Below are 139,563 nucleotides of genomic sequence, written 5' to 3'. Positions count from 1 at the left end.
TTCCTTCCCAAAATGGCCAGAGTAGTTTATTGTCAGTATTTATGACCCAAAATCCGGTCTGATTTATCCTATTACTTCACTCATTAGTAGAAATAAATAAAGCTTTTTTAAGTAGTAGGAATATCTTTTTCATATACAATTTTTTGGCTTCTTATCTCCAGACTTATCTGCCACACGAGAGATTTTTTGTTCCATTCACCATTTCCACACCAGCACAAGAAAATAAATAAAAATCCACAATTCAAGATTCCGACATCATGGAGTTTTTTTGTTTTAAATGGAAATATTTAAATATGTTTATCAATTAAATAGAAACTGACCTGAAAAAGAGAGCTTGGTTTTAAGACTAGTTTCTGCAAAGCTGAGGATTTTTTCAAAATCTTTTTAAAAGAATCAACTCTGATCCAATTTCTTAATAGAAACAAATTTGGATTTGGAAAGCTAAACAACCTGATGAGAGACTGCAATTCTTTTGCTTACTAATAGCACAGTCTAACTAGAGTCATTATGGGAATGAAACTAATTTAAAAAGTGTGTTTCCATCAAAACATTTGTAATTGCACAGCAGAGATCAGTTTAAAAGTAGATGTTTCCTGATCATTAAAACAAGTGAAGTAAAATTATATGTTTTGCAGAACTGCTTGTACCAGCCTGGGCTGTATTATGAGGCAGGGGGCCAAGAATTAAGTGCTTCCAATCACTAAAAAAAATACCAGTAATTCCTGTATAACCTCACACCTTGGAGAGCAAAACCCTTTCAGTGCATTGTGTTGTTTTTTCATCAGTTGGAGAGGATGTAACAAATAACTCTGGATTAGATAAATCACTTGGAAATCTATTTCAATCAATCATTTCCCCCTTTCCAGCCATGCCCCAAAGATGTTTTGCCAAGGACTGGTTTGCATTCAGAGGAGTTGAGCTCGTCTGCCTTTTGCATCCCCTGCCATGGAGCAGCACCTTGGTCTGGCTGAGATTCCTGTCCCTGCAAACTTCCTCTCCACTCCTTCCCTGCTCCAAATTCATGGAGCAACTTTGGATTTTAGAGTCTGATTAATGTCGGGGCAAAAGCAGAGAGGTGGGAGCTTGTTTCGATAAAATGAAATCCAAGTTAGGCAGCAAATAAATAGGAAGTACCCAATTTATCTTAATATTTTAAGGCATGTGCTTAAATGCTATCAATTGCAAAGCCCTCTCAGCCAGCTCTTGATGGTCTTGATTAAAAAAAAAAGAAAACAAACCAGCTTGAGTTTTCAAAGGAGCAAAGGAATCAGGGCATTCATCCCCTTCGGAAATCAAATGAAACTTTGGATGCACAGAATAAAAAGAGTTCCTATGAAGAACAGCCAAAAGTCAGCCTGAAGGAGATGTTTGAAGCAGATGGCAAGAAGCAGGGCTTCTATTTGCAAAATAAATTTAAACTTGAATGAGAGTGAGTGAGTGTCAGACACTGATCCTTTTCCACATCAACATAACTCAAGACTTAATTTTTTTCTCTCCTGCAGACAATATGTTCTGATGAGAGTTTTTTCTTTCACCTATAGATGTATTTCTGGAAAAGCTGGCAGGAAACTGCCAAAGAGCTTCTTCACCGTGTTCCATTTAAAGGAAGACGCTTTTCTAGAGAAAGAAAAAATTGCAATCCAGGACAGAAAAATTAAGCTGACATGTTTACTTGGAATAAGGAATGATTTTTCAGTAACTGAAGTTACAACTTTTTAAAACTACTTCTTCTAATTCATTGTCCAAGAGTGCTTACAGCAGTTATTAAAAAAATAAATCATAAAATTAGAACAACAGGGCTGGAAGGGATCTCAAGCAATCTTCCAGCTATTTCCCTCCCCGCTCCAAACTGATGTTTGTCTAATCTTTTCCTCAGCTGAGGCTCACAATTTATTACAAATATCCTCTTCTGGCTAAAAATGGTTTTCTGATGCCTAGCTTTGTTGTCAAGAAATTTATTTTTATGGGTGAATGGGCACAGAGGATAAACTCTCTTCCTTCTGTTTGAAGGCTTGTAACACCATCCTGGTCCTGTCTGCAAGAGAAGCAACCCAAGTTCAATCTCTTTTCACAAACTCTATTTCCCTTCCTTTTTAGATATTCTTCACCTGGCCCATCTCTTTCCCAAATTATGGTGCTTAAATCTGGAAATAATCTTCCTCCTAATGCGCTACCAAAACTCAGAAGAGTAAAAGATTATGTCTGATATCTTCTGCAAAGTTTAGTTCATTCATAATGCTTATTTTTTTTTCTGTTGGAAATGGCATAACTTTAGCTCATGTTTGGCAGGTGCAGGTACAACCACTACATCCTTTTTCCAAAATGCAGACACAGACAGGTTTTCCTGCTGGGATCCCCTAAGAAGAATAAGATTTGTACTTCAGAAAGCCTCATCTCCAAAAAAAATGAGCTGAAAATCTGCATGGATGGTGACTATCTTAAATAATAGACATAAAACTGTGCATCTACACTTAGAAGATGTTTTCCCAGCATTCTGTAGAGGTGCAATTGAGTTGTGTTTTTTTAAATTAAGATTTTGCTCCTTATTACTTGGTAGTTGCTCACTTTGAGTAAAACATAAATGCTAAATCATCCCTCACTGCTCATCAATGTAAGTCTGCATTTGGGTCTCAAAATTAAAGTAGGAAAAGACAATAATACATGAAGCATATTATTTTCTATATTAAACATTACAAACAATATCTTTGCTATTACAAAACAGCGATTTAGGCAACTGAACTAATTTTGGAGCATCTCTATGCAAATGTGTTGCTGAAATCACACCTTAAATACAAGTCACCCTTCAGTCTGGAGACTCAAGGAACAATTTCATCAGCAAATGGATTTGTTGGGAGCATCACCAAGTAATTGCAGGGCCCTGTGATGCTGTTCTGGGACACTTTTATCTCATCACACAATTTGTTGTCACACCTGCACAGTCTGGGGTGGATGTCTCAAAAGCAGGAGTTTTGTCCTTTCTACAGCTGCATTCAACACTGTCAATTCCATCTTGCTCCCTCAAGATGTAAGATTAGGAGGACAGATGGCAAAGAGTGCAGAGTAAACAGAATAAATCGGTTTGTTTGTCAGCTGGGTGAGGAGTTTTATACTCCAGTGGCAATTTTGAAACCCAGGACAAGGGGTGTTCCATGTACTGCTGAAATGCCCATGCTCTGCATCTCCAATGCCTAAAGTTAACAAGGAAAGGTTGACTTCAGAGGTCACATAGACATTGACAGCAAGTGTTTTAAACAGAGTTACTCCTTCAGTTCTCCAGAACAGGAATTTCCAATGGTGCAGATTCCTGAAGTTTAGAGAATGCCACAGCCCTGCTCTGACACCTGTCCTCCCACGCTGCCAGTCAGGTACAGCACACCGGGGACATTCCCATGTCCCATTGCCAAATCCACCTCTGCCAACGTGTCTACAAGCAAAGAAATTTCAAAATAAAGCCCAGCATGTGACAGATTGGCTCACTTGCTTAGGAAATGTCATTTTTGCCATTTGATGTACAGTTGAGGAATGATCCCACTTGCAAAGGGAAGGCAATTGCTCAACCCAGCACACTCTGGCAATTTTCACATAATTAGCAGAATACATTTAGTCTTAACCTTCTTCTGATGAATTCAGTCACACCTGTTTATGTGAAATCAATTAAGAGACCTTAATCTTCTTAGACCGTTTCCAGCATCCATGCACAGGTTCAGGCCTGTTCCTTGTATTGCGAAGTTTAAGTTATATTAAAAAAGAAACAATTATCCTATAAACACAAAGACCTCAATTATACCTTAATAATTAAACCCAGTTACACTTTTAGTCTGCAGCCTCTTGGTGGCCAGCCACATATCAGTGCAGTCCATTTTGCCTGTGAGAGGGGAAGGGGGAGCAGAGTAACCCCAAAGCCAGGTCAGCAGGAACAGGTCTGGGTGCCAGAACACACATTGCTGTGCCTGGATCTGCTCAGGACTTGTGCAGTGACGTAAGGGAAGAGTCTGCTCACGGGGTCATCTGAGGAAAGGAAGCCCAGGCTACCTCCCCAGAGCATCCAAAATCCCCCTTCTTACTGAAGAATTTTTGGGGAAGGATTTAATTTCACCTCACTTCAGGCATGTCCCTAAAATAGACATTGACAGCAAGGCAGATGATTCATCCTTCAGAAATGCCTGCGTTTCCTCACTAAAGAGCCTCCACAAGAAACTCAGGTCAGACTTCCAGAGCTGGAGGAGACAAATCCCACCATTAGTGAGGATGTACAAACAGCACTCATGTTTACTGGGAGAACAAGGTGCATGAATCCCTGCTCACCTCTGCAGTCAGGAGTTACCTGACTAGCTGAAGCTAAAAAAAGAATAGTGTTCCCAGTCTCCACTGGGCATAGTTTGTGGTTTATAGCATGAGGCAGTGTTTTATGCCAAAAGAGAATTTAAATCTCACATCTGTGTTTGTTTCTTGGATCTGCTAGGCTGGCAAGTGAGTCATCCTGAGAAACCTTAAATTGCTCCTCATCATACATCTAACATCATAAAAAGCATTGAATTAGTGTCCAGAAATAGTTCAAATTGCAGCAGGAGCAAGGAGAAGTATTAGCACCCTCACGATTATCTCGTGGGACACACATGAAAGGAGCTGAGAGTACCTTGAAGGTTTTAGAGCAAAACCTCTGCTCAGCCTGCAGAGCTGCACAAAACTGCTTTGAGGTGAAACAAAACCAATGATAACCAACAGCTTCAACCAGGGAAACCCTGACATTTAGTGTGTGGCATGTGTGACAGCTGACCCACTCCATGAGACCTCCTAACGAGCTGAGGTCCTGCTCACTGCAAATTGAGAGTTTCTCTTGCAGTTGCACACATGCTACCTTCCCATTACACTGTTTTTAGAAAGTGGATGAAAGAAAGGAGGAAGAAGAAGAAAACAATGTAAAGCTCCCTTTTCCCCCTCAGCCCTTCCTAGGGAAAATATCAAGTAGCAGCTAAAATCTGTTTGAGATCAACTTTTGTTTTATAAACTTTGGGTTTCATTCTAATTGTTAGGGAGACACATAATAACTGGCTTTAGCATAATTTTCTTTGGACTATCTCCCCAAAGCCACAATTAATGTAAATACCAGTGTCTTGTTAGCAATTTCCTTTCATTGGTAAATGCTGAAATGCAATGATCCAACCACAAATCACAAAGCAAATAGGCTTGCAGTGCTGCTCAGGCTACGTGGTGATTATGCAGTTTGTACACGGAAGAGTTGATAAGGGAGAGGTTTTGTGAGCAGAATTCTTGGACTGCTTGGAAGGGTTCATTACATGACAGAGGAGTAACTCTCACATCCTTCTGAGCAATGCAGGTTGCAGCTTCCAGGGGCACTTGGACATAAAAAGGGGTAAAAAAGCAGAGTCAGGACTCAAGGTCAAGAGTGCCTGACGTAGATGTGGGATCAGAGACCAGGCTGTGGACAGTGCACAAACCTGGAGGGATTTACTCCTGCATTTCTCACAGTTCCTGAGGGGCCTCTGGTGATGGACAGCACACACCCACAGCAGGAGACGAAAACCAACCTCTCTGTCTCTCATCTCTGTGCCAGGGAACCTTGGTGAAGAGGAACCTCCACCTCCAGGCATGCACAAGTCTCAGTCTTTCTAGTTTTGCTGTCACTGCACGTTTTTTTACCATTCACCTGCTGCTATACAAAAACACAGATATTTTAATGACCTGTTTTCATTTTATAACTGGATATTTTGTTTAACAGCCAAAAATACACATCTCCAGTCAAAAAACTGTCAGTCAATAACTGAATTCCAGTCAATAACTGAAGCAGGTTTCAGTCAAAATCCCTCTTTACCAAATCGCTTCTTCTCTGCCAGTCACAGACAGACAGAGATGCTACTAAAATATGCAACAGTAGGAGATGCTTTCCAGAGAAAAAATTAAAATCCTTTCTGGAAATACAGTTGGTACAAACAGAGCAGAACAAAATCTGACTCCACTAGCAGACTGCCCTGTTTGGTGCTGCAGGACATTCCCTGCAGCACACAGCAGGGACAGGTTTCCAACACAGCCCTGCCTTCATAAAGCCACAGCCAATGGCCACCAAATAGAAATCCTTGGGTTTAACTTGGCATTTTGTGAAGGGAACAGTTCAATTCAAGTTCTTCCATGCTGTTCTATCAATTAACTTCTCAAGAGCACAGAGCCATTACTTAGCAGCAGGCCAGAAATGTCATTCTCCCAGCAGGGCCTCAGGAGTCTTTTTCCTGGCAGGAAAAGCCATCAGCTGCAAGGAAGAAGATGGAGGGATAATGAAATTAATCCCTTTGCCTTCCTAAGCAACTTAAGTATCATCCTTCCATATCTGACATCTTGCAGTTTAGACTCTCTTCGGGATGAGATGCAAAGTAGACACGGTACCCGGGTTTCAGGGATAAGAAAGGTGCATGCCAAGGGGAGAAACAATTTGCTTGTGGCTGTGCAAGGCATTTGGACATGAGGAAATAGGTGCGCAGCTGTATTGTAGGCTCCAGTTTTCTGGACTCTCTAGCACTGATCTCTGCACTTGCTGTGCTGGTGGAAGGAAAATTTGATTCCCAAAATGAAGGGCTGGGTTATTGTCCCACAATCACAGCCAGCTCAGGTATCTGTGCTGCTTTACAATGGAGACTTGCATCCCCTCTCAGGTCAGAGGCAACACCTAATCCCTGCACCACATTTTCCTGTAGGAACTCCACAGTGCTGGGGCTTTGCTCATCTCTGTGATGGATGGTCTGGAGAGGCCTAAACTACTTTGCGAGGATCGCAAAACATGTTTGAATTTGTTTTTCCCAGTCACAAAGGGTTGGCACATCCCTTCCCATCCCGCAGCACCTTGGCACAAGGAAAACATGGAAGAAAAAACCCCAAAAACCCCCACTAAAACTCCACACCAACTTGGAAATCCACAGTGTCTCAAGAACTGATCATATGCACATGGATGCAAACACACAGATAATGATTTATCATCTTGCGTATACTTACATTCCCTTTCCCCTCCTGTTTTCCCTCTAGGCTGTTTCTATATTCTAACTCCAGCTCCAATTTCTACTCTGGGTTTTCATTATGCTCCTGGTGTAAAAGCCACACATCCCTTCCCATCTATTCTTGCCATTTATTTGGAAGTGCCTGAGACCTCGCTGGGGTACATTTCTCAGCATGAAACTCCTCCAGCTCCCTGTTGATCCAAATCACTCTGAATTTTATTACCCTTCTTTGTATTGCCTGACTCCCTGACCCTGTACTTTATGGTTAGTCCAATCTTTGTGTTTCCATCAGAAGACACTTCTCAGCTAACATTAGATTTGAGCCTATTAGAGCTGCTGATACAACAGGAACCCCCTAAGAAATCCTGAAGGGTGGAACTGGAAATACAGCATGGGAGCAATAAGCTTGTTCTCCAGCAAACATGATCAAAATGATGGATCTTGCCAAAAGTGCCCATTGCCCAATTTTTGCTCTCTCCGAGCTATAGGGTTTCCTTCACACCCTTTAATTACTCACACCTTCCTTAAGGAACAGGGCTCAAACAAACAAACAGGAAAAAAAAAAGTTACAACAACGTAGCATGATCTTGACATACAAGATGTCAGAACCATTATAAACCCCTTTATTGCAGAATGATGTCTTTTGTGCTTAGAGGCATGCTTGCTATTCATAGATCTACTGCTCAGCTGTTCCAGTTTTTAGTTCTGCATAAATGCCCACTCATTATGTCCAGAGGGTTTTGCCTGTAGCTTTGTGTTTGTAGCCTTGAGGCAAATGTCTTGATGGCTTAGGGAATGACCAAATAACATCGGATTTTCCACAGCAACGAAGCCATTATGGGACAGCATTTCTATGTAACAGCACCCTTCAGTGTGCAATCATTATAACTAAGGATTTAACTGGGCTCTGGGGACATAACAAAATCACTTTGAAGCCAAAAAATCCACAGTGAAATCTTAAGCATTAGATTTCTGAAATGCTTGAGTCAGGCAGCTTTGTCAGTTACAGTAAAAGCAAGTGAAGGGGAAGGAGTTTTATGCACATCTTAAGAATGAATCCAAGTGTTTGGACCTGCGCATGCAGAGCTGGGAGCACAGATTTCCTCGCACACAGAGTTCCCTGCAGTTGTATCTGGAGCCATCATAAGCACAGACACAGCCCTAGTTAATATTTTTAGCCATAGAATTTTAGCTATGGCTGAAAATTCTAAGTGTGTTTCTCCCAATTTTGAGAAAATCTGGTTGGACGGTAGGAGATTACACAGAGCCTTTGTAATCCTCACAGCCCAGGGAATCCAGAAGCTGAAACCTGGCCCAGTTCAGCTGTGGTGCTCCCCACACTCTGACCAGGGGATTTATCTGGACAGCTCCTGCTGAATTAGAGGCCTGTGGACACCAGGTTAACAAGAGAGAAGGAAAAGCTTGTGATAAAATCAAGGATTTAGCTTAAGCACTGGGTGAACACAGAGCTGCACAAGTGTGGTGGGCTGACCTCAGCCTTCAGCCACCCGCACCGCCACTCTTCCTCAATGGGAGAGAAAAACTTAACTCATGGCTCAACATAAAATCCACTGAGATCCCTGACCAGTTGCTACCATGAGCAAAACGGATTGATTTGGGGAAAACTAATTTAATACATTTGGATGGTGAGAATTGAAGACAGAAGTGCGACACTGCCTTGCACGCTCCCTCACACTTCTCTGCTCCAGCCCAAGTCCTGAAATGGCTGCAGGAGATCCCTCCATGCTTTGAGCACCTCCACAGGGATGGTAGGGCTGTTCCTCACCCTTTTCCCAGCACTCCTGGGCAGCATTTTGTCCTCTCACACCTTTTGGTGTGGTAAGGCCCCCAGCATTGCTGACAGACCTGGCTGTGGGCACGGACACCCCACACGGCCAGGAAATACAGGAGAGGAAACCTGGACCTCTCCAGTGAGGGAATCTCTCAAACTAGAAGGGAAGTGATGGTCAAAACCCACCAAAACTCATTCTCTGCTCCTAGAGACTGGGCTGGAAGAGGAGCTCATGCGGGAAAAGAGGTTTTTTTGGTGGGGAATGTGTGGAAATAATCCCCTGAGGAATAATCTGTGTCAGGGCCAGCCTTAATGAGCTCCCTGTCCTGGCACATGGGAACCTCCACCGGTGCTTCCAGGAGAGATTCCACACATGGCCACTTTCTCCCAGCAGAGGCAGGGAGTGAAATCCATCCCAGGCCTGCTCCAGGCATCCCTGGGAGAGCCAGGCACTTCTGGGTGGTTCCTTCTGCCTCTCAGTCTTTTCCCCAGCACACATCCCCAAGGATGAGCTGTGCTGTGATGAATCCACAGAGATGCTGAGGGTTGCATAAGGGCTGCATTGATGAGGCAGGAAGTTGAAGCATGGAACAGAAATGCATGACTGCGTGGGAAAACCAGAGGTGCACCCACACAAGCGACCTTCTTGGATAATAAGATAAAATGGATAAAAATTAGTGGATGATAAGGTGATGTGGTCCAGCACTGGGATGTGATAGAAAAGGAGCTCCCAGTCACATCCTCCCCCAGTTTGTGACCCTTGCACACAACGGCTGTGGTGTTTTGCCAGGACTCAGAACAGCAAAGGACAGAGCAGGGATGAATCTGACTGCGCATCCTGCCCGGATCCAGCCTGACTTTTGCATCTCCAGGAAGGCTGGATTAATAGCAGCAGCCAGGAACATCACTGTCACAACAACTTAGCACTGCCAGGAGGAGTAACAGGGAGAATAACCTCTACATTACAAAATGGTTCAAGCCAGCAGCATTGCTAGGCAGGGCTTTAGTGACTCACCAGAAATGCTCATAATGCTCCTTGTCTGGAAGAGGCTGTGGAAGGCTCCCCTGGGCCAGTCCTGGCCAGCTCAGCCCCAAAGAGCAGTTGTGCATTCTACCCTCAGCCTCTTCCCTCCCCAAGGATGCAATTTCCCACCTGCCTGGTGGCTCTGGGTTTTAACTCTGGTGGAAGAAAGAGCCTGGGCCTCAGGGTTTTTTAGGTACACATTTTTGAGAAGGTGTTCTTTGACACCTTTCCCTTGTATTGTAAAGCTCAGCTAATACATCCCAGAGGGAACACTCTCACAGTGATTAAAAACCCCAAAAAGACTAGAGAGGAAAAGTTTAGTTCTTTCATTATTTGCCTAGTTCAGGCTTTGTAACTTTTCATGTTTCTCCCTCAGACACAAGAACCTTCCCTTCAAACTGCTCATTTGGGTAAGCTGAGAACAACTTTTGTTGCCTACAAAGTATGTGGGACACAGTCCCAAAGCTGCCTGCATATGATGGTATTTCAAACCTCAGAAATAAGTACAGGGCACAAGCACCAGCTAAAGAGACTTCCAGCAGCCAGACATCAAGTCACCAGCTCCAGGAATCAGCTCTCACACCCAGCAGCAGCAACACAGACAGGTTTGCTTGACTCGTTATTGTAATGAAGCTCATTAAAGTCCCAAGGGAGGCTGCTCCACAACATCCCAGCTTCAGTGCACCCTGTAATAACCATTTCCACCTTTCACAGAACCTCACAGAGTGGCTCAGGTCAGAAGGGATCACTGCAGGTCACTCAGCCCAGCCTCACTGCTCACACGGGGTCCCCTTGAGCATCTTCCTCAGGATTGTGTCCAGGTGGATTTTGAATATCCCCAGGGAATGAGGCTCCACAGCCTCTCAGGGCAGCCTGCTCCAGTGCTCAGCTCACCCTCACAGTAAAGTTCTGCCCTATTTTTTGGTGGAATTCCCTGTGCACCAGTTTCTGCCCGCTGCTTCCCATCCTGTCACTACCAAGAGGAGCCTGGCTGTGAAATTCACTCAAAGGTGATGGAGAGTGGCCTGGAAAGGGACAGAGAGAGGGAAGGGGCACCTTTCCAGCTGGCAGGTGTGATGACATCCCTAAACACACACAGAGCCAGGCCAGATTTAGAGTTCAGGGAAGGGCACATAGGAACCACAGGAAGAGTCAGCTTTTCTTGTGTCATCCTCATAAATGCAGTACAACCTCACAGTGGATCTGTGCAGGAACACATTTGAAAGGTAGGGATATAAACCCAGAGGAAGAATTGGAGGAGAGAAACAGAAATATATCCAGAGATACAAAATACTGCAGTTAAATGAAGGCTATTAGCACAGACAGGGAGCTGCTCCTCCATGCAGTCTTCTATTTCAATGTGTTTATTTTCTTTTATCCTATTTTTAAGTTTACAGCCTGGTAGAAGGCAGGAGATTTCCCCCTCTCCAATTAAATTCATAAGAGATTTAAAAGGGGAGAGATGAGGAAGAATAAATTAAGCAAAAATTTAAAAATGTAAAATTTTTCATTAGACAAGTCCAATTCCTTGTACAACCACTTTTTAAGGCCATGCTGACAAGTGCAGATTTCACACCCCCTTGACAAGGAGCTATTTGCCTTTTTAGTCATGCAAAGTGTTTAGATATTTCACTGTGACTTATTGCAGTAAAAATTAGGGGCCCTAAGCATGCACCTGATCTGACCATAAATAGTTCAGAAGTAGCTCAATGTGGCCAGAAATGAATTTCACCTCCCAAATTCAGAGCAGGCAGCTGCCTTTCCCTGCACCCACAGGTGAATAAGGACATGGACATCACTGCCAAGGCCTGGGGAAAAGCTGCACACCACAACTCTGGGAGTCCTGCAGGGAATGGTGGAGCTGGGGATTAGGAAACCAAACCCTGCTAAAACAAAGCCTCTCAGGAAACCCAGTGCTGTCTCTCATTCAAGTCTCTTCATCCCTTACAAGCACAGGGCTGTGCTGGAAGCAGTTTGGTTGGTTCAGCTATTAAAATCATAACCAGTTCCTGAAGCAACAGCTGAAGGGAGCTTCCAGCCAGCTCTGCTGCCCAGCCTGGACATCCCATTCCCAGAGAGGGAGCTGGGATGCCCCACTGCAGCTCCTCACAGCCCAGTTTCACTGGCAGGGGAGCAGATGACTCAGTTGCCAATCCCACCTTTACATCCAGCCAGCAGGGACATGTTTTGCCTTCTGCCCTCCTTGAAATGGCGAATTTTTATATATTTTTTTAATGAGCAGCTGTGGTTAATGAGCTCCATGGTCATAGCTACACCCTGGGATATTTATCAGACTTTCACAAACACCAGCCAGCCTTCCCTAATGCATCACAACAGAGACAGCATCCAAGCTTTACAGTTCCCTGGGACTTTTTTGCCTCAACTCCACATAATTTTTCCCCAGAAGAACTTCTGCAGGGAAGCAATGAGCCCAGCACAGGAGGCACATACATCTGGGCAATGAGGCATCACCACTGATCCAGCCTTGCACAGAACCCACTGCTCCCAGCACTGGCCAAGTCACAGCTTAAGGTGCATTTTTGGAGATCCCAGGCCATGCATTGACCTCTGCATCAACACCTGAGTCACCCCCTGTAATTAAAAATCCCTTGGCTTGGTGACTCTACAAGCTTTGGCTCTCCCTGCCACAGCCCTGCTGTGGAAGGAAGGATTTCTCCTACGTGTGGCCTCCAAAAGGTCTGGAGAAACAGCTCCTTCCAAAGGGATGAGCTGCCCATCAGCAGCACAATATTTTTGTTTATGCTCCTACCTCTGGTTATTGTTTTCCCCAAGTACACTATGACAGATTTCCAAATCAGACAGTCAGCCTTGAAATCCTTTCTGACCAATTACTGACACTGCCATTCTGGGAAGTACAAGTTTCTGACATCCTTTTTCAAAAGGATATCCTTTTTAAAAGCTCCTTCACCTTTTTTTTTTTTTTTTTAATAAAAAAGAAGGAATAAAAAAAGTTTCCTCCGTTTTCATCTTGTACAACACATTATGCAAATGCGTGGGGTTTATGTAAGATGATGGCCTGGGGCTCCATCACCCCTGGCCCCGGCTGTGAGCTGTGATCTGCTTCCATCTCCGGCAGGCCGGGACCTGCTGCGGGACCGGGAGCTGCTGGGGCCGGCCGGGGACTCGGGGAGCGCCGGGGACCGGGGATGGGGACAGCGGGGACCGGGGGACAGCGGGGACCGGGGATGGGGACAGCGGGGACCGGGGGACAGCGGGGACCGGGGATGGGGACAACAGGGACCGGGGGACAGCGGGGACCGGGGATGGGGACAGCGGGGACCGGGGGACAGCGGGGACCGGGGGACAGCGGGGACAGCGGGGATGGGGACAGCGGGGACAGCGGGGACCGGGGATGAGGACAGCAGGGACCGGGGGACAGCGGGGACCGGGGATGGGGACAACGGGGACCGCTGGGACCGCGCTCTCGGAGCCTCCACAGCATCCCCGCACACCCCGCATCCCGCACACCCCGCGCTGCCAAAGTGGAAGCCTCGAGCTTTTCAAGAAAAGGAGAACATTTCCCTCGTTCTGACCCACAAACAGCGCTGTGTGACACCAAACAGCTCATCACGTTGTTTTTTTTACCATGACCTATCTGAATGAATACAAAAGAAACCCCGTAATCCATTCAACACTTTTCTAGTTCTCACCCAAAGACTCATTCTCATTTTTGCGTCTCTGATGCCACTCCCTACCCTATCTTGCCGGAAAATACGAAAAAAAAAAGAATTCATTTTAGCCACACTCATGTTTTTTTAACAGCACAATCCCGTAAGTGGTGAAGAAAATCACCAGAAACTAATTTTTACTTCAAACGTCAACAAAAATCACTCTGAATCCCCCGGTCCAGCAGTTTTTCTGGAGTGAATCCCTGGAAACGCTCTCTGCAAGAAAGATAACAGGAGCCTCACAGCAGCTTTACCAGCATCTTATCAACTTCTATCTTCAGACAAAGCCACTAAGTACAGGCGTTTGTTTGCCATAGAACACAAAGATTCCCCGTTATTGGGACGGTGCTCGAGGCTCCGGAGGGGACACCCTGTCACTCACCCAGAAACATGCATAGTTTTACTCCTTTAACGTCCTCATACACATGCAGATGTGTCCCGGCTCCTCTCTGTTATCAGAGCTTACCTTTGCTGAGGGATGGTGCTGATAAATCCTCAGGAAGAAGCTTCCATCTGCTGCTCTGCTGAACCCAAAATCGGCCCCAAACTCAGCAGATCCCCCTCAAGTGACCTCCCAGGGCGACTCCCAGATGCCCATCCCTGTGCTTCTAGGAACTTGTGTGCGAGGGCTGGAAAACAGCATCCTCTGCAGAAAGGCCAAACTTTGGCTGCAAGTGATGCCTCTGTCCACGTTACACCTTTGTCTGAGTCACATCTGCTCACAGACCAGTTAAAAGCTATACATTTTTAACTTAGTAAGACCTTCAACTGTGAATGGGTTTTTTCCTCTGAAGAAGGCAGGGCCAGAACCCACTTGCACCTGATGTTTTCAGTTTCTTGTTAAGGTTGTAAACAACCTGAGCTTCATCCCAGGAGTTTCTGGTTTAGGAAAGAGCACTTTTTTATTTTGTTTAACTGCCAAGGGTTACTTGGCTTTGGGTCTCCAATATCAGAATCTCTGCTGACAAGTTTGGTGGTCACTGGTGTTTTAGGAGCACAAGGATCCATGTCCAAGCACTGGGCAGTGGCTTCTGGCACTTTAGGACCTGCCCTAGAGGTCACTGACACTTTGACATTTGGCTTCCCCTGCACCTCTGAAAACACACATTTCCCTGGCATCTCCTGCCCTGAGCATCCTCCAGCTTCTCTCGTGTTTTCTCTGCATTTCACCACACCTAAACCCTAAATACAGAGCACTATTTTTGGGTAATTAGAGATTCTTAATTAATTAGGGTTATGGATTTAAAGACTCAAAGCTTGACAAATGAGCTCAGCTCAAATTTTGCTGCAAGAGCTGGAGAAAATTACTGGTCCCAGGTAGGTGCCCTACCCCTCTGCTGGAGGTTAATTACTGTTTCTCCAGCACAGCCCAGAATGTGTGTGCCTCCATCCCAGCTGCTCCAGCTCACAGTCCAGCTGCTGGATTTGTGCTCTCAGTTCTCCAGCAGACCCCACATCTGCAGTTATTCTTGGAGTTTGGGGTTGTTTTTTCCGTTCTGGATGGAGCTGATGTGATGCAAAGAGAGAAGAGCAGGATGAAGACCTGGCAGAAATGGTTTCTGCTTCCAGACAGGAATTATCCTGCCAGAGAGCTGAAATCAAATATTTTCCCTTCTCTCTCTTTAGCAAGGGAGCTGGCAGAATTTTCAACCACTTTCTGTCACTGAAGAACTATTTCAATTAATCACAAATAATTGTTTTATTGCAGCAGTCAGCTGAAGAACATAATCTTTCAACCCTTGGTTGAAACTGCCACTTCCACTTTGATTTTATACTGATTGAGCTGGAAATATAAACTCTATGCTCACCAAAAAGATCTCTCCTGTTATTTGATTCATTGTCAATCTCTGGATTTCTTCTGCACTCACAAATAAGTATTTGAGTTTTGTGGCACAGGGCAAGTGTCTGTATTACTACAAGCTCTTAATTTTAAATTCTAGGTAAGAAATATTCCATATGAATATTTAGGGAATGTGTCCTGGCATAGCAGTGAGAAAGGCCTTCACAAGAACCAGTTAAAAAGGGCTGTTTAGCTAAAAGAGAGGAAAAAGGGAATATTTGTGGGCAGCCCTTACACAACAATGGTACATGGAAACCAGCTGGAACATCCCTGTGAGACAGACAGGAACATCCAATGAATGCAAAGTGGCATCTGAAACTGGGAATAAACTTATTTCTATAACCCTGTGAAAGTGAAAATAGAAGAGGAAGAAGGCAGCAAACAACACAGAACAGAATGTAAGGATGATCTCCTGAGCAATGGGGAGCTCCTGAGGGATTTGGGCAGAGGGTCACCCATGGAGTTCCATGGATTGTGGGGCACAGGAATGGCACCAGAGGAATGTCCTGACAGTCACAGCTGGTTTGGGAACAGCCAGACTTCACAAAGACACGGTGTCTGGCTTTGGGAACGCATCCCCAGTGCATCTCCTGTGGCCCAGCTCCTCGGGTCACCATCCCTGCGGGGTTTGACAAAGCTCCAGATCCCCCACACAAAACCTGCATTATCAATAAACACAGAATTCAGAGAGTTCTTTGAGTGTCAGGGAAGCATCTTTGTCCCTGACCTCGTGTTCTCTTGGTGGAGTAACAGTCTGGGGACAAAGTGTGAGCAGCACCCCTTTTTCTCTTAATAAAACCAAACAAAATTCCCAAGGGAAGCCCAAACCCCTGTCAGGAGGGAGGCTCCACACCACAGTTAGGCCAAAATATCTGCAAGGATCTACATAAACACTGCAGGCAGGACAAAACAGAGGAAAAAGGGCTGCAACAAAGCACAGCCAGCTACCACAGCAAGGCAGACACATTTCAAGATGCATTTCTGGGTTTACTCATATTGCAAAATTCTGAAGGAACAGGCAGCAGGGCTGCAGCCAAGAGTCAGGCAGAAACAATAAACAACAGTGAAATAAGTGGAGGGCAAATTAAAACAGAGTCAAAAATAAAGTGAACTGAAATCAGTTACTAAATTTAAGACAAAAGTTCTATTTTTATTTAATATTTGACTAGCTTTGCGTCATTATTTCTCTGAAGCTGCAAACACCAGGAAAAATAAAATTCTTTTTAAACTGAAAGCAGCAATGCCATGAAGTCACAGTTTCATAGGTGGACTCTTGAGTAGCCCTGGGGTTTGCAATTAATGCTGTGTGGTAATTAGGTCTCTCTCAGTGATGGGGAAGGAATCAGCTCCCTGCCTGCCATGGATCCACCTGGGAAGAGCCCAACTGCTGCTGCCAACCAGGCAAGAGATGGTTGAAATATTTTCTTTTTCCATAAGTGGATTTTTTACTGAGTAACATGAACTCAACTTTTTTATGGTTATTTTTGTAGGAGGGCAGCGTTTTAATAATTTTTACTTTTAAAACCCCAATAGTTTAAAGCCTTTTTCCTTCCCATTGTGACCAAATTTCTTCTTTTGATGGGAGATGTGCAAGGGAAAAGATTGGACAGGGTGATTTGAACCACCCATTTCCCTTACATTAGAACTTCTTTATCTTTTAGCCAGGAATAATCAGTGTGAAAACAGTAAAAAAGATGAAATTTTGAGGATCAGGAAGAAGCACATGGCTTCTTGAGTGCTCAGATCACTCAGCTTTTCAGATTCCCCAAGAATTAACACATTCCTTACGATTAATAACTTTGGGTGAGACGAGTTGAACTTTTCAGGGATGGAGCAGCAGACATTGCTGTTATTTCACGATGCTGGCACAGCTTAGAAGGTGGTTGAGCTTCAAAAGAAGATCCCAGCTCAAATACACAGTAAAGAAAAGCTCTAAGGTAATGGAAACTCCACATTTCTAATGTTCCACACATATGAATAGAACCCGAGTCAGTACATTAGACAATTGACTGGCTTTGCTTGAATGCACGCAGGAATAAATGGAAACATCCTTATTTCCTATCCCAAGGGGCAATTATTTCACTGCCTGGTTTTGTGCATTAATAATAAAAAAAAAGGAAAAAAAAACAACACAAGATTCCATTGTCTGGTAGCTCAAATATCTTCCTATATATGCTGGATAAGCAGCCCAGCAGCAGGAAGAGGAAAAAAAGGAACAGAACTGTAGCATTGCATTCTCTAAACAAGCTCTCACCGTACCCAGCAGATTTCTGTGTGTAAATATATAAAATCCATAAAGATACCCTTCAGAAGGGCAGCTTGTTTGTGTTTTTTAGAAGTTCTGTTAGTCATCATGTATCCTGCCTGTGCCTGTGCCTACAGATGGTCCAAAATGCTCATTTCTGAAATGCTACAATGAGTCTAACAAATGCAAAGGCTGGAATTTCACACCTCTTTAGGAGAGAAGGGGACTGGATTGCAACTCAAAACCAGCTTTTTCTCCCAGTTCACCACTGACAGGCACTCATTTCTTTGTGCTTCCCTTTCCTTTCTTCTCCCTGCACACCTCCAGCGGGTTTCCTTTATCCTTTAAAGGGAAAATGAGAACATAAAAATGATTTATAAGCAAGGTGCTCAGAAATTTTGCCTCTTTTACGCATCTCTGGAAGAAACTGTGATGATGTGAACAGAATTGTCACTTGACAGCCCAGTGCCACCTTCCTCAAGGACTGATCAGGTCTTGCAGGGCCAAGGATGCCCTAAAGCCCAGATTTGGGTTCCTTTTTCAGAAAGCACTGGGGAAAGAATAAATAAATTTTAAAAAAATGCCCAATTTCTCTTCAGGAAGGTTTGTTTGGTTATTTTCCATCTGAGACACCCAAAATTCCATCTCCTGCGCCTCACACCTGTGGCACAAAATGCTCGGAGGACTTTCTGCGAAATTTAAAAACTTCCTCAAATCAGTAAAATGAATGGGAGACCTCTCAAATTCCACAGCCAGGTTTTTGTGAATATTTGGAGACAGATCATTGCAACACAGGCAGATTCAGGAGGCAGAGCTGGTGGGATTGGTTTGTATTTTATTGGTTTTTATTGAGAGGCAGCCTCGCAGAGTTTGTGCTTGAGCTGCCTATTTAAGCAGGCAGAAGGCAGGATCATGACATCTTAGGAAGGGGAAAAAAAGAAAAAGATTCTTGGAGATACATAACGTGTTTAATTGAAACCATTAGTTTTACTGGCAAACAGCTTCATCTTTCTGTTCTGTTAATCCGAACAAAGTGCTGCAATTATGACTCAATACATAATGTCCTCTAGTGCTACTCGCCCCACACTCCCCGAGCAGAGAAAGAAAACAGAGCTGCTCTCACTTAACAAAACATTCCATGCTTCTAGCCAGAATACTTTTATTATATGGTTATCATATACATCAGAATTATAGTGGGAACATTTACAAATATGTGAATTATTCCATATAACCTCCATTATTCACATACACACTAACTCACACACTCGTTTTTTGTTTTTTTTTTTTTTGCATGTCTACTCAGTTACCAGGTGAATGATGCACAAAATTATTGCTTTGTGAACAAACACCTCAGATTAAATCTATTCTTCAGTGGCAAGAATTGAGATTTAAAAAAAAAAAAAAAAAGTCTTAAATACCCTGTATAACATACCTGTGCATAAACCTAAAGATATGTTTAGCTTACCCATTACCTTTGAAATACTTACCAAAATTAAAATTTGAAACCCATTTATAAAAAAAAGTATTAAAAAGTTCACCATTATTTACAAATCCGATTAAATTACACATAAATAAATATTTACATTCAACACACTGCTTCCCTTAATACACATAAAGCCTCCCTGGAAGTATTTTTTTGGCCTTTATAGGCAAAACAAAAAAAAAGTTAAAAAAAAAAAGTTATGTGCCTATTCTTTCAAGTTTCCCCCCCAAATTTAAAAACAAGACAATATAAATATGTGAATAAAGCTGCAATATCCTTAGACACAGAAAGTGAATTTTCTAAAAGTATTTTCATTTTGAGCTAGTCCTTGTTAAAAAAATACCAAGATAATATAAACTGCAGCCAACATTGCTGCAGCTTTTAAAAGCCTGAATATTTCTGTAAAAAATAAGCATGTCAAATGCCATCTTAAATCTAGTAGGATTTTAGTACTCTTCTATGTTAATCTGAAAATAAAGGAAAAAAAAACAAATAAAAAAACAAAAGAGAAACTAAACAAAAAAAAAAACTAAACAAAAAAAAATCCCGCAGAATAATCTTACTATTTTCAGGTGTTTATAAAAAAATTTTAATGTACATAAATCTCTACACCATTGTTTAATACTGCTTTATTGTTACTGTTGCGTTTTGAGAGAATGAACCCCTGAAATTGTATCAGAGAGCAAAACAGGCTTCTGTCTAAAATCTGTCTCTGGAAAAACTACACGTGAAGCTGCTCAGCCACGAGATGTGGGAAAAAAGGAATCTAAATAAATTTCTCTGTATAATTCAATCAACTCCCCCCCCCCCTTTATAGCACCACTTTTACAGCAAAGGATTCAATACACTTGTCCCAGGTACTTATCTTCAGGGAATTGTTTCCACACAACAGGGATACTGCAGCTTTTAGCAAGACTTGTCTCACGGATCCAGCAGGAGTGAAGATCATGAATTATTTTTTTTTTTAACTCCCCTTTTTCCCCCTCTTTTCTTTTAAAAAAAAAAAAGAAAAAGAAAAAAAAAATTTAAAAAAAAAGAAAAATAAACCTCCCAAATCTCTATATTCCCCCTGGCAAGAAGATCTGAGTCTGTGTGTAGGAGGAAGGATAAAGTCTGGTTTTCCTTTCACTTCCTGTGCTTGTCCATTTTGTCAATGGTTTTGTTGGTCTCTGCGGGGCTCTGGTCTCCAGCGTTCATGTAGGATTTGTCTGCTATTTTTAACGCTTCATTTAGGTAGTTCTGGACGGATGTCATGGCAGCACAGATGGCAGCGCTCCCAAAGCCATGTGTGATCAGGCTAAAATGAGTCAAACAGCCCTGGATGCCAGGGTCCAAGATGGGGCTGGGTCTTGTGTTTCCAAGAGGAGTTCTGTCCTGAGTGAGGAGGTCTGTGAATTCCTTACAGATCTGCCTGCAACACACAAAGGGCTCACACTTTACACCACGCAGATAAAACTGAAATAACCCAGAAATCTGCGTCAAATATTTGGCATTTGTGCGGGAACTATGAGAAAATGTGTCTAAAATTAAAAAAAAACAATAAATCAGCCTCGTGTTTAAACTATAGGCAAGGGAGATTGGATTTCTAGACTTCCTGACGAATCTTCTGTTGCATCCCCATCACAAAAACACTCTGCAAAATAATCTGCTGCCTGCCTGGCTCTGCATCGTTTGCTCCAGATTTGGGGTGGGAATTCAGTGCTGGTTTCTCTGAGAACTTTCCCAGCTGCAGAGAGGCTGGGGCAGCTGAAGAGGGGATTTAATTTAGTTGTGTATATTCCATGTATATGTAGGGAGGCCGAGGCCCTGATCCTGCAAACACTAACACATATGCCTGGCAAAACATGAGTGCTTAATAATGCTCCAACATATGTTGTTTGCTGCTTGGAAATCTGTCCCCTTGAAGGGATTTCACAGGAGCTGAGCAATCTTAACAGAATCATCGCTTTATCAGAATTCCTCAATCACAAACGTCTTCCAGAGGATTTTTATTACTGCCAGTAACAATGCCAATAATGAAAATACTCAGGGCAGGAGGAGTGCTCAGGAAAATTTAGCATAATGTTTAAAAAACAGGCAAGGGAGACTAGATTTCTGAATTTTTAAGAGATGTATTCTTGTAAAAGAAGATCTCTTTTAAAGGAAGGCTGGATGGATTCAGCACCAGGAGTGTGTTTTGGATGCCTGAGGTGAGCACAAAGTCAGGGCAACTTTCTCAGCAGTTTAGCAGGTTTTTCTCAGCCCCTCTGCAGAGGGAGGGTGCTGTCAAAAGCCCCAAACCAGAAAACATCTCAGAGCAGAACAAATCATGAGGTGAAGCTCACCCTGAGCCTGGCAGGGGAACTCAGCAGGGGAAAGGGGAAAGTTGAGCTCTCCAAACACCAGTTTTAGATAAGCTTAACTGAACCCAGGTATTTCCTCCCAGGGACCTGCTCAGGACGGGGTTTATTCACAGGTACAAGGTGTCTGCAGAGCTGCCAGAACAAAGCTTCTTCCTTCCCCTTCCCCGAGGTTTCTACCAGGGATTTGTTCAAGCACAGGGACTTTCCACACCTACCAAAGGCTGCTTCCAGTGAACTATAAAAATCTCCAGCCATAATAGGGAAAAAGGGACTCTCCAGCAGCTCCAGCTCGCTGAGTGCCAGGGGAAAGCTGGGAGGACACAGGGGCTGAGCTGCCCTTGTCCAGAGCCCTGGCACTGCTCACATTCCCAGCCACTCCTGGGGACACCTTTTCCTTAGGGCTCTCCTGGTGTAGGACTTTTCCTCAAGTTTTCCCTGCAGTTGAACAGAACTGGTCCAAACTGCTTTAGTTACCTACAGGATTGTTACCCTTCTTATTGGTTCAGAATGAAATAAAACTGCTGCCACAGCTGAATTCAAACCAAAACCAAATAAAAAGAATTGCCTCATCTTCCTAATTAAAATTACACACAAAAATCTACCAAGCTATCCCCCAGTCACAGACAGTCACAGTCAGACAAAAACACATTCAAAAAGGAGAGAAGAAATAAAATCCAAGCTGAAAACTCACTTTGCAGCAAGGAGCATGTTCTTCCTGTTTGCCATTTCGTTGCGGCCCATGTGTGGTCTGGTTAAATATTCAGCCACTGCTTTGGAAGGAAACTCTGTCTCACACACGTAGCCAAAGTCACGAGCAAGATGCACAGCTTCACCTGGGTGGGTGAAAGGGAGGGCTTGTTAAATTGTACAACATCATTTATTGTCAGGAATTCAGGGATATTACGGAAAAAATGCTGTATTCCTGTTTTGGGAAGGGACACCATTCACTACCATTTTTTAATTGATGGATCAGTGTTTATAAGTTTTTATCAAGAAAAAAAAAGAGATCTATGGCGTTGACTGCTACAAAAAAAGAATTCTCTTGCTTTTATACTAGAAAGAAAAATTCCTGTCTCTATCCAGAATAACTGCACAGCAAAGAACATGATCCAGCCATGATCAAGTTGTCGACTGATATTTAAAATATCTGCCAACTAAATCACACATTATAATAAAAGTTTTCAGTCTGGTATGCTTTTGAAAGATTCTTGCACAGGAATTTTCAGACAGAAAACCGAATTGCAAGGTGTATAACCAGGTCACTTTTTTTTTTTCTTCATTAAAAGAATTTGATCAAACTTAAAATAAGAGATTGGTGTGACCAGTGCAATGTGCCTGTGTGCACATCAGATCTCCAAAACTTCCCAAGGAAAGCTTTTAAATGCAAGTTGCTGCATTATAAACAGCAGGAAGGTATTGTTAGGTCATTTTTCACTCTTTTCATTTCAGTTGCTGCTTCTATTCCTATTAAACTGTGCCACTGCCAGGAGCTGCTTGAAACAGGAACACCAAATATAAACCACACACGTCCATATATACACACCCTGCAGGTCAGCTGCACTGACAGAGGGTCCACAGAGCATGGCACAGATTAAAGGGGCTCCAGTTTCCTTGCAGGAAGTCAAAAGCTATAAATCTCACTTTATAAGCTTGTTTATTAGCAAAGCTCCTGAGGACACCGCTGAGGTAGGGCAGGACTGCAGTCAGCTGTCCCAGAGTCCCAAAGTTTCCCAACAAGGAACCAAAGGCACTGATGTGAGGAGTTTCACCCCTTTTTGCCATCCCTTGTGAAACCCAAAAGGAGTCAGACTGGACAAAGGGGCCCTTGGCACCTCCTGGCACGGAGCAATTCTGCATCCCTGCCAGAACCCCGGGGAGAAACAGGAGCAGTGGCTTTGTGGCTCACAGAGGAGCCCCTCAAATGCAGCACAGCCCTTCCTTAGGTGCTGCGAGGTCCCCACTGTGCTCACTTTAAAACAAACAAAAAAACCCCATTTTACTTTCAGGGGCTTTCTAACCTTTCCATGCTTTGCCTAGAGGATAAAAGCTGTGCACAAGGGGAGAAAGTTTATTTTTAAGACACACTCGGGACTGACCTTCCACCAAAGATGTCAATAGTGTCACATTTGCTGCTTTCCTTCTGCCAGCAGGAAGATTCAAGCCAATTTTATCCAGTTTTTCCCTTAATGATCTGCCACCATTTTTAGATTTGGCTCTGCAATTAAAGAGGAAAAAAATGGCCTTATTTATCTTCAGGGAACACTTCTTTTTAAGATGAGAAATTCCAGTTACTGACATTCAATAGGGTTCTACTGGGGTGGGGAGAAGATAAAAAACAGGCTCTTTTCAAGTGACCTACTTTTTAAATGCTCTACTTCAAACCAGCCAGGATGAAACACAGCAGGTCAAAATCAAAATATTTCAAACTGCATCACTGAAACCAACAGCTGTAGAACGATCAGGAGCCAAATGAAGTGTATGCAAAAAAGGGATGTAGCAAATGTCCTTGTAATGATTAATCAGGAGCGTGAGATTTAATAAAAAAATAATTCCACAGGGGCTTGGGAATCAGAGAAAGCTCCACGTGCTGGTTTTGAGACAAAAACCCCAGCTCTAAACAGAGAATGAGAATTGCTGTCAGAGCTGTTAATAGCACTTCTCCAGAGGCAGCAGAAGTGCAAAGAAGTTTTATTTCCAAAGCCTATTAGGATTCAGCGTCGTTGGGCTTCTGAAAAATCAGGAACGGGCTGAAAGGCTCTGTGCTTGTGCCGATGTGGCTGCTGACACACAGCAAAGCCAGGGAAACACAAACACCAGGGAAATACAGAGGGGAGGGAGGGAATCATCCATCCTACCTTCGCAGGACTCCTCCTAGCAGGGAGGCATTGAGACACTCCGGGGGCGAGAGCCGCCTCTGCACCTCTGCCACTGTCACTTTGTACTTGGACGTGGAGCTGAGCAGGGAGAGCCTCCCCGGCACGGAGCAAAACACTTCGTTGGGGTTGATCACCACCCCAATTAATCCATCCTTTTGGCAGGGCAGGCTCAGAGCGCTGTTTTTCGTTAGGGAGATGGGACCTGCGGGCGGAGGAGGGAAAGCAGGTATTTTACACACGGGAAAAATAAATAGAAAACTCACTTGCTACTTCCTTTCTATAAAAACAACTCGGGAGAGAGGCTTTTGTTTGGTGTTAAGTGCTCGTGCCCCGTCCCCAGCATCCATCTGCAGCACAGGCACCCAAAGGGCCCCAAAACTACTCCCCAGAACAAAATCCAGCTGGATTTTGCCACTGGGTTGCAAAGAGCTGCAGAACGCTACCAAGAACGCTTTTCAAGGCACACAAAGCTCACACCTCTGGGGCAGAGGTAGCAAAGCCGTGCTCACAAAAACTCGGTGCTACAACAGACTCCAAATTAGCATCCTCCAGCTACTGCCAAAACTCTTCCCAAGCCAGGGCGAGGAGAGACCTCCCAGCTCCTGCTGGGCTTCATCGTCCACCTCGCACACGCAGGTTTAAAAAACCGCCTTTGGAATTTAATCCCAACAAATTCCTAGCAGACAGCAGCACAGCAGAGAGGGAGGCAGGGGAGAAGCGAAAGTAAGGAGCTGCTCCTCGTTAAGAGCTTCAGCCTTTAGGTGAGGAGGGACAACAAAGGAAGGAGCAAAGCACAGATGCAGCTCTTCCATCCCCTCGCCAATCCGCCCAGTTCACCCAGCGCTGCTGGTGAAAGGGTTAAAGAGCCGAGGTCGGCCCCACTCCCGGAGGGGGAAGATTTGTCAGTGGTGCATCTGACAGCGAAATTATTCTCCCATGAGCTAAAGGCAGCAATCAGCGCTCTGACACACACTTCTGCTTTTCCTCAGTTAGGTATTTGTTTGAAGTCTTCAGAGGAAACTTCTGATTTTCATTTTTTTTAAAGCACAAATTTGTTTAAAAACAAAAGCAGGGAAAAAACCCTAAATTACTGTAAATTGAGTCAATACGTCTTCCTCCTTCCTCAAAACCTCAGCTACAAACCAATTTCGATTAAGATAAAGCCAAACAGTCTTCTGCCAGCGAACTCAGCCTTTTCTCAAGTCTTGTAAAGAAGTTGAAAAAAAAGGGAAAAAAAAGTCTTCGAGTGCTAACAGCAACAAAAAAACCCAAACAAACAAAAGAAAATCCCCGTGTCACTTTACACACACGTATTTCAGGAAAGATTAAAATCGGTTCAAGGTCCTGGTTTCGATTAAAGCCGTAGCACAAGAGCACACGAGGGGGGACAGTCGTGTTCCCAGGGCACTTTGTCCCCGCCGCCACCTTCCCTCGGACATCATTAGAAAATTCCAGCGGCAGAAAGTGGAATAAAAACTCCTCCACCCTCCCGATCCCAAAGGATCGGTCTTTATAAAAATAATAGGGCGTCACTTCACCGGTGCGTCACGAAACTTTTAACTATTGACAAGGGAAAGTAAAACTGCGGTGCCACCTTACTGACCTTTTCTAATGACTGTCTGGTCATGCATTAGTAAGTGTTGATCTTCCACATTCTGGAAAGAGAAAGGGGGAGAAAGTTTCGCACCTGGAGGAGCTGAGAGAGGAAAAAGCCGGGGAAATCCACCCCCTCCCCACGCACCCGCATCCCGAAGGGCGAAGGGGAGAAGAGGAGCGTTTTTCCGCACGGACGGGGATGGGATGTGCAGAAGGGGACGGGGTCTCTGAGGAGGGGTCCGGGCGTTCCTTACCTGCACCTCCTCCATCTGGTGGGCCATGTCGTGCAGGCCCAGGTTATCGGCCAGCGCCGAGGCGTCCAGCCCGTGCCCGTGGGGCAGCAGCAGCTCGGAGCGCCGGAAAGTCTCCCGGCGGCTGGCGGCAGAGCCGCTCTCCAGCGCCGAGAGGTGCGGCACCAGCCCGGGGCGGCCGTGCGGGGCCAGCCCCGCCGGCTCCTGGCTCTGCCGGTTCGGCCAAGCGCTCTGCTGCTGGCTGGGCGGCGGCGGCGGCGGCTGGTGCAGGGGGTTGATGGAGAAGGGGTCCCCGAGGTGCGAGTAGGGGTCGCTGGACTGGGAGTAAGGCAGCGGCTGGTACGGGGGGGGGAAGTAGGGGGGCTGGAAGTCGGAGGCTCCCGAGTGCGAGAGCGGCGGGGCCGGGCTGTACAGGTGCTGGCTGACGGCGGAGAGGTGCGGCAGCCGCGGGTTCCCGTTGCTGCTCCCATCGTGCCGGTCCTGGAAAGCACACAGGGGTGGGGAACAACGGGGGGGACGTCAGAGGGGTCGGGGGACGCGGCGGCCGCGGGTGGTGGCACTTGGTGGCCCCCGGGAATGGGAGAGGAGAGCGAGAGCCGCCCCGCTCCTGCCCGGGGAGTTGGGTGTTTTTAAGGCACTTTGCGGAAGAAATCAGCCCCGCTCCCGGGAAGAGGTTACAAACCAGCTCTCGCTGCTTTCCACATCGCAACTACCCCAGACCAACCCCTGCTCCCGCTTGGGTAAATCAGCAGAAGAATCATTAAAATCAGAAAAATTCAAATCAGAGACGCAGCCGCGTTTCCGCCGCGCTGCCTCGGCTGGGAAGGAGACGGCGGGGCCGGGGGGGCTGCGGAGCGATGGGGGACCCCCGGCACTCTCATCCTCCCCACCCCGGGGGGCTCCCGGGCCGGGGCTCCCGGCTCTGCCCGACGGGGAGGGCCCGGCCGCTGCCTCCAGCCGTGCCAGCGCCGCTTCTGCCCCGATTTCCAATGGCAGCGCTCAAAGCTGAAATGTCTACATCGAGCTGATCCAGGGATTTAGCAGCTTCTGGCTTCACGGTCATTAAAATAACAGGGCTAGTTAATAAGAGGTGAATGGGGTCCCAATGGAGCGTGAAGCGGGGACTGCAGCTAATCTGTAGGAGCCGAGCAGGCGGGACCAGCGCAGCCGGGGGGACACGGGGGGACACAGGCGACTTCGGAGAGATCAAAACCCGGCAGGCAGCACCTCGCTGCGGAGCACTTCCCGGGGAGGAAAAACGTGGGAAGGAAGGGTTCGCCCTGCCCGGCTGGTACCTGCCGGCCCCTCCGCATCCCGCCCGGTGCGCTGCGCTCCGACAGCCCCGCGGCTCCGGGGACCCCCGGTCCCGCACGGCGCTGCTCCATGCGGGATGCAAGCTCGGTTCTCCCAGCCGGGGCCCATGTAATTCGAGAGTTCAAAAAGACTCGGTAAAGAAAAAAAATAAAAATAAAAATATATATATATAAAAATAGAAAAATATGAAAATAAAAATTCGCACCTCCAAAGTGAAAAAGAAAAGGAAAAAATAAAATACAAAGCGGGGTCTTCGGGCAGGGACAGCTGCGCTCCCGGCGGGGCTGGGCTGGGCTGGGCTGGCAGCGAGCGCGGCCCGGGGGCAGCGGAGCCCCGCGCTGCCCCACGCGGGACCCCCGAGCCCCAGCGGCGACCCCTCCCCGCAGTCTCTCACCTCGCAGTCCTCTTCGTACTTGACATTATCTGCTAGTTTCCACAACATGGCGTCCAGCGTCCGGACCAGGTGCTCGGTGCCGCGATCGGAACAGCTCGGCCCCCGCCACGGGCGCTAAATCCACGTCGGCGCTGGGGAAGAGCGGCGGCCCCCCGGACGGAGCTCAGTTGGCAGGCATGAAGGCAGCTGACGGACTAACCCTCCGCGCCGATGGTCACTCGGGTTTTTTTTCCCTGCCCAGACGCCCTTAATGGCAATAGGATTATCCTAACTCCTCCCCAGGGATGGCTCGGGCGCCGCGGCCGCCAGCCACTCAGGAGGGAGCGCGCAGCCCCAAGCCACTCCTTCCGCGGCCGCGGAGGGCGGGCGGGCAGCGCGGAGCCTCCGCCGCCCCCTCGGGCTGCGGGGGTCTCTGCTGCCCCGCGGCTTGGGGTCACGCCTGGGCATCCCCCCGCTGCAGCCCGGCTCGCCCCGGGGCTGCGGGAGCCGTGCCGGGGGCTCCCCGCTCCCCCAGGGCTCGGCTGAACCCCGCGCTGCGCCCCCCTCGCACCCACCGAGGTTTTGGGGGCGAAATAAACTCGGGAAAAGTCCTCGTAGGGAAAGCGAGAAAGTCCGAGCGCAGTCGGGGTTTCATTTGCATAATTGTCAAGAGTTTGAATTACTGATTACAACTTGTAAGCTAGCAATGTTTAAGGTATAATTTACTTAATGATCCGACAAGATTATTGCAGTGGTGTCGAACCCCCGGTAGGTAAAGCAGCCCTGATTCAGCGTCCCCGATCGGGGCTCTGTGAATTGTGCGATTGGTTCCTCGCATCGGTTTCTTTTTATTTTCATTTTTTCTTTTTCTTTTTTTTTTTTTTTTTTTTTTTTTTTTACGAAAATCCCGCCTGTCGAATCTTTTTGGCGCAAACTCGGGGCTGGGGAAGCAGGTGGGAGGTGAGACAGGCATTTTCGGACGCCGTGAGCACACTTTCATCTAAGCTTAGAAAATACTTCCCTGCCAAATTGCCACCTTTCTCGCAGGCATTTGATCTATGCAGTTATGTGTGTCAGACAAAATGAACATCGTTTTCAAAAGCAACGACTTCTCCCAGTGTTTTAAGGTGCATCCGGATCGCTGCTCATTTACATGAGAGGAGCAAGTGTTTGTTTATTGTGGCAGAGACAAAAGCTGACCCTGGACAGTGCTGGCTGCCGAGATCTCGGCTATCAGTGCCCGGGGACGATCCGCCTGAGAGCTGCTATTAAAGGCCCGAGATAGACCCACGTCTCCAGATTAAACCAGTCCACACTTCACTCACTGTTTTCCCCCCCTAAAGATCGGGAAAGAAAATTAACAAGAACATTAATTAAAATAAAAAATTCCAAACATTATAAACCCCTCCATCAAACTAAATTAATGATCTAAAAATAAACCCGAGGAGGACGGGGGTGCTGGAAGTAACTGTTGGAGGTGTTATCTGCCTTATCTACCAGGCAGGTGCTGATTTGCAGCACTTGCATTAAGCCCATCATCATCAGCGACTCCACATTATCATTTTTGGTGGAGTCTCTATTTATTCCTCTTTTTTTTTTTTTTTTTTTTTTTTTTTTAACGACGGTGTTTTTCTTCCAGGGATGTTTCTTTGAAATGCAGTTGGCGACGATTATTAGCGAGTGTGCTTGCGCTGCTCCTGGCGTCATTAAGACTAGGAATCTAAATAATAAAATACAGGGGGAGCTTAAAGTTCATTTGTATTAAAGGGACAAGATGGATTTAGAAAGAAACGAGGAAGGGAACCGTCGAGCCTCCCGGGTTTGGGATCAACTCTTCTTCCTTCCAAAGGAGAATTGTAACAACGTTGGTTATTTTTATTACAACCTCAGAAGCCAGATTTTGTTTCTTCTCAGAAATGTCACACTGAGAAACGAACACGATTTTATCATTCCTTGGGATTGTCAGTGTGTGAGCACCTTCGTTTTGGTGGCCAAAATCACGAAGATGAATTCGCGTTTTTATTATTTATTGTGTATCTAGGAATAATATTTATAAATAGAAGCGTGGAAGAGGATGAGGGGTGTATAAGGAATTACCTAAACAAGGCGACCGAAATAAGCACTTGGCTTCCTAAACAGCAAGCCAGGAGAGCAGAGACGAGGCTGAACGCGACAAAGTTGGGGACAAACTTTCTCATACATCCACTTGCTCCTCGCTCTGCGCTCGCAGCCGCTGCCGGGGACCGGCGCAGGGTCCGGGATCCGCGGGGAGCGCAAGGCGGGGGAAGAGGAGCGGAGGGAAGGCAGGGAGAGAAGAGAAGGGAAGGGAAGGCAGGGAGAGAAGGGAAGGGAAGGCAGGGAGAGAAGGGAAGGGAAGGCAGGGAGAGAAGGGAAGGGAAGGCAGGGAGAGAAGGGAAGGGAAGGCAGGGCAGGGGCGGGCACTGCCCGTCCCCTCCAGCGGCTGCCCTGCCCGAGAGGTGATGGATGCGGGCCCTGCTCCGGCTGCTGCTGCTGCTGCTGCTGCCGAGGGATGCTTCGCTGTGGCCGGGCACACGGGCAGCTCCGCTGCTCCGCTCCTCTCTGAGGGTTCAGGGAGGGGAGAACGCTTTCTGAACCGCTCCCTTTCCGCAGCCTCCGAGCTCCGCTGTCAGCGGGAGAAGCGGCGGCCGGGGGTCCCCGGGGGCTCAGGCAGGAGAGTCGCTCCCTCCGGGACACCCCGGGGCACGGGGAATGTGAAGGGACACCCAAGCACCCCGGACACCCCTTCGAGACGCGGGGCAGAGCTGTGCAGGGTCCGATCAGCAGCCGGGCACGGAGCTGCCTCCTGACAGGTGGCGGCTTTTATTTACTTATTAAAAAGAATATTAATAAATATTTCAAAATCGGTGCTCTTACTTCGGGGATCTCCCCCGATTCCACGCAGAAGAGGTGCCTTGCTTTGTGGGGACTGTTCCCTTTTTGACGAGGCTGCAGTTTCCCGTGGGGAGCCCGGAGCACCCCCAGGCGTGAACACACTTCGGGAGGGGAGCCAGAGCCCACTGCTGCGCCTCTGTCGCAGGCAGTAGTTTTCCTATTTGGCAGCAATTAAAAGAGAGCGTGGGGATGCTAATTAGTTACATCCTTCTTCCTCTAAAAATTATTTAAACACACACATATCTGTATTGTTAATGAGGCTGCAGCAACCTGTCCGGATTGTCGCCTCGGCTCCCGCAGAGCTCGGCAGAAGCAGCTGCTGCCCCGCGGCCCCGGGAGATCCGCGGAACTCGCGCGGCCGCGTTTGGGGAGGGGCGGAGAGTGGGGTGTGCCCCCCATCCCGTCCCGCAGGAGGGGCAGGACCCCCGCACTCAGCCCAGAGCCGGGGGCAGAGCTGCGGGGCCGGGGTGGGTCCCGGGGGGGCTCCGGGAGCAGCGCGGCGCTCCGTTCGTGCCGGGCGATGCTCCGCAGCACAGCCACGGGGGGCGCGGAGGGGCGCGGAGCATCCCCTCCCCCTGTCCTCCCCCTGTCCTCCCCCTGTCCTCTCCCTGTCCTCCCCCTCCCCAAACGCGGCCGCCCCCGCTCCGGGAGGGACAGAGCCGCATCCCTGCCCGGCCGCTCCCGCTGCCGGCCGGGTCCCCGCGGCCGCCGCACAGCCGGCCCGTTTAAAGTTTGTTTTCCCCCGCTGTTCCGCCGTTTCTCCTCCCGTTACGGCGCCCCGGGGGATGCGGGGGGCGGTGCGGATCTGTGCCTGTTTCCCCGCGGCTGCCGGCACCTGGAGCATCCCTGAAATCTCTGACTGACAGAGCCTTTCCTCGCCCTCCGTTGTGCCCCCCCGGCAGGGCAGCGGCCGCTCGGGAGCCGCTGGCTCAGCCGCAGAGCCCCGGGCTGCCGCCGGCTCCCCCGAGGCTCCCGCAGCCCGGGGCTGGCAGCGCCGGGGGGCTCCGGGCACCTGTCCCGCTGTTAACCTGTGCCCCAGGCCAGGCTGGACGGGGCTCGGAGCAGCCTGGGCTAGCGGGAGCTGTCCCTGCCCAGGGCAGGGGGGTGGAACTGGATAATCTTTAAGGTCCCTCCCAGCCCAAACCATTCGGTGACTCTGTGATTCTGCGCTGGTATTGGAGGTGCAGTCAGAGCCCATCAGGGCTCAGTGTGCTGGTCCCCCAAAAGTGAAGGTGATGGGGAGTGGAGCGGGGCTGAACTGACAGGACAATCCCTGCCTCAGCTTCCAGCCCTCACCTCTGCAGGCAGCCAGAAGAAAGTGCCTACACTTTCTTCATTTCCCCCCAGCCTATTCATTTGCTTAATAAACACGATCCCAGCTACGTTTTCCTCCTGCTCCTTCGCTCTGGATCTGGAGGAGCAGAGTCCCCTGGCCGTGGCGTGCCGTGAGCCTGCAGCACGGAGGATGTTTAGCAGTTCCTGGGCAGAAGTGACAGGTTTTGGCACCAGGCACTTTTGGGCCCAGGGTTAGATGCTCCATGGCATGTGGCAGAGGTTCAGCAGTGATGTGCAGCTGCCTGGGGCTCCTGCAGAGGAGTTTCTCTGGCTTTTGTACACGAGGAGTTCTGTCAGGCTGGATGGTTTGTGGCAGGAGATGGATACCTGGGAGAGAGAGAGAGTTCACACGAACCTGCCTGCAGCCACAGCATGGGACAGGGCACGGGAACATCCACATTCCCAGCCTGTCCCTGTCCTTGAGGCAGGGGATGACCACAATTGTGACAGCAGCTTGCTCTGTTCATTCATAAAACAAGGATAATTATTCCAGCAGTGGCCAGAGCTGGATTCTGATCTGGTGGAAGCAGGAGAGGAGTGGGAGCTGTGGTCCCTGATCCCCATCTCTGCCCAATGACCCCGAGGTGCCTCCTCAGGGCTCTGGCATTTTGCCTGCAGTGGAATGATCATTCTGTTCTGGAGAGATGCTCTGATTTTTTAAATTCCCTCCTTTTTCTGTCCATCAGGAGCTGTTAGCCAGTGTTGCTCCAAAGGCTGACGCTGCTGGACTGTGTGTAATCAAATCCAGCTCCCTCTTGCAGGGAACAGGCTCAAAATAAAAGATCAAAACCCCAAGGAGTCAAAACACCACAATGCTAGAAATGAAATCAGGATTCATATATTTACACAGGCTATTTCCTGTAAGTAAAAAGATAAACAGGCTCTTGGCTTGATAGATATAATTCATATTATAAAAAATAAAGGTTGGTGATGATGTTTCATGGAAAGAACAGTTGGGGCACAATGCTGATGTTTGGGGAAGGTTCCTCTGTGGACAGAGATGGGCACAAGGTACAAAGGGTCTTTTCCATCCCTCACTTTGAGGGGTCCCTGCACCGTCAGGATAACAATCAAGTGTGTAAAATGTCTTTTTTAAAACACTCACTTCTCCACGTACATCTACAGACACAGATAGGAGAGGAAAATTGTCTAAACACCTTCCAAGATGATTTTGGGCACAATATAAAGCAGAGATGCAGACAATACCTGTGCAGGAGGGAAGGAATTTACAAAGCAGCAGTCAGTTGCCTTATTTCTATTTACCTTTCACTCTTCAGGGGTGATGAAACCAGTAAACTGACCTTGATGTCAGGACGATGGGTTATGTCAGTTGAAGCTGAGGATTTTCCCTGTAGGCAATTTAAGTAAGTAAAGAAAACATATTCATTTACTCTCCTACTTCCATGGTCCAGTTTCTTGAAAACTCCTAATCCCTCTACACAGCCACTTTTTCCTGGAGTTCTCCATCAAACTCAGCTGGACAAAACCATGAACGGGGGAAAAGCTCTCTCAAAAATTGTATTTTGGTTACTCTAGCAGACACATGCAGGGGCTGAGAGGTTTTGAAACATATTTATTTTTTCCATGTAAAATTATTTGTGAAAATTCCTGTAGTTAGTGCTGCAGAGGCACAGAGGAGATACACCGGGGTGAAAGAATTCACACTACTTTGAAGCCTCTTTTATCCACGTTCAGGTAAATTCATGAGGTGGGGTTGCAGAGGAACACAGGTTTGGGATGTCCAGGGGATTTTTTCTTCTATTAAAAACCCACATTCTTCTCTGTTCACCAACGAAATGGAGGCAATAGGACTCAGGGTGCTTCAGTTCAAAAGTGAATTCGGGCAGCATTTCAGGCATCTGCATTTCTGGGCTTCCTGGGATTCGGCAGCCACAGTCCAGACACCACCAGGCAACACAGTCCAAGCAGCTTTAAATCTCTTCTTCCTCCTACAAAAATCCAGCTGGCAAGTCAGTATAAATTCACTCTACCAATGCAAATGTATTGAAACTGAAACCGACATTAACTTGCAGCAGTTTTATGCTATGTAAAATGTCTTCTGCCCTCACCACTGCAGCCTGACCTGGTCCATCATCCAGACTCCAAAAGCAATTCACAAAGGCTCCAAAGCTGACCCTTTGGCTGGCCCAGCAGCAAGGCTGATCAGATTTGGATTTTTGGGTGACCTGGATGTCCAGAGAGCCGGGATTAACAATTCTGGGACAGCCTTGGGGGGATGTGAGGAGCTGCTCCTCCCTCTGGGACACGGGGGAGCTTTGCTTCGGGGACCCGTGGGGTCAGAGTCTGTCGAGGAATGAGAGGGAATTTGGAGGACAGGGAAGGCGCTGGTGTGAGATGGATGGTGCCTCCCAGAGCCAGCCCCGATGCCGAGCGCAGAGGAACGAGGTCACCACTTCCTTGTGCCGGGCCGCATTAGAATTGAAAACAATCACAACAGCGAAACAAAACCAGCTCAGCTCAACAGATGCAAATCCAGCGGCAGACACGGGCTCAAAGCAGGTCAGGCTGCGCCCATGCAAATGATGGGTTAGCCCAGAGCACGGCGAGGTGGCCGGGCGGGGTGTGAGCCGAGGCTGCCGAGTGACCTGAGCCCAGCCCGGGCTCTCGGGCACTGCTGGCCCCGGGGGCAGCCTGGCACCGGTCCCGGGAGGCTCCGAGCCCCTCGGTGGGATGCGCTGCTCCCCGCCGCGGCGAGCCGGGGTAGCCCGAGGGGAGCTTTGCCAGCAGAGCCGGAGCGATAAAGCGCTGCTCTTGTGTAAACACAGAATACACCGGCTAAAGTGCTCTTCTGTCAGCGTAGCTTATCCCGGCAGCCTTCTGCCAAAGGAATCCTCGCTCCTTTCAGCCGGGCTGTAAATGCGCTCACAGCCCCGGCACCGCGAACAGCACCGAGCTGTGCACCAGCCCCCGGTGCCCGAATCAGCCCCGGGGACAGGGGACAGGGGCTGTTCCCAGTGCCCGAATCAGCCCCGGGGACAGGGGACAGGGGCTGTTCCCAGTGCCCGAATCAGCCCCGGGGACAGGGGACAGGGGCTGTTCCCTGTTCCCAAATCACTGCGGTGTTCCCTGCTGGGGACAGGGGACCGGGGCTGTTCCCAGTGCCCGAATCAGCCCCGGGGACAGGGGACAGGGGACAGGGGCTGTTCCCTATGCCCGAATCACTGCGGTGTTCCCTGCTGGGGACAGGGGACCGGGGCTGTTCCCTGTTCCCAAATCCCCGCCGTGTTCCCTGCCGAGGACAGGGATCACCTGCTCTGTCCCAGACATCAGTAACCCACCAGGCTGGCCAGGGAAATGGGGCCATGTGTGAGGAATGCCCAGGAATGCCCAGGCTCCTTGTCCATGCCCAGGGCACCAGCTGTGCCCGCGGCTCATTGCAGCCAAACCTCTCCGAGCCCACAGTGCCTTCTGGAGCCCAAAGCTGGCCCTGGTTAATAACGGAGGGCTCTGGATGGTCACAGGGAGGCTTCCCAGTGCATGGAGGGAGGGAAGGAGGAGTTCACACCTCTGCTGCCACAGCTTTTGCCCGGTGGTGCTTTCCTGGGACTGACTGGCAGAGCCCCACGCTGCTGTCTGTGCCAAACTGCGCTAGCTGCCCAGGGGAAGGGTTTGAGCACTCTCCTCTTTGAATCCTGAGCCCTCCCTCCCTAAAAACCTCAGGAGATCGTGCCGTGCCCATGGTCTGTGGTGAGGATCCTGTTTGCACACAAGCAGGGGAGGAGAATTTACATCTCCAGCAGCCCCAGACTGAGAATCAGCCACGCTGTGCTTCGGCAGCTCTGCAGTGCCCACGCACGTAGGCAGCACCCTGTCTTCTCCCCGAAAGTTTGGTGCTGAGCTATTTCCTTGTTTAGAGTGGGGAAGCAGGAAACAGGGACATGTAAAGCATGCTCCACAGCTGCTCCAAGCTGCCCAGATGTGACCTGGGAGCTCCAGGAACCCTTGCCTTGCCTGGGACACCAATTCCCTCCGGAGCAGGCACGGAGCAGCGGCTGGAGGCCTCCCAAACCCGCTGACACATCCAGCCAGCTCAGGGAGAGCTCAGCTCCCTGCAGACGTGCCCAAAGCACCTTGCAGGGAGGCTGCCATGGCACAGAGGCGATGCTGACTCCGAGCACGGCCTCATCTGGTCCCTGGGATATGGAAAATCCCTGGGTGGAGGCTGTGGCTGTGTGTGAGCTGAGCAAGAGGGTTCTGGCCAGGCTCCCCAGGCACACACCTGGCTGGCGGGACAGCACCTTGAGGCTCCAGTCTCAGGACAGTCTACCTGCACCATGCAATTGCTGCTCCTTGTAATTTTCCCTGTGCTGGTGCCATTGCAAATGCCATCCTTATCTCCCTAAGTACAGATCCTCTCCCGAGTCAATGTCACACCGCAATTTGTTACATAAGCTCATTAAGTTTTTTAATGTATCTATGTTAATAGGCACATAAATATGGAAATCTTAATTTCAGACCTGTCTCTGAACAGCATTAGCTGGGAAACTGGTCTGAGAAAAAGCAAACACGGCCCAGGAATAGTAGTCAGGGATTTATCCAGGGTTTGGGTGATGAATGGAGCAGGAGTTGTGCTTCTCACTGACCATCATCTGTGACCCTCTAAGAGCTCATTCCCAACAGAGACCCTGCAGTTGCTTTGCTCTGCTCTCCCACCCTCAGCAATGCTGCAGTGACAGGCTGTTTTTATCTCTATTATTTTTCTCTCTTGCCACAGGTGGACGATTAGCGGACGATAAGAGGACTCTGGTTCTCCAAAGTAAACACAGAGCTTGGCTGCAGCCCAAGGATCCCCAGTGAAAAACTGCAACCAGCAAAGTGCATTTAGAATGCTTCAGCACAATTCCATCCATATTCATTTTCTGCATCATTTATAGCAGTAAATACTATTTCAGGTGTATTCCTGCTCGGCTTGACACCTTTAATTTGGTGATTTAACATAGGAGAACATTTCCACACCTCGTGATCCTTCCCTGCAAGGATCCTGACAGGAAAGGAGCTCTCAGGCCAGGCTCTTCTGCTCTGGTCCCTCCAGGACAGCTTCCCCAGGAGCAGCTGGGGCACTGGGACAGCTCTGCCCCGCCAAACACTCAGGGCCTGCAGAAGAAGCTCACTTTAATGACAGTGACATGAATTTGGCTGCTCCAGGGTAACTCCCTGTGTCAGACTGTGCTGCCAGGAGATGCCAAATCCTGTCTGGAGGCATCCAGGGGCCAGATGAGCAATTCCGTGCCCACATTGAAGCAAACTGGTTTGAAGTTACGATGGTTTTTAAGGGCTCAGCTGGTGCTGGGGTGTGTGCCAGAGCACTGTGCCCGTGTCACACCGTGTCCCCATCTCAACAGGGATAAATAAACGTGTCCCTGCATTCCTGGGCTGCTGGATGGGGCAGCAGAGCCCGCATTCACTGGCACTGCCTGTGGCCCCAGGCTGCCCTTTTGTGGAGCTCCAGCAGCTCAGCAGTGCCAAAAAGAGACGGGGACGATTTTTTCTCTTCCTTCTTTTTGTGAGCTCTCTTCTCTCGGCAGCAGCGCCTTGCATCACTCCATGCACGGCTTCTCCTTGTGAATTTTCTGCCGGGTCAGTGAAGTGAAGTGGCCTCCAGAGGACTCCCATGGGGACCAGATGCCCAGCAGGGAGCTGAGCTTTCAAACCTTCCACCTTGGCAGCTTCTGCTTTGCTTTTCCAGGTCAGCCACCCAGGACATTAAAATACACTTCCCTCTCCCATCACTTTCCCGGTAGAGAGGCCATTCCTGGGGCGGTATTTGGGAAAAACCTTCCTCCTGGCATACCTGGGGCTGGAGGCAGCTCTCCTGGGCCTGGGCATGTCCTCATCTCCGCATTCCCTGCCCGGCTTTCCCAGGAAAATGCTGCCAAGCGCTCGGCAGCCCCCGCCCCTGCAGCGGGCACCCGCAGTCATTGTCACCGATTGTGAAACAGCGCGAGGTGCTAATTAGGCAATAATGACCATGGGAAGGGCCTTTGCCGGATGTCACCTGGAGACTCCTGACCTGCAAGGTCGCTAGCAGTCACCCAGGAATTACTGAAGCACGGAGGAGGAGAGAAGCAAACCAAAAAGAGCAAAATCCTCACTTTTGGGAGCGCTCCTGCATTGCCCGGCAGGAGGGAGGGAGGGAGGGAGGACACCCTGGCTCAGGCTGCTCTGCTCTCTGCCCCTCTCTTCCAGTTACTCCCATTTCCCAATTAATCTCTGTGGTCATGAAGAAACAGGACATTAAATATTCAAGGATTAGCTCTTTTTTTTTTCTTTTTTTTTTTTTTTTTATATCTAGCTAAAAGGTGAAGCTGCAATTAGCAATAAGCTGGGCTGCCCCTGGGCTTGTGCGCACTGATCCCTCCCCACTTCTAAAGGGAAGGTTTACACCTACTCCTCTGCCCTCAAATTGGGACATTTCTCCCATTTCACTGCTCTCCCTGGCAGGTGACTGCGTTTCAGGGCAGTAGCTTCACAGGTTAATTAAATCTCTGTGAATTGCTGCCTTTCCTCAGGGCTGACCCTACAAAACCCGTGGTTGTGTTTCTGCAGAGGAGCATCTCTGGTTAGAGACACACAGAGCTGCTGGACCTCTTCAGCCTGGCCCCGGGGCCACAGCTCACGTCTGAGGGACAAGCAGCAGCAAAAATTCACATCCCCGTGCCCTAATTCCGCACACAGAGCCTGGCACACACACACTGCTCTAAACACGGGCAAAGGAGAGCCAGAAGGGAGCAAAGAACCTGTCAAACAGACATGGGATGGGATCCCCCCATCCTTTCCTGGCGGGGACGATAGTGGTGCTTGGATTTTTACCAAAAAAATCTGATTTTTACCTGAATCCCCAGCTCAGATAACAGCAAAGGCCATTGAGGGGAGCCTCCCTCAGCTCTCTAAATTGTGGAATCACAGAATGGTTTGGGCTGGAAGGGACCTTAAAGCTCATCTCATTCCACCCCTGCCATGAGCAGGGACACCTTCCACCAAACCAGGCTGCTCCAATCCCATCCAAACTGGCCTTGGACACTTCCAGGAATATATAAATATATATATTATCCATCCATCCATCCATCCATCCATCCATCCATCCATCCATCCATCCATCCATCCATCCATCTTTTCAATTCCTTATGGTTGTACCTTAGTAAAAAACAGTAAAAATGAGAGAAATCAGGAAAGAAGATGAGGTGTAGAATTGTCAAAGGCAGATTTTGCTCACCTGAGGGGGAGTCCAGAAATATTCACCAGCTCCTGAAGACCTCCAGGGTCACAGCTCTGAGATGTCTCCAGACAAGCAGGAGTGAATGATCACACACAAGAAAGCAGATTTCATGGTCAGGATTAGCTCTTGGCTAAAGAAAAAGTGATAAAATTATAGAGGAAATGTCACTTGCAGAGCTTGGAAGGTTGACTTTTTTTTTGGATAATGAGAATGAGCCAAAAGCTCAGTTTGCAGCCTGTTTTTGTTGCCCTGTCCTTGGCATTTCAGCAAGGATTGCTGCACCTTGCTGGGAGCTACAGGTAGGGCTGTGCAGCCCAGGAATTCCATCCTCAGCAGCTCTGGGGAGAAGATGACAGCAGCCAAAAAGAATATGGGGAAATTCACCCATCCAAGCAAACAGAGCCTTTTTTTAATGTAGTGTTTCCTATTCCTTGGGCCCAAGGGATGCTCTGAACATCCCTATTTAATTCTCACTGTATCCAAATGATGTCAGCTCATCTCACCTGGACACAGGCACGAGTCAGGGTGTTCCCCTCCTGTCCAGCTTCTCCCATTCCCAGAAAAAGCAGGAAAATCCTGTTATCCTGTCTGGTGAACCCAGATTATTTCCTGTGGATGTTCAAGCCCACCATGATATGTTGGCCCCAGAACATGAGAGGATTTTCTGGAGCACTTCTTGGGCATCAAACCCCGCTCAATTTTCCCCCCAGGTGATATCCTTCCCTTGGTGGGGGTGTTACACCAGCAGCACCAGTGGCTCAGTGAAAGGACCTGTTATTCTCCAGTGCAAGGAGGTTTTCCCTTTCTTCATGAGGAGCAGAAAGCCCTCGAAATTTATTAGGAATCATACAGGGCAGGATTTATACGCAGCCTAGATTGATGAGCCATGTTATGCTACCTTTTAAAAAATCCCAAAGCGGTCCACACCCAGCACAAATCAGGGGAATAAAGGCTTTTAACAGACAGTCTGTGAACTCTTTAAAAAATATTCCATCCTGCCTGCACAAAAGGTTGGTGAGGAATTTACAAACGTCCTAATCCCTCCCTAATCCTTTAAAACGCAGAGCTGTGATCACAGATGCTGTTTGGTGATTATGTGTCTTCAAGGGCTTGTTTGGATACTTATTTAAGAGATACCAACTCACTTTTGTCATAGAAAGCCAAAGTGGCTTGGTAAATGTTGTTGTTGCACATTTTTCTGCGAAGAAAGCCACTCCCAGCTGCAGCTTTTGGGGACAGCCAGAGCTCCTCTCCAGGGATGAGCTCACCCAGCTCAAGTTCATGGAGGGTGCAAGTGGAGAATGCTCCTCTCCTTCCTCTCACCCTCAGCTTCTTCTTCTTCACAAGAGGGGAGAGCAATGGCTCATCTCATTTTAAAAACCATTTCAAGACCTACCCAGAAGAGCTCCAGAGAAGGAAGGCACAGTGTGTTATTACCCTGGTGGTGCCTTCAGCAAGCTCTTAATGGAGACTTTGGCTGTTTTAAGTTGTGTGTGATATTTCTGTGTGCACAGATAACCAGGGCAGAGCTGACTTTTAACTGCTCATATGTGTTTAATTAGAATTGCATTTTTAATCCCTTTAATTTGTATCTCTTTCTTAATAACCTCAGCTTGGCAAGGGTTGAAAAGGAGTAAGTGGCATTTGAATATTGGGTAAAACTTGGTAACAGCTGAGCAGAATGTTTAGCAAAAAGGTTTCAGAATGTTCTTTAAAGACTGTGGGTAACAGTTGTAGCTAAGCCGAGGTTTGCATCCTTTGGGAATAATTTCAGAGCAGCTTAATAAAAATACTCTGGAGCTCAATATATCATCTAAGGTACGGGATGTTTAGCAAGTGTTATTTGCCTGTAATCTCCAGGCAGGTAAGATCACAGCAACATCGATTTTTGCAGCACAGTTCTGAAATCTCAATGCAATCACGCTATAAATTCATGTTTAACTTTTGCACCAAAGGAGAAAAAGTCATTGCAATCCCTGCTGATGAAAGGAAACGTGCTCAGAGGTTAAAAATCCTGTGGGAATGCTCCAAGCTGAACGAGTGAAAACTGTTTCAATAATCTCTGAGTCTTGAACCCGGCTCTGATGGAGAGGAATGAACCCATTTCACAAGCACTCTCTTCTCTGCTTCAGATAAATCTGAAATTTCATCCCAGAAAAAAAACCAACAAACCCTCTCATTAAATACAGGATAACCTGGAAAGAACAGATAAAATCAGCAAATCCAGTTGCAAATGGTACCATGAATTTTACCCAACACTGTGGCTGGATCTCCTGAGGCATCTGATTTCTGCTTTAGAAGAAACAAGGCAAAGGGATCACGTAAAAAGATCAGATAAAACCACAGTGATTTTCAGAGAGACACTTGGGGGTCTTGTGTGGCATAATCTCCTCCTTGGCAGTTTTGCTGCACCCAAATCCAACATTTTGGTGTAAAAAATGACCATTCTGGGCAGTGTCTGCACCCTTCAGATGCACACACAGGGGTTTGCTGGGTTTGGTGTTTCTGACTAGCTGCTGATAGGGACCAGTTCTCAGCATTTGGTGATCCCAGCCTCTTCCCAGTGCATGAGAGGGATCAGCACACAGTGAATCAAAGTTTATTTTTCTTTGCTATCATGCACAGGTTGTTTGGAAAAGGCCCACGAAGCCCTGAGCTGCTGGAAAGTGGAGCTTTCAAAAAAGGCCAAGTGTGAAAGCAAAAGCTTAATTTGTGCTCTGGCAAAAGGCAGCATCCTTATCCTCAGGACACCTCTCAGCCAGGCAGCACTGCAAGCTCACAAAAAACCTCATTTTCCATTTCTGAAGATGTAAGGAAATTGCCAGGCCAATCTCCAGCCCAAGCTGCTGCACCAAAACTGATCACCTCTCCTTCAGGAGCTCCAACCCAGCAGGAATTCTCATTCCAGATGCAGAAGGCTCCCTGTTCCTTCACAGCCAGCATTCCTTCCCCTGCAGGAGCCCATGTGTGCTGCTTTTCCACTCCAATTCTGTATAAAGACAAGTCCCTGCACGAAGCTTGTTGCAGCTGTTGCATATCTGCATGAAGTGATCTCCAGCAGCCGTGTGAGCAGCAATTCTGCTTTGATTTGCTCTGACTACTCCAGTTTTGCCCTGGATTGTTGTGGCCAAGCAGCTCTGGGATGTTTTGAAATCAATAATGGTTGCTCTGGTCAAGCCTCTTGCTCAACGCTGCTCTGTCCGTGTCTGAGGGGATGTCTCATGCTGGGGGTTATGTGATGCTTCCCAGAAGGCACCAGAGTTCTCAGACAAAATTATATAGTTTTCATCATTCCTTTTGTTCACCCCATCGCTGGGCTGTTTTCATATGGATCAATTTCTGACTGGAAAACAGGGATAATCCTGGGATCGTGACACGCCACCAGCCCAGCAGAGCACGCAAAATTCACCCCAGCAGCGAGGGCTGGGTGGGAGCAGAGTGTTTTCTTCCACCCTGCTGGGAAAAGCTCACTAATGTGACACTGGGAATTCGGCTGTCGAGGAGAAGCTCTGGTCAAAGAGGTGGATTTTCACATTTTCACCCCAGACTGCTCCTGGGCCCATGGATATCCTCCCTCGGGAGGTGACAGGTGGAGCGATGCCATCAGATGTCCTCGTGTTGGGGCACAAAGTAAAGTCTGACAGACACAAAACGACCCCTTGGCACGGGCAGGGGGCTCAGAGGGGTGTCCTGCCTCTCTGAGTGTGCCTGGGGAGGGTTTGTTGGATCCTGCTGGAGCAGAACAGCAAAGGATTCCATTATTCCAGCAGTTTGAGGGGGAGCAGTCATCTCCAGCACAGCTGCAGGTGTGTTCCCAAGGGAAGGAGCCAGAGCAGAGGAAAACTGAGAGCTGCAAGGATGCTCAGTCAGGATCTGCTGTGTCCTTTCTGCTCTTCACCTTTCCCACTGCAGCTCCAAAATCCCACCCGTGTGGGGATAAAAATTCTGGGAATCCCCACCTGCCTTGAATTCCTTTCCTGTCAATAATTTTTAGACTGATGCTGAAGCCAACATCATCAACTACACCTCAGTGAGGGTGTGGTGGCACCTGGGAGGGAGGGAACAGGATTAACTCAGCCAGCAGTGCCAAACCACTGTCCTTTTCTGAGTGTTTTGGGTTTTTCTGTAAACCAGGATGGTGCCACCTCTTGCCCAGACCTCGGCCACCGAGGGAAGATTGAAGCAAAGTTCAACAGCCTGTACCAAGCCCAGTGGGCAACACGAGGAACGAGGCAAGAGCAGAGCAAGTACCACCCTGATTTGTGGTCTGAAACTCCCCTCCAGTGCCAGCTGTGCCAACCCAGCCAGATCATTGTGCCATCTTCTCCCAAAATCCTGCCCTGCCTTTGATATGCTAATCCTGCGTAAGGCAAATTCTCCCATTAGAATAAAGTCCATTCTGGTCTCCCTGCAATCTGCATGATCCAGTTCAAAGTTAAATTAAAAATCCCGACCTGTGTGAATGTTGCAATCGCATTATGAAATCTGTAAATCTATTTTTAATGTCTTAATGCTGCTCTAGTTGAACAAGGCAAGGCAACTGCTGCGTGGCATTTGCTTTACACTTTTTTGGATTCTCATGAACTCGTTAAATATTCACTCTGCAGCCCTTGCATTTCCAGTACTGCAGGACCCTAAAATAGAAGACAAGTTTTTCTTTCCCTCTTTTGTTTCTGAAATTCCAACTTGACTCCGGGATCTCTCCAAATCAAATGTGGAGCACTAAACATTGCAAGGAGAAAAGGTTTCAGATTAATACAGATGCCAGAAAATAGGATTTAAATCCCAAACACTATTTGCATTGTTTTCAGGGGGTGACAGAGCAAAATACTTGATTTAATTTCAAATTTAAGATACATGCAATGCTAATTCTCTGACTAGCTTGTTTTTTATTAAGAAAATATTTGAACATCGCTGGAACAACTCTCCCAAATCAACATCTTACAGAACATTTCTTGAGGGGATACTTTGTGCTTTTCATTCTGATTTGGGATGGAAACAAGCTCTGAAAGACTGGGATTTTCTGCGTAACAAACTCTTTATTTTCTGACCAACTTGCTTTGAAAAATCAGTGTATGAAGCAGTCAAATAAATCCTGCTGTTGTCACTTGGGAGTCATCCCATGAAAAGTCGGGCGCTGCCTCTCCCTCTTTGCAGCCATCTCTTTATCACCATCAAATATTAATATTCCCCCAGCCACAATTACCGTGAATTCCCCCGTATTAAGTGCATACAAAAATCCTGTGTATAAAACAGCCGAGAAAGCAGGAAAGGCGGGCAGAGACGATGGATTGATCCCGAAATTCCCGATTTTCCAGGGCGAGCAGCCCAGCGGAGCCCCGTGCAGAGGAGACAGAGCGGCTCCAGCCCGGGTCATCATCGCCACTTGTGGCACGGGTGACAAAGAGTCCGGGACAGCCCTGGAGGGGCAGCAAGGGCAGCTTTAGCTCGGGACAAAGAGTCGGGGACAGCCCTGGAGGGGCAGCAAGGGCAGCTTTAGCTCGGGACAAAGAGTCCGGGACAGCCCTGGAGGGGCAGCAAGGGCAGCTTTAGCTCGGGACAAAGAGTCGGGGACAGCCCTGGAGGGGCAGCAAGGGCAGTTTCGGTCCCCTCGGGACAGCCGGGGCTGTTCTGGGCTGTCAAAGGGCGGCGATTCCCAGCTCGGGGCGCTTCGGGTGCCAAAGGCTCCTCCGGGGGGTTCCGAGCTGGGCTTTGGTTCTGAGGAGGGACAAAGGGCTCGCTCTGTCCCCTCCCTGCTTCCCCTGTGTCCCCTCCCGTCCCTCTGTCTGTCCCTCTGTCCATTTGTCCCCTTGTCCTTCTGCCCCCCCGCCCGTCTGTCTCCCTGTCCCCGTGTCAGTCTGTCTCCCTGTCCCTCTGTCCCCGTGTCCGTCTGTCCGTCTGTCCCCGTGTCCGTCTGTCCCCCTGTCCCTCAGTCCCCGTGTTCCCCGTGTCCCCCGTCCGTCTGTCCCCCTGTCCCTCTGTCCCCGTGTTCCTCTGTCCCCGTGTCCGTCTGTCCCCGTGTCCCCCTGTCCCCGTGTCCCTCTGTCCCCCTGTCCCCGTGTCCCTCTGTCCGTCTGTCCCTCTGTCCCCGTGTCCGTCTGTCCCTCTGTCCCCGTGTCCCTCTGTCCCCGTGTCCGTCTGTCCCCCTGTCCGTCTGTCCCCGTGTCCCTCTGTCCCCGTGTCCGTCTGTCCCCGTGTCCCCGTGTCCCTCTGTCCCCCTGTCCCTCTGTCCCTCTGTCCCCATGTCCGTCTGTCCCTCTGTCCCCGTGTCCCCGTGTCCGTCTGTCCCTCTGTCCCCGTGTCCGTCTGTCCCTCTGTCCCTCTGTCCCCGTGTCCCTCTGTCCCCCTGTCCCTCTGTCCCCGTGTCCCTCTGTCCCCGTGTCCGTCTGTCCCTCTGTCCCCATGTCCGTCTGTCCCTCTGTCCCCGTGTCCCCGTGTCCGTCTGTCCCTCTGTCCCCGTGTCCCCGTGTCCGTCTGTCCCTCTGTCCCCGTGTCCGTCTGTCCCTCTGTCCCTCTGTCCCCGTGTCCCTCTGTCCCCCTGTCCCTCTGTCCCCGTGTCCCTCTGTCCCCGTGTCCGTCTGTCCCTCTGTCCCCATGTCCGTCTGTCCCTCTGTCCCCGTGTCCCCGTGTCCGTCTGTCCCTCTGTCCCCCTGTCCCTCTGTCCCCGTGTCCCCCTGTCCCTCTGTCCCCGTGTCCCTCTGTCCCCGTGTCCGTCTGTCCCCGTGTCCCCGTGTCCCTCTGTCCCCCTGTCCCTCTGTCCCTCTGTCCCCATGTCCGTCTGTCCCTCTGTCCCCGTGTCCCCGTGTCCGTCTGTCCCTCTGTCCCCGTGTCCGTCTGTCCCTGTGTCCCCTGTCCCTCTGTCCCCGTGTCCGTCTGTCCCTGTGTCCCCTGTCCCTCTGTCCCCGTGTCCCCCTGTCCCCGTGTCCGTCTGTCCCCCTGTCCCTCTGTCCCCGTGTCCCTCTGTCCCCGTGTCCGTCTGTCCCTGTGTCCCCTGTCCCTCTGTCCCCGTGTCCGTCTGTCCCTGTGTCCCCTGTCCCTCTGTCCCCGTGTCCCCCTGTCCCCGTGTCCGTCTGTCCCCGTGTCCCTCTGTCCCCGTGTCCCTCTGTCCCTCTGTCCCCCTGTCCCTCTGTCCCCGTGTCCCCCTGTCCCCGTGTCCGTCTGTCCCTCTGTCCCCGTGTCCCTCTGTCCGTCTGTCCCCAGCTCGTGGCGCTGTCCCCGCTGCGGTGCCCGAGCCGCTGTCGCCCTCCCGTGGCCGCCGTCCGGCAGCGCAGCCGGGCCTGGGGCCCTCGGCTCCAAATTCCTCCGAACAAAATAAACCCCAAAAACTCTTCAAGAGGCTCAATCCAGCCCCGAGTCCCGGCCAGCCCCTCCCTCCGGGACCGATGCATTTCCCCGCATTTTCGGGATGCTCCAGCGCCCGCTCCCCGCTGCGGATCCCGCATTCCCCGGGTGAATTCCGGGTGAATCCCGGGTGAATCCCGGGTGAATCAATCCCCGTGTGAATCCCCTCTCATTTGCGGGTGCTCGTTCGCAGGGAGCTGGGGTAAAGGTGTGTGGGGCACCGAAACTTCGCTTATTCAGTGAAATTCCAGCTTTTTCTGCAGGTTTTGCGCCGGCTGGCGGTGCCCATGGAGCCTCCCCCTGCATCCAGTGGGAGCGGAGCGCTGGGAAGGGTTTAATGATTCCTTAAGGAATGGGAACATGCAAAGCAAATGAGCTCGGAGTAGCTTAAATCTCAATGGGGGAGTGAATGGTGCAGTTTAAGGGATCCGAGCAGCCCAGCCCGGCCGCTGCTGACAGCGATTCCAATGCGAGCGCATTGGGCGGCGCTGAATTAACAACAGCGCTTGCTCAAATATTAGGAAAGACAAGGGGAAAAAAAGCTCTCGGAGAAACAAATCCTGCTGTGCTGGATTTGAGTCAGAGCTCCACGGACTGACTAATCCGGGATTCTGTCCCAGGAGTCACCAAATACCTGAGGAAGGTGCGAGGTACGGACACCTCATCACCCCCGGGACACGGGGCTGTGAGTGGTTAAGGGAACACCAGAAATATGGAATAACCGGGTAATCGAAAGGAACAGATCAAAGCTCAACGTGATCCAATGGAGCAGACAATGCAGTTTTAATGGCCGAGTTTTCAATTTTGTTAATATAGTTTATCGGTCCCAGTCAGATGGCAGCAGGGAAGAGGAGCCCAAAGGAGAGCTGTGGGCTCACAGAAAATCCGTGTAGTGCCATCAGAAATGTTCTCAGCAGTTCCAGGTTGTGTCTGGCAGCTGGAGCAGACTGGGAGGAGCTGGGGGTGGCAGCGGCCGTGCAGGGGTGAGAGGAGCATTTGCAGGTATTGTGGTTGGCCTGGCCAGCGCTAATAACCATTGCCATTCATAAGCATGAAAGAGTCAAGTATTCCCACCCCCCTCTCCGCTGCCATTTGAAAAGTATGTGACCTAATTATTACTATCCCTGTTGTGTAAATTCAGCACTTTGTCAGTCTGAATAAATGTACATTAGCCTTAACATGAGTGAAACAAGTTTAAACAATGAAGGCAGCTTTGTAAAGCTCCCTCGCTTTTTAACTTATTTGACACCACACTAAAGAGCCCATTTAGACTAAAGAGTTCAGCACATTTTGGGACCCATTAAATGCCCAGGTTGAGACTAGATATTCTCCTTTTTATTTCTTTTTTTAATTTGTCCTCCCTAGTTGCTAAAGTCAGCAGAATTGAGCAATAAGCTGCTTTGCATTTCTTTAGCTTTGTAGGCAAGTTGCAGAAAGCTACGCCCATCCCTTCCAAGGCAGGGCAAACCTCACTTATCACAGAGACCGAGGCATTCCTTGGAATTAGTTTTAATTTTATTTAAAAAAATTGCTTTTAATTAAAATAAGAGGAAACTTATGGCACAAAAATGTGATATTCATGGCTGTTAGGAAAATTTACGCTGTCAAAACTTACTATTTTTGCCTAACAACATAGAATTTAGAGTCAGTCAGCCTTTCATAGAATGATGGAATTATTATGGTTGGAAAAGAGCTCCAGGATCATCCAGTCCCAGCTGTGCCCCATCCCCACCTTGTCCCCAGCCCAGAGCACTGAGTTCCATCCAGGAATCCCCTGGACACCTCCAGGGATGGGGATTCCAAACCTCCCTGGGCAGTTCCAAGGCCTGACCGCCCTTCCCATGGAGAAATTCCTGCAGACTGAGGAGTGACAAACTCCAGGTCTATCCTGACTCCAGCTGCTGCCACATTCAGGACATGACCTGCAGGAAGGAGAAAATTTACCCCATCTTGGCTGCAGGACAAATGCACATCAGCTCCAAAAGATCAAAAGGGGCTGAAAACCCAGAGCATCATCATCCTCATCATTCCCTGCTCCCTGCCCTCCTCCATCACCGAGGAAATTTCTGAAGGCAGCAGAAAGAAAGAGGGAAATGAGAGGAAACCAGGGAAAAAGTGGATGGACAAAGAAGCAGTGCAGTCAGAGCTGAACACTCCTGCCAGGGGAAGGGGCTGTTCTTCACCAGTGAGCCCCTGACTTTTGAGAAAACCTCTCTCAGAGAGCACACAAAGGTTGGGTTCTGCTGGATGTGGCACAAAGAGCTGGCAGGGAAACATTTTCAAAAGAGAATTTCATTTCACTCAAAGCCATAATGAAACCGGTTCTTTCCCAAATGAGATCTGTGGTCAGTCTGTAAATTGAATTCTGTCACTGACCTGTAAGAGATACTTGAATCCACATGAAGTTCAAGGCTTGACAAAGCCACAACTCCGACATTGGCAGCAGCACCTCCCCAGGATCTGGGCCCTTGGATGGATATTTAGATTAAAACCCTGGTTTATAGGCAGAGCTGCAGATGGATTTGGATTCCATCCCTCTTACTCATTTTGAAGCTTGGTTAAGTTCGAAGCACAGAAAAAACCCAACTCAATTATAATTTCTAGCTGTCAGGAAGGAATTCTATCAGCTCCATCCTCCAGAAGGAAATCCACACTGTCTAGCAGTAATCAGTTCCATTTGTGACCCTCCCAACAAAACCCTTTTTGTCTGTGATTTGTATTCAGCTTAGGACACGCTGATTTCAGCCCCTCTGTGGACTATAATGTCTAAACAGCCCTTTTATTTTTAAATGCAACCAAGAAACTATTTGGCAGGGTCTGAATCTGAAGCAAAATCTCCCAACTGCACTGGGGTCTGGGCCCACAGCGAGGCAGGACACTCACAGACAACTCTGTTTGTTCAGTTCAGCTAAGAATAGGGCATTAGTAAGAAATACTTTAATCCAACAAGCATGGTGTTTTGAAGGGAACTTTCAGCGTTTTTGGCCAATTTGAGTGGCATGTGATGATCTCATGGTGAGGCAGCTGGAGCACAAATGAAGCTGCAGCTCTGACCACTGGCGATGGGCTGAGCTCTGCTGGCTCTGGGAACTCCCTCAGCTTTTGGGATTCAGAGGCACCAATGTGGAAAGGACTGAAGCTGCCCCATGCCAGCAGCTCCAGGATGGTGATTCAGGACACAAAACCTCCCAGCCCCTTTCCACTCTGCACACCTGGGCCAGCGTGTGAAGGAATTTGCTGCATTTCAGTCCAGTCCCCAGGCTCCACACCAAACAAACAGCCCCAATTATACAACTGGCACTCACTGGATCCTTTTTTGAGCTTTTCAGAAGAGAGGCCGAGGCTTTTGAACAGCAAAACTGTCCCAAGAATTCCCCAGAACAGCCCCATGGATGCAGCGCTGCAAGAGACTCATGTGGCATCTCAAAAAATACAGATTTCAGATTCTAAGACTTCTGCAGTTTTCAACTTTCACCAGCATTCAAATTCACCTACATTAAAAGAAAATTAAATTGCCCTCTCCAACAAAAAGCAAACCACAACAAAGCAAACATCCTCCAGCAAACTGTTCCCTTGAATCCATTAAAAATTGCCAAGTCAACGTTCCAGCTCCCGCTGCCCATCCCGGGCTCCACAAGTGGCACTTGGGGCTCCTGTTTGCCACCAGCTGTGGCAAGAACTGCATCACAGGACAGGAATATTTCGTGTTCCAACCATATTTCACATGCCAACAATACATCCCATTGCTTCAGAGCTGGAGTGCTGTGGAGGGAAGGAGAAGCCCCCAGTGAAACACTCCCATGAATGTTTTAGGAGCTCCGTGGGGACGGGGGAATGTTGGACACAAGCCTGGCAGAGAGGCAGAGCACGAGCTGGTGAACCCAGGGGCAAAGGAAGAATGAGCCAGGAATTTGTTTTAACAGATGAGCAGATCAGAAATAAAAAGGGGTCACTATTGTGGCCCAGTGGGCAGAGGAACCTGGGACCAACAGCTTGGACTCTGCCTGATTTATCACTAACAAAGAGAAATAAACTGAGAATTGTACTTCTCTGGGTATCTTTTAGCAAAGTATTGACTAAATCAAAAGCATTAAATTAATTCCCTTTAGGGTTTATAACTGCTGTAAGTAAAAGAGAAGTGCAGTCCTATAAAACACCAACAGGATTTTAACATGTACTGTCAAACAGAATTAAATTGCAAATAAAAGCCCCACTGTGGGACACCTTCAGTGCAGAAATTTCATTATCTGTAAGCAACAAATAATAAAGGATGATAATGAAAAGAATACAGAACAAAGCTGATCCCTAGCCATGCATACAAAATGTGCCTGAATGCTTCCTGGAAGCTCCAGCAAACCTCAAACTGTTTGATGTGCTCACACCTCTGGAAAACAAAAACTCTTACCACCATATAAATTCTACAGCAAGCCAATTTTTAATTATACCTATCAAAATAATAATAAAATCCCAGCAGTTTCATTCAAGCTGTTTGAATCACGGAGACCACCTATGCAAATATCAACACAGCATTTGAATTTCCAGGTAACTACTGCCAATTATACATGGGGACACTTTTAAAAAGAAATTACAAGGATAATTAATCATTTTCACACACAAAGGTTACAAGGTAACATCATGTAGTGGTTTTAAAAGCCTCCTACTTTCTGCATTTCTATTCTGGTTAGTTTGTGCCAAGATTAGAAAAGCAGATTTCAATTTTAAAGGAAGGAGAGAGGAAAGTGAAAAACTTCCAGCCTTCCCTCTGGTCATTCCATGTGGGTATTATGGGATTCAAACATTAACAAGGGAATATTCTGCTGTTAAAAACAGGCTACAACAACATGGACAAGAATGTTGCACAAACATTTTCATGACTGTGCTGTCATCTACTCTGTCCAAAGGTAAATTATTTGAAAATATCCTGCAGAAACTTTTAAAAATATATAGTTCTGCTGAGGGCCCTGTTAGCTTGACAAAAAAAGCCATTTCTCTTTCTGCTGTCAGAAAGTTACAGAGGGTTTGAATTCTGTAGTAATACACTGGAAATTGTATTTACAGTGGTGGCACAAACCAACAGAGGAGGAGAGCAGGAACTTCTCCCTCTCTCCTCCTCCTGAGGACACTGTGGCTGAGAATGACAACATCCAGCTGGGAGGAGAAAAGAAGAATTTTTGTGCAAAAAATAATAACATTTCAGAAAGAAATCTGCTGGTACAACACAGATTCTGCTGGTCTGCTTTTTATTTAACAGAAGCTGCAGCTGACAGAGGTTCTCCAGCTCCCAACAGGTTTAAAACCAACATAGAAACTGAGGAATTCCAGGCAGGATCAGATCAGCACGGAAATTCTGTCTCAGAGCTGGACACAGAGAGCCAGGGGGGAGGAAAGGAGCCCTGGGTGCTCCACTGAGGCTCCTCATTCTTTCAGAAATAGTAAGCTGTGTGAGTAACCCAGTTGGAACACTCCTCCTTGGAACGTTTCGCTGAGCTGTGAGTTGTAAAAATAGATTTGTAAGCCTCAGACTTGTCCTCGCTGTCTGCAATGGATCTCTTGGTGGTGGTGGAAGAAGCTTTATTGACTTTTCCTGGGACTGATGGATTTCCATTCTCTGAGGGGAAAAAAGAAACAGAATGAAGCATGACAGCTTACAATGGATAAAGGTATTTAAATAAAGATGAAAAACAGTGTTTGAAAATTAAAATACATATATTTTTCAGCTCTCTCATAAATTTCTCCCATAACTGGACTCAACAGCTTTTAGAAACCGCACTCAAAATACATTTAGAAATCTTGAGAGAGGAATTCTCTAAATCTCTCTTGCACTGCAATTCAGTACTGACAACATTTATTCCTCCAAGTGAAAAATGTCTCTTTGGCAACATGGAAGTCCCCAGCAGCCTGCAGCATTGTTTAGAAATCAGCTCTCAAATGCCAGCAGCTGAACTTGTGCCACACCTTTCCCCAGGGAATCCCTCTGCTCCCTTCATTCTTTGCAAAGTTATGACCAACAGCAAAGGTCTGCATCATTTTATATCTGCAGTGGGGAAATGCCCATCCTCTGTTTCTGATACCATTTTTCTCAGTGTATTTTATCTACTGCTACATAAAAATCCCTTTTTTTTTATTTTTTATTATTTAATCTCCCAAGTTGCAGGATGGTATTTAAAAAAGCCAGATCTCTGGTGCAGAGAAATGAACATAGAAACTCAAAATCCTGGGTCAAACTCAGGCACAGGGGCTCCCAGGAACTGGGTGTGCAACCCCAAATCCTCACAGAATTGTGTGTGCAACCCCAAATCCTCACAGAATTGTGTGTGCAATCCCAAATCCTCAAAGAATTGGATGTGCAATCCCAAATCCTCACATAATTGTGTGTGCAACCCCAAATCTTCACAGAACTGTGTGTGCAACCCCAAATCCTCACAGAATTGTGTGTGCAATCCCAAATCCTCACAGAATTCTGTGTGCAATCCCAAATCCTCACAGAATTGGATGTGCAATCCCAAATCCTCACAGAATTGTGTGTGCAACCCCAAATCCTCACAGAATTGGATGTACAACCCCAAATCCTCACAGAATTGGGTGTGCAACCCCAAATCCTCACAGAATTCTGTGTGCAACCCCAAATCCTCACAGAATTGTGTGTGCAACCCCAAATCTTCACAGAATTCTGTGTGCAACCCCAAATCCTCACAGAATTGGGTGTGCAACCCCAAATCCTCACAGAATTCTGTGTACAACCCCAACAGAAACAGTTTCAAAAGGCACTTTTTCTTTTACATCCTCAGAAAACAAAAAAAAACTCATTAATATTATTAGAATTATGAGGTTGCTCAAGATCCAGGAGCAATTCTCATCATCTGGGATGAAATATTTTGAGAAGTCTCTCCTGTATAAAAGCAGACAGTAGAGGGCAGGTCAGGCATTGCTGATGGAATTTCTGCTTCTCCTAGTTTATCTACAGATCATCATTCTCAGATTCTTCAAATTATTCTGATTTTTTAATGCACAGGATATAATTCTTCCCACAGAAACCTCAGACTGACCTTAAGAATGTACCCATTCTGTTTGAAAATATCACTGTGGGGACATTAAATAGCAGAATAAATATTAAATAAAGACAAGGCACCATTCTTTGGATTTAAGGGCTGCCAAGTTTACTCAAAGCTTCAAGGCTGCTGTAGATTCATCAGTCCAGCCTAAAGTTTTATTCCAGTGCTCCCAAGGACACACAGCAGGTAAAACAGAGGAATAAAAGTTAAATAATCAGGTTTTTTTTAAATAAAATTCATCCAAATAAAGTGTCATAACATAGTTTTTGATTAACTGTACATCAGGAAACTGCAAATTCTCCTCCACTGCCTCACAGCCAGGAAAACACACCAAACCCATGACTGTGTAAATTAGAATCTCTAATCTCATGAAGTCAGGTTCCCAATTTAAGCAATATTAGAATGCCAGAAACAAGCAAATCTGGCTCCATTTTTCACATTAGGATTAAGCACCAACCTGAACTTTTGGTGAAGATGATCTGCCTGTTTTCCCCAGAGCTGGAACTGACACAATCCTTTCCATTCTTGGCTTTTGAAGGACCTGCAGAATCTAAAAAAAATTAAAAAATAAAAAACAAACAGAAAAATGAAATCCTGACAGCTTCAAGACTCAGAAGGTGACACTGAATTTGGAGCTGTTTTACCTGCAGAGGGCTCCTGCTGAGAAGCTGCTGCTGCTGTCTTGCCTTTCTTTGATTTCTGAAACAACACAAGCAGAAATCTGGTAACAAACTGAAAGGAGATAAAACTCCCAACTCGTATTTGATAGACACACTATTGAATTCAGTACATTCTTATTTCTTACCCTGTAGAGCTCTTCCTTCCACATTTTTTGTATTATTTCTACATGGAAAAAAATAATAATCTTGAGAAGCCTGCAGTTACATTAAAGAAAACTCTGCAGGACAAAATTGGATTTGTCTGGATTTAATATTTTGGTTTGTGTACTTTGAAAGGGGGGTGTGTTAATATCATTAACTGATAATCTGAACCCACACAGCAGGACAGTAAATTGCACAACATTAATAAGACACGATTAATTGTAATAAATAAATTTTTCAATTAAAATTTCAGAAGAATCTGGAATCTTGTAGCCACTAAATTTTGTTTAGTCCACAAAAAAATCCCTCCTGGGTACCTGTCAATAACTGAACTCCCTGCTGCAGGATTGCTTGGGAAGACAAGATGCAAATAGTTAATCTAAATTTTTAAAAATATATCTGTGTAGCAGATTTTCCAAATTAATTTATATTTATATAGATTAAAAACCAGAAAAATCCCCTTACTGGTTTTGATTACATAAAGATGTATCAGCCCAGTCATTAGCATTATTCTCACTGGATACATTCTGAATTGTGAACATGTTTTAAAACAGCTGCACAAACTCAAGGAAAATAAATATATTTAATTCTGTTTTCAAGCTCAGGAGAAGCCCTGCTGTGAAGCAAAGGATTAATAAGGCTGGAGGGAAGAAATGCCACAGCAGATGTTGCTGCAAAGCTGAGACAGGAGGGGGTGGCAGAGGATCATGGCTCTGCCTGCAAACCTGGCTCTCCTGCTGTCACATCCATGGAATTTGGGTGGGAAGGACCTTAAAGCTCATCCCAACACCTTCCACAGAGCTTCCTCCCCAACCTGGCCTTGGGCACCTGGAAAACCTCAGTGCAGGGGATCTCCTTTTGCTGTGGGTGGATTTCCAAAGCAAAGTCACTTCCCAGATGTTTGTAATTCTATGGATGAATAAATTCACTGTGCATAATATAGATCAGAGAGAGATTTCAGTATGGGCACAGTGACAGCTGAGCTTTAATCATTTTTTGTTCTGGCCCCAGCTGCATCTTCCTGATGTTTTGTCTCGTGGGGATAAAGAAAAGGAGTTTGTGCTTCCTGCCCCAAAGGCAGCAGGTCCACCAAGCCTGCTGGGAAGGAAGGAAGGAAGGAAGTGAGGAGGAAATCTGGATAGCAGTGCCAGGAAATGGGAATTGCTGAGCTGGAGCTGCCAGGCCTCAGCTGCTGCAGGGACAGCAGAGGTTGGTTCCAGCTGCAGGGACCAGCTGGGACACCAAGGCCACCACTTGAGGCTGAGAGATTTGCAAATCCTGTCCTGTAATCCTCCACTAACCAAACAAATCCCATTTGCATGTTCCCCCAGGGCACACAGAGCCCCAGGACCAGGGCAGGGTGTCCTTTTGTGCTGTCACCCTAAAAGCCACAACAGCCCTGCACACTCGGGTACTTTGCTGTGCACAAACTGGGGGCAGCATCACCTTCCAGATGATTCAAAACTATCTGACCCAAAGCTACAGGCCCTGTTTCTAAAGCAATCCAAGTGCAACCAGCCACTCACTCATCTGCTGAGATCTGCAACAGCCTAGCAACAAATTATAAGTCTATTTTTTCCCCCAAACTTTGAACTGCCAAATACTGAGGGGAAAAAAAGAAAAAACTCTCTGAATAGACACCATGAGATTATCACTCTTATGCCAGAAGCTACCAGACATGAGATGCAGAGACTATGAAAAACAGGAAACAGAACAGCAGGATTTTTATGGAAAACCATCCTTTTGATGTATTGCCCAGGCCCAGTGATGCTGCACTGGCACAGATGAATAAAGCCCCTGTGATGAGAAGGAATCATATGTTCCCTGACAAGTAAACAAGCGTTTGTTTTAAAACAAACCGGGGAAATATTTGCATGGCAAAATCAAGGGATGAAACCTCCATCTCAAGTCTCAGATGCTGAAAGGATCAGACAGTGATTTATGTTCCTGAGACCCAGCTAAGTCTGAGCACCCTGGCCTGAGCCAGCACTAAAGGTTTGCTTGCTTTGGCATCCTCCAGGGAGTTCAGGGAAAAACAGCAGTGCTGACAAAATTCCCATATGCACAAGTGTCATTTGACAGCTCAGCAGCACAGAACAACTCCCAGCTCACAGGGCAGAGCTGCAAGGATTTGAATTCCACTGCATTTCACCTGGGCAGATGGAAAAATGCAAAGGCCTCAACAGCACGGTGGGAATTAGGGGTGCAGTAATTGCTGAGGACTGTGAGAACCACAAAACATGATAAATATCCACAGTCTTACAGCACCAGCCCAGGAATGCACAGATCCCAACATCCTGTTTCTGACTGAGGCCAATAACAGACATCTTATTTTATAAGATCAAAAAACTGATGCCATCATCAGGAACTGCCACAAGAAATACAGGGATATTGTAGCTCATTACTAGAATGGATTAATTTCAAGAAAACCCTGAAATATTGCTGCAAGAGTTCATTTTACCCATTTTGAGTGCACAAGGCACTTCCTGCAGGTCAGGAGAAAGTTTAGGATGTACAACTTCAAGATGTTATTGGCCAAATACACACAAAAAAACCCCACTGCTTTTCAAAATAGTGTTTAAATACAACACACCTCATGGAGTAAATTCCTTCATCTTTACAGAGACCAGCAAATCTAAGAGCAGATTCATTGCAGAAAAGAATTCTTCCAATTTGATAACAAATAATGTATACAAATCTTACCTTTTCTAATTTACTTTTAAGTCTTCTTTCCTCCATCCTTTTCTTCAGAATTTCCACATCTTCTTTATTACCATTAAGGACAATCACATCCTCCTCTTGAAAGGGAGTGCCACACTTATGAAAGAAAAGAAAGGACTAAATTGCATTTCTACTTTTCTGTCTCCTATAAAAAACACTCTGAAACAATTCTTTTATTCATTTCTGCATTTTCTGTTCATGGGTTCCTTGTTTTACTGGCACAAAGGTACTTAAAAATATTCTTACTTAGAACCTACTCAATTTTCTGAACCCCACAGCTAAAACCCAAAAGTATTTTCTGGTTTTTAATTATGAATGCATTTGATTAAGATCCTTATGCCATTCAGCTCTAGAATCTGTCTTTCAGCTCAGTGAGATAAGGAACAACAACTGATGGGAGCAGCTCCTTTGCACTGAGCAGGGATAACACCAAAGGTGTTATTCCTCTACATCTGGAACAAACAGCACATTTTTCTCTTCAGCTGGGAGACAGGAAAACACAAAGGTGTTTTTTTTTATTTATTTTTATTTTTTTATTTAATTTTACTGTGGGGATAAAAAGGGCTCATAAAAGCAGAATAATTCCTTACCCCAGCCTTGCTGACTCACTGGATTGTATCACAGAGACTGTGCCCTTACCTGATTTATCAAACACTCCCAAGTTTCCAACTACTTTCATAAATTAATCTGGATAATGGCTGTAATGTGCTCTGTGTACTTTCACATTTGTTTCATACTTGAAGGCACAGATGTTTCCCTGTGCACATTTGCAATCATTTGATGTAGCAGCACACTCACCATGATGTTTTCTTGTCTAAGGTCTCAATTTGCTTTTTTTTTTTTTGGTTGGTGTTTTTCTTTTTTATCTTTTTTTCTTTGGTTGCTTTTGGGATGGGAGTTTTTGGTTATTTTGTTAAATGCAGAAGCTTTCTATTAATCTGCAAGATTAATTTATAATCCTGCCTCTGCCATTACTCTTCTTTTTTCTAAACAAAGGTTTAGAAAGGTTACTCCTGTATTTGCAGTAGGAATTAAACAAATGAAAGGACATATGGGCAGGACTTTGCTCCAGTGCTGAACACAGCTCTGAAACTAAAACTGAACCTGAACCCAAGTGGTGGGAGATTGAGAGGAGACACAGGGCTCAGGGAGAGGCACAGGACAGTGGGGAGGAAGAGGAAAGGCACACACAAGAAAAGGGAGAGTAGCCCAGATTTTCCATTTCTACTCCATGAGAAATCCCAGCCTGGTGTGATCTCACACTTGGGAGTGAGAAAGCTCCAAAATCAAGAATTTCAGTCTTCATTCTGAGGCAGGAGCTGGCAGCTGCCTTGATTCTAAAGAAGCCCCACAGATCCATTTCTAGAAGCCTCACAATTTCTTCTCTAGGGTGTTTCCTAACACAACATGTTTCAAACATATTTTGTCAGTAGACTCTATAATTTCATTAAATGTTGCATTTTAAAAGAGCAAGCAAATCCAGGTTCCCATCTGGAAAATACAAGTGGAATTGTTCAAAACTGAAAAGTATTTACAAGAAACAAGGAAATGAAGACAGTGTTCTTTCCATTCCCCGAAACAGAAAATTTTTTGCTATGACAACATTGGATTATCTCAGAGACCATACCCTTCCAAACATCTTAATGAGATAAAAAGCAGGAAGAAGTTTCAGTTTTGCAAATTCAGATGAAGGACAGATGTTCTGTCCTTCAGATTAATTAAGGTCTCAGGGCAGATGTTTGTTTTATGGTATCACGGGGTCTCCTCTGCTGTACCTTGTTTATCTTGGGCCTTTAAATAAAGATGAAGGTACTTCCTGTAGTTCTTAGTACCTTGAATAGAGGACATTTCTAAATTTCTTTCTTAAAGTATAAAATACAGGATTTTTAAAGTAGTAATGAACCCTTAATTTAAGGTGACTTCCTGAGTTCTAGAGTTCACAGTTTCAGCTGCCTAAGACAAGAGTTGTACATTATTTCTTGCTGTAAAATACATTGACACATTAATTTTTTTTAATAGCATCTAAAATGCAATTCTGTGCATGACTACTCCAGTCTTAATGTAATACAAATGAACAACAGGCAAATATATTTTCATATCTAAATGTTTACACCAGTGTTACAGTTCAATGTTTTCAGAGAAACCTAAAGGCTTTTTCCCAAATTTTACCAGTGAATTCCTGCAGTTCTCCTGAACGTGACCATTACTAGGAAATGCACAATTCCCTCCAGGATGTGGGACATGGATGGCCACAACCTGAGTGTCCCTCTTTAAACAGGGACATTTATGGAGAGGATTGAACATCCTTGGACCATCTCACTGTTCATCTCCCAGCCACACGTGCTCATGCATTAAAGATTATTCTTGCTTGCCACAGTTAAGTAAAACCTGTTTTCAGAGAGAGAATTTTCCAGAGGTTTAGCCATTAAAAGTTCAGGAGTGTAAGATTTGCTGAACATGTTTTTTCACATTGTCACCCAAGCCAGACATGCAATGGGTCAGAGAGTAAAGGACAACTTGGGAGCAGTGGAAATTTCCCAGCCACTGATTCACAGAACATGAACTTTCACTCAGGAGCTGCAGCATCTACTTCCAAACCAGTTCAAGAAAAAAGCCTCAAAAGCCTCAATTTACAGAGTTTCTCTTAAAATCAGGGATAATTTTGTACCTGCCATAGCTCTGCAGCTGTGCCTTAACTTTGAGGTTTTCTCTCTGTTTACTTCTGACCAACACGGCATTTTTATTAGAATGTGTCCTCCCAATCCCAGCACATTTAGGCTCAACTTTCCACTTATTAAACCATCTAAGAACCTTTAAAAGGCTGTGACAGCAAACACTGTGTGTGTGAAGGATGATTCAAATCCATCTGCTCCACAGCAGGTCCTGTAAAGCAAAGCACACCTTTATGGCAGCAGAGAACACACAGGGGTTAACGCCTCCTGCTTCATTTTATACAGACTTTTGTGATTTTACAGTGCTGCTCTCTGCCCTTGTTTATTTGCTTATCTAAAAGTTACAGTTTTACGGGCTGGGGCCTTACCCAACTTGTGGTTCCTTTATCTCATGGTTACAAACACAGCACACGCTTCTACCAAACGTATTCATCACACACAACTCACTGTACGAGACTCATGTTCTTGTATTTATAGCTGTGCTTTATCATTATGTCCTTCTGTTTCCTATCCATTACCACACAATCTGTTCTTCTAGTTTTTTGTATCAGTTCCTCTTATTTTCCTGGCCCGGCAGGGCTGGACCTTTGCTTACAGGAATGTTCAGACACAGCAGTGACACTTAAGCCTCTTCCTTATCTCCTCACCCCACCAGGGCTGGACTCTATTTTGCAGAAGTGGCAGCAGTTACATCCAAATCCTTCCTGTTTTATTTCCTTGGCTTGATCCCTGCTTTGCAGAAGTGGTTACATTGCTAAGAGGCTCTCACGTTTAATTCTATCGCTAACTCATACCTTAATTCTTCCTCATTTACGCTAAAGTGCTTTTCCCTAGCGAGCTCTGTGCTTCAAGGAGATCTTTCGCTTATTCTCTTTCCAGCTTCCAGCCACTGGAAATGCCCGGCAGCAGCAATTCCCTGCTGGAATTGTCGCCTCGGAACTGGAAAGTTTCGGCAGGCGAATAGTTAAGGGGAGGAGGAGAAGGAGGAGGAGGAGGAGGAAGAGGAGGAGGCAGGCTCCCAGTTCTCCCAGTTCTGCCGGGCTCAGCAGCCGCAGCTCGGGGGCACCGGGGGGAGGCTGGGGAGGGCACAGCAGCTCCTCCGCAATATTCCCGCAATATTCCCGCAATATCCCCGCAATATCCCCGCAATATTCCCGCAATATTCCGGCTCCCAGCCCTTCCCAGGCTGCCTGCAGAAGTTTCCCGGGAGCTGCAGGCGGATTCCTGCGGGATCCAATGCTGAGCGCTGCAGGGAGCGGGATGCAAACATTCCCGATTAATGGTTAACCTGCTCCGGGATAAGGGACACGGCTCTGCTGAAGGACAATGACACCCTGCAATTCTCTTTATTATTATTATTATGCTGCCGTCTCCTGGCTAACTCTGGACGAGGTAAGGCTGCATCAGTTGCATCGCAGCATTCCTTTTTCCCTATGTAAAGTGGCGATTTTACTTAGGAAACACTCCAATCTATAGTAAGGTTAATATTTTTTTCCCCTTCTTTACCTTGTGACGGATACACAGAAGGATGGAGGTCATTACTGCTAATTGTTTGTATTATAAAAATAACGGTATTTATGCAAATTATTTTTTTTCCAGGTTTGTAACTTAAGGGTTTAAATAGCTTTCATTGTATTTGTTTTAAATTACTGAGGTCAAATACACATAAAAAAAAATAACAGGAAAATAGCAAAGATGAACATTAAAACTTCATAAATTTGCTGTATATGTATCAGTAAATTCGAACGCAGTGTTTTTAAGAATGACTTAAATAACTGGGTTTGATGGAGAAATGCTTTTACTCAACGCAACTCAAAATCCAGTAGCAGGCTTCGTGTTCTGACCCCATTTAAACAAAAAACAAAGCAATGGAAAAAGCACTTAAAAGAATTGATTTTAACATTTTTTAAGGATTGAATTAGTCTTCCCCTGTTTATAAAATGTCTACATTAATGCCTGCATAAATAACTTTCAAACAAAAAAAAAAATAGCTATGAAAAAAAGTTGAAATAAGTATTTAATGCTTTTTCAGCATTTTATTAGAAGATGAAGCATTCCCAAGTCATTTGTCTCACTAAATTACGAGGTCATACGAAGCAAACTTTATCTAAACTTTAATATTAGGCAAAAGCAAAGATGACAGAGAAAACAGAACGTTTAGAGGTGCAGTGATGCAGTCCCTAAATGGCAGGGAGAAACAGCAAAAAGCAAAATGAGTTCTTACTAGAAAATTCGCAGCCAAGTATGTGCTAATGGGGTCTCAATGAGCTGAGCTGACATTTCACAGCCTTTTTCCAGGCATCATCATAATTCCCCTTTCCTCTAGAGTTTACTTTGTTAATTCAGATGGAGCATTTTAGACTTAGAGCAATTTTCTATTAAAAGTAATATAATATCCTTAAAAGCATCCACAAAAGTGCTTGAAAACCCCTACTTTTATTTTTTTTTTATTTTTTTTTCCCCAAGAATGTCACACACTACTCGCAGGAGTTTTAAAAATTCATGCAACTTCATCCTCCAGATTTAGAAAACCTGTGCATAACATAGGAAATTCTGGGTTCCAGAGACATTCTGCTAACAAAAAATACCTTTCACAGCACTCTTGCATAATAAGACTCAAGGGCAGGATACTCCCAGTATTGGATTGGGTTATTATGGACGTTCCCAACAGGAATCTCTTGCTCCTCAAGGAGGAAATTTGGGAGAATAATCTTTGCCAGCAGACAGGGCTGAGAGGATCCTGCTAAACCAACAAATTCCATATCCAAGGGCACTGACAGCAGCAATTCCAGCTCGAAATCTGGTCAAACACTCCCAAAAAGCCACTGCTTTTATTCCATAATATCCCCCCAAGGCTGAAAGATGTCAAATTCAGTTCTTGCAGGCCAGGCTCCATCATTCAGCTGTCCCCCATAAACGAGTTAACACTGGAGAGGAATTGCTGCCTCTTATGGGGTGTTTGTGTGCTTTAATGATGCCATAAAAATACAGTTTCTAGATGTCACACAGTCCAGTAGGAAAAAATCCATAGTAAACACTTAACAGCCTGAAACAGCCCCAGAAGCTATTACTTGAAGGGTAATAAAAATTCAGGTGTTTGAAACAAGGAGGTTACAGCTTGAACTACACTTTGCAACCTGCCCTAAATGTATTCAAGGAAAAGAAACCTGCCAAGCATCCTCATTCTGGATGGATTCAGAGAATACTCCGAGCTGGAAGGGATCCACAAAGATCACTGAGTTCAATTCCCAAATAAATGATCTGTACAGGGACTGAACCCACAGTCTTGGTGTTGTTTTATATTTAATCAGGTATAAAATCGCAATTATTTTTACAGCTGCCTGCTGGTTTTAGTGTAATTCTTATATTCAGAATGGACCTTCCCTGTGACATCCCAGAGATCTTGTGACATTAATTCAGAGGAATGTCAATGTTCCTCCTGCTAGTTATTCCCTGAGAATAGAGATTCTGTCCGAGTCCAGCTGCACAGAAATTGGTGTTTCCCCAATTCCAGCCCCTGGGTACGTACATTATGATCCTCCCAGGAACCCTCTCTGGGCTCTGGAACAGGAGGCATTTCATTTTTAATGCAAAAATCCTGTTTTTCACCTTGCAGTGGCATCCCTGTTCTCCTGCTTTCTGCACAGCATCCAAAGGTTGACAAGGACTCGATTTGCTGCAGCTTTTTGTTCAGATGGATGGAACGCTCCCATCAAGGTTGTTTACCCAGTAAATGGATCCCTGAGGAGCTCAAAGGCAAAAACACTCTCCTGGGAGCTGATTTCCTCATGTTTTTCTTGGAGCTGCTGAAAGAACATCCCAGGAAAATGGACGAGCCCTCCACCTAACACAGAGCTCTCCTTTCGGGAATGCTCAGTGGAAAAGAGGCACCATTCCAGCATGAAATCCAGTGCTTACCAGTAAGGACCAAAGGATAAATACATTCCTTCCCAACAGCCCAATAACACCTTCAAAAGGTAGGAACATGGAGGATCCCTTCCCTCGGTTCAATTTGTGTTCTTAATGCTTTTTCAATTTTATGTCTCATTGCTGCTTTAACTACAATGGCCTCTTTATTTTCAAGCTTTTAAGGGAGGTGCTGATTTTTTATTAAAAAGAAATATTTTCCACTTCTTTCTAATGAAAACCTTGAGCTTTCCAACCACAGCAGCATTCCTCTAATGAAACTACCTTTATAAAAATCTATTTTTCTCTGTTCCTATGTAAAGCCAAATACTTAATGATTTTGACAGCTGCAAAGTGTAAAATACTTCAAGGTTGTCCTGGGTTGATTATGATGTTAAATTGAAATTCAAATTTTGTTTAAAACAATCATTGACCAAAAGAAGAGAAAATTAATTACCTTTAAAATAATATTTAAATCTTAAGAAATGTAACTGTTAAGCTAAACATTGGTATTTTTCTCTAGGAATTTTGATACCAAGTGCTTCAAGGATAAAGACTTTATGTAATTGCTGCGGGATTCAGGACTGCTGCGCTCTCATTCCTCTGAGTGTTCAACAAGGTAAGGAAAAAACCAAAATGGAAAAACTCCTGTGCTAATCCTGCTGTAAATTAATTATCTCAGAATGCCAATACTGGCACGTGTGTCCTTATTACCTCAGGGTATGCACAAGTACCAAAAATAAGAAATGAGTGTTGTCCCCTTGTTCAGTTTCCCAAAGTACAAATACAAAGATGTCAGAGGAAAAAAAAAAATAAAATGTCAGAGTCAGAAACATTTGCTGACTTTATAAGGATAAAACCCAGAGTATTTTGTGGATTACGTTTTAGTCTCTTCCTTCTGTTTATTTAATAAATTTTCTGTTGATTTAATTTACTGAATTCTGATCCTCTGGCAGAACTTCAAGTTTCCCAGGCCTTGAGGAAATCTCAGCAGCAGCTGTTCCTCAGCACTCAGAACTCGCTTCTTCCTGGGTCCCTGGGCTCACCCAGCACCTCTGAGCACAGGAAACTCCCACCTGAGGAGCTGAGCCCCCCTTGGTCAAGCAGTGATGAATTCAAAGCCATTTTGGGTTCTTTTGGAGATCATTTTGTCCTGGAAATGCAGAATTCCTGCCTCACGGCTCTGCATTCCCAGGGGCTGAGTGCTCTCAGTATGGGCACACTCAGTTCCTCCTGGTAGTAAACCCAACATTTCTAAATGCAGCACTAACACAGCATCTATTTAAAAAAAAAAAAAGAAACAGAAAAGTTCTCTCCCTCTATCTCACTTTTCCTTTCAGATGATCTGAATGTTTCATTGGACTATGATAAGAAGACAGGATCTGGAAATAAAAGATGAACCCACTTCATGCAAAGAAATCAAAATTTTTAGTGTGTGTTGCTGTCTGTATGTTCATCTACACCTTCATCTACCTAAAGGTTCCACTTTATGACGAGTCAAATGACCAGAAATTCCATGTCAGAAGAGCAGAGTGTGGTTTTTACCCGGATGAAATTTGCTCAGCTCTTTTTGTGGGGAAACCTGCAGCCTCTAAAATTGGAAACTTTTGTCAGAAGTCCTACCAGCCCAAAGCCCTCAGCTGCATTCAGAGTTCCTGCAGCTGCTCCACAGTCCTGGAGACTCTGCATTTTATCACCAGACCGCTGTCAGAGGAAGAAGGAAATTTCTCCTTGGCATACATTATTACAATTCACAAGGAGCTGGAAATGTTTGTGAGGCTGCTAAGAGCTATTTATATGCCTCAGAATATTTACTGCATCCACATTGATGAAAAGTCACCCAGAGATTATAAAACTGCTGTACAGAACATCGTTAACTGCTTTGAAAATATTTTTATTTCCTCCAAAAGAGAACACGTTGTTTATGCGGGGTTTTCAAGATTACAAGCTGATATTAATTGCATGAGAGACCTCGTTAACTCCAAAGTTCAGTGGAATTACGTTATTAATCTGTGTGGTCAAGATTACCCCCTGAAAACAAATAAAGAAATCATACAATACATAAAAAGTAAGTGGAATGGGAAAAACATCACTCCTGGGATAGTGCAACCCCTTCATGTGAAGCACAGGACAGAGGTCAGCTACAGGGAGTATCTCCATTCTGGAGTGCCCTACGTGTACCCAGCAAAGATCAGGAAAGCTCAGCCTCCACATAACCTCACCATCTATTTTGGCAGTGCCTATTACATCCTCACTAAGGACTTTGTGGAGTTCACGCTGAGCGATGCCCGCGCCAAAGCTCTGCTGGAGTGGTCCAGGGACACCTACAGCCCTGATGAGCACTACTGGGTCACCCTCAATCGTTTACCTGGTAAGAGTTTGGCATTTCTGCCCCAAAAAAACCCCAGCAGGGCAGGGCTCGGGCAGGGAGAGGCTTTGAGCTCCAGCTCGGAGCTGAACAGCTCTGAATTGCAGAAATAAAGTCATTTCTTCAGCCTTGGTGCTGCCCTTTTGTAAAGTCACTTCTGGTGGTTGAGAAATAAATAGGAAATTCCTACTTCAGTGCAGACCAGGAGTTAGAAAAATTCTGGTTAAAAAAAAGTGTTTTGCTGCACAAAAGCTTTTGCTCTCAAGGAATAAAATAAAAAAAAAGCAATAATACTGAGAATATCTGTTCTTATGACATAAATATCTGCAAATAAACACTTAATGTGACTGCACTGTCCAGCAGTGAAAATTTTCCCTGTATTAAGTAGAAAATAATTTTATCAGAGCCTTTTGTTTTTAAAGATGCTCCAGGGGCTACACCCAATGCAGGCTGGCAAGGAGACCTAAGAGCCATTAAATGGAAAGATCAAGAAGGACTCTCACACAAAGGCTGCAATGGTAATGTGAATTTTGATCATGAACTTAAATTTGATTCACTGAGGAACATTAATTGGTGATTATATATTATTTAAACCAGCTATTTATTGTGCCTCAGTGGTCATATATAATTTATTTTGGGAGTATGAAATAAAACAAGGCACCCTATAAATTACTGCATATATCCAATTAAAGGGATTTTGAGATATATGTTATATTAATATATTAGTTAGGTATTTTATCTATTTTGAGATGAGCACAGTATCCATACACTGACAACCCTTCTATCAGCCCCTAATTAGCAATGCACTAATTTGATTGATCAGTTCTCAGTGGAGGGGTTTTACCCTACAAGGATGTTTGTCAGGTACTTCCATCAACATTGGGTTCAACCCCTTCAGTTTGAACAATACAAAAGAACATTGCTGAGCACATGGAAAGCATGCAGAAATAATTAAAATCTCCAAGTGTGCAAGCTGAGCCCAGGTGTGACTGAGCAGGGAATCCCAGCAGGAGATCAGAACATCTGATGCCCAACTACAACATTTTATTAATCAGAGTTACATGTCAGGGAAGCAGCTGGAGGTAACAAACATCTATTTCCATAAAACATAAACCCAAACCCTCATCTTTAGAATATTCTAGCATTATCCTCCAGCTCCATTTCTATGCAGAAATCAAAAGTTGAAAAGCGCTTTTTAAAAGAGGCTTCCCTTCATGTTCCCTCTGCTGCCACACCTCTCCAATCTGTCCCTGCAGGTCATTATGTCAGAGACATCTGCATTTACGGCCTGGGGGACCTGCAGTGGATTATTGAGTCCCCTCATCTGTTTGCCAACAAGTTTGAGGCTGCTGGGAACCCGCTGGCGCTGGAGTGCCTGGAGAGGCGGCTGCGGCTCAAGGTGCTGCGCCAGGCTCAGGTGCCCATCGAGCAGCACTGGCGCCTGCAGGAGCGCAGCCACTTCAACATGCAGCTGGACGTGTGAGCTCAGCCCTCTCCTCGCAGAGCTGCAGCATCCTCCCACAGAAAAACCACATTTACAGCCATGGGATTCGCTCTGTGCATCGAGGGGAAAGCACAATCCTCTACTCCCTAAATAATCGGGTTGTATTTATTCCGGCAGCGAGGGGTTAATTCCCAAAGAATGTCTGAATCTCTGCTGAAGACAAGGGGGGAAGTTCATAATCCATTAAGTGACTTATTTAGCTGGAAAAGTCAATATTCCTCATGTTCACAGCCAAAGCATGACTAACTGGCATGAAAATAATAAAATGGAAGCAGTGACTGAACAAAGATAAAGTATGAAGAAATAACAAATTAAAGTCATGACCACTGAATGTCTCAGGAAATGTTTTGAATAATGAAGTTGATGCTAAAATTTCAGAGCTTGTACGTAAGTGACAAGCAGTTTGTGACACAGCTCATGCCACTGGGGGATGTGGGTTTGTTTTTATTTCCCAGGGCCAGCTGCATCCTTAATTTCATTTTGTAGCATGGCAACATCACTGCAGCCCTTCCCAGGCTTTGCTCCTAATAACAGAAGGATCCTGCAACACGTTTACCTCCAAGTCTCTGCTCTGAGTCTCTGCAGGAGTTTAGGGCAAGGATAAAGGGAAAATTTGAAGGCAGTTATTACAGGAAAACTGAACAAAAACCCATTTTTCAAACATTTTTCTATCCCAGTGTAGCTGACTGAGAGAAGCAAAGAGCCTGCAGCAAGTGCGGTAACACCTGGCAGGAATCAGGATGATTCACTTGATTAAAAACTGCAAATTATAAATAAAAATTAAATAAATAATTTAAAAAATAAATTAAAAGGCGCAATTTCAATGTAATCTTCAATATGCACCCAAAACATCCCATTTTTTTCAAGAAAACTGGCTACAGATAGAGCCTATTCCCAAAAAAATCGAACCAACAACAGGACATGAAAGTTTCTTGTTAACTTATTCCCAGGTTGCTGGAACTTTACTCCTCATTTTCCCACACAAGTTTATTGGAAACATCATTTCTTGCAAATGAACTTTCACCTAAAGAAAGGCCATCTGGTCATTATTTATTTACAAACTCATCCCAAATGCATGTCCTCAGTTTCATGGATAATCCAGGACTTATCTTGTGGTTAAATATTGCTGGACATACTTTTTTTTTTTTTTATGGAGGGAAATAAAGCTAAAAAAGAAAAGGAGAATAAAAGCCAGGCACATGTTCATGCTGAGCTTGTTGAGAGTCTCTCTCCAAAACATTACTGAAGCTAATGGGTCTCTGGAATGGATTAATCATAGCAATATTCATAATTAATTTCTCTCCAGTTTGCTGTCGGGCACTGCCAGCGTTTATCCACTCCATGATGTCTTTTAGAACGGGAATGGGACGCTCCTTATTGCCATCACTGCAAAAAATCCAGTCTCCAGCCTTCACCCCTGGCACCACCACACAGAACCATTGTGAATCACTTCCAAATTGAATTAAAATGAAAAATCCAATAGCCAGGCACTACACATCATGGACTCCTTTCTCAGAAATTGAACCAGGCCAAAAACCTGCACAAAAAGGCCTCTGAAAATACAGTTTTGGTATGACTTGACCCATGTCAACTTTGCATCCTTTAAAGGATTTTGTATTTGAAAGGAAATTTTAGGAAAATCATCACTAAACCATTCTGAAGTAGTAAGAAATAACATTCAATTCATTATTGTGATTACCATGACCACATCATCTCCTTGAAACACCCATGAAAAGCCTTCATGGATTCTGTGTTATTACGTTAACAGCTGATCAATCACAAGTTTCAGACCTTAGTAAATATTTGTTAATTTTGGTGTCCTAAGAGCAGAAAGGGCCAAAGTCACCCTGGTTCCAGGAACCACTGCTGCACACAGAGCTCTGGATCTGACTGCCACAGGCATGAATTCTGTTCCAAAAAGCTTCATATCTAAATTAAACATGGGGTTGTGTTTGATATGGCACAGAGCTTAATAGTTAGGGCACTGCTTCAAGTCTGTGTTTAGTTGACTCTGAAAACAAGTCCAAATCAAACTTTGAAGTGATCCAAGAAAGTACATTTTAAATGTAATCTTGTCCTTAACTTTCAAAGTGACTCCCAGAAGGGCTTCCAGCACCAATTCCATAACATCTCCACGCCACTTCTAGCATATTCAGAGAGTCAGCTCCCAAATTAAAGCATCATTTCTGTCAAATAGCAGACTTCAATTAGCAGACACCAAAAACTGCCCATACAAGAACCTGCAAGCCAGTTGGAATAGAAATTCCAAGATACTCGGGCACACCAAAATGCACAGACCTACACAGCTCCCCACAGACTTGGAACCTCCAACATCCCACGGGATACACAAACAGGGAGAAGAGACAGTCTTGCTTGTTCTTTTAATTTTAGGCTGTTGGAGAATTAAACACCTTGCTCCAAAGTGCAAGTTTTAAACTCACAGATTCCATCACAGGTAATTCCTCCTGAGGAACAGGAGGCAGCAGAGCTGCTGCTACAGATTCCTCATCTGGAATAAGCGAAGTTATTTCTCTGCCTGCTGACTGAAATGTGACTAAGTCACATTTTAGCATGTGACAGTGTTGAGAGTTTAAATTTTCCCTTCTTACTGATCAAAATTTGGCTCAAGCCAAATCCATTTCTGTGGAAGAATGCATTACAAGATGCATTTGCACTCCTAAGTTGCTGTTTCAGACAAAAGCTCTTTTCCAACTCTTTTAAGTCTAAGTAGAAGCTACAAAATTTGTCCCCAGCACTTCATCTGCCAAGCCTGCTCTCCAACTTAAACCAGCACTAAAAAATTCTCACTGCTCTTTCAACAAATCTTTGAAAGCCAAGAAGTTTTACATTTTAGCAAGACAGTTGAAAGCATTTACCCTGCAGGCAGTGAGAGAATCTGTCTCTTGAAATGCTGCTCCAGTGGCTGACTGGTCCCTTGGATAAAATTCTATATAACATATTCTAAATAACATTCATTTGAACGTTATTCTTTAAAGTGAACCCTTCAAAGTGCTACTTAAGATGTGAAGAAAGAACAGCTTATTTTCAAGGTAAAGCACTAAAAGAATGGCCTGACACACTAATTACAGTTGCTAATGGCCCCCCACCCCTGACAGAGCCTCTCCCATTCCTGTGCCTTTCCCGGTACCAATCCAGTCTGACTATTCCAGGAAAGCAGGTAAGTGCATGTATTTTATACTGTCAGCTCTTCATCTGAAGTTTCTTTGAGGCAAAAGAAAGAACTCTGAGAGGAAGTTTGGTTCCTCTTCCCTAGACCCCTTCAAACCCAGGACTTTGGTAAGTGCTGTCAAGAAAAACCAAGGAATGCTCAATCCTTCATCATCCTGGTGTTTCCCACTTCCCTGAATCAGACAGAACCTGCACATGCATCCTGGTTTTTCCTAAACACTTCTTTGGTGACCTGCACACCACTGGGCAAATGGATTTCTCTGTTTCTTGTGGGAGCTGCCACAGTAAAAACTGAGCTCAGAACTGAGCAGTGAGAGGTCTGGATATTCCCTGGGGAGTATTTTCAGTGCATCATTACAGCATCTCTTTCCAAATTCCTGTGGGAAATCACTGCTGGGCACAGGGAGCAGAGTGGGGAAGCTGCTCTGGGGGCTCACACACCCAGGACAGAGCTCTCCTGAATCCCACGTTTGTGGGGATGGGAATGGCCCAGAGCTCCAGCACTGACATTTCTCCACTTTTGCAGCCACTGCAGAGCTCTGGGATGAGGTGAAACCACAGATTCTGCTGGCTGAGAACTGAAGAGCCCCAAGACAAGATGGGATCATCCTTTGTGAACCTTCCTCATGTCACTCTGCAAAGTCACACAGCACACACAGGTGGGATGGCACAGGCCAAACACAAAAGGTGACAAGGTCAGGAAAATGCTGTGGCTCACGGGGGTCTCACAGAGTGGATTTTCCTTCAAAATTATTGCAATTCCTAAAACACAATAATTAGCACCAGCAGAAACACGTTTGAGACAGCCCACAACATTCAAATGTTCTGTACTTCGACATTTTTTGCATTAGCAAAATTAGAGGATTCTATTCATTAATAAAAGATTCCAATCTGAGCATAGGCAATGCACAATACTTCATTGTTTTCTTCTTCTTCACTCATTTATTTTCCTGTATGTCCCATTGGTACAGAAATGCAGAATGTGCTGCTAATTAGTGCTTTGGACATAACAAACTGTGAGATACCACAAAGCACAGCAGCCACTTCCCTCTGCTCCTGTTTAGAAGAGTTCTACTCCCCTTCTTGATTCTGAAGGGGAGCAGCATCAGAATGCACCCAAAAATCTATCAGATCCCTCTCTGACCTTAATGAGTGTTCTCTCATTGTCTTGGTGCATCAAAATCCAATCATGAGAGGATGAGAGACTAAATATTATATTAATTTAATTATTTCTGGAAGAATCTTTCTGAGTATTGTGAGGAATTTCCAGCTGCATGCTAAATACTCATTACTGACCAAAAAAAAAAAAAATCCAGGGAAATATATGTGGGATTCATTTGGTTTTTATAAGATTATCAGACTGGCCAAATCATGGACAAAACATCTCATTCCTGCATTTTATGCTCTGGTTACACCCATCCATCAACAAAAATTTAGATGCAAAAAACCCTCATTAAAAATAAATTAGTATCTGCCAAGAGGAAACAAAGCCATTAGGACAGAACAAAATGAGCACTGAAAGGAGCAATATGAGATTAAACCTTACAATATCCAACAATTTACCAAGACAAAAGTTTTTCCTTCCCAGGTCTTCTTTAATATAAATATACTCCACATTAAATATCCAATTTTATCCAGTAGCAGGATGTTCACAGAAATTAAATAACCACCTAAGTGTGGCAACTCTCACCACAAATCTTGCTGATAATGAAAGTAGTGATAGGAAAAAAAGGGATTTGCTCATTTTATAATTGTCCTTAGCTACTAAAAAAACCTGTGCAAGGAGAGCAGCAATGTGAAACAAAGTCAGTGTTTTCTACAAGAATTCATGGAACTCCTGAGAATTCTACAAAGGTGGCCCCACACAAAAATTTAAAAACAGCAACACCCAATGTCCTTCAAAAATACAGGGGTCAAAACATAACCTGAAAATACAACCAGTTTAAACACAGAACAGATGCTGATAAAAACACAAGCCATGTGCATTCAGGAAGATAAAATTACCAAGCAAACAAAACCTCCACAACCAAACCAATCACCCTTTTAAAAACTGAAATTAGTACCAAATATTGGGGGAAAAAAAAGGAGATTCTAAAGTAGTTACTGCAAAATCAAACTGAGAACAAAAATACTCATTTTTATAATTATTTAGAATCACTTTTTAATTAAGAAAGGCCATGAAGAAAAATTGAGGCCTTCATAGAACAGAACTTTTACAAGTTCCATTTCAATTTGCATATCCAGATTAAAAACTCCCTTTTGAGAGGAGTGAATGCAGTTGTACAAACACACACATGGCCCAGCTGCTTCTACAGCAGGTAAAACTCACCTTGTGACAAACTTCTGCTTTAATTTCTTTGAGAGCACGCTCAGAGAACACACAGCCACAGTTTCTCAGGAAGCAGAACCTTCAAAGGAAAGACAACACACAGTAATTTTAAATAAACTAAGAGAGATCTGTGCAGTGCTGGCAGGTCACAGCCCACCTTCTCCTCAAGTTTTTGCACCTAATCAAACTATCAGCATATTTAAATAGGTAATTAATTTAGTGTTAATGCACACAATGTAAGAATTGAGTGAAAAATACTGGGTATATTAAACCACAATAGATATTTTGGTTTTTTATCATGAGTATCTCCTGGCTAACCCCTCCCTGCAAGAAGAAATTCTTCACAACCATGAAGCCGTGACCTCCTCATCCCTCAGGTGACAAAGAAGTTGCTGCTCTGCCCAGCCCAGGCTGTGAGGAAATTCCCTGCCCCAGAGCAATAAAACACAGAGGTATTGCAGGGCTGGAACAGAGAATCCACCTCCAGTCTGATCCTAACACAGGCAGAGGTGGAATGGAGCATCTCTCCCATGAGGAAAGGCTGGGAGAGCTGGGATTGCTCATCCTGGAGAAGCTTTGGGGTGAGCTCACTGAGGCCTGAAGGAGCTGCAGGAAAGGTGGAGAGAGGTGGGACAAGGGATGGAGGGACAGGACACAGGGAATGGCTTCCCAGTGCCAGAGGGCAGGGCTGGATGGGATTTTGGGCAGGAATTGTTCCCTGGCAGGGTGGGCAGGGGCTGGGATGGGATTCCCAGAGCAGCTGGGGCTGTCCCTGGATCTCTGGCAGTGCCCAAGGCCAGGCTGGATGGAGCTGGGAGCAGCCTGGGACAGTGGAGCTGTCCCTGCCATGACAGGGGTGGCACTGGAGGAGCTTTGAGGTCCCTTCCAACCCAAACCAATTCATGATTCCAACTGCTTGATGTGACTGAAAGGGAGGTCACATCCCATCTCCTGTGCTCAGCCCCCAAACAACATTTAGTCAGTTTTTTTCCTGCCAACGTTACCCTCTACGTCTAAATTAATTCAGGAAAAGGTAAACTTTCATCTTTCCTCTTCACTATAACATGAAAGGACACGCAGAAGCCTCTTCAACTCTGAAAGCTCAAGCTTGAAAGCTGAAAGCCAGACAGGTACTCCCCACCAAGGCCTGGGTTAGCACATGAGTTAAATTTTGCATTCAGTTTTGCAGCCCTGAGCGCTGACCTGTGCCTCCCGTTCATCTCCAGCCCCACCACGGGGCAGATGAAGCGTGCACACTGCAGGTCATCGTACTTGTCCCCCTTGATGCTCTCCTTGTCCCCACACCAGGCTGGGTTATCCACCAGCTGCAGTTCTGTCACATTCTGGAAAATAAAAGTGCAAACCTTAAGATTTTTTTTTTCCCCACGATAACAATCCTTGGTATTGTTTTCATCATGGTTTGTATTTAAACACTTTGACACACTTTAATCACACTTTTTAACGCTTTAATCCAGGGAGCACCAGCAAATGGAGATTTTACAGCATGACCCATGAATTTAACATTTTAACTTCTCACATTAAACACAACGTGTTTACCTTAATGCTCTTGATATGGGATGCAGATTCCATGGGGGTTTTATCAGGGGATTTGTCCAACAAATATTCAATGATGGCATCTTTGTTGTACAGCCTGAAACATAAAAATCCCAGTGATTCCATTGGGTTGCCATCATGTTTTGTATTTATAATTTATTTTCACTCCTGAGGTGTCCATGGAAACGTTCCCACCTGCCCAGCTCACAGGCCACGATGGGCCGACGCAGCTTCTCCTGGCTCAGGGCACAGTAGAACCACCTGGCCACCAATTCAGCAACTTTGTCAACCTGCAGGGATAAAAACTCTCATTATTTAAAAATATTTGTAAATTATTTAAGTGTAAAATCAGCTCACACTCGAAGCATTCAGCAAAGCCCCAGGTTTCTCACCAAACCTGCCTTGTGCACTCCAAGTTAATTCATAAAATAACTTCAGTGAAGGTTTTGGGGAAAATTCTAGATCAGTTCTCCACCTCCCTGGGCAGTTCCAGTCCCTGAGCTCCCTTTCCATGGGGAAATTCCTGCTGCTGTCCCCCCTGAGCCTCCCCTGGCCCAGCCTGAGGCCGTTCCCTCTCCTCCTGTCCCTGTTCCCCCCGGCTGTCCCCTCCTGCCAGGGACTTGTGCAGAGCCAGAAATTCCCCCTGATCCCCCTTTTCTCCAGCCTGAGCCCCTTCCCAGTTCCCTCAGGAATTCTCCAGCCCCTTCCCAGCTCCCTCAGGAATTCTCCAGCCCCTTCCCAGCTCCCTCAGGAATTCTCCAGCCCCTTCCCAGCTCCCTCAGGAATTCTCCAGCCCCTTCCCAGCTCCCTCAGGGATTCTCCAGCCCCTTCCCAGCTCCCTCAGGAATTCTCCAGCCCCTTCCCAGCTCCGTTCCCTGCCCTGGACACGCTCCAGCCCCTCCAGGTCCCTCTTGTGAGGACCCAGAATGGGTCACAGCTCCCCCAAGCTCCCTCAGCACAGGGGACACTCTCTGGCCCTGCTGCCACATCACGGCTGGCACGGGCCGGGTGCCGGTGGCCTCCTGTCCCTGTCGCCCTGGGCTCCTGTCGCGCTGTCCCCGCTCCCCGCTCCATCCCCGGCCCCTCCTCCCGCATCCCGCCGCGCTCCGGGGGCCGCTGTGACCCCAGTGCAGGGCCGGGCCCTTGGCCTTGTTGAACTTCATGTCCAGCTCGCTCCACAAGACACAGAACCCCGCCCTGCAGCCGCCCCCAGCGCCACCCCACACACAGGGCCCGCGGGCCGCTGCAGCGCCAAGAGCGCCATGTCCGGCTCGCATCAGCGCAGGCCGGGACGGGCAGGGCCGGGCCCTCCTGTTCCCGCAGCCCCCAACGCATCACGGAGCCCCCTCCGGACCTTCTCGACTTTGCGGGGCCCCTTGACCAGCTCGTGCCGCTTGGGGATGGTGCCGCCATCGCATCCCATCGCGCTTCCGGGTTCTTCTTCCCGGCGCACTTCCGAGTACGCCGAGCCCCTTCCGGCGTACTCCGATGACGTTGCTTAGCAACGATCACTTAGCAGCGCTCGCTGTTGCTTAGCAACGGGCGGCTTGGGGCGTGGTCACTGGCGGCGGGGCGGGGCAGGGAGGGGCGGGGCGAGCGAGCCCATCGCTCCGGGACCGGGGGTGCCAGGAATGTACCAACTCAGCGCCGGGGGGGCGTTCCCGGCGCCGTTCCCGCCCCTTTCCCGCGGGTTTATCCCTTATTTTTATGAGGAAATGGCCCAGGACACCCATTTTGGGAGGATTTATGGCCAAAGGAGGCGCTCCTGAGGCGGTTCGGGCTGGCGGGGGGGCTGAGGAGGCGCGGCCCGCCCTCAGCAGTGTCACGGGCACGGGTGGGAGCGGAGCGAGTTTCATCCGCACAAGTTGCGGGTGGGATGCGAGCGCTGTCCCGAGTGTGCGAACAGCGACAGCGATGTCGCGGTGAGAGTGATTTAATATATCGCCATGTCGGCGATAAATCACGCCAGAAACACGGGGGTGACAAGGAAAACTCCAGCAGAGGATGCTGAGAGGGGAGCGCGGCTCCCGCCGTTAATTGTCCCCTCTGAGGGGCAGCAAGGGCCAGGCCTTGGCATTGCGGGTACAAACCGTAAATTAAATTAATTAGGACAACTACAATTAGCATGGGTGTAGCCGCGCGAGGCCGCAGTGTCTTTGTCACATCCAGAAATTTTCACATCCAGAAAATTGGGGGGATAAAGTTAAAAAGCTCCTCAGGCCGAGGCTCCTCAGGCTGGGATGGAGCCCTGGGAGCTGCCCCAGCGCTGGGTGGAACTCGCTGGGATTCCAGCAGGGAATAACATCGCCTTTCCAGCTTTGGGAAGAGCTTGGCCAAAGCCCCTGCATGTTTAGTGACTGAAATAATTTTTTTTTCCTAGCTGGAGAAATGCTCTGAGAGCTCTGGGCTGTGTGAGAGGATGATGTGCTCCCTGTAGATTTATCAGGAGTCAGGAACTTCTCCCAAAGTTTTCCTCTGTGCCTGGTGCATTTCCTATTGACTGGATTTTGTACCGTGTTGCATTTGTTAAAACAAAAAATTAGCTTTGCAGCTGTTTAAAAAAAAACCAAAAACAACCAAAACAATCCTGTAATTAGAAATTTTGAGTAAAGTCCTCAGGACACAATCAATAGTGGGCTATCATAAGTTACAGAACATTGTGCAGCTACATTTAAAGAGAGACTTTACAGGAATAGAAAAAAAAACAATTAAAAAGGAAAATACATTTATCAGACATACATGGAGAACAAAAAAAAAAGTAAAAAATCAGTCCCATAATCAACAACTTTTGCTCCAATACACAGCAAACATTCCCACCCGGCCACTGTGACGATGACATTTCCAGGCAGGATGTGGAGAAGAAAGTGCAGATTTAATTCTTCTGCATCAGCTGCTGTGGAGATCTTCCCCTGCCACCAGTGCACCCAGGGAATTCCTGGTTGGAATTCTGAGAGTGGGGATCTTCCCCTGCTGCCACTGCACCCAGGGAATTCCTGCTGGGAATTCTGAGAGTGGGGATCTTCCCCTGCTGCCACCAGTGCACCCAGGGAATTCCTGCTGGGAATTCTCAGAGTGGGGATCTTCCCCTGCTGTCAGTGCACCCAGGGAATTCCTGCTGGGAATTCTGAGAGTGGGGATCTTCCCCTGCTGCCACCAGTGCACCCAGGGAATTCCTGGTGGGAATTCTCAGAGTGGGGATCTTCCCCTGCTGTCAGTGCACCCAGGGAATTCCTGCTGGGAATTCTGAGAGTGGGGATCTTCCCCTGCTGCCACCAGTGCACCCAGGGAATTCCTGGTGGGAATTCTGAGAGTGGGGATCTTCTCCTGCTGCCACCAGTGCACCCAGGGAATTCCTGCTGGGAATTCTCAGAGTGGGGATCTTCCCCTGCTGCCACCAGTGCACCCAGGGAATTCCTGCTGGGAATTCTCAGAGTGGGGATCTTCCCCTGCTGCCAGTGCACCCAGGGAATTCCTGGTGGGAATTCTGAGAGTGGGGATCTTCCCCTGCTGCCACCAGTGCACCCAGGGAATTCCTGCCGGGAATTCTCAGAGTGGGGATCTTCCCCTGCTGCCAGTGCACCCAGGGAATTCCTGCTGGGAATTCTGAGAGTGGGGATCTTCCCCTGCTGCCAGTGCACCCAGGGAATTCCTGCTGGGAATTCTGAGTGTGAAGTGGTGCCAAGAGGAGCAGCAGCAGTGGCAGGTCCCTCAGTCCATCATGGCCCTGAACTGCTGGGTGTATTTGGCCAGCTCCTCGGTCTGCTCCCGCAGCTCCCTGGTGGCCTCAGCGCTGGGATATTTGAGGGCTGCGGTTTTGGTGGCCAGGGCCAGGTTCTTGAGGAGGCTGCAGAAGCGGCTGCTGCTGTGCAGGATGTCGCTCCGGGCCTCCCTCTCCTGGGTTTCCTGGCACAGCGAATCCACCAGCTTCTGCCCCACCATGATGATGAGTTTGCTGTGGGAGATGAAGATTTCGGGGGGCTGCTGGTTGCTGAGGCTGGCGGTGAAGACGCCGATGGCTTTGTGCAGGGCAGCGAAGCACAGCCTGCAGTGCTCTGGGAGAGGGATTTTCCTGCCAGGCTCCTGCCTGCTGGGATTTTCAGTCTTTTTTGCGCATGGCAGGACCTGGAGAAAGGGTTAAAATAAAAATAGATTCAGCCTGGTGTCACATGCTGGTTGTTTCTTTGGTTGCTCTACCCTGAATTCTTGTGGTCTCCAAATTGCCCCACCCTGGAGCCTTTACAGTAATTTCTCTTTCCATAAAGTGTTGGAAATTCTCCTGATTGTCTTTTTCCCTCCTAAATACAGTTTTAATAATGGATAGCACACAAAGTGCTGCAGCCAAACACCAATCCTTTACCCAGTCTGGCCTTGAAGCTTCCAAACAATACAAAACATTGATCTTTAATGGACTTAATCGGGGTTATGAATGATTAAAATGCACAAAACAAGAGTCAGTTTTGTGCCAGTGCATGACAAGATACTTTGCAACGGTTGGTTCTCACAGCCTTTATCCCAAATGGTGCTGAAAGGCAATAAAATAAACTGTATGACTTTAAACTGGAGTTGTTTGAGGAAGATAAATGTTCTTCACCAGTTTTCAGCAGTAATTCTGAGAAAATGGTCTCGGAGAAGCAAATAGGTCTCTATGTATAGAGATGTGTGTCTGAGTTTTAGCAAGCACAGAAATCAGGGACTAAAAGCACTCATAAATAATATTTTCAAAGTCAGAAATACCTTTGGGTTTGACTCTGTACTCTTCTTTGCTACTTCTTTACCTGAAATGACTTTCTGTGCCTGTCACAAATTAAAATGAAAGCAAAGTTGAAACAACTACATAAAGTATTTAAATATATATGTGGTTTTCTCTTATTATTCTTTATTATATTTATTATTATTATTATTTCTACTTGTTCTGTAGCCTTCATGTTACAAATACAAATGGGAATTTTTTAGAAGGAGCTGTGGGTTTTTTCCTCCTAAAAATGTAGTACCTGATCCTGCAAGATCTGAGACTGAAACCAACATCAACAAAACCTGGCAACAAAACATTCCCTAAATTTTAAGGACAATCAGCATTTCTTTGGGAAACTAAGGGAGATGTTCTTAGTAGATATTTCAGTAACTCTAGGGAGATTCTAACAGTTATCCAGAATTATTCTAACAACTAAATGTGATAATTCACAGAGTTTAATTTCTATGAAAACAGGATTTCCAACACCTCAAGTTAGGATGGAACATCCCTTGTCATGCCAAACACAACATGCAGCAGGAAGAGAACTGTGAGGGAAAAGGGAAGTAAGGAATTGCTAACTCCCAAATCCTGCTTCCCAAATGAATTCAAACTGGCAAGAATGATAAAAATGTTTGATTTTTCTCTGTTGATTAAAATTACTGTGCATTGTACGTGTGCCATCCAGCACTGTCACAAAATCCTGGACCCACGTAAAGTCTGGAAAACTGAACGTGCCACGGGTGCAAAGGTAAAATAGTGCTGATAGTTCATAGCTTAATATCTGCAAAAGGTGGGGAATCCAGAGATTAAATCCCAGTGTCACTGACCTGTAGCTGCACATAATCACAATCCTCGCTGGAATTTCCTCCTGGTTTCTGCATAGGGACCTGGCTTTGGCTGGATTTCTCAGCAGCATTTCTCTGGAGTGACTCAATTTCTACTCTTCTTGGCACTGGGATTTGTTTTGCTATTTTGCATTCTGGGTTCACTTTTGGTTGCTTCTTTTCTTGTTCCTTCTGGTTCTTCCTGAAGAGCAGCTTCCCGTTGGCGATGATGATGGACACAAACCTCTTGATATCGTCTGGAATTGTCCGGGCCACCATAACGAAGCGATCCAGGTCATCAGGATTGTTCTGGGGCTTCCTGAGCACCAAAGCCTCCAGGGACCAGCTGCAGCTGTTGAGAGCTTCCCTCGTTTCTGTCAATATTTTGTAGGAGTTTGTGAGGATTTCCAGCTGTTTTTTAATTCTGGCCTGCAGGTTGTTATCCGTGAGGTTGGAGGCGTTTCCCTTCAGGGCTTGAGCAAAAGCCAGGAACTCTCCCATTGACACCTTTATGTGGTCCACTGCTCTGTGGATCTCCTCCAGGCTTTTCTCCAGGTGCTCCTGCAATCTCCACTTGCTGCTGACAAAGATCATTAAGCTGGCGATGGAGCTGGACACGCCGTGCTGCAGCCGCGTCAGGGTCTCGATGGCTGTCTCCAGCTCCAGTTTGATTTCTTGGAGAGGCTCTGCTGATGGTGACAGAGTAGAAGATGGCTCGGCAGAACAGCTGGAGGATGAGGTCAGAGTGCTGCTCCTGCTGTCCACACTAGAGACACACAAACTGTCATTTTCTGACTTGGTGTTCACAGAGAGCTGTGGAGAAGCACCGTGTGCTTGGTCACTGTTGTTTTCCATCTCTTTCTTGGAGTGCCCAGCACTGGGCAAACCTTTGGGAATATCATAAACGTTCTCCTCAGAGATCTGACTCTCAGCTTTGGCAGCCAGGAGACTCGGGGGCACCTCAGAGCTGCCGTTCTGTGGCAGGAGGAGCACGTCCCGTGAGGATGGAACGTCGTAGAGGGGGATTTCTGGAAGCGTTAATTTCCGCTGGGGCGGTGGAATGTGGTACAACTGCGCATTTCCAACCTTGGCTTCGCTGGCCGTGGCTGGAGCCTTGTACCTGGCTGGGGGAATGTCATACAGCACCTGCTTCTCCACACACTGGCCAGGAGGGTTTGGTTTGAACCCGGAATTTTCAGGGGATACTGGAATATCGTAAATCCATTCGGACTTCCGAGGGTTTGGCAAAGTGTTGTAATGGCCCCAGCACTTCTTCTGAGATTTATTTTCTGAGTCATCGAGTTCTCTTTTGGGAGGGACATCATATAACTACAACAGAGCACAGAGGGTTCATAAATCATCTTTTCAAACAAGAATGAGAAACAGAACTGAATTCTCAGGGCACATAAATGTGTGCAACTGCACTGATGTCAATGGAAGGGCAGCACAGAAAGGCTGCCTGTATGTTTTATTTTCTAACATGCACAAGTTGCACCTATAAAAGGTAAAATATTTGGAGCACAGGTGATTAGATCCTACAGAGGAGTCCCCAGCCAGTGAAATCTGTAGACACTTGATTTTTTTCCCACTCACATGCACACCCTGACAAGGAATAAATCACCAACAGACACCACTGAGTCTGCTCAAACATCTTCAATGAATTTAAATTTTTCTTGATACACATATATGTGTGTACAGCTGGAGTCCAAGCTGGAAAAGGGAAATTCAGGGCCATTTGTTGTGTAAGATACAGTGGGGAAGAGATGGGAAACCTGTCCCTGCTCCAAGCCAGCCATCTCAGGAGGGATGGATTATTCTGTGCCCACCAAGCCTTACTTACATTGCCTGCTGCTGAGTCCTTCTGGCTGCCAGCTCCTGCTTTTTCTGGCTTGGATGGGATGTTGTAAAGCTTCTTTTGCTCTGCCTGGAAACTCTCAGTGGATCTGCCCAGCACGGAGCCCTTCTGTGTGCTGGGTGGGGTGGCAGCACTCTGTTCAAAGAGGAAAAAATTGTTTATTTTGATCCTTTTTAGAGCCCACCGGGGCCTTGAGTGGGATCAAAGGGCCAGACATGAGCAGGTTTGGGTGAGAGCAGGGATCATCCCCTCACACAAAGGGTGTGACTCCAGGAAATCTGGGGATAGTGATGGACTGGGCTGGGAGCAGCAGGGTGTGGGGACATGTCCCAGTGCCACTCACCCCTCTGTGTGGGGGTGACAGGACAGGGCTGGGGGCTGCTGCCCGTCCCATCCTGGTGACCTACACGGGCTCAGAGCTGGAGGAAATGTGACATTCTGTGACCCCAGGGGAGTGGGACAGCACCGAGGACAGGATTGTGTAACAGGACACATCACGGTGACGTGGCCAAATCCAGGGTGTGTTTTTCCCAGGAGAGGGGTGCTGGGGGTGACATTTAATTTCTTGCTGGACATGTGCTTGTGACTCTTCTCTAAACATCCCCAAATCACCCCGACCAAATGACACCACCACATCTCCCCAGGGATTCTGAGGCAGAGAGGTTGACACTGATACAGAGAATTCAGCAGTGTCAGCCTCTGAGAATCCACAGGGAAATGCCTTCCTGATGGAAAAAATAAAAGGATTTATTAGAAACGCACCAGATTTAAGACACATTGCTGTAAATTTCTAAGAAACCCAGGAGAACTGAGATTTTGAGCTAAAAATAGATTGTTTGCTTCCCAATTTTACAAAAAGCAAACAGGCTGACAGTAGAATTGATCTGCAGATCTACTCTGAGGTGCTTCAGGGTGCCAGGGAGGGAGCGGGGCAGGACTCACCTGTGGGAGCAGGGACCCACGGTGCTGTGAGGAGGGGACATCGTACACCTCACCCCTGATGTTTGGGGCTGAAGCCCGGCAGGCTCTTGGGAGGGTAAACAGGTGCTTGGAGGGGAGAAAAAATAATGAAACTTCATTAGCAGGAAGCTCAGAACAGCTTTGAAAAGTCATTTAGATGAATAATCCACTGTTGGAGTAATCACTCTTCTGTGATAAAATCCTTCAGCTCTTCACTGAAGGTGAGAGACAGGAACTGACCTTACAAGCAATAGGATGTTTATTCCCAAATAATTCTCCTTTGCCAGCATTTCTGGTACATTTTTGATAAGATCTGAATTGGCACATACATATGAAAGACAATCTGCCTTACTAATGGGACAGAAAAGATTTGGAGAAAATCCAGCTGCAGTTATCACTTAAACCTTTGCTCAAAAGCAGAAGCACTTAAAAAAGGAAGTGGGGAAATTTCTACTTCTCCAAGCCCACAGTCATTGGGTCAAGTCAATTTAGTGTAAGAGCAGCAAAAAAGTGCAGGCTGAGAATTATTCTGTAGTTCTGAGAGACTGACTCATTTGGAAGGAGTAAACCTTGATGTCCTGTCCAGCACCATAAACAGGGAAGTCAAGTATGGGAATTATATCTTTACAGTCAGATTTGTTTGATTAAACATAATTTGAGCAGCCATAACCAGATATGTGGGACAATTAATGTCACAAAATATGAATGCTGGGTTAGGACTTTTGTTTTTAAAAATCAACCACCAAAACGTGGAATTTTGTTCATCCAGCCTGCCTTTAGCCTGGCTGCCCTCAGATGATTTATGAATGGGCCATTGCAAACCACTGACCTCCAGAAACACTGCTGGGCTGAGATATTACAGTAAATGGTTTTAAACTGGAGGGGGTGCAAGTCCTGCAACAAAATAAAGGTGGGGGAAATATGGTAGAGGAAGAAGAGTGCAGCTTCACTCTGCCTGGTTCAGCTCTCATCTGAAAACAGGGAATGAGGAGTGAGGACAAATCCCCTTAGTGCTCTGTGATGGAGAATCACAGAATCACAAAATGGTTTGGGTTGGGAGGGATCCGTCTGTTCCACCCCCTGCAAAGGGCAGGGACACCTTCCACTATCCCAGGTTGCTCCAAACCCCCTCCAGTCTGGCCTGGAACTCTTCCAGGGCTGGGGAATCCTGGGCAACCTGTGTCTGATTGTGAGTATCTTCCTTGCAAACACAGGCACAACTTCCCTCAGTGAAAGGGTAAAAGATAAGAGGTGTGAGGAGAACCATCCTCAGCCCAGGTCTGCTTCCAGATGGACAAAGCTGAGAATCCAGCAAAAAGGAAATTCACTGGATATCACACCTTGGTCCTGTTTGAAGTCCTGTCCGTGGCAGTAGAACCAGAAGGTGCCCTGTTCATGAGGCAGAAGCAGTGAGGTTTCTCTGTGGGGTGAAATCCCCAGCCTCTGAGGGATTTCTTTTTGTTTCATTGCTTTCAGTCAGCTCCCTCAAGGACTCACAGTGGCTTTTCCCAGCTGCTCAGGGGACAGCTGAGTATGCCAGGAGCTTTGCCAGCTGTACCACAGGATCTCTGTGGGATGGTCTGGATCGTTCTGTGCCTCCAGAGCTCCCCTGCCTTGGGGACAGCTTGTGACCACCAGGGTGCAGCTGGTGTGGGGACAGCTGGGACACTGCCACGGGCAGCCCCACTCTCAGCTTCTGGATAATTATCAGAGGCTGGGACATTTCTTTTCCATTCTTCATTCTTTTTCATTCTTAGACTAGACATGGCTTAGGTGGATAAATTCATGAAATGAGACAGGGAGAGCCAAGGAGCTCTTCTGCCAAACCATTCATCCACAAATCAATAGATGACATTTTCCACCTGATTTGCTGGCACAACATGTAAAATTGATGCCAATCTCTGATTCAGTTTCCACATGTCTCCTTTAGGGTCAAGAATGTGGAGAAATCAGATCACAGCAAGCGCAAGAGAGTCTCTTGTAGCTGTACTCAGTTTGAGTTATGGTTGTGTACTGCAGCTGCAGAGCTGAAAATGAGGTTTTGGTCACCAGGGATGCCCTGGGTTTGTTGTTTTCCAGCACCCACCTGCCACCCAGCAGGAAGCAGCAACGAGGTTTCTGTCATCAGCCTTCCACACAGCAGGAGGAAAGGTGGCTGACTGAGCCCCATAAATCAAACAATCATTAAATCAGCCCAAAACACCATATAGCTGAATTTTCTTTCTTTCCATTTTTCAATTAGAATTTCTAATGTGATTTTCATACACAGAATAAAGAGCCTCCCAGGGCTGGAGAGCTCACAGAACTGAACAAAACCTCACACTTGAACTCTATCCCCACCTGCTCTATTTCCCTTTCATTATGAAACATTCCCCACTCTTTTTTTTTTTTTTTGGTGAAGAAAGCACAAGGTATTGATCTTAAAAACCAGCAACATGTAATCAATTTGCATGTTCCATGTATGAGTTTTGTTTGAATATCAAACACGAGGAGCTGGGAGAAAGAAGAGCCAGGCCAGGGAGCTGTAATGAAACGCTGGAAAACCAGTTTGTTCTCCTCTGTGACTGGGGGAACTGGTGGCATCTGTCCTCCTGTACACCTTGGTCAGTAATGTCTCAGCAGCAGCAAAAATAGGCTGGGAGAGAAACCGGCTCAGGGCAAGAAAACTTCGTGTCCTTCTGCGTGTCTGGCAGGGGCTGCTGCTTTGTGCAAGCTTAGTGACAGCACAAGAGACAGGCAGCAGCATTCTGAGCTTGCTGAGCTGCTGGAGACAATAAAAACCAGACCAAACCCAGCAATCACGCACCAAAGGTTGATTTCTTTAAAAAATTATGAATCATGCTCCTGTGCAGATGGATGCAAAGACCCCACATGTACCCCAAGGGCTCTGGATGGCCACAGGCTGTGGCCCATCAGAGAAGAAAATTCTGTGTCTTGTTAATTTAAAGTTGTAAATCATTTATAGATTCTCCCAAACAAATGGTATATTCTTTACTTCCTGCCCTATTTTACAGCTGTTTTAAACTGTCAGAAAGGTGAGGCAGTACACACTATAGACACCCATCTGTCGCCCAGAGCAGCATTTCTCACACAATGCTGTAAATTGATGGGGCTTTCCTTAAACACCATCATTCTGCTACAAACTCCACTGCAAACCTCCAGCTTTCTTATTTCCCCACTCCCAGGGAGGGCTGTAACAAGAACATCAGTTTTTAGAGCTGCCTTTATCCTCACCTGGTGCGTGGAGCGCTTGGTCCTCTCGCTGAGCAGCTGCGCCGCCAGGGCCGGCACCTGGTACACGGCCTGGGCAGGGACGGCCGGCGGCTGAACCCAGCCCTCCATCTTCTCGTAGGTGTCCGACAGCGCCGTGGCCTTGGGCGCAGAGGGCACGGAGGGCACCTGGTAGATGTTGTGTGGTGCTGGAGGCTCCGTGGGGTGCTGGCCGCGGGCCGGGCCCGGCGGCAGGAGCTGCAGGCGGTTGGCGGGGGCCAGGCCGCGGTGGCCGTGCAGGGAGCATCGCCACCAGCCCTCGCTGCCCGGCACGTGCTGCTCCAGCACCGTCAGGATGTCCCCTCTGCGGAACGCCAGCTCGTCACAACTCTCGGCCTTGTTGTCGTAGAGAGCCTTGGCCAGGCTGTGCTGGGGACACGGAGCACAGCGACATCGTCACACCCGCGCCACGGCTCCTCGCTTCCCGCCTCGGTGTTCCCACCTGGCTGGCACCCACTTTCCATCTCCATCTGGGTTTTGTTCACCTACCCCTGTTCACACTGAACAACCCCTCTGGAGCACCCCTGTTCACATTGAACAACCCCTCTGGAACACCCCTGTTCACACTGAACAACCCCTCTGGAGCACCCCTGTTCACACTGAACCCCTCTGGAACACCCCTGTTCACACTGAACAACCCCTCTGGAACACCCCTGTTCACACTGAACAACCCCTCTGGAACACCCCTGTTCACACTGAACAACCTCTCTGGAACACCCCTGTTCACACTGAACAACCCCTCTGGAGCACCCCTGTTCACATTGAACAACCCCTCTGGAACACCCCTGTTCACATTGAACAACCCCTCTGGAGCACCCCTGTTCCCATTGAACAACCTCTCTGGAGCACCCCTGTTCACACTGAACCCCTCTGGAACACCCCTGTTCACACTGAACAACCCCTCTGGAGCACCCCTGTTCACATTGAACACCCCTCTGGAGCACCCCTGTTCACATTGAACCCCTCTGGAACACCCCTGTTCACACTGAACAACCCCTCTGGAACACCCCTGTTCACACTGAACAACCCCTCTGGAACACCCCTGTTCACACTGAACAACCTCTCTGGAACACCCCTGTTCACACTGAACAACCCCTCTGGAGCACTGGTTTCAGAGTTAAACCGTGACACTTTATGCCTGCTATGTTCAGTGCAATAAAGAAATAGATAATAATGAGATTGCTGTGATATATTTCTTCATCACCTTTGCCCGCTCGAGGCTCTTGAAGAGCACTGCTAATCTTTGTTATTTAGATTTATTGTATTAAACTTACATATATTGGGCTTGTAAGCTAAAACACAAGAAGTTCCACCTAAGAATGAGGAAGAAGCTCTTTCCATGAGGATGGCAGAGCCCTGGAGCAGCTGCCCAGGGAGGGTGTGGAGTGTCCCTCTCTGGAGACACCCCAAGCCCACCTGGATGCATTCCTGTGTCACCTGCTCCAGGTGACCCTGCCTTGGCAGCAGGGTTGGACTGAGTGATCTCCAGAGGTCCTTTTTCAACCCTAATGATCCCTCTGTGGAAAACAGGTTCCCACTGCCATTCTGGGAATTCTTCATCTCATACTTACTCATTACAAGACCACAGAATCATGGAATGCTTTGGGTGGGAAGGGAAAATCATCTCATCCCTGTCCCTGCCATGGGCAGGGACACCTCCCACTATCCCAGGTTGCTCCAAGCCCTGTCCAGCCTGCCCTTGGACACTTGCAGGGATGGGGCAGCCAGAGCCAGCTTTAATCACCCCAGGCATTTGTGCAAAGGGTAGAGAAAGCTGTGGATGTCATTTTTTAGTTCTTTTTCAGTACAAGATAGATTTTGCTTTCAGCTTTAGAACGGCGCTGCTCCCCAGTCCGTGGGACACTGGCTGTGTCTCAGCATGAATTTCTTATCAGAAAGTGCGAGTACTGTCCAGAGAGATAGCACCCAAATAGGAAACGTGATGCCCTGTATTTTTGTCCAGAGCATTTGCTGTGAGGCAGCAGCTGGCTTGAAGCTGCAGCAGAAGAACTCAAATTTGTCAGCTCAGCTGGCGACCAGGGCCCGCTGTTGGCTGCAGGCGTTTCGTGGTCGGGCTGGCTGTGAACAATGGCTTTTTTGTGGGACAAGGGCAGCTGCCAGCATGGACAACAGCCCCTTTGGCCTCATGGTCCAGCCTGGCTTTTGCTTTGAACATGGGAGTCCACTTTTGATGGAGTGGGGCCCTCAGGAATCCCCCTCTGGGGCGGGCCTGGGCTCTACACTTTAAAAAAAAAACGGGAGAACAGCCAACTTTTCCTGCTGTTCATCATCACTGCTCGGTCCGTGGGTTTGGATGCTGCACAGACACACTTCTGAAGGACAGATCTTCTTCCTCAGCCCTGAGGAGCGTGGGCAGAGGAAAACTTTCCCCCTTTTCCAACGTGAAGAGCCTTATCCAGGCACACGCAGGAAATGGGTGAAGGGCCAGGAAGGCTGGGGTGAGGATCTGAGCTGGGCACACACAGCAAGGCTGCCCTTCCTACTTGTACCCACACGGCTGAGAGGAACATTTGGTTCACACTGTGGTTTTAAGAGGCATCTAAATATTGATGTTTCCCCAGACAAGTCTTTCCTGTGGCAGGAGCACACTCAAGATGCTGCTGAGCCCAATTTTATAACCAGAGAAACAAAGCTTTGCATCAGAGGGGTCCTGCTGGAGGCACAGCACACATTCCTTTGGTTTGGCCAATAAAGATGTGCAAATATCCCAGGGCCAGCAGCCCCCAGCCAGAGGCCAGGCTGGGGCAGAACACCCTGGCTCAAATTTTGCATGTTTGGAGCTCACACTGGAGCATGTGAGCTCACATCTATAATCTATCCAGAAACCTCTGGAATCATCCCAAATCAAGCCAAAAGGGAGATTAATTATTAATCAATTAAATCATAGGGCACTCTGGGGAACCTGACCTAGCTTGAAAACAGATCCATTCATGGATCATCTCATATCCCATCCAGAGAGCTGGAGTGGAAAAATGAAGACTTTAACTAGAGAAGTGATGGAGACAAGCCCTAAACTCCAGTCTGTAGAAAATGACTGGACTGAGACACCTTGGACAAGCAGGGTCAGTGGAGCTCTTAACAGAAGAGATCAAAAAATAAAAAAATAAAATAAAATCAAGCCTCAAAGGTTTTCCAGCTAAGGCAGGGCTTAATTAAATTCCAAGTTTCAGGACAAGCACTCGACACAGTGGAGCTGCAGAGCACATCCTTGCTGTGCACTCTGGGTATTTCAGTACTTCAGTATTTCAGTATTTCAATATTCCAGTAATTCAGTATTTCAGTATTCTGGTATTTCAGTATTTCAGTATTCCAGTATTACAGTATTTCTGTATTTCAGTATTTCAGTATTTCAATATTCCAGTAATTCAGTATTTCAGTATTCTAGTATTTCAGTATTTCGGTATTCCAGTATTACAGTATTTCTGTATTTCTGTATTTCAGTATTCCAGTATTCCAGCATTTCAGCATTTCAGTATTTCAGTATTCCAGTATTCCAGCATTCCAGCATTTCAGTATTTCAGTATTTCAGCATTTCAGTATTTCAGTATTCTAGTATTTCAGTATTTCAGTATTCCAGTATTCCAGTATTTCAGCATTTCAGCATTCCAGCATTCCAGTATTTGAGTATTTCAGCATTCCAGCATTCCAGCATTCCAGCATTTCAGTATTCCAGTATTTCAGTATTCCAGTATTTCTGTATTTCAGTATTTCTGTATTCCAGTATTCCAGCATTCCAGCATTTCAGTATTTCAGCATTTCAGCATTCCAGCATTTCAGTATTCCAGTATTCCATCATTCTAGTATTCCAGCATTCCAGCATTTCAGTATTTCAGTATTCCAGCATTCCAGTATTCCAGCATTTCAGTATTTCAGCATTTCAGTATTTCAGCATTTCAGTATTCCAGCATTCCAGCATTTCAGTATTCCAGTATTCCAGCATTCCAGCATTTCAGCATTTCAGTATTTCAGCATTTCAGTATTCCAGTATTCCAGCATTCCAGCATTTCAGCATTTCAGTATTTCAGCATTTCAGTATTCCAGTATTCCAGCATTTCAGTATTCCAGTATTCCAGCATTCCAGCATTTCAGCATTTCAGTATTTCAGCATTTCAGCATTCCAGCATTTCAGTATTCCAGTATTCCATCATTCTAGTATTCCAGCATTCCAGTATTCCAGCATTCCAGTATTCCAGCATTCCAGTATTCCAGCATTTCAGTATTTCAGCATTTCAGTATTTCAGCATTTCAGTATTCCAGCATTCCAGCATTTCAGTATTCCAGTATTCCAGCATTCCAGCATTTCAGCATTTCAGTATTTCAGCATTTCAGTATTCCAGTATTCCAGCATTCCAGCATTTCAGCATTTCAGTATTTCAGCATTTCAGTATTCCAGTATTCCAGCATTTCAGTATTCCAGTATTCCAGCATTCCAGCATTTCAGCATTTCAGTATTTCAGCATTTCAGTATTCCAGTATTCCAGCATTTCAGTATTCCAGTATTCCAGCATTCCAGCATTCCAGCATTTCAGTATTTCAGTATTTCAGCATTCCAGCATTTCAGCATTTCAGTATTTCAGTATTTCAGCAGAGTGCACAGCACTGCCCCAGGAGCTGCAGGAGGTGGGTGCTGCCCCTCTCCTGTGTGCACGCCGTGGTTTGGGGTTATCTGCAGCCAGCTCTGGATCATCCCACGGTGGCTGTGGCTGGAGCCCAGGCCCTGCCTGCTCCCCCAGCTCCCAGGACATGTGTGAGGCATCACTGTGGCAGCCCCTTCCTCTGCAGCAGCCCTGACCTGGCCGTGGCTGTAAACAAGTGTTGCATTCCCAGGATCCAGAGCCCTTTGGGATGCTCAGTGAGGAGGGGGCTGTGCTGGGAGGGCACTGGGAGCAGCGTTTTTCCCTGACAGCCAGCAGAGCTCGGGCTGTCCAGCGTGTCCTCCCCAGCCAGGGCTTGTGGAGCTCTCTGTGCTTTGTGTCTGTAAATAACCAACGTGGAAAAAGCACTAAAGCAACACAGGTGGGGTCAAAGAGATTTTCCTTTGCTCGCTGCTTCAGCCCCACCAGCAGCCTTGGAAAACCTCTCCTAAGACAAAGAATGTCCACAAAAAGCGCCTTGAGAGGCACCTTGAGTGGGTTTAAACGAGCTGGTGAGAGAGCACAGGCCTGGAAAAGAGGAAGAATTGGTCCCCTGCAGCTCCTCCCGAGGCACTGGGACCCCCAGAGCCCCCAGCTACCCCAGGGCAAAGCAAGTGGGTCACACACTGAAGGGATTTACAGTGCAGGGTCCCTGGAACAGCTTCACTTCAAAAGTTCTCATGTGGCTGGGGATGCATCTCCATTATTGGAGCGTGGCTCAGATGTGGAGAGAGCCATTCCCCTCCCAAATTGGACTTGCCACATCTTTGTTGTTTGCAGATCCTTATCCAGCACTGGTCCCTCTCTAAAGCCTTGGCAGCCCTTGGGAGTCATAGGAATGAAAGCTGCTGCCTCATGTTTATTAATGGAGAAATTGTAATTAAGAGCAGTAAAGCTGATCAGGGCCCAGTTCTATGATGTAAAGTTTTATACCCTCAGACTGACATCTGTGCTCTGTGTACACAATAGATATTTATGCTAAGGAAAAAACATCCCACTGTTACTAAAATCTCCTGATGCCTCTCCTACCCCAAACCTGATCTTTAGTGTTTAGGCCCATGCAACAGAAAAAAATAACATTATAAAATATATACAAACATTGCTAGAAAAATCCAAGTGAACACAGTGATGTACAGCACGTGATAATTTGAGCATCTTGCCCACAAGCCTCACAAAATAATTCCTCTATGCCCCTGTCCCACTCAGCTTGTATTTGAAAATCTCAATTTACTACCCCATGTTATTCCATGTGAATGGGTTTCACAGCATTCCAGATAAAAAAGATATTTTTCACTTATTATCTTCAGTTTGCTTCTTTAAAACCCCTATTGACATCGTGTAAATAAAGAAGACAGTTTAATCCTGGGATTTTTGTGGAGCAAGAGAAATGTTTCTCATGCTGCACATCAATAAATGTGTGAGCTCTCTTACTGCAGGAAAGTGGGACTTAAAATACTTGAGGAGGAAGAGCTAGAGCAGCGGGTTGTGTTTGCTAAACAGCTCTGCTCATGCATCAGTGACACCTCTGACATGTTTACAGAGCAGCTTCCAGTTAATCCCTTCACCTCCCAGCAAAGCTGCAGAAATAAACATTCTCCATCATCCATTAGCTGGGAACAGGCTTCCCTGAGAATTCCCTTCTAAACACCAGACCACGTTGAGTCACTTAAATTCACCCAGTTAATTGTAGAGAGTTCACATCAACATCCACAGGAAAAGAGGAGAATTTCCCTTAAAAGCTCAGATCGTTCTCTACCTGCATGTGCAGCGTTTCCTGTGACTTGCAGAAGGTCCTTCTGCATTTTTTTTTGCTTTGTTTGTGTATTTTGGGAAAGAAATGGTCAGCTCATGCACAAGTTTTGTGTGAGCTTCGAGGAGGAATCAACATCAGGGCTCGCTTGTCCTGCTTTAATTGGTTTTGTGGGGGTGGGAGCAGGTGCTGATCAGCAGGTTTGGAATTCTAAATGGTCAAATCAATTTTTGATTAAACACAGAGCCACCACTTTAAAAATTCAAGCTTACAAATCCTGCAGTTTCACACAAGGCAGTGCTGCAGAGATGGGAATTACAAGCTGGAGTTCTGTTAATTCCCCCCAAACTCTCTTTTCTCCACAAATAAAGTCAATCCAATCCTGGCTGTGTTAAAATCACCGGAACGGGCAAGTGCAGCCAGGAGTTCATCCCACTCATAGCATTTTAATGTGAATTTAAGGGAAAATAAACTGTCACTTCCTGCTGCTCCAAACCTTCCCTGTGTGACATTCCTGGCCTTTGGGTCCTCAAACTTTTTGTTTTTTAAATTATTTTTCCCATATGCAGCCAACCACTTTAGCTTTTTTGACTTTTTTTAAACCTTTCAGTATCTTGATTATACCTGAGTACATTTATTTCTATTTTTCTGTTATTTCTGTTTACAGATACAGAAAGTCCTGCTGAGTACAAGTGTCCTCCTCAGAGCAGGGTCCTCACCCTCCTTGCTCTCCCTGCCTATGGATCAGGCAAAACATTCCCAGGGAAGCTCAGTAGGAGAAAATGGCACATTTTTCATTGAAAAAAGGAAATTTTTTCAGCAATTCCTGCTGCTGGAGGTGCCAGGGTGCTGTCCCTGGGTGCTGTGCCCTTTTTCCAAGCAGTGGAGAGGCCGAGCTCAGGGTGGGGGTTTCTGATTCACAAAGAATCAGGAGCAGCAGCATCACAACTCCCAGAGCTGCAGCATCCTGGGGTTCTCTGCCTGCCCCCAAAATCCTCACCCTGCCCTCTGCACATCCCTGCAAAGCTCCTGTTTTGGAGCAAACCAATGAAATGCACCCAGTCAATCGAGAAGTGGCCGATTTCTGGATAAATAGTGCCCAAGTGGTGATATTTTCCTGGATAAAGCGGCTTTTGCTGTGTCCTGGACACTGCTCCTGCTGTCCCCAGCTGCCTGTGGCTCCTCACAGCCAGAGCCCCAGCTCAGCACAAAGCCCAGCCCAGGGACTGGGGCACAGCCGGGGACAAACAGCTCCAAAACGCGTGTGAGCCATGGCTCCTTGCCCTCAACACCAGGAGAAAACAGTATTTCCCAAAAATGAGCGTCCTCGCCTCTTCTGAGCTCCAGCAGGACGTGGCCAGTCCTTTCTCTCGGTGAGAAGGCTCACAGGGCTCAGGCTGAAATTACTTGGTGTTTTCCTCATCACACAGTGACCTCAGTTCTTGAGACATTTCCATTGCCCATCTTCCAGGAATCGGTGCAAAATCATCATCTTTTTTGAGGTAATGTACAGCTCAACTCTTAACCTCGGTTTTTTTCCAAGAGAATGTGGAAGTGACCAGTTTGGGTCGTTCATGATCAGTTTTAATGAACTTGTTATTACTCACTGCACACAGAACAAACCCTCATCCTCCTCAGTCACACTGCTGTTCTGGAGAAGGGATTCATTTGGATTATATTTTAAAAATCAAGAGCACGTGCTCCTTTAGTGATGTGCAAATCAGCTGAACACACACCTTGCAAAGGGAACCTGGCAGGGGAAACCCAGATTTCCCCCTCTATCCACTACAAATGCAATCAGGAAAATCATTAAATTAACTGCAGCAGAAAGAAAATAACCCAGTACTTACATTGACCTTCATTTCGCTGCCTGTTTCCCTGCTAGTCCATCACCTGAGGAGGAGGAGGAGGATCTCCCCAGCCCTGCCAGCGGCTCAGGCAGCACTGGAGGCTCTGGCTGGGAGCCTGGAGAGGGAAAGCTCAGCCTCTGTCACCTCCTGCCCCAGAAGAGCTGCTCTGGGAATGGGGGGAGCTCATTACGTAGCAGAATTCTCTCCAGGAGCTGCTGGGCTGCAGCTGGTGATGTGCAGGACACACAGACGCCCCTGCAGGGAGCCTTCCCTGCTCTGAGCAGAAACCCCAGGGCAGCAGGGCTGCAGCAGGAAAAGGATTGGATTTGGAAGCGTTTTTGCAGCAGCATTTTTTACTCCTGGTTTGTTGTGTTTGGGGTTTTTTAGTTTTCATTTGATTTTTTGGTTTGGTTTGGGGTTTTTTATTATTATTATTTTATTTTTTTCTTAGCTTAAAAGTGGTGTGAGGTTTGGTATATTTCTAACCTGTCTCTAGAAACCTGAACAGAACCCCTTTGTGGTTATAAACCCCCTCCAAAGCAACCTCACCCTGCAAGAAGCAGAAAACCTGAGGAGGAAAGCTAAATATGACCTGCAGCTGAAGAGTTTTCTTGAAATAGTCTAAAAAAAAAAATTATTGAATATTATTAAGGTGAAATGTTATTTAAAATTATTAATGGTTGCTATTTGCTTGGCCACAGCTGAGTCCAGGTCATGCTGGTGCACAGCTTTTACCACTTTGGGCTCAGGGTATCTTGGGGTTTGCAAATTTTTACTGGTTTTGCCTTTGTACACTCTGGCTTTTCTCTGGTAAAAGCCTCTTCCTTCCTCTTTCCACAGTAGCTTCAAGATTAAATTAGACCCTGGCTCCCAAAGGCACAATCCTGTAGCTAGAAAAGACTTGAGTATCTTGAGTGGAAAATGTTGAATTGAAAAGTTTCATCAACAAAATCTACACCTCTGGGCTGGGAGCAAACCAGCTGCTGTGCAGAGGAGAAAGAATTCCTGGCACAAAGTGGCTCATTTCAGGGTCTTTGTGGCTTTTCTCTTCTTTCTTTCTTTTTTTTTTTTTTTTTCAATATCAGAAGCAGCAGTTTGAGCCCTTCAGACCCTCTGTGCAGGTCATCAGGAGCCATTCATTTGCTACCCTGGAGTTTTTCAGGTGCTCCAGCTTTGAAATGATGGAGAAATATCAGTTACAAAGCCACAACCTGTGGCCACAGAACTACTTTCAAATGCAATTCAGTGTTCCCATGAATGAATCCCAGAGGGAATTGCTGCTGTGCAGGGACACCTTCCCCCATCCCAGGCTGCTCCCAGCCCCAGTGTCCAGCCTGGCCTGGGACACTCCAGGGGCAGCCCCAGCTGCTCTGGGCACCTGTTCCAGGGCCTGCCCACCCTGCCAGGGAACAATTCCTGCCCAAAATCCCATCCAGCCCTGCCCTCTGGCACTGGGAGCCATTCCCTGGCTCCTGGCCCTCCATCCCTTGGGAATTGTCTCTCTCCATCTTTCCTGCAGCTCCTCCAGGCCACCCTGAGCTCACCCCAAAGCTTCTTCTGTCCAGGTGAGCAATCCCAGCTCTCCCAGCAGAGCTGCTCCATCCCTCTGCTCCTCCTGGAGCCTCCTCTGGACCCTCTCCAGCAGCTCCAGCTCCTTCCAGCCCCCAGGCTGGGTCTCACCTGAGCAGGGCACAGGGACAGAGGCTCATTCCCCACACCCCAAATTGTGGGTGAAGTGGGAAGGTGTGAACAGGTCATTTTAGGAGAAATAAACTCCAGATCCACTTCCTGCACATCCAAACTCTCCCCCTTTCCCTCTGGCAGCAGCTCAGCCAAAGCTGTCCCACCACAGGAACCTGCAGAGCTCACGGGGTTTGAAATTGCAGCGAGGGCTGCAACGCTTCCTGTGCAACAACAAACAAACAGCAACATTTGCTGGCTCAACTGAGACTGAAATCACTTTCAGAGGTGATTCCCTGGACAGGTGCAATAGTTGGGGCACAGGGATAATTGCAGAGCATTTCCTGTCACAGCAATGCTGCTGAGGGTTGGTGCTTCAAGGAGTCCGGAGAGCAGGGAAAAAAAACCAAAAAACCTTTGTATTTTTATATTATTCCAATATTATAATAAACAGTACTGCCAGGGTAGGAGCCTTAGAAAGAGTTCATAAATGATGTTGCAGAAATTAGTTTGTTTTTTTATTACTCAGCTGAAGTTGACTGGGTGGGCTCTGGCCATGTCTGAAATGCTCACAGGACAGAGAATCAGTTTGCTGGCAGTACATTGATTTATTGACAATCCACTCAAGAGAACTGGAAATATATGTAGGAATAGAAAATTCTTCTATATAGAGATGAAAGATGTCCTGCCTCAGTTACTGAAGACTCGGTGTGAAACGTAGCCCCCTAATCTTTACAAGTCTTGATGGAAAATTTAGAGTGTAACAAAATGACTCACTGAGCTCCTACTAAGCTTTTCCCCCCACTACATTTTCTATTAAATTTCCAGGAGGCAGTTTATTTACAGCAAACACTGAGGTCATAATCTGTGATAAAATTAATTCCATTACACCTTTGAGACCTGCAGACAGCAGGACAGCAAGGCACTGACTTTGAATCAAGATTTCAGCATTCTCCAACTCTTACAGGTACAGCAGGACCTCTGGTGTATATAAAATTATCTGGATGGAATATGGGTACAGAAATAAATGTAGCAAACCTTATACACTGAGTCCAGTCTTTCAAAATAGGAACACAGAATGTTTCAAAATGTTTTCTGGTTTGCATGTAACATAAAGAAATTATGTCATGCAAGAGGGCACCAGTGCTGTCACTGAAAGTCTCTGGCAAAGGATCTGTGTCTCTAATGTCGCTGCAGCATGGCAGTAAGGTGGAACCTTGACATTGTATCTTTATCATTTCACAAATGAGGTTATTTCCAGGTATTTGCTGGTTTTCAATCCTGCTTTATTCAGGATCCTCACCAAGACATTTCTCCCAGTCAGTGGCTTTGTCACCATGAAAAGCACGGGGGAATGTGAGGTACAAGAACCTTCTGTCCCCCTGAGGCGAGGAACCCAAACACTTCACGGAATCACAGAACCACTGAGGTTGGAAGAGAGCCCTGAGCCCATCGAGTCCCTGCTGTGCCCCATCCCCACCCTGTCACCCCCCAGAGCACTCAGTGCCACCTCCAGGAATTCCTGGGACACCTCCAGGGATGGGATCCAAACCTCCCTGGGCAGTTCCAGTCCCTGAGCTCCCTTTCCATGGGGAAATTCCTGCTGCTGTCCCCCCTGAGCCTCCCCTGGCCCAGCCTGAGGCCGTTCCCTCTCCTCCTGTCCCTGTTCCCCCCGGCTGTCCCCTCCTGCCAGGGACTTGTGCAGAGCCAGAAATTCCCCCTGATCCCCCTTTTCTCCAGCCTGAGCCCCTTCCCAGCTCCCTCAGGAATTCTCCAGCCCTTTCCAGCTCCCTCAGGAATTCTCCAGCCCCTTCCCAGCTCCCTCAGGAATTCTCCAGCCCCTTCCCAGCTCCCTCAGGAATTCTCCAGCCCTTCCCAGCTCCCTCAGGAATTCTCCAGCCCCTTCCCAGCTCCCTCAGGAATTCTCCAGCCCCTTCCCAGCTCCCTCAGGAATTCTCCAGCCCCTTCCCAGCTCCCTCAGGAATTCTCCAGCCCCTTCCCAGCTCCCTCAGGAATTCTCCAGCCCCTTCCCAGCTCCCTCAGGAATTCTCCAGCCCTTTCCCAGCTCCTTCAGGAATTCTCCAGCCCCTTCCCAGTTCTGTTCCCTGCCCTGGACACGCTCCAGCCCCTCCAGGTCTCTCTTGCCATGAAAGGCCACAGCTGGAGGGCTCTCAGCAGTGCCACTTCCAACATCACCAAGAACCCCCCTGATTTCAAGCACCAAACCCTTCCCTTCTCAGAAAGCCAGCCCTACCTTTGCAGCTGTGCTGCTCCTGGGGCTCACATCCATTGTTGTCATTCCCACCTGGAGCAGTGCAAGGGTCACAGCGGGACGGGGACACTGCAGCCGTGCCCAGCTTCTGTGTGTGGGCAGCTCCCCCTCGGCAAAGTCCATCTGACAGCTCTGCCCCTAACGGCACTTGGGAACAAGCTTCTCTTCTAGAATATCTGAGACAACAGGAGAAGGCAGAATAAAAACCAAAAAAAGCCCTTTTGGCAATTTGGTGAGAAAATGAGACGTGCAAGTGGGATTTTCCTTGGGCTTAGTGCCACCAACTTGTCACAACGAAGCAGTGGGAAGTCAGAGCCCTCTGCCCGTGCTCCTGTTTCCTCTTTTGCAGCAGTGAGAGCAGGGCTGTGGCACAAGGAGGAGCTGCCCAGCCCTGATCAGACACCACTCCACAGTGCCAGCAGCGCAGGAACGCACAGCCAGGTTCTCCTGCTTTTCCAAGAGGTCTCTGCAGGGAGCAGGAGCCCATCAGAACTCGAGGTTCCTCCAGACATCCACAGGGAAAGGTGTTTCCAGAGTCAGGGAATGGTTTGGGTTGGACCTCAGGAGATGCCATGGGCAGGGACACCTTCCACCAGAACAGGCTGTTCCAAGCCCCATCCAGCCTGGCCTGGGACATTAAATTTTACCCCAGGGTTGCACTTTCTCCCTCAATAGGATGAGTTCAGTTTTTCCCAGCCCCTTGTGGCCTCAGGAGGATGTCCAGGACATGGACAGGCAGCAGGGTGCCGATGGCAGCATGGTTTTGTGTTAAAAAATAACTTTTTGCTCTTGCACTGCAAGTTGAAGCCCCCAGAGCTAGGGAAGCTTGAGGTGAGAGCTCCCATTGTTCACAACCAGTTAAAAGCAGGGTTTTAAACACATAAACTACAAAAAGCGGGTTTAAAAGCAGATTCAAACACCAGTAACGAGTGCATGAATTATGGACAGGTGCTTTAGCAGAATTAAAAAAAGGTGGCACTCCAAAAATAAAAAGCCACTGCTGTCACCCATCCCACACCACCCCTCAGTGACTGTGTCAGGACTTCCCTTTGCCCTTCCCCCAGCTCTGCTTCTCCTTGTTTCTGCCCCAAAAACCAGCAGCACCACTATCTCTCACCACCACTGCTTCTGAAGGGTCACAATACAGGCAGAGGAGGAGCAAAGAGCATTAAGCCTCAGAAGTATTTTGCATGGAGGGAGGTTTTCAAGAGAAAATGACATTTCATTCTTTAAAACATCCCACATTCTGCATTTTGAGTCTTTAATTGTACCTGATTCAGGTGGAACACAACAAAGTCCCCAAGCCCCAGCCTCCCATATTTGACTTCTCCTTTGTTAAACAGAAAACAAATACAATTCCTTCTTTATGTATCAAAGAGCATTTTAAAAGGCAATCTTTATTTAAATACAGACAAAACATGTACCCTCACCAGCCCTTGACAATTCCTCAGTGTAATGGAAGTTAATCCAGCAGCAAGAAACCTCACATTTAAAAACCCTCACAAAGGCAAGTGCTGAGCTCTGACCAAAGGAGCCTCCCAGCTGTGAAGCCCAAGAGCTCTGCAAGAGGAAGCCTCAAAAAACAAGTTTAAGACTCTGCTCAGGCAGATCTCTGGGAGAAAAAGTAGTGAATTTTCCAACTTGGAGGAAGTTTTAAGCACAGTTTCTTAAGGATGGGCACTGGGTTTGTAACCAATTAAAAAAGAATGTAACTGAAGTGCTGTGTAACACATAGGTGAAGATTTCTCAGCCAAATGAATCAGTGACATTTCTGAGGTGCATATACAAAAATTCAGATGCACAAGTTTCTTTGAGAGGACACTAAAGGTCTCTAAGGCAAAATTATTCTCATTTTCCCCTGCAGCAGCACTGTTACATTTCAGTTGCAATGTGGATATTCCTTAATAATCTTAGGAATATATTTTGAGGTCCCACTTGTTAAGATAAAAGAGGATGAGATGAAGTGTGAGTTTTAACACCAGAAGACCAGTTCTTGAATTCACCTAAACAATTTAAAATCCTGTTTGAATTCTTATGGCACAACTCAGAACCAAAGGCCTACTTGGCCAATAAACAAAAAAACCACAAAAAAAAAAAATTCACCAAAACCCCAAACTGAAAGATACAAACCAGAGCTTTACAAATAATGAATTGTGGCTGAAGGCAGCTTAAGGCTTCATGACAGTGTTTTACACCAAGTTCTGCTGCTCTTTGTGTGATCTATTCTCTACCAGAGTTCAGTGGGATTGCACAGACACAGCACAGAGCAGAACCGGCTCCTTCTGCCACTCTGAGCAGGACACAGTCCCATTACCTTGTGTGTGATTCAGACGGGCAGGGGAACAAGCTTAGCCCTTCCTGCCAGGATCATTTTATTCTCCACCCCCTCCCCTCAGTACAATTAGAGATGACTTATAAAAATTAAACCCCGTACACTAATAAAAAAATTAGCGTGGGGTGAAAAGTCTCAATATTTGTAATTCTCCTGCCACGTCTGGCAGAATCCAAAGCGGCCCCAGCGCGGCTTCCCCAGAGGCAGCTGTTGGCAGCACAATCACACAGGGCTGCAGGAGCTGGGCAATCCTGCTTGGAAAGCTCTCCTTAGTCCGTGGTGGATCTCCTGTACCAGAACCTGGCCCTGTAGTCGTCGCTGCAGGTCATGAAGCCGGGGTTGGTGGGGGAGTGCACGATGCAGCGCACGATGCTGTTGTGGCCCAGGGACAGGAGGTTCCTGCGCTCTGCAGTCCTGGAGTCCCAGCAGCACAGGCTTATGGTCCTTTCATCTGGCAGCAGCACATAATCTTCTGTGTGGTTGAACACAGCCTGAGTCCTGTGCACCTGGCGGCCGCTCAAACCAGCACCTAAATATAGGCAGCAAAATGGGGACTTTTAGGAAGTTTTCAATACCTAAGAGTATCAATTTTCGACAAAGCTCTATTTTCTCTGCTGTTCAACCACTTCCATAAACAACAGGTGATGCAATAATGGATATTCTTTTGTAGCTGTATCACAGGAGCAGAAAGATTTGAGTCCAGCCAGTGCTCCATCCCCACCTTGCCCCCAGTGCAGAGCTCTGAGTGACACATCCAGGTGTTCCTTGGACACCTCCAGGGATGGCAACTCCAAACCTCCCTGGGCAGTTCCTGCCAAGGCCTGGCCACCCTTTCCATGGGGAAATTCCTGCTGCTGTCCATGCATATATTCTAACATTCCTTAGGGAGGGAGGAATACCTACTCCAGCTGTGCCATGTCCAATCCCTTACCTTCAAGAGTATTTCTGCCTCATATTTTTGCACGAGGCTTTCAGCTGTGACCAAGGAGAAGAGAACCCAGAACTGGATGATCCTTGAGGACTTTTCAGAGTGTTTATCACACAGCACACGCTGTATGACCCACCTTGGCCATGCCCTCAGGTGAAGTGTGTTTCCCACAGACACGGTGCACTGCACACCATGCCTGGGATCCCGCACGGGATTCCCGGGAAAGTGCTGCTCCCTGCCGGCCGGGAGCAGGAGAGCTGCACCGCAAAACGGGACCTACAAACCCCAAAAGCTGACACAAACCATTTGCTGCATCTTTTGTGCTCCTGCTGCTTAAGCACACCAGTGCTTGACCCCAAAGCCTCTCACAAAGCTGCTGTCACATGCAAGGCTTCCACAGCCCTCATTATTCCCTAACTCCTGCTGAGATCCAAGCATGGCACTGTCAGCACGCTCCAAGGATGGCTACCTCACACACAACTGCATCCTTGGCAGAAAATACACAAAAAAGGGAACAAACCAGCTGTAGGTGCATTTCAGAGCACTGCCATGGCTATAGAGCCACAGAGTTAATGGTTAAATCAACTGCCCTGAACTAGCTTCAGTGTTTCTCCTTGCTTTTCCCCAATTTAGCAATAACTTCTCTCCAGAACAATGGAGTATCGATGTCAGAAAATTCTCCAAAATCTACTCAGACTTAAATATGTTTACAAAGACACACAGAATCAAAGCTGCTCTTCTGGAATTGATCTAATAGAAATGTTTTCATAAATCTTGGGCAATTTATCCTCAAAGTAGCAGTTTCTCCATTGCCTTTAGGAATATTATTTCCTGACAGTATTCCCAGCTCTGCCATGGCTCAGCACCTGGAAAAGAAGGTGTCTGGAAGGTCACCTGCCACATACCTGTGTATTTCACCAGCGTCCGACCAGTGGATATCTCCCAGAGTTTAGCCACAGAGTCTTTCCCACTGGACAAGATATACTTGGAATTTTTGGAAAAAATAGCAGAACAGACTTCAGCTCCGTCGTGTGCCTTCTCAAAGGTGGTGATGCAGCGGTTGGAGACCCCATCCCAGAGTTTGATGCAGCCATCCTTGCTGCCTGTCACGTACATGTTGGCGCTGGCGTTGTAGTTGACGGAGCAGATGGCATCCGTGTGCTGGTCCTGGGGGTTGCAGGACACGAAGCACTGGAAGGTGTTGATGTCGTACAGACGAAGGGTTGGGTGCTGGGTCCCCACCAGGATGAAATCCCCAGAAGGGTGGAATGAAATGGAGCGTAACATCTCTGCTTCCTGTTGGATTAAGAACACACGGCGGAGTGAGGAAGGAGAAAAGCTGAACTGGAAGGGTCAGTGGTGTTCAAGTGCTAAAAAACTACTTGAACTATCAGCACAAACTGGAAAATGTTTCCTGTGGGATTGAAATGACAGGCTGTCCATGGCTGCACTGTAGTTTTTGTGCTAGAGCAGCCTGCAGTGCCCCCTTATTCTGGGATATTACAACCCCCCAAGCCCACCACCACCTAATCCCAAATGCTCCTCCAAAACAAAAGGTAACAGAATTGACTTCCAAGTTAATTCTGATTAGAGCTGGTCTAATGAATAAAAAGCTGATAGGCTCTAGATTTAAATACAAGTGTCCATGATGCACAGAATTAAGACACAATCTCTGTCATGTCTGGTAATGTATCTGTGTGCTCCTGCACCCCTAATCCCTGATCCCCTGAGGCACAGCCCAGCTCACAACAGCTCAGCACTCAAACAGCTGAGCTTTGGCTGCTCTGAGCAGTATCTCACCTGGATGTATTTGAAGGCTCTTTTGGCAGAAGGTTTTGAATAATCAAACAATTTAAGTGTGTAGTCCCTTGAGCCAGATGCCAGGATCTGTTCTGTTGGGTGGAAAGCTAAACACGTCACTTCATCCACGTGATCATACAGAGTCCGGATCACCGGGTGGTTCTCCATGTTCTGCTGTGCTGTCTCGTTCATCATGACCTACAAAGATCATTCAACATGTTGCTGCTGGAAAACAATGCAGGTTTTTGACAGAAAACTAGGTTTTAGGCTTGCCAGAGTGGCTGAACAACAGCTCCTTTTTGATGTGACCAGGCACACAATCTGTTCCCTTGGTTATTTGGAGACCCTTTATAGGTCAACAAATAAGATCCCTGTATCTCCACAAAGGTCAAAACAACTTGGCTCAAGGACAAAATACTTCAGTAGAAGAGAACTGGTGCAAGAAAACATCACCTTCATAAACAGCCCAAAGCAAAACACTGACTGCTGGAAGAATTGAGAGAAGCTGCACTGGAACTGCAGCTCTTTGCTGAGAATTTGGTGTGTGCTCTCTGCAAAAAAAAATCCCACTTTTCATTGCCACCTGATAACTGAATGCCTTGGAGAAAGATAAAGCCAATCACTGTGTAGCACAGTCCTGAAATACACAGTGAAAACATGGGTGGCCACGAGGGCTGCAGATGCTACGAGTGGGTTTAACATGAACTGTGCTCAGACAATGCAGCCACAACCAGCACCCAGCAGAAGCCACTTCTGGCTCTGTTCTCTCCCTGCTGCTGCCAGGGGTGACACCAGTGTCCCTGCCGTGGTTCTTCTTCCTTCAAAGGGAGTTTTTGAGCAGCTGCTGGTGTAGGGAATATGTTGAGACAGGTATTTAGTCCCATCCACTGAGGTGGCCACAAGGTACAGACATGACATGGAGAGAACTCCCAGAGTGGTTACAATTCCTGACTTATCCCAATGGGCACAGAACAGACAGGATTCCAAGAGTGACTGCAATTCATTATCTCAATGGGCACGGCATACACAGGATCCCCAGAGTGACTACAATTCGTTATTTTGATGGACATGGCATGAACACGATTGCCAGAGCTGTTACAATCCCTTACCTCGATGGGCATGGCACTCTTGGCCAGCATCCTCTCGGTGTCCAGGATTTTGATGGAGGCATCAGCCGAGCCCGTGGCTATGAGCTGTCCATCCCTGCTGTAGGTGGCCACGCGGCAGGGCCCCTTGTGGGATGTCACGTAGCAGGTCTCGTACTCGGACGCCTCGGGGGACATGGTCTGCACGTCAGCATCAAACTCCAGGTCGATGCCGGTGCCCGGCGCCACGGTGTCCGAGCGGCCGATGGCGTACTGGACAGCGCTGTCGTCGTTCTCCATGCCTGGGGACACAGCAGGGTGGCACTCAGGGCTGGCACCCTTCTCAGAGCCCACCACGGCTCCAGGGGAGGCTGTGGGAAAGGCAGCCCTGAGAGGAGAGCTGGGCTGGCAGAGCAGGTTTGGTCACACAGCACTGGAGGAGTGAGAGAGAGCTGGGCTGCGCTGGAGCAGGCCCAGCCCCTGGTGAACTCTGGGAATACCCCAGTGAAGATGGGAAAGGGCTGATAAATGCACTGACAATCAGCCACTGACAGGCCTCTGGTCAGCTCTTCACAGGGCAGCAACAAGCCTCAACACTATTACATGAGTTGTAAAGTAAAAAACCCAGAGCATTTACTGACTCTTTTCCTATTCTACTGCACTGAAGCCAAACTATCCCAGCATGGCAAGGGAAAAAACTTGCTGGTCTTCAAGCCCACTTCACAGACTTTTATCTTTATTTCCAGGATGCAGCTACAGACCAGAGAGTTCAGCACTGAAGTGGCAACAGGGCAGACACCAGCCCAGTGGTGATCTTTTTGTTGCTTTCATCTGCTCAAGTCTAGAATTTGTACTTCAAACAGACACAAAGCTTCACAGATTTATACCCTCAGAACTCAGCTAGTTCAGGCAGCAGAACCAGCTGAGTTCCACATGGTGTCATGGCCAGAGCTCTTCCAGGACTTGGTCAGCTTGTTCCAACTGCAGCTCAGGGGTTTTCCCTGTTCTCCCTACACTGTAGCACTTCCAGAGGGAAGTACAGGGAAAGAACAGGTGACGGCCCTGCTGAGACCCCAGAGTGTGAAGCTGTTTCCTGGAGACTGATATATAAAAGCCAGCAAAGATTGCCAATGGAAGGATTTGCTCCCTTTCCAACACTTTCAGGAACAGCAGAACTGTGAGGGTGAAATTTTCCTCAGATCTGTGAGCTCAGTGATCCCGTTCACTGGGATGTTTTGAGAAGGCTGCCACTCACCCAGAGCCCTGAGTGTCCTTAAAGGAGTTCAAACAGATTTGGACAACACTCAGGGATCTGGTTTGTTGTTAATGAAACAGAAATGCCCTTCAAAAAACCCCACAGAGGCAAAGGCTGTACCCAAATGTACAAGTGTTGTGCTATTATCAGACACCACCTTTGCATCAAAGGTGTCTTTGCAGTGACACCAACCCCTTACTTCACTGGGGAATTAGAAACTAGACTTTTATGTCAGCTTTTGACTCCAGCTTACCTAACTTAATTAGGTGCAGCAGTTGTTCAGAGGGTGCACAGACCGACTGTGGTTTGATCTCATTTATCAAGCCATTAGCAATGTTGATGTATCCATCATACAGAAGCTGACTAATTATCAGTTTGTAAAGTTGCTGACGGTCTTTCAAACTGACTTTTGTCCTATACATTGTGAGCAGGGACTGCCTTGGGGGGGCCTGGAATGAAGAACAGAAATCACATACAAGAGAGTTGCATGAAACCACCGGAACCTTGGAACAAATCTCAGGGCAAGCACCAAATATTGCTGTGGTTTTGGTGAAAAGCAGAGATGGGGGGAGGGGGGAAAGAGGAGGAAAGAGAGAGACAGAGAGGAGAAAAAGGCAGGAGAAAGGGAAGGAAAAGGGGAGGAAAAGACGGGAGAAAGGCGAGGAAAAGGGAGAAGGGGGAAGAAGAGGCAGGAGAAGGGAGGAATAGAGAAGGAAGAGAGGAGAGAAAGGGGAGGAAGAGAGGGGAGAAAGGGGAGACAAACGGGAGGAAAAGGGAAAGGGGAGGAAAAGAGGGGGGAAAGGGAAGGAAAAACCTGTTGCGCTTGTTCTCTGTGTAAATGAAAATCTCGGCCACAAACCGACCCGGCCGTGCTAAGCAGCAGCGGAGCCGGCAGCAGAGCTGCGGCATGAGCCGAAGGAGCCAGCCGGTGCTGCCGGCGGGCCCGGGCTCCGATGGATGGATGCACGGGGCGCGCAGGACAGCACCGCGCCGGCCCCGCCGCCCGCCCTGCGGGGGCCCCGCGCCCTCCCCGCCCTCCCGCCGGCCGCGGGCGGCCCGGAGCCCCGTGCGGGGCGGTGCCGGAGCCGCGGGCGGCGCGGCCCCGGCGGTCCCGGTACGTACCGAGCCTTCCTTCTGCCGCCCGCGCTCTGCCCCTAAGATGGCGGCGGGAGCGCGGAGCGCATCGAGCGGCGGCGGCGGCAGCGGCGGGGGCGGCCGGGCCCGCAGGACGCTCCTCCGCGAAGGCTGCTGCATCGAGCGCCCGCACATCGATGGGAGGCGGCTCTTGGGGGGGGGGCGACACAACGGGGCGGCGTCACGTGACCGCCCCCCACCCCTCGCGTCACGCGGCGGGGAGGCGGGAGCCCCCCCGAGGTGGGGGGAGATGGCGGGGGTCCCGATCCCCATCCCGGGGGTCCCGATCCCCATCGCGGGGGTCTCGATCCCCATCCCGGGGGTCCCGATCCCCGTCCCGGGGGTCCCAATCCTCATCGCGGGGGTCCCGATCCTCATCGCGGGGCTCCCGATCCTCATCGCGGGGCTCCCGATCCCCATCCCGGGGGTCCCGATCCTCATCGCGGGGGTCCCGATCCCCGTCCCGGGGGTCCCAATCCTCATCCCGGGGGTCCCGATCCCCATCGCGGGGGTCCCGATCCTCATCCCGGGGGTCCCGATCCCCGTCTCGGGGTCCCGATCCCCATCCCAGGGATCACGGGGACCCCGCTCCCCATTCCCCCCTTGCTCGGGATCCCGGGGTCCTCCGCTCCCTCTTCCGAGCGTCTTGGGGGTCCCTCTCCCCATTCCTCTCCTTCCGAGGGACCCTCCTCGCCATTCCTGCCCTTCCGGGGGTCCCGCTCCCCATTCTCCCCATCAGGGATCCCGGGGGTCGCTCTCCCCATTCCTCCCCTTCCGGGGATCCCGAGGACCCGTCCCCCCGTTCCCCCTTCCGGGGATCCCTCTCCCCATTCCCATTCCCCCTTCCGGGGGCAGCGGGGCCTTGGCGGAGGCCGCAAAGCCGCGCTCGGGGCGGGATCGCGGGCGGGGGAGCGGCGCGGGCCCGGCCCCGCCAGGCGCGGGGGGAGCCCGGGGGTTCTTTTGTGTCGCAGCCGCAAAGCTCCGGAGCGCCGCTTCCGCCAGACCCCGGATCCCAAACACGGCGACGTGAACGGGCTGGGAATTAAGCGGCTGGCGCTACTGCCCAGCGCTGCGGGAGGGCCCTGCCCCGTCCCCGTCCCGGTCCCCAGCGCAAACCGACCCCTCCCCGAGTCCTACTCACGTCAGCCTCGAGAAAGGGCAGCCGGAGCGGGCGCGGGTCGAGCAGCGGGGCTGCCATGCTCCCCATGCCCCGGGGCAGCTGTCGTCTGTCACACGCTGCAGCGACACGGCGACCCGACATCTTCTTTTTACCTATCCTGAACCACTTGTAAACACCAACACACACAACCAGGGTCTCCTTCGCTCTTGTTTTCAGCACCGCGGAGACAGTGAAAAGTTGCCTTGGATCGCAGTTCTTCACAAGCCCCAAGTGCCGACTGGAGTTTCCTCGCTCCGCGGCGCCTCGCAGGGACCCGCGGGCTCCGAGCTGCGGGGCAGCAGCGCCTCACGCCGCGCTCGCTGCGCTCCTCACGGGCCGCGTTCGCTGACCGGCCGCGCTCCCGCTCTGCCGGCGTCTCCTCGGGGGCCGCGCGGCTCTGGGCGCTGCCGGGGGCTGCGACGCGAGGGGTCCGCGCCTCGCTCAGGCCGGGCCGGGCGGTGCCTTCGCACTTCGCCTTCGCCCTAAAGCGCTGGCGGCACGTGCCGATGTCCGGGGCCGCTCGGCCGGGACGCACCGGGAGGCTCCGGCCCTGCTCGGCCCGTCCGGGGGGGCACCCACACAATGGCCCCGCTCGCGCTCGGCCCCACGCGCGGTGGCAGCAGCGCCGCTCCCCGGCCTCGCCCGGGGGTGGATGGGGGTGTCTCGGGGGGGATCCGGCAGGAGCGGGACTGACCTGGCGGCGCTCCCGGGCGCGGACCGGAGCGGAGGCGGCGGCGGCCACAGGTGGGAGCGCGGCGCGTTACGCGATTTGCGTAGCGGAAGCGGCGGCTCGGCCGGCGGGAAGTGCGCGGGCGGCGCGCGCCGGGGGGCGCGGCGCTACGCAAAGTGCGTAACGCGCCGCGCGGCGACAACGCCGGCGGAGGGGCGGACGCGGCGCTCGCGCCCCTCGCGGCGCGGCGGAGCGCGGCCGGCAGCCAATGAGCGGGCGAGGCGCCCGCGGGAGGAGCCAATCAGCGTGTGCGGGCCGCGGGAGGGCGGCCAATGGCGGGCGGCGGGGGTTTAAAGGGGTATTTAAGGCGCGGCGGTTTGAATTCAAACAGTTCCGGCGGCCCTGAGGTGGCGGGTCAGGGGTGAGCGCCGGGGCCTGGTTCTGTGGGGCGGGCAGGGGGGTATTGGTACGGGATAGCTATCGATAAGGAATGGTAATTGATAAGGGATACGGGCCTTGCTGTGCTCCCGCACTGACCCCCCTTGGCTCCCTCTCGCCCGCAGCCGGAGCTGTGCGTGCCGCTCTCACGCTATGGACAGGAACACGAAGGAGAACCACGCCGCGTACCCCGGCCGCACTGCCAAGGTAAAGGGGTGAAATGCGCGGTTTGTGTTCGTAATCCTGAGCAGTTCCCTGTGCCGGATCGTTGGTCTCGGTCCCTGGGAGTTTGCCATTAAAATCCTGGTCGGTTTGGGAGTGGCGGTTTTTAGTTTTTACTTGGTGGGTGCGTTTCTCCCCATCACGTATTAACTACAGGTTTCAAACTAGTAATTTATCTTTCAGACCTGGCTTTTAAAGTTATAAGATATGTTTATAAAATATACTACATATTAATTATATTTATAGAAATCATTAATGATCGCTAATGAATGCTAATATATTAATAATTAATGTAGTGTATTTGCATATCTTATTAAATGGTGACATCCTCCTTACATTTTAAGTATTTAAGAGCCTTTAAAGAGAAAGCCAGTGTGTATAATCAAATTATTTTAGATATAGTTTTTAAAAGCAAGCTCTGTGTCAATGTCACTATTGACACACATGTGCAGCAGGGCTCAAGATCACCCTGATTATGTATTTTTTCCATTTAGAAATACATTTGCTTTTTAACTATTTTACATAAAACTAAATAGGTCTGGTATGTTTTTGGAACAGGATAAGCAAAATTTCCTTTTAATAAACCACTCAGTGTGTGATTTTTTTTTTTACTGCTTTTTGTGGTTTTGTCATCCCTAATGGGGCCAGAAAGATTCTGGTGTGCTGTTGCACAATTAACACATTCTCCTTTCCCTTTGAAGGTTGGAAATGCCATCGGAGATGGCCCCAAACGTGTCCCTGTGTCCCAGCACTCAGCCCAGAGCCGGTTACTGACCAGTGGAGTTCCAGCTCGTGTTCTGTGTCCCACAAACTTCGCCCAGCGAGCTCCTGTGCAATCCCAAAAACCTGTACTCTCAACCCAAAAACTGTCCAACAACCAAACAACGCAGCAGCTCCGACCCAAACTGCCCCAGCAGGCCACTGTGGCACCTCAGGCTGCAAGCAAGAGCAGTGAAAAACCTCCCCAGGCTGCAGCACCTGGTAATTCTGAGCATGATTTACATGTGATTGCTGCTGGGATGCTCGGGATACTCCTAAAGGTGCTGCTGATCCAGGGACAGTCCTGGAGGGAAGTTTTTGGTTGTGCCCCCAAAGAGAAAATCAGCACATGGTTCACCTCGAGTGTTACTGCACCATCCTTGTGAAGTTATCTCTAAATTAACCAATTAAAGCCAGTATGGTGTTAATAATTTCTAGGTGCTCAGCAGCCAGCTGGGAGTTAATGTAATTTGTACTCAGACCTCACAGGTTTTCCAAGATTTATGAACAAGAATACTTTTGTTTGGGGAAGGGGGAAGAATTCATGGGGTTTTATTCTCAGAAAGCTTTTTAAGTTATATTTTATCAGCACTGTTTCTTTCCTAGTAGCTATGCTAGGATGCTTAAAATATCATTGAATGGATTCTAAAAGTTTCAGATGATACACAGGGCTTAGATCTGTTCCCTTTTGTGGGTCTGGTTCATAAATTGATTTCCTTCTCTGTACACAGCAAAAAATCCTGATGCAGAAAGCACCTCTAAACAGAAAACTGAAGAGACTGCCAAGAAGAAAACTGAAGAGACTGAAAAGAAGAGTGAAGAAACTAAAAAGTAAGTTTTATGCCTGAGTTCTGGATAACTGGGCCCTGCTGGAGTTGCCTTGGCTGTGGAGCCTGGTGACCCCCACACTTTGCAGACACAACACAAGGAAAGCTGACTTTGACCTGATAATTGTCAGGAACAAGGACTTGCTGTAATCCAAAGAAAACTTTGGACTAGATGCAGAGTAGCTCTTCCCATAGGAGAACACTGATAGCTGTTGCCCCATTTATGAGATATAGTCCTGAAAACAAAGCCTCCTTCATCTGGGCAGGAGGCTGGAGTCTAATTTGGGATGAAATAGGATTTGTTTGGCAATCATAAATTGTTTTGCCATGCCCTGGCAACGTGTCTGGGTTAGGAGTATCTAAAGGAGCCCAGCTTGGTAGACAGTCTTCATTTTGTAGTAGTGTGGTTGGTGTAGTGTCTGCAAAAGCTCCAGGAAGAAAATAGCTTTCAGAATTTCCTTTTGAAAAATCTCAAAGCCTTTATTCTCTTGGTGTTTTCTTCAAGAGTACAATCTAGCTTAGAGCCCTAAGCATCTTTTGTACAGGGATGTTATGAACTGTAAATTTGAGTCGAAGCCAACACAACTAACAAGCTTTTAACTTTCCTCCTGCAGAAGGCAATGGTCTCTTGATGATTTTGAAATTGGTCGCCCTCTGGGGAAAGGAAAATTTGGGAATGTGTACCTGGCACGTGAAAAACAGAGCAAATTTATTCTTGCACTGAAAGTGCTCTTTAAAACACAACTTGAGGAAGCTGGTGTAGAACATCAGCTACGAAGGGAAGTGGAAATACAATCTCATCTTAGGTAAGGTTTAGTGAGTATTTACTCTGCTTTGTTCACATCCAAATAAACAAAGTAACCTTGATCATGATAAAGTTCTTTATGATAAGATTTCTTTGTGTGTTGTGAGCTGAACGAGCACAGATGAGCTGAAATTCCTGTGCTTGCCTTGAAACTGGGGGGAAGCAGGACAGGAAGTCAAAAATTCTGGACAAACTCCCAGTTCAGAAGAACATTAAAGTCTCTTTGCAGGCACCCCAACATTCTCAGATTATATGGCTACTTCCATGATGTGACAAGAGTCTACCTGATCCTGGAGCATGCACCTCGTGGAGAAGTCTACAGGGAACTTCAGAGGCTCACCAAGTTCGATGAGCAAAGAACTGCTACTGTAGGTTGTTCAGCTTCGTCTCCGTTCCTCTGTGTGTCTGGAATATCTGCAGGACAGAGCCAGCCCAAGTTGTGTATTCTAACGGGGGAAACTGAGATTCCTTGGCTGTGCTAGTTGGTATCTGGGCAGGGAATAACGGGGAAGACTAAGTGCAGTGTAGGAATTTAGGTTCAGAATTGCTTAACATTGCACAGCAGAGCCCATATTGCCAGGCTTCAAGGGTTAAGGAATATTTGCTTTAAGTTAAAACTATAATTATGTCTCAAGAAGGCTGTGCTGCAGCCAGATAAACTCAGGTGCCAATGGCTTAAAGATTGTTCTTTCTGCACCCAGTACATCACAGAACTTGCAGATGCCCTCTCATACTGTCACTCCAAGCGTGTGATCCACAGAGACATCAAGCCAGAGAACTTGCTGCTTGGATCAAATGGAGAGTTAAAAATTGCTGACTTTGGGTGGTCTGTGCATGCTCCATCTTCTCGGTGAGAATTCAGTCTCTTGTGCAGTGCTGCCCCTCTGTAGTGTCAGTTCTTGTGTCACACAGTTGTGCAAGGGGGGAGGTACGTGGGAACTTCTTGAAATAGTGGGGAAAAGGCTGCTGCAACAAAGGTCCTAACAGACAATGGTGTGACAGGAATGTTGTTATCCTGCCTTTAGTTCAAACCTTGCTGACCCTGGAAGGGAAGGTTGGTGTAGGGTTGCCATGGTCCCTGAGATGACAAACCAGCACTTGGGTTCAAACATTACACTGGCAATTCGGTTATTTCTTAGAGAGTGGGGAACTGCACTTGACAAGGGAGGAACAGAGTTGTGCTGGTGTGTGGGGTGAAGAAAGGAGCTGGGACTGACTGATTGCAGGGACTGCTTTCAGGAGAAGCAGAAAATGTCTTGCTGGCTTTTCTTTCCCAGCTGAAAGTTCTGGTGGGGCTGAGTCCATTCGGGGGACTGCACTGAGGTACAGGTGATTGCCAGCATTAGTTCTCATCTGGCCCTTGAAAGATATCCTAGAATTATCTTAATCAATTATTAACTTGGACTTTTCTTCAGGAGAACAACTCTCTGTGGGACACTTGACTACCTGCCTCCTGAAATGATTGAGGGAAGAACACATGATGAAAAGGTGGATATTTGGAGCCTGGGAGTTCTGTGCTATGAATTCCTTGTAGGGAAACCACCTTTTGAAACAAAAACCTATCAAGAAACCTACAGAGCTATTTCTAGGGTAAGTGCCAGTGCTTATCTGGATTAGTTGGGTTGTGCTTTTAGCTCTAGAAAGGTTTCAGCAAATTTAATTTTGAAGCATAATGAAAACAAACACAACAATGTACAAATACTTTGACAAGCAGTGAGCAGCTTGTTCAGGGTTATAGTGAAGTGATTTGATCTCCTCTCAGTCGGCAGAAGGTGCACAGCCTGCCAGGCTGGCACAGCTTTCAAGGTGTAACTTGGAGGTTGAGTAGAGACCTTTGATTCTGTCATTTGGTTATTGCTAAAGGACTTCTGCCTAATTTTTCATGTCCTCTTTTCTTTAGGTGGAATTCAAGTTTCCTCCATTTGTAACAGAAGGTGCAAGGGATTTAATTTCCAAGCTCCTGAAGCATAACCCCTTCCATCGCCTGCCCCTGAAGGATGTACTTCTCCATCCCTGGATCACAGCAAACTCTACCAAGATTCCCACCAGCAGGAAGAGTGGTGGTGCTGCCCCATCCAAAACATAGTTTTAGGAGGGTGACTTGTGGGATCAACAAGAGGAGCCTGGTACTGTGACTACTGTAATGCTTACAATAGGAAAAGCAGGTCTTGGAATCTAGTGGCAACTAGGATGCAAATCCTTGGGTTGGCTGGTGTCTTAAACTCTAATTGCAGCATAAAGTTACTTGACTTTCTAGCTGGAGCTTGTGGAATATTTAATGTACTTGAAATCAGTTCCGTGTGGGCCAGGTTTGCTGATGTAAGTATGAAGCTATTGAAGGCTCTTGTGCTGTGGTCTGTGCTGAAAATGGTTCGTTGTTCCACCACAAGGAAGTTGTTCTGGCTTATGGAACAGTGCAATATCCTGGAGATGCCTGCTCCTCCCTCCCTGGGCTGCTCAGGGTGTCTTACCTGTGGTGCAACCTGAAACTGAGCGAGGTGAATGCCTTTTTGAGTGTTCTAAGAATGATGTGGCAATTGGTTTTGTCTCTAGTTTTAAATGTGAGTATTCAATTTGTAAAATAAAGACTTGTTACACTGCACCCGGCAGGGTGAGGCTCCTCTGGCACTGCTTGGCTCCAACACCAGCACAGCTGGATTCCTGATCCCAGAGGTGAATTCCTAGAGTAGAATTCCCACCTCTTAAAAAGGGAGCTCAAACCACACAGTCATTTACCATCCCACAATCCCTATTTAGGATTACAAGGTCAGTACCAAATGTGTTGCCACTTAACCTGCTTGGCCTGCTCTGTCCTTTTTCCAGTGCATTTATTCAAAGATCTCCATCTGACAACATTTTGCATCCCTTTCTCTCAGAAGTATTTTCAGATGATGTTGTGTAACAGCAAATAACACCAGGATGTTTAAAACATATTCCTTAAAATGGACCAAGGGTCAGGCCCCTTGCCACCAAAAGCAAGACCAATAAAACACTTCAAGCAAGAAGAGAAAGCAATTTATTGTCTTTTCAGTATAAGACTTTGCTATTTTACAAATTTAAAAAATGATCCTTCTCCAAGCAAGGATTCTGGAATTCAAAATATATTCTTGAATTATTTTAAAATACACTCTGCAAAAAACTTCATCTAAAACTGCCAGTAGTTTATACAACCATATAAGTAATTAGAATTCTGGCCATAATTTATATGAAGCTGTTTCTTCACAGCAAGAAAACTCCAGTTTAGTACTGGTGTCTTCTGGCTTTTTAGGTACATTTATTTTAAATGGTTTCAGCTTTACATATGATTTTGAAAATGAAACTTTGACTATTCCTTCTCTATCACCTTTAGGGCAAAACATCTTTCTCAGAAATTATTCTAACTGAAGTAAACAAGGCTGCCTTAGAGTTATTTTGGAATTTTTATCCTTGGTCCACATGAAACCTGTGACTTTCTGTGGGGAGGAGTTAAGGTGCAATTTAATGTTCTGGCTGAGAGGAGGTAAGAGGCTGCTCATAACAAGTTATTTATTCCTCCTTTCCTTCCTCAACCAACTCCCATCAAAACTTCATGATTCCTTCCTCTCTATTCACTAAGTTTTAGCAAAAATAAAAAGCATCAGGATATTCTCCAGCTATTTTACTTAAATCAGAGCTCTGTATTCACAGATGTGTCAGAGCCACCTTGGGATAAGTGCAAGCACAAAGATAATTCTGAAAAGAGCAGCCAGCAGCTCCCAAACAGCCCCAGCTCTTGCTCAAACTCCCACAGCAGCACAGGCCTGAGCCCAAAGCCCAGGCTTACCCAGTGTGACACTCATTATCTGTTCTGGGATCAGTCTTCCCGTTAACAAAGGTGGAATGTGGATATCCAGATCTCTTGACTACATTCTAACACCACAGATCCCCATAAGGAAAGGCAAAACCCTCTCATTGCTGCATTCACAGGTCTCAGACAAAGCACAGGAATTCTTCCTGGGAAGCTGGGAATTGGAATGCTTGGACTTCAGGGGCAGATTTGAGTTTCACCCACAGGAGCAGAAAGCTGCTGGGGTTAGTTTTAAGATTAAAAAAAAAAGTGTTTCCAATATAAAACTAGATCTCAAAATAGTAAAATTCCCCCAACTTCTCTCTGCCTTGATGCTGTTTGAAGTATGTTTACAAAGGTAATTCAAGGTACACTGATTTTAGTAGACTCAGGATTTCTTCTGAGCCTATAAACATTTAAAAAACAGAAGGACTTCAGTAATGCTGGCACCAGCCAGCATATTTTTAAACAATAAAATCTTGGACTATGGAAGCATTACACATAGTTTTAGAAGAGTGTTTCATCTACTGTGACTAAACCAATTGTGACTGCAATAATTAATTATATGGGTACTCCTACTGAAGTGAGCTCAGTGCCTGTGTTGTACTGCAAGGGCTACAATAAAAGTATCTTCTAACCAAGAAACACCCACCTGCCACTTTAGATTCCTTATCAAGAGAACCATCCACGGAGTGAGAGATGGTTTATTCTGCTGGAAAGAGAATCTCACAGTTTCTCAGCTACATGGTAATAAATTAATGCTATGACTCTGTTTTGAAAAGAAAAAAAAAAAAGTAGAGGCTCAGAAAGCTGGATTTTAAAGACCCAGAACTGTGGTCATTGTCAAACATTTATATTCCCACTTGGAGTACAAACCAGATCCCATTTGAACAGATTTTTCCTAAGAATAAGTGGCAAAAGGGAAGGGAGACAAGGGCAGCGCTTTTCACAGTGACATTTACCGGAAAGAACAAGTAAGAAACGCCAGATGAGATCAACCTGGACCCAAGTAAGTCTTTTAACAAAACTTTTCACCTGAAGAGCCAGGTGGAGACGGAGCACTGGAGGACAAGGAGGAGGAAGAGCTCAGGGGCTGGAGGCGGGGGGTTTGAAGAAGCCGGCCTTGCGGCAGTAGCGGACGATGAAGGGCACGGACACCACAGTGATGCTGATGCGCACGGGGGCGAAGAGCTTGTGCACAGCATAGGCCAGCACGAAGGTGCTGGTGCCAGCTGCTGCCCTGGACTGCAGAGAGGCCTCGCTGAATCCCAGCTTGAACAGAACCGCGTTCATGTCCACACCGCTGCGGAAACAGGACACGCTGCTTTAGGTTAAGCTAAAAAATACAAACTGCTGGTTTTCTGTTTGCTAAATGTAATGGGCTACAGCTCCTACTCAGCCTCTAGAGGTAAAATTTCTCTGCAGAGTGATTTTCAGTAAGTCACTGTGAATTTGCGTTGGAATTTCATCTTCCTAAATTTGACGTTAAACTCTATTGTGGGTCTTGGGGAAATTTATCACCTAAGCACAGACCAATGCAAACCAAATGAAGTTCCTGCTGTTAGGCTTAGTGTTCCAACACACCTATACAAAATAACAAATTATCTAAGTGTTAATGATCTCAAATGAACATTATCCTCTAAACTCATTTATAGACACAGCAGATTTCATCGGGGATTCAACCACACCTAAAGGAAAGTAAGTTGTCACCCTGTGCCACAATGCAGTAAAAGGAGAAATCAGGCATTCACATATTCCCACTGGAGTCAGGAAAAAGCAGCAGGGAACGTTTGGGGTAACAACACAGGTTCCCCTGTCTCCTCAGCTGGAATGCTTCGTGTAACTGATACATTCCCACAAAGCCACACACACAATTCCCCACTGACTCCTGTACGGCTCTCTCGCATTTTCACTCTAATCCTGTTCTAGTGGCTGTTGTTTTCCACAGTTCAACTGCACAAACTGTGTTCAACACCCAGAAGAATACACTTATCTCAAAGCCCCAGCACTTTTGCATGGCTCTATCTCTCCAGACCAAGCAAGAACAAAAGATATCTGCAAAACAAATACATTTTCTGCCTGGTCAGTTATGTTGGTGCTGTGTCTGCTGTTTTCCCTGCTGATGAACCTGTGCAAAATGACCATGTACAACTCTCCTGGGAGATCAGGTCCATTTATGGACCGTCCATACTCAAAATTCAGGAGTAACAATAGATCCCATAGGCATAAAGTGCCTGTCTCCTGTCAGTGATAAGCACAATGGTAAGTGTATTTTACTTTTATCACTACCTAGAGGTGACACACAGTTGTACAAACCTCACCTTGACACAGCCAGGTAGAAGATTCCCAGAGATACTAAGGAAATTCCAACGTGGAAGGAAACCCCTACAGCACCATATTCTTTAAAAATTTGTTTCAGCTGCTGGGATTTGTTGAGTTTCTTGTTTTCAGCACTGGGATCAGTGGCTGTGTTTTTGAGTGGTTCAGATGCATCCTAAAAAGAAAACAATTAAAAGTATTTCTTAGCATTAAGCACAAGATCATATTAGCCAGCAAAAATCATGAAAGAAGTGTCTTGCACACAGAGTGATTTGGGAAGACAGTAACTCTCTTTTCCACATCAGCACAGCAGGTGCTGTGGCAGAGCCCAGACAAGCTCCCTTCTCCCAGCTATTCCTGTCAAAGGGATGCACCGAGCTTGATGTAAATTCTTACTCAATTCAAGTTTCATAATTAAAATCAGATTATTTGATCGAAATGTGTGCCAAGGCACACCCACACAGCTGCTGGAGCCATGAGACTGAGGTGTGAGAGCTACTTGCTTCCACCCACTGCTCAGCTTTACCTTCGGAGCACAGCTTTTTGTTCCAGGGCTAAGCAGACAGTGGCACTGGAAACCCACCTGGGACCAGTCAGCAACAGCTCCCTGATGGAAGAGATCCAATCTTCAAGTTCCTATAAATTACCCTTAATGGATCTGATGATGATCTAATGAGCTGATCAAAGTAAGAACTGCAACTATTGACAGCAATAAACAACTCTGTTGCCATGGTGGAGACAACAATTGCAGGGACTTGCCAGGAGCCCAAATGCACTGAAAATGTTTGTCACAGTAGAAGTCATTGGTAGATTTTTATTTGGGTACATTTCAAGCGCAGAACTTCATGCTAAACCATATCCCAAAGAAATCTGAAAAGAAATCTAAGGAGGGAAGCTGTGCTGGTAGCAATAAGGCAGCCCTTGGAAAACCCCCATGCCTGCCAGAGGAGAAATACTGACAGGAAGAAAACACTTCCACAAAAACCTCAGGATTTGTCTCTAATTAGTTGGCAATTGTCAGAAAAGATTAGAGGAGTCCTTTCTTTCCAGCTGAGCTCAGCAGCAGTGACAATGTGACAGCCACCACAGGACAGGTACAGCCACCAAGTGCCTGCCACCACTGTCCCACTAACTGTGATTTCACGGCAAATGATGAAAATTAATGACAAATTAGAAGAAAAATATTCTTGATTAATTCCTGGACTTACAAAAGTTGCAAATTAGCATATAAGACAGTCTTACAACCCTCATAGTAAGCACACCACCCGCCCAACCCTAAACCCCCATTTGTTCGCTGTTTTTCTCTCTGGTAATTATTTGTGTTACTTTGTATTTCATTTTGACAGGAAGTCATACAAATACATAAACAGGGAATTGTGCAGCTCAGCTTTGATTCTTGTCGTGTTAAAATTTTCAAGCATAATGGACAATTTTAAATGTTTCTTTTGTGTCTTGTGAGCTCTGGGTCTTTGGATGGATCATAAGGACTGAAAAATTGTTTCTGATCTTCCAAGTCCATTCCAATTCACCTGTATTCATAGGCTCACACACCAGGAATGGTATTGAAACAAAATACAAAAAAAGAACCACTTCAACAGATACTACTGGGAGTATCCAGGGCAATCATGTACGGAATAATGTCCAGCTTAGCAAGTAAAGCTGCTGCGTATTTCCATGTCACTCTGTGACAGTATTTCAGCTAAAAAGCCGATTTTATTCGCATCGTTCAGTCGACTTGAAGCATGAAAACATATCTAAACCACCCCGTGATGCTTCGCAACGAGGAACGTTGATTCCTGCAGATTTCTACAGGTTTTCACGCTGTAGAAATTAAACTGCAGAAAGCTCACATTGCCAAGGCGCCCACCGGCAGGTGCAAACCAGCTCCCACAAAAACCCGGGACAAACGCCACTTATTGATCCCATGGGGACGGGAGAGGCGACGGAGGTGAAGATACGTCCGAAAATAAAAAAAAAACAACCTAAAGACACCTCCAAAAAGCTGAGGGAGGTTTTTTTTGGGGGGCTTTGCGGTCAGAGCGGCGTTGGGCGGCCGCCCTGCCCTCACGTACCTTGGCGGCGGCGCGGCGCGGGCCCGGCCCCGGCGGCAGCGCGGCCCAGGCGGGCCGGGGGGCGCGGGCTGAGGGCCCGGGGGACAGCAGCGGGGACAGCGGCGGGGACAGGCGGCACAGGCGGTACATGGCGGCACCGCCGGCACACGGCAGCGGCCCGGCCCCCCGAGCGGCATGACGGGCCGGGCACACGCCCCGACCGCCTCCTTAAAGCCGCAGCGTTCGCGTTCGTGAGGCGACGATGCGTGTCCAGCCCGGCCGTGGGCGCTGCCAGGGATGCGGCAGCCTGTGCCAGGGTCTCCCCATCCTCACAGACAAGAGTGCTGTCCTAAAATCCAGTCTGATCTTTCCCTCTTTCACTTTGAAGTTATTTCCCCTCGTCATGTCGCTCCAAGCACTTAGAAATAGTCACAGAGCTACAGAATATCCTGAGCTGGACTGGAGCCAGAGGGTTGATCCAGTCCAGCTCCTGGCTCTGCACAGGACACCCCAACAAACCCCAACAAACGAGAGGGATTCTTCATTGGGAACTGGAGTGACAGGGCAAGGGGGAATGGCTTCAAACTTAGAGAAGGGAAATTCACACCCCAACAACCCCACCCTGAGCATCCCTGGCAGCGCGGTCCAAACATTGCTGGAGCTCTGGGCCGTGCCCATTCCCTGAGAGCTGGGCAGTGCCAGCACTCTCTGAGGGAAGAACCTTTCCCAATTTCCCACCTAAACCTCCCTGGCACAGCTCCAGCCGTTCCCTGGCTCCTGTCACAAGTGCAGCACCTTGCACCTGGCCTTGCCGAACTCCACGAGGTCGCACAGTCCCACCTCTGAGGCTTGTCCAGGTCCCTGTGGATGCCATCCCAAGGTCCCTGTGGATGCCATCCCATTCCTCCCGACACAGCTGGGAGCTGCCAGCAAACGTGCAGAGGGTGCCCTGCTAACTGCGATCACGAAGGTTCCATCCCTGCGTTTTCCACAGCGGCTCTGTGCCATCGCAGACACGGCTGCTCAGGGTGAAGGGTGAATATCCCTGGAACCGCGTCCCAAGGCCGAGCCCCAGTGATAAAATCCTGCTGGCTCCCAGCTGCAAAGCCTTTCCTCTTCGGGCAGGCCGTGTTTCCTCAGCCGTGGGAGCACACAGGCCTGAGGACAATGGGAGAACTGTGGTGGATAAATAGGACGGGTTCCCTGCAGAAGCAGCTGTGGTTCAGGAGCTGCACAGGACAGCACGGAGTGGGGCAGTGCTGTGGTGGCTGCTGCTGAGTGTGAGGCACCACAGAACAAATGGGTTTCAGGAGGATCTCAGAGAGACAGAGAGCTTTGCTTGTATTAAAACAATCTGTTCTGTCTCAACAGCACTGCCTGTTCCAGGGCTTTACACTGCCTGCAGTTCTTGCTTTATAAATCCAGCCCATCTCCAAATGCTTTGGAGAAGAATAGTTTCTCAGAACACAATTTCAATGTTTATTACTGCTCCAAAGCAGTTTGCTACGTGTTTTCTGTGACTGATAACACACCAACACCACCGGAGCAGAGAGATGATACTGGCATGGCAATGCTCTGAGCAGAGCACACTACAACTTTGTCCTTTTTCTTTCTGAATAATAAAAAAACCCCAGGAGTTAATTGTGGTCTCAGTAAAGGAAATGTCAGTGGCAGCTCTGGGCTCTGCTCAGGGACACTGGGCACCTGCCAGTGTCTGTCTGGCAGACCCATCAGAGCCCTGGTGGGACACAGACCACGGAGCTGCTCTCCTGTGACAGATGTGTTGCTGCTGCTGCTGGACATCCAAAATCCAGGGCAAGTGCAGAAAAGAGCAGGAGGTCACTTAATGAGGCATGGAAGCATTAGGGCTGGCAGCTGTATATGCACAGCCTGGCTGGCTGCTGCCTCCAAATCTCAGTGGGAGGTTTTGCTTGGAAGCTGGAAGGAACAATATGATAAACACCCAGTGATGTATGCTCAGTGAAAAGGAGCAAACACCCAGGCTGGACACACCTTAATGTGAAGATGGTTTATAAGTGTAGGGAAAAAGACATTAGTTCTGTCCTGCTCGTGGTAACCAAAACAAAGGGGAGAAGGTGCAGCTTCTGCACAGACACACATATTTACAAACACATCTCAAAATGTTTTGGTATCCACACCAAACATAAGATAAACTGAAAAAAGGGGTGCTGCAAAATGCTAAAAAATACACAGATCTCAGCAGTGTGTTCTGCAGTCCTGAAACAAGGCTGTGGGGTGTGGAGATCTGAACCCCAAATCCAGATGGCTCAGGGACGTGTTATTTAAAAATAAACCTGAATTACTGACGCACTTTATCTACCATATTGAGAGGAAAAATATTCATGCTCTGTCTGAACCCCCGTTCCATCTCTCAGCCTGTCTTTACATAGATATATTTCTATTTTCCATTTGCAATTTTCCAACGGCCAGACAGTGCTGCTCTGGTTTTGTGTGATTTGTGTTATTGCAGTCACTGTTTATCATCAGTAAGAGGAAAGCTGGGAATTGAGCTGAGAGCTATTGAAGAGGCAGTAGGTATAATGTCACCAGGAGATGCATTTGAATTCCTATGAGGCAAAGACTTTTCCATAATGACCATTCTCTATAATTTGTCAGACAGGTTTGTCATGTTTTTATCAGAATATGGATAATGTAGTAACATAGGGGGTACTCTACATCAAGGTATCTATTATAAACCTCTTAGATAACAATTTCCCTTCCATAATTTGACTTTCTGAAGTTAAAATCCCTCTTGGTTTGACAGTGCTGTAGGAACAGTGACAAAACTCTAATGTGCAATTCCTGTAAGCAGAAATCCAGGATGCAGAGTTGTTCAATCTGTGGTTTGCTGAGAGTCCAAGCTAAATACAACCACGGCTGCCTGTGGGACTCTGCAATGAGCTGGTTTAGGAGCTAAACCCATTTGCAGGGATAAATGTGATCAGTAATTCACTAACAGCTTGGGAGAATGTCTTAGCCAAAGTACAACGATGTTTTGATGATGAAGAAATCTTAGAAGTCTGCTAAGTTTTCTAAATTGCATGAGAGCAGATTCATTACACGTTTTTCAAATTATTTAATCTACAAATAATTCAGGGATTGTGAATGTGCTGGTACCAAAATGTAATGCTTTCTAATGGACACGTAGGAATTGGTTCCTGTGTGAGAGTGGGAGGCAATTTCTTCTTCGTGCTGGAAGCTGTGTCATTTAGCATTATTACAAATGTAGTAATGTCATGCATATAAATGTAATGAGAGAAGCTTTGAACTGATCATGAACCTCATTTAGAAGAGAAGCAAAGGTAATCTTTTTTATATTATAGTAAATTAAGGGCATGGCATGTGAACCAGTTTTAAGTGGCCCTGTTCTTCAGCACATTGGCATTTTCACATCATGTTCCAAGAGTGTTTGAATCATGAAGATGAGATAATGGGGCTAGCTGATAAGCTGAAAAAGAATAAAAATGATACCAGGAAAGGAATATCCATATGCAGTTGATAAACATATTTATTAGTCAAGTTCTGGGTCACGGATCCTCGAGTACACACAAACAACTTTCAGGAACATCTTTCTTCTCAAGCAAAACCAGCAGAAAGTCATTACATTTTGGTATCTTCTATTCAAATGGGCGAAGACTGCAGTGCTAGGGTTGCTAAATCCAACAAAAGCCAGGCCAAGTATTTCATCTTTGAGAGGATTCCAGGGCAAGAAAAATTTCTAAACAGCACAGCAAAGAAGGAATTACTTGTTTCATTTACCTGGAAATCCTTGAAGAATGTGGGCCTGTCCTGGAGATGTGTGGAAATCTGTGATTGTCCAAGCAAGGGGAACTGGGGGCTCAACTCAAATCCCCCTTAATCAGACAATTTATGTGATAACTGATGGGAGCCTCTGCTCAAAGGGGAATTTTCCCCACTCAGCAGGTTTTGCTCTTTAACCCTTTAGTCTGGATGGGAAAAAAGAGGTGTAAAGTCAAAACAGAAGAAAAGAGAAGTTAGAATATCCATATTGCCGGTGTTGATGGTTTTGCTGCTGATTCCCTCTGTGTGTGTGGGAGCAGACCGGTGCTGCTGAGCAGTGAGCCTCACTCCCTTTCTGTGGAGGATGAAGAATTCTTTCAGCATCTTTGTCCCTTTGTCACCGAAGCTTCGGGAAAAACAAAAACCCTCCAACAATATTTTTAGTGTTAAAGAATCAAGGCATTACTTTATTTCTGGCCAGGATGTACCACAGAAATCATTTAATCTACACATAGCCCAGGTATGCAGAGAAAATCATCCCGTGGCACACAGATTTTACTGGATTTTTCACAAATCTTATGCAGTCAAAATCCACAGAGATCCATTGGTTCAATGTTCAGTGGTTCCAAATTACCAATTTCCAAATTATGTATTTGGTTTCATATTGGTTATAGATCGCTTCTGGTGCTAATTAAGTCCTCGTTCTTATCTCTTCTTTCCCAGACCAGGTGTCTCCCAGATCACTGCAGGGGTCGGAGTGGAATTTTCGGAGTTGTGGTGTTTGGAATTGATGGTTCATTAATAGCCGTGGATGGTTCATTAATTAGCCGCTGATGGATGTTATCCTGTGAGTATCTTCTGTGATACTCCCAGGCTGTGGAGACAATGCCCATGGAAATAAACTCTAATTCCCTTCCCCCGGAGCAAAAGCAAACAAAGATTGGACTCGATGATATCGAAGCCTTTTCCAACCTAGTTCATTCTGTGATTCTGTGAAAACTGACTAAAGTTATAAAATAAAAAATAATAAAAATTAAACTTGGTGTCTTTTCCTTGGTTGACATAAGCCAGCAGCATTAATTCTCCTCTTGCGAGATCCTCCCCAGTGATCCTCTGATGAGAAGTTTTTCCATTTGGCCGGTGTGATGTGCAGCCTTTTGGATGTGTGTGAGTGCAAATCACCTCCTGGCGGGTGTGGGATTGATAGCCCAGCAAAGCAGGGAGGATATTGCCTCTCAGAGCAGCTGAATGCAGGAGTGGCAGCAGAAACCTCTGTGTGTCCCCCTAAAGGGGTGGCTCAGCTCCTTCTGCTCTGGGAGCTCTGAGGACACTCAAAACTCCTCACAGGAGCACTGGCAGCTCTCACCTTGCTGTAAGCACTCACCTGGGTGACGCTGGAGGAGCAATAATTGCTGTACCCATTGAGATGTGTTTGTCACGGGCCCATTCCCCATTAGAACACAGGCTTTAACTTCCAACTCATCTTTTCTGGAACCCAGCAAAGTGTCCGTCACTCGTGAAGAATTTATCATCTTCTACCCTTGGATTGATATTTATGTTGCAGTGAAGTGCAAACAGTCATTCCTGGGCCTCTGGGGTTTGGCATTTGGAGAAGATTTCTGGTGGTTATTTATTTATCATTCAGCCCACTCTGTTTGTCACTCAGTGCAGCCCACTCTGAGGTGTTTGCTCCCAACCTGCACCTCTAGAAAAGAGCTTTCAAACTTCTACCCCAGATGAAGCTGAGTAGCCCAGCAAAACTGCAGTGTCTTGTGCTGATTACTAAACACAGAGAGGCTCCAAATGATGCTGTTTGCTGAGTTCTGTTTAACATCTGCTGCCACTAACATGGCAAAGTGATATTTTGTGAAGTTAAAAATGATGGGGCCAAATTTGGAAGCTGAGTGTTTAAACTGCTTTAAACTGTTAAACTGTTTAAACACCTCCTCACACCTCACCTGATCCCCATGGACTTTCAAATCCGCACAGAGATTCTTCTTTAAAAACTTTTTATTTAGATTTAATTTTTGATTCCTCTCACTGCTGATAATTTAGCTTTCTGAGAACTTAAGACAAATTAGGCAAGAGATGCTCCAGGAAATTAGGGAAGAGATTGTCCAAGGCCAGGTTGGAAGGGGCTTGGAGCAGCCTGGGACAGTGGGAAGTGTCCCTGCCCATGATGGAACTGGATGATCTTCAAAGCCCCCTCCAACCCAAACCATTCTATGTGGTTTGTATTTGTTTTTCTGAATGTTCAGCAATCGCAAATTGTTTTCAATTTCATTTGCTTTGAACTTTCCATTCAAGCCAGTTGTCCTCTTCCCCTTCAGGCTTGAAAGCTGTGTAAATAGTTGATAACATCCTCTTGTAGCAGCCCATAACTCAAATTCCCAAGAGCAGATGTTCCTGCCCTTTGCTCTTTGCCCATATTTCTGTAAAGCCAATTGTCAGTCCATTTAAATGGAACGAGTGAGCCATCAAGCCAAGGCCAGATTCCCTCTTTTCCACCTCTCACCGCGTAATGCCATAATGAGATTCTGGTCAAACGCTTCAGTGCAATGCAATATTCAATCTGCACTCGGAAAAGGCTGCTGTGAATTACTGGGCTCGGTGATTAGCCCCTGTTTGTCCGAGGTTACTGGAAATTGTTGCTGCCTCTTGCAGGTGGCTGTGCTGCTGCGCTGGGACACGGCCTTGGGGAGCGGTGACGAACTCTGAGCTGGGAAGGGACTCAGACACCTCTGCTTTCAACAACAGCTCCTGCTGGGACTGGTCACAAGGAAAAATCCACCTGTGAGCTGCCCCAAAGCAGGAGAAAGGGCCCAAGGGATCCCCCAGTCCTGCCGGCTCTGCGCTCAGCAGAACAAACAGCAGCAGTGATCTGCAGAAGGGGAGGTGCCCCTGCCTGCACCTTATCTCTGCTTTGCATCGGACAGGGAGGAGGCTTAGATGGGATATTGGGAAGGAATCGTTCCCTGGGAGGGAGGGGAGACCCTGGCAGAGCAGCTGTGGCTGTCCCTGGATCCCTGGGAGTGTTCCAGGCCAGGCTGGACAGGGCTGGAGCAGCCTGGGATGGTCGAGTTGTCCCTGCCATGGCTGGGGTGGGGTGGGATGGTCTTTAAGATCCCTTCCAACCCAAACCATTCCGTGTTTCTCTGATTCTAAGTATCCTGACACCAGCAGAAAAGGTGCCTTCTTTGGGTGTCTTCCTCTTCTTTTCAGCCAGAATTTGAGATACATCAAAAATTCTAACTACTTGAATGACCAAACTTTAAATAGTGATAATATTGCATCCATACGGGCATTTCATAGATATGAGCAGCTTACAATGAGCCCACAGCAAGGGAACAATATCAGTTACAGCCACAGCTACATGCAGCTTTTTGGTCTGCTGATCTTCCTAACATTTAACAATGGGGAGCATTCTTTTAAAGCATCAAACCTATATATTTTAAAATATTTATGTCATGTTTTCAAGTGTGAATTGGTGAAGTAGAACCACTATGAATAGAGTCATTGTGTCTGAGGTTGTCAGCTTTGAGACCTTACAAAACAAGGAACTTTTTCTGGGGCTCTGGGCGTGTGGTGCCCTGTTCCCAGCTGTGTTCCAGTGCCAGGAGTGCCTGGCTCTGATCTTGCTTTATGCTGGTGCTCACTGTATGATCTCAGGAGGAGGAAAGAGCCTGTTCTGTGGCTCTGGGAGTGTGACCACCCTGTGACTGGCTGTGTTCTCTGTGTGACACTGGCACAGCCCCCATCCCTCACGATGGGTGTGAGCAGAGATGCTCTGCCAGGATCAGTGAAATCCTTTAACACACCTGACAGCCTGAGAACAGGCATTGCAGGAACCTGTTCCAGACCAGACTCCAGCCAGGAAGACTTTGCCAAATTCCCTGCACTAGCAGAAGGCAGAGTGGAGGGATGTTGCCAGCCTGCTGGCATTTGTGCCGTGCCAGGCACATGCCTTACATCCTTCAGTCAATGGATGGCACTGCTGGCTTTTCACAGCTGGCTCGTTTGGGGAGCTGCCTTCTCAAGAGCATTCATGACTCACTGCTGGGATGAAAAGCAGGCTGGTGGGAAGGGGTTCCTGCAGCAGCCACACTCCCTGGGGCAGGGATGGAGCAGAGGCCTTGGAGGGACAGCAGGCAGCCCTCACTGCTCACTCCCCGCTTGTTTTTGGGAGCAGGCTGTGCCCAGCTGGCTGTGCACACACAGGAGGGGCTCCTGCTTGGTGAGAAGACCTAAAGCACATTTTGCTGGTGGGACCTCAACCTGCTTGGGCTCAGCCTGGAGCCACGGCCAAGCTGGTCTGCTGGGAATGTCATGGAACCACATCAGAGAATCATGGAATGGTTTGGGTTGGAAAGGATCTTAAAGACCATCCCACCCCACCCCAGCCATGGCAGGGACACCTCCCACTGTCCCAGGCTGCTCCAGCCCTGGCCAGCCTGGCCTGGGACACTGGCAGGGATCCAGAGACAGCCACAACCCTGTTCCAGGTCCTGCCCACCCTCACAGGGAGGAATTTCTTCCCAATATCCCATTATTCATTATGTCTTACTAATAATGAGTAACACATTCTTCATTATTCGTTATCCTGTGGGATAGTGCATGAGAATTCACTTATTATTCATGGATTTAACAACTTTATTGGTTTGTCACTGACTACTTGCTTGAGCTTGCTGAGTTAAATTCCTAATTACGCTGTTGTGATCCTAGAGTTGGTAAAATGGGAAAGAAGAGCAAGGAGATAGAGTAATGTGAATTTAAAAGGGGAATCAGGAAGGAGAGATGAAAAACTGAAAACTATAAGGACCTTGGATGGTGTACAAAGGTTATTGAGCATTCAGAGCAAAGAACAAACAGAAAAAGTGGAAGGGGAAGGTTAGAAGAAAAACTGTCTGTGAACAGATCTTTTTGCAGAAGCCTGATTAAGTCCTAAAAAATAACCTGATTGCAAAAGCTCCTAAAGAAACTCAGCCTAAAAACACTCTTGGTTTAGCTGGGTGCAGCTCAGTGACATGAGTAGTATTGCAATTATAAAACACATGTAAATCAGAGTGATCTGTGCCCTAATTACCAGTCTGCCACAACAGCAGATCCAGTCCTGTGGAAACCCCCAGTGGTTTCTGTGGTGTCGCACCCCACTGACTAATTGGTCACTTGCCTTCTAGAAATGCTTGAAGATAATTAAGAAAAATAATAAATTGGGGGAGTATTTTGCTTCTAATTGGGTGTCAGATGTATTAAACCCTTGAAAAACAGAAGGTTTTGCTAATAACCAGAAACCCTCAGCTTTCTCTGGTGCTGCCTGCTTTGTTCTGAGTTGTTTGTGGAATAATCAGGTTTTAATGGATGTGACATTCACCACAGCTAAGCAAGAGGCTTTAGTTTGGGAGAAGTTCTGCTGCTGCCAATGTGGGAATGAATTTTGCTGGCCTGAAAAGAAAGAATTCCTCTTTTTTGGTGTTACAAAATCCAATTTTTCCTGTTATTTGAAAAGCCTTCAAATTACTGTCTCTGACAGTACTGGAGGTAAAGTAATTGTATTGAAGAAAAAGGCCTAAAATATATATTGTCTGCTTTAAACTTCTCTGGGTTAATCAGCTCTGTTTTCTGCTGGCTTGTGAAGTAAATAAACATCAATAAACATCAGTGTGTATCAATTGTTGGCAATAGACTTTAGGAATTCACCTTATCAATGCAGCCTTTGGGATTTGGAGTTCTTGGATGATGCTTGAACCCACAAACATCAGTCATGTGCTTGTAAGTGGTTTCCATGGAAATAACATTAAAAGCTATTTATAGAATGGAAGAAAAATGTACATATCTTTTATGGATTTTTACGCCAAAATAATTGACTCTAAAAGCTGGTGTGAAGCAGTTCACGCTCTGATGCAATGAGGCCCAGAGCTGTTTAATCCTGGTTTTGTGAGGGGTGAAGTGTTTCTAAATGCTCATGACAGGTAAATACTGTGCAGACAGAAGTTACATGAGCATTTATAATTCTGTTTTATCTTCACTTTACTTGCAGAGGAGCTGTGCTGATGAACATGGCAGTGTTTTGTAAGCCAGTATTTAATATCATTATTTAATTCTCAGTGAGCAGAAAGGGCTCAGGCTTAGTTCCCATTCTTTCTTTTTTGTTTTCAGAATAAACTCAGGAGTTTAGGAGGAAATGATGAACTCCTTGGTCCATTTGGAAGTGGAGGAGAGGGCACTGAAGTGAGAAACCAGAGCATTCAGCACTCACAGAGACCCCAGAGTAATAACCTGGCATGCAAACAGGCAGTGAGAAAAGGAGGAAACCAGCCTGGAAAAACCCTCTGCTGAGCATCTCTGCTCCTCCTGGGTGACTGCAGGGGGCAGGGAAGGGAAAGAAGAGATTGGGAATGGGAGCAGAAGTGATTTGAGGAGCAGAATCACTGCCAGGGCATAGTGGCTCCAGAAAATGTCCATTTTTAATGCAACAAGACTGAAACTCCTGGGCAGGGTCATCTTGAGCTGGGTCACTGTTGCTCCAGTGTGACACCACCACCAGGGCTGGAGATGATGAAATTAATAGAAACTGGGAAAGTTTATTAAAGCTGTCCTCAGCTCTTAGTGGCAGTGTCATCCAGCTGTGATACCTGAGTAGATTTTCTCACCCACCAGTGGCAGGCAGGAATTTTTAGCAGCTGATAGACCCCGGATCAATAACTTACATAAAGCAGCTCCTGAGTCACCTACAGCAAGCTTACACATGTGAAATTGGGAAGAAATAGTCTGGAGCTGGTGCTATTCTGGAATCACAGAGTGGGGGAGGCTGAGAGGGCTCACAGTGGCTCCTCTGGTGCAGTTCTTTTCTCCATTCTCCTTTAGCTGTTTCTCTTGGAATAGGATTTGTGTCCCCAGATGTCTCCACAGCTGTTTCTGCTGGAGCCAGATGTTCTCCCCAGATGCACAGGGGCAGCTCTGGCTCCCTTGTGCCCCTCTCCAGCACCTCCTGCCCTGCTCCTCTGAACTGCTCTGCCCTGCAACTGGAATTGCCCTCCTTTCAGAAAGTTTCCCTTTCAGCATGGAACAGATAGAAAATGTGACCCTGGAAGCACATGGCAACATTTGCCTCTGCCCACGTTGCCAAGCACGGCCTGACCTTGTAGCAAACCACGGTGTAAGCAAGAAATGCTTAAAAAACCTTGGGACTTTTCAGATTTTCAGTTGAAGGAATGAGGAGATAATTAGTTCACGGGAAATACTTCAGTGGACAATGCCAATCCAATTGAAATTTTCAGCTGTATATTCATACTCAGCAGTGGATTTAATTTTATTTTAAAGGATGTAAAATGCCAGCTAGAAAAGTGTTTTCCATCTAGGTTAACAATAGGGGTTCTTGCATAAGCCACTGGAGCTTTCAAAAAATGCTTAAAAATAATTTCCTGCAAACTTTAAATGAAACTTTAAACTGAAGATAAAATTTGGAATAATTTCCACAAGGACCTACATTATATTTAACTAGTTGGTATCGATACCTGAATTGAATTTCTAAGGCAGCAGCCATAGGTGCTCAGAAATTAGGGTCTATATTACATGGTTTTATATTAGCTGTTACAAATGCTCCAAATGAATGGAGGGATCTTTCTTTTTAGTAAAAAAAAAAATATCCTAATATTAACTTAAAAACCTTGCCTTGTCCAACTTTTTATTTCCTCCTATACAATACCAGGAGCCAACTTGAAATTCTTCTTCTGTAGCTGGAGCATTTGTGAATTAGAAAGGTCAAGAATGTCCAATATTCAACTTTCTGGACATTTTTTTGAAGATAATGGAACGCTACCAAATGTTTTTCTCTTCTAAATATACAGTTTTGTTCTAAACCTGCAGTTATACATTTGATAAAGGTTACAGAATTTGTGTCATTCCCGTTCTCATGTCTTTGTTAATATGAACGGAACTGAAGGTTGCACATTTGAATGCTCAAAGGTTGGCAACTAGAAAACAAACCCAGATGAATAACCTGGAATGAATATTGGTTTTACTTTGGGTATTTTGGGGTTTCTTGGGGTGTGTGAGCACAGGAAAAAGTCTGGTTAACAGATTTGTCTCTGATTTCTAAGCAATTCAGATTTCTTCTTCACTTTCTTTCCTAAACCTCAGTGTAAGACTACTGTGAGCTCTCAGGCTCAGTCAAATTTGGTGAAGAATTTGAAGAATTTGGTGGCTTTTTGAACATTTCTTGAGGCACATAAGACCAGAAGAATTCTGGTGGTGAGCAAGTGCTGTAAAGCTGTTTTTGGGGCTCTGTAAGAACCCCAAACCATGGATTACAGAACAGGGTGAAGGTAGCTGCTTCCTCATTCATATGAAATTTTATTTTTATTGAAAAACGAATCCTTTCCTAATGTGCTTTCTAATGAGCACCGTGGGCTGTTTGTGGTGCTGACTCCTGTCACCCTGCAGGCTGCACATGGGCACAGGGGACAGCTCCTTGCTGGCCAGCTGCTTCCCAGCATTAATCCAATATGCAGATCCCGAGCTTTAATGAAGCACTAATTAATGATCTGGCAGGGGCTGAGCCTCAGCACCTTCAGGCTGCCACGGGCACACCGGGTTTTGTCTCCTGGCTCAGCTCAGTCACACTCTTGGTACCACCAGAAAGGTGAAGGGGAAAATCATCCAATTCCTTCAAATTCCCCTTGGAGTTCAGTGCCAGCTTCAGAAGGTGCAGCTGCTAATGACCTAGAGGTGATTCATCCCTTAGCAGGTAATCTGAATTTAGCTGAAGTGATTTAAATTCAAGGAGCTGAAGACAAAAATCTCATCTCCTTCAACAGAGAACTGCCCACAGAAATAAGCAAAGAATTTCAAGCTAAGAGAACACTTACAAAATTAAAAAAACTTCTGGCTGCTTTGGACTGCTCAGTGGAAACAAAGCTGAAGGAAATCTGATTTCCCATGGCTTTAGATGGGCTTTCTGGGATTCTGGGATTCTGAGTAAGGCAAAGAAGAGGCTCACACACGGATATTTTGTGCATCTGAAATATCCCAAGGGAGGGAACAGGTTGAGTGCCCGATCCTGCAACTCTGTTGACAGCAAAGCTCGTATTAAATCCTGGCTTTCCCATGAAGAAGTCAGAGTCTGGCAGAGCATTAATAAGTAAATAAATTATCTCTTAGTTTTACGAAGCTGACATTACTGCATGAGCAGTTCCATGTCTTATTTCATGCACCCAGATGAGAATGGAGCTTGGAAAGGGCTCTTAAACACAGCTTTACTGTCCAATGGAATATTTATAATTTTAGTTTCTTTTGTATTTATAAAAGAGTACATGGATGAAACAAGCTTTTGGAAGAACCAGGGAATATTTTAAATTTTCTTTTGTTTATCCAGGACTTGACATCTCTCTTTTCTATATCCTGGCTCTGAGTCACGCTCAGTCTGGAGTTAAGTATTACTGATGAATTCTCCCCTGGATCACTCACAGGTCATTTGTTCGTCTGTTGTGTTTGATTTTCATCTCACATTGATGAAACCTTGCACGAGCTCTCCAGGGTGGCTACCCCAGCTTCCAAACTAACACAGAAAAAAGAAGATTTTTCTCCCTTCCCATATTTCTGTTTTTTTGCCATTTTTTAATTTAAGCAGCCGTATCACACACACAGCTGGGACTGAACCAACTCCCTGCCTCCTCCACATCCACTTTTTGTTCCCTTCTTCCATTTTCTGTGCTCCTGTAGTTTTGTACCCTGGGGTGACAGAACTGACCTTTGCAAGTTGCTGGTTCTGGAAGATTCCTTGAAAATGTTTTGTGTGACTAAAGAGGAATTCCTGCCACTGAGCCCTTGGTTACTTTTTTATCTGCACAGAGCAGCAGGCTCTGAGTGCTGGGACACCCTGTGAGATGTGCAGGAGAGCGAGAGGAGGTTTTGAAGAGGGATCCTTCCCATGGAGAGAGAATATTCCAGGAAGGAATATCACTCGACTTGAAACAATGGCTGTTTCTTTGAATCAAGTTGTGAAGTTACCCTAAGAAAGGAGGAGGAAAGAAGAAAGAAATGATCTGTGGGTTTCTGCCACCCACCTTGACCCCACAAACAGGGATTATTAAATTTTTTTTAGTACTTTTAAAAAGTATTTGTGGTTAAAAAACGCAACAAAACAAACAAAACAACATGAAAAACTTCTCGACCATCTCTCTCTACTAAAAAAACGTTCCTTTCTTGCTGTTTTGCTTTTCTGGGGCTGAGATTCACCATGCAGCTGCCACTGTGGGGGAGCTCTGTGTGGCTTTGAGGGTTTGGAGGGATGGATTGCAGAAGAGCTGGGGCTGGAATCTGCACTCAGGGGACCAGAAACCACATCCAGGTTTTGTCCAGGCCACATCAGGGATGTTTGTCACAGCCAGGGCTTATCCAGAGAGGGCTGGGAGGGGTCACAACTGAGCAACAACACTTTCACATGTACCACGTTATTTTCTCTTTCAAAAGCACCATTTCACACCTTAAACAATCCAGCTGGTAAGGATTAAGTGATACACGAAGCCACAGATGATCCAGAGCAATTCCTTCCTTTGAATTCTTATTGATTCTTTTGAAATCTTGCCTTTTAACAAAGGTTGGCTCCAACTTTGAACTCCTGGCTGTGGGAAACTGGAGCTCAGCCCTGCTCTGAGGGTTTCTGGCTGAATCCCTCAGCATCCAGCAGGATCCCTGGTGCCTCAGTCCTGCCTCCAACCTCAGCAGCTGAGAACAGACAGTTAGGCCAGGATAGTTTCAGGTTCTATCAAGATGAACTCTGTACTTTCAATCTAATCTAATGTTTGATCTTTCCGACCCCAAATCAAAGCTATTTTCTGAAGCATTGCCATGGTGATGCACAACACAGTGTGTTGTCATTGCCAGGGCTTTTAGGGCTTTATTGAAATGCTTTTGAGCTGCAGAAAAAAGATCTATGGTACATTATGTCAGAGATTGATTTACAATGGGATGCTCTATAAAATATTTAATAGAATCTCTAAAATTATATCAAGACAAGTTACCAGAAAATTAAAAATACTGAAGTATATAGAGCTGCAAACATGGGCATTAATGTGTGAGTACAACCAGACCTCTCCTTCCAGAGCTCAGAAGGAAAATATGTTTGCTGGCAAATTGAGTAATTGTTGCTGAAAATTGGCAGCTCCCTCGTTTCTGGGTAAACCTTCAGCATTACCTATTCCTAAGAAACTTCTTTGTATTCACAGAGTGCTTACTATTGTGGAGCTAATGGATATGTTTTTGATGAACACATTTTTCCATTTGAACTGTGAGAGCAGTAACCTTTAGTCATCCACAGACAAGATCATTTAAATTCTAGGCTCAGTGGAGCAAAATTGTTCGATTCAGAATCTGATATGCACATTGGCTTAATTATTTTTAGTTTTGGTTTTTTTTTTTTTTTCTCATTGTGATGAATCTTCTGTGATGATCAGATAGTGAAGTTTATTTTATCTGTGTGGCAAATTCATTTGTGGTCTGATGAATTTCCTTGTCCCCTGCTGAACCCTGCTCTTTAAAAATACACAGGATCACTTACATTGCTTTTTCAGATCACTTACATTGCTTTTTTCAGATGTTTTGTAAACATCACATTCTGTAAAAACCAGCAATGGATGTTGGATGTGAAATCCTGACCCTGTTGAGGATTCAGCAGAATCTTTAAGCATTAACAGCTAGTCCAGACTCCTCTGAGTGGAAATGAAAGCCAAACCCCATCCAGTTCCCAGGCCAGGGTCCTACAGCTGTGCCTGAGATGTGGGAGTTGCTGAATCGAGTGTCTGCAATTCAGGCTGCTAAAACAGCAGTCAGTGCTCTGCCTTTCACCTTGTAGAGCATTAATTGGAACATATTCTGTCATTTCCTCTCAAACTTCATTAATGGCAATAGAAACATTAAATTTGCATACATCAATTGCTAAGCAGTTATGTTAACCAGATTGTTAGGTTCATTAATACTGCTTGAAAGTAGGGCTAATTATATCCTGCTTCCCATTTGGGGCATTGGTTCTGTCTGAATTGTAATGTGACTAAATTATTATTTTGATTATGCTGATGAGCTAGTTCATTCTCATTTATCTCTGGATTCCTTTCATTCAGAAACCTTTGAAATCTGCACAGATGCCCCAGTCTGAGAAGCCTCCCACTAAAATTCAAGCAGTGCAGTTCTTTTCTTCCCAGGACAGAGTTATTGGAATCTGGGAGGAGGAAGAGAATGGGACATTCTCCATCCAGGTCATCATACTGGATTTTCTGAGTGAGTTTGGGCAGGTTATTACAAATCAGTGTAAATTAGTTCAGCTTTGCATGCAAGCAGCCCAATAAATGGATTGAAGCAGCAGATTTGAGCTTGTTTGTGCTCACAGTCACCCTGATCAGCCTTTTGCCAGCAGGCCCTTACCAGGCGGGGAAAAATCCCTTTCCAAGGATCTTTGTTTTCCATTCCTGTGTCATTACAGACCGATGCTCTGTAAAATGCTGTCTCTCCTAAAGGAGAGGCACCTGACTCATCCACGGGCCATTTCCTAAATAATGGCAAAGATTGTACAAGGCCTTTGGTGATTAACAAGAGCTCTCACTGAGAGGCTGACAAGGCACTCCTGCCTGTTCTTACTCCCTGTCAGTGGAGCTCCAGGGAATCAGGAGGGAGCAGAGGATGAAGATGGGTGCCAGCAGAGTCTCCAATCCCACACACGGTGTTTGTCTCACCTAAAGAAGTGACACAGTTTTTCCTTTCCTCATCCATTCACAAGGCTCACTTAGCACCTGCTTTGCTAGTTTTGGTCAGAATAAAAGAAAATGGATGCAGAGCAATTAAGGAACAAATTGGGAATTACAGAATTGTGTCAGAGCATTGGAGCTCATGTGGTCACTTGAGGCCTGTGGTTTTAGGTGTTTTGGTTGTCCTGGGTTGGTGGCACTCTGCTTTTCCCACCCCTGGAGGTGTCCAAGGAACACCTGGACGTGGCACTCCGTGCTCTGGGCTGGGGACAAGGTGGGATCAGGCACAGGTTCAACTCTTTGGAGGTTTTTTCCAACCTCAGTGATTCCATGATTCTGTAACACCAATTCTTCAGATATTGCAGGGCTTTACCAGAGCTCTGTTCTTCCTGGCTGTGACATCCAGAGTAGCCACGAGCTCCAGGGAAGTGACACAGCCACCACAGCTGTCCCCCCACAGCCCCTGTGTGGCCTTTGCATCTGTGCCATCGACTTCTCCATTCTCAGTGAGCTGTAAGGGCAAACCACCAACCCTGAGAACTTGTTAATTAAACCAATAAGTGGATTAAACACTGCATTTCTTCATATGAAAAAAAAAAATAAAATAAAAACAAGCTTCAGATTACCAAAGAGCTTTTTGGATTTTGGGTGTCTTGAGCCCAGTCCTGCTGCCTGAGCAGTTGTAGCCAGGCATTCTGTGGTTGCAGGCTGTGTCCTTCCACAGCCTATTCCCACTCCTATTCCTATTCCCATTCCCATTCCCATTCCTATTCCCACTCCTATTCCTATTCCCATTCCCATTCCCATTCCCATTCCCATTCCTATTCCCATTCCTATTCCCATTCCCATTCCTATTCCCATTCCCATTCCCATTCCCATTCCCATTCCTATTCCCATTCCTATTCCTATTCCCATTCCTATTCCCATTCCCATTCCCACTCCTATTCCCACTCCTATTCCCACTCCTATTCCCATTCCCACTCCTATTCCCATTCCCATTCCCACTCCTATTCCCACTCCTATTCCCACTCCTATTCCCATTTGTGTCTTGGTTTCTGCCTCTCTCTGAGCTCGAATGCAATCTGTGCACTGCCCCTGTGTCCCTTGGCAGGCTGGATACAACGCAGAGTAACTTAATTAAGGATGCTCTGGGGGGAAAAGCAGAGTCTGCAGCAGCCAGATGAGAGCACATAGAGGCAGAGCATCCTCTGCAGCTAAAAGATCAGTTATATTGCAAAAGGAATAACAGATCCAGCTGGAAAAAAGGCAGTTTGGATAAACTCAGGGGTCCCACTTTATGCCCAGAATCAGGACCCAGCTCATTATAAAAGAGCAGTACAAGTGCTGTGCCTTTGTGCGTTGCTGCTTTCTAATTGGGCAGTGTCATTTGATGAAACTCTGATTTTTCTTCCTCATTAATAATGCAAAATATTTAAACAGCATGTAGCAGTGCTTTTAGAGGCTGTGCTGATAATTTGTGTTGCTCAAAGTGGGACTGGTTCCTCTCAGTGAGAGGAAAAGCTTGCTCTGGTCATGTCATGCAGTTTGGGAGCTGCAGGGCTCCTGGAGGAGAATCTGCAGTTCTGTTTTAAGCAGCTAATTTCCCCCAGGTTGTACAAATAGCTCTGCTACCCTGCCAGCAGTGTCCAGCACCCTGAGTGTGGAGCCATCCTCGAGGAAAGCTCGGCTGGGAGCGCCCTGAGATGTGGACACATCTTCCACCTTGGCATGGATTAACTTCTTCTCTTTTTAAGACTTTTATCTCTGTGTGTGGCACAGGATGGTGGGCCAGAGATTGAACAAGTCTCCATTTTATTCCTTTACTTCTCTCAGAAAACTTCCTGCTTCCCTGAGGCTTTTAGAGGGAGAAATGGCTTCTAACTTGTTCTTGGACAGAAAATAAAATGCCCACATTCTCTCCACTCTGCTTGGGGCATCATTAAGGCAGCTATAATTGCACTAATTTTAGTGGAAAGAAACCTACTTCGGTTCCCTCATTGCAGCAGGAGTTTTGAGATTGTTGTGATGCTGAAATGATTTTAAAAGTTAAGCACTGCAGCTGTTTCAGAAGCTGGCTTAAAAAACTACAAATCCAAACTCATTCTGATGTTAATTGCACTGAACTGCGTACTGAGCTAATTGAAAGCTTTTAGCTGTTATGGTTGTCCATGCACTCCCCACTTCCTTGTGCAGAAGTCCCAAATTACATATAATGAAAAAAAATGAAAGCATTAAATGGTTGCTGCAAGTGCTTGGAGTGCAGTGTGCCATAACATCCACGTCACCAGCACAGGAAACACAAAATGTTGTTGTCTGGAACATTTCCATTCATAGAATGATTTGCTTTGAGAGGGAGCTTAAAGAAATCTCCACCCCTGCCATGGGCAGGGACACCTCCCACTGCCCCAGGTGCTCCCAGCCCCGATGTCCAGCCTGATTTTGGACATTTTCAGGGATCCAGGGGCAGCCACAGCTGCTCTGGGCACCTGTGCCAGGGCCTGCCCACCCTCTGAGTCAATAAAGAGCTTTTTCCTTGTCATTGATCCCAGTCTGCCCTCTGTCAGATCGAAGCCATTCCCCTGTCACTCCTTCTCCATGTCAAAGTTCCCCTCCAGCTCTCTTGAAGCCCCTTTAGGTCCTGGAAAATAGAATAAAGTTCATCTACAAGCCATGGGGAAGGATTAACACTTGACTGTTAGATGAAAAATCCTTTTATCTTTAGATACCACGAAACAAAATAAAAACCAAAAACAAACAAACCAACAAAAAGTTTCCAAGGCATGTATTTGTGATGCTGGAAGGTGTCTGAAAGCTGTAAATCAGTGGCAAGGCCACCAAGCTGTCTCTTTCTTGAGG

At 46.8% G+C, this 139,563-nt stretch overlaps 7 protein-coding genes across 13 annotated transcripts; 2 read left to right on the top strand and 5 right to left on the bottom strand.

Moving 5' to 3' along the window:
• Positions 1 to 20,202: 20,202 nt before the first annotated feature.
• On the bottom strand, positions 20,203 to 27,974 carry TFAP2C (transcription factor AP-2 gamma). The gene is made up of 7 exons (XM_058850637.1): positions 27,851 to 27,974; positions 26,146 to 26,622; positions 25,899 to 25,950; positions 24,275 to 24,497; positions 23,516 to 23,634; positions 22,111 to 22,252; positions 20,203 to 20,488 (listed from the first exon to the last, which is right to left on the bottom strand). Exons 1-7 carry the CDS (start codon positions 27,896 to 27,898, stop codon positions 20,203 to 20,205), a joined length of 1,347 nt encoding a protein of 448 aa, XP_058706620.1. The 5' UTR covers positions 27,899 to 27,974.
• Positions 27,975 to 50,816: 22,842 nt separating this feature from the next.
• On the bottom strand, positions 50,817 to 76,248 carry RTF2 (replication termination factor 2). Its single transcript, XM_058850386.1, has 9 exons — positions 76,126 to 76,248; positions 74,967 to 75,061; positions 74,775 to 74,868; positions 74,421 to 74,560; positions 73,218 to 73,296; positions 57,232 to 57,345; positions 54,352 to 54,406; positions 54,165 to 54,257; positions 50,817 to 52,263 (listed from the first exon to the last, which is right to left on the bottom strand). Exons 1-9 carry the CDS (start codon positions 76,192 to 76,194, stop codon positions 52,079 to 52,081), a joined length of 924 nt encoding a protein of 307 aa, XP_058706369.1. The 5' UTR covers positions 76,195 to 76,248; the 3' UTR covers positions 50,817 to 52,078.
• LOC131584858 (beta-1,3-galactosyl-O-glycosyl-glycoprotein beta-1,6-N-acetylglucosaminyltransferase 7-like) lies at positions 60,722 to 71,795 on the top strand. Of its 2 annotated transcripts, none has more exons than XM_058850385.1 (6): positions 60,722 to 61,313; positions 63,538 to 63,841; positions 64,351 to 64,446; positions 65,168 to 66,198; positions 66,618 to 66,713; positions 67,452 to 71,795. In XM_058850385.1, the coding sequence occupies exons 4-6, from the start codon at positions 65,223 to 65,225 to the stop codon at positions 67,676 to 67,678; spliced, it is 1,299 nt and encodes a 432-aa protein (XP_058706368.1). In that variant the 5' UTR covers positions 60,722 to 61,313; positions 63,538 to 63,841; positions 64,351 to 64,446; positions 65,168 to 65,222; the 3' UTR covers positions 67,679 to 71,795. The 2 variants fall into 2 exon arrangements, with proteins under 2 accessions (XP_058706368.1, XP_058706367.1); XM_058850384.1 differs by having other exon boundaries at positions 63,538 to 63,898.
• Positions 76,249 to 77,365: 1,117 nt separating the features above from the next.
• CASS4 (Cas scaffold protein family member 4) lies at positions 77,366 to 98,980 on the bottom strand. Of its 4 annotated transcripts, none has more exons than XM_058850965.1 (7): positions 98,602 to 98,980; positions 86,377 to 86,781; positions 83,125 to 83,229; positions 82,168 to 82,317; positions 80,331 to 81,656; positions 79,506 to 79,565; positions 77,366 to 78,893 (listed from the first exon to the last, which is right to left on the bottom strand). In XM_058850965.1, the coding sequence occupies exons 1-7, from the start codon at positions 98,740 to 98,742 to the stop codon at positions 78,480 to 78,482; spliced, it is 2,601 nt and encodes an 866-aa protein (XP_058706948.1). In that variant the 5' UTR covers positions 98,743 to 98,980; the 3' UTR covers positions 77,366 to 78,479. The 4 variants fall into 4 exon arrangements, with proteins under 4 accessions (XP_058706948.1, XP_058706950.1, XP_058706949.1 ...); XM_058850967.1 differs by lacking the exon at positions 98,602 to 98,980 and adding an exon at positions 94,668 to 94,913; XM_058850966.1 differs by lacking the exon at positions 79,506 to 79,565.
• Positions 98,981 to 100,000: 1,020 nt separating this feature from the next.
• On the bottom strand, positions 100,001 to 108,981 carry CSTF1 (cleavage stimulation factor subunit 1). Its single transcript, XM_058850411.1, has 7 exons — positions 108,295 to 108,981; positions 107,142 to 107,303; positions 106,273 to 106,468; positions 104,789 to 105,066; positions 103,680 to 103,877; positions 102,785 to 103,175; positions 100,001 to 101,480 (listed from the first exon to the last, which is right to left on the bottom strand). The coding sequence occupies exons 1-7, from the start codon at positions 108,412 to 108,414 to the stop codon at positions 101,221 to 101,223; spliced, it is 1,605 nt and encodes a 534-aa protein (XP_058706394.1). The 5' UTR covers positions 108,415 to 108,981; the 3' UTR covers positions 100,001 to 101,220.
• Positions 108,934 to 114,623, top strand: AURKA (aurora kinase A). Of its 3 annotated transcripts, none has more exons than XM_058850412.1 (9): positions 108,934 to 109,056; positions 109,546 to 109,627; positions 110,344 to 110,623; positions 111,133 to 111,232; positions 111,843 to 112,034; positions 112,263 to 112,401; positions 112,735 to 112,883; positions 113,449 to 113,623; positions 113,934 to 114,623. In XM_058850412.1, the coding sequence occupies exons 1-9, from the start codon at positions 108,965 to 108,967 to the stop codon at positions 114,117 to 114,119; spliced, it is 1,395 nt and encodes a 464-aa protein (XP_058706395.1). In that variant the 5' UTR covers positions 108,934 to 108,964; the 3' UTR covers positions 114,120 to 114,623. The 3 variants fall into 3 exon arrangements, with proteins under 3 accessions (XP_058706395.1, XP_058706396.1, XP_058706397.1); XM_058850413.1 differs by lacking the exon at positions 108,934 to 109,056 and adding an exon at positions 109,205 to 109,340; XM_058850414.1 differs by lacking the exon at positions 108,934 to 109,056 and adding an exon at positions 109,338 to 109,403.
• Positions 114,624 to 116,651: 2,028 nt separating this feature from the next.
• On the bottom strand, positions 116,652 to 120,404 carry FAM210B (family with sequence similarity 210 member B). The gene is made up of 3 exons (XM_058850415.1): positions 120,230 to 120,404; positions 118,160 to 118,332; positions 116,652 to 117,141 (listed from the first exon to the last, which is right to left on the bottom strand). Exons 1-3 carry the CDS (start codon positions 120,356 to 120,358, stop codon positions 116,925 to 116,927), a joined length of 519 nt encoding a protein of 172 aa, XP_058706398.1. The 5' UTR covers positions 120,359 to 120,404; the 3' UTR covers positions 116,652 to 116,924.
• Between the last annotated feature and the right edge of the window lie 19,159 nt (positions 120,405 to 139,563).

Source organism: Poecile atricapillus, chromosome 15 (genome assembly GCF_030490865.1).
Source record: "Poecile atricapillus isolate bPoeAtr1 chromosome 15, bPoeAtr1.hap1, whole genome shotgun sequence".
NCBI lineage: Eukaryota > Metazoa > Chordata > Aves > Passeriformes > Paridae > Poecile > Poecile atricapillus.
Note: the sequence above shows the minus strand (reverse complement) of the source record. Positions and strands in the feature narration are given on the sequence as shown.

What these genes read in the sequence shown, in the direction of transcription:
- FAM210B (XM_058850415.1), bottom strand. Translation starts at nt 120,358, where the DNA reads ATGTACCGCCTGTGCCGCCTGTCCCCGCCGCTGTCCCCGCTGCTGTCC. An exon ending in CGCGCCGCGCCGCCGCCAAG is followed by an intron (nt 118,333 to 120,229) that starts GTACGTGAGGGC and finishes TTTTCTTTTTAG; the next exon opens with GATGCATCTGAACCACTCAA. An exon ending in TTCTACCTGGCTGTGTCAAG is followed by an intron (nt 117,142 to 118,159) that starts GTGAGGTTTGTA and finishes CTGTTTCCGCAG; the next exon opens with CGGTGTGGACATGAACGCGG.
- CSTF1 (XM_058850411.1), bottom strand. Translation starts at nt 108,414, where the DNA reads ATGTCGGGTCGCCGTGTCGCTGCAGCGTGTGACAGACGACAGCTGCCC. An exon ending in TGCCCTTTCTCGAGGCTGAC is followed by an intron (nt 107,304 to 108,294) that starts GTGAGTAGGACT and finishes CCCCCCCCCAAG; the next exon opens with AGCCGCCTCCCATCGATGTG. An exon ending in GAGCCTTCAAATACATCCAG is followed by an intron (nt 103,176 to 103,679) that starts GTGAGATACTGC and finishes TTAATCCAACAG; the next exon opens with GAAGCAGAGATGTTACGCTC.
- TFAP2C (XM_058850637.1), bottom strand. Translation starts at nt 27,898, where the DNA reads ATGTTGTGGAAACTAGCAGATAATGTCAAGTACGAAGAGGACTGCGAG. An exon ending in CCAGACAGTCATTAGAAAAG is followed by an intron (nt 24,498 to 25,898) that starts GTCAGTAAGGTG and finishes CTCCGCCCGCAG; the next exon opens with GTCCCATCTCCCTAACGAAA. An exon ending in ATTGACATCTTTGGTGGAAG is followed by an intron (nt 22,253 to 23,515) that starts GTCAGTCCCGAG and finishes TCACCCACCCAG; the next exon opens with GTGAAGCTGTGCATCTTGCT.
- RTF2 (XM_058850386.1), bottom strand. Translation starts at nt 76,194, where the DNA reads ATGGGATGCGATGGCGGCACCATCCCCAAGCGGCACGAGCTGGTCAAG. An exon ending in GTGGCCTGTGAGCTGGGCAG is followed by an intron (nt 74,869 to 74,966) that starts GTGGGAACGTTT and finishes TTTATGTTTCAG; the next exon opens with GCTGTACAACAAAGATGCCA. An exon ending in GAGATGAACGGGAGGCACAG is followed by an intron (nt 73,297 to 74,420) that starts GTCAGCGCTCAG and finishes TTTCCTTTGAAG; the next exon opens with GTTCTGCTTCCTGAGAAACT.
- LOC131584858 (XM_058850385.1), top strand. Translation starts at nt 65,223, where the DNA reads ATGAACCCACTTCATGCAAAGAAATCAAAATTTTTAGTGTGTGTTGCT. An exon ending in CACCCTCAATCGTTTACCTG is followed by an intron (nt 66,199 to 66,617) that starts GTAAGAGTTTGG and finishes TTGTTTTTAAAG; the next exon opens with ATGCTCCAGGGGCTACACCC. An exon ending in CTCACACAAAGGCTGCAATG is followed by an intron (nt 66,714 to 67,451) that starts GTAATGTGAATT and finishes CTGTCCCTGCAG; the next exon opens with GTCATTATGTCAGAGACATC.
- CASS4 (XM_058850965.1), bottom strand. Translation starts at nt 98,742, where the DNA reads ATGGACTTTGCCGAGGGGGAGCTGCCCACACACAGAAGCTGGGCACGG. An exon ending in GGAGCAGCACAGCTGCAAAG is followed by an intron (nt 86,782 to 98,601) that starts GTAGGGCTGGCT and finishes CCGTGTCCCCAG; the next exon opens with CACAGCCTGGCCAAGGCTCT. An exon ending in CCAAGCGCTCCACGCACCAG is followed by an intron (nt 83,230 to 86,376) that starts GTGAGGATAAAG and finishes CTCCCCTCCAAG; the next exon opens with CACCTGTTTACCCTCCCAAG.
- AURKA (XM_058850412.1), top strand. Translation starts at nt 108,965, where the DNA reads ATGGGGGTGTCTCGGGGGGGATCCGGCAGGAGCGGGACTGACCTGGCG. An exon ending in GGAGGCGGCGGCGGCCACAG is followed by an intron (nt 109,057 to 109,545) that starts GTGGGAGCGCGG and finishes TCTCGCCCGCAG; the next exon opens with CCGGAGCTGTGCGTGCCGCT. An exon ending in ATGAGCAAAGAACTGCTACT is followed by an intron (nt 112,402 to 112,734) that starts GTAGGTTGTTCA and finishes TTCTGCACCCAG; the next exon opens with TACATCACAGAACTTGCAGA.